The sequence below is a fragment of the Parasteatoda tepidariorum genome, chromosome 7 (assembly GCF_982258835.1).
Source record: "Parasteatoda tepidariorum strain Cologne lab strain chromosome 7, Ptep-v5.0, whole genome shotgun sequence".
Taxonomy (NCBI): domain Eukaryota; kingdom Metazoa; phylum Arthropoda; class Arachnida; order Araneae; family Theridiidae; genus Parasteatoda; species Parasteatoda tepidariorum.
This window is the reverse complement of record NC_141761.1, coordinates 24,270,886-24,392,637: the sequence shown is the minus strand read 5'-3', so window position 1 is coordinate 24,392,637 and position 121,752 is coordinate 24,270,886. Positions and strand designations below refer to the sequence as shown.

General features: G+C 29.2%; 5 protein-coding genes across 14 annotated transcripts; 3 read left to right on the top strand and 2 right to left on the bottom strand.

The window, feature by feature from the left end:
- Nucleotides 1-11,653: 11,653 nt before the first annotated feature.
- On the bottom strand, nt 11,654-21,162 carry amx (TM2 domain-containing protein 3 almondex). Its single transcript, XM_043052820.3, has 5 exons — nt 20,915-21,162; nt 19,366-19,703; nt 16,710-16,869; nt 14,672-14,747; nt 11,654-11,916 (listed from the first exon to the last, which is right to left on the bottom strand). The coding sequence occupies exons 1-5, from the start codon at nt 21,000-21,002 to the stop codon at nt 11,745-11,747; spliced, it is 834 nt and encodes a 277-aa protein (XP_042908754.2). The 5' UTR covers nt 21,003-21,162; the 3' UTR covers nt 11,654-11,744.
- Nucleotides 21,163-21,239: 77 nt separating this feature from the next.
- LOC107451525 (uncharacterized) lies at nt 21,240-31,904 on the top strand. Of its 4 annotated transcripts, none has more exons than XM_043052822.3 (4): nt 21,240-21,303; nt 23,775-24,091; nt 25,594-25,743; nt 29,573-31,904. In XM_043052822.3, the coding sequence occupies exons 2-4, from the start codon at nt 23,812-23,814 to the stop codon at nt 29,797-29,799; spliced, it is 657 nt and encodes a 218-aa protein (XP_042908756.1). In that variant the 5' UTR covers nt 21,240-21,303; nt 23,775-23,811; the 3' UTR covers nt 29,800-31,904. The 4 variants fall into 4 exon arrangements, with proteins under 4 accessions (XP_042908756.1, XP_042908755.1, XP_042908758.1 ...); XM_043052821.3 differs by having other exon boundaries at nt 21,244-21,330; XM_043052824.3 differs by having other exon boundaries at nt 21,250-21,277.
- Nucleotides 31,905-43,953: 12,049 nt separating this feature from the next.
- Nucleotides 43,954-62,567, bottom strand: LOC107447511 (uncharacterized). 4 transcript variants are annotated; one of them, XM_087167499.1, is made up of 12 exons: nt 62,104-62,567; nt 60,156-60,273; nt 58,832-58,962; nt 54,345-54,412; nt 54,152-54,254; nt 52,297-52,399; nt 52,115-52,212; nt 50,628-50,780; nt 49,740-49,806; nt 48,738-48,855; nt 46,452-46,603; nt 43,954-44,076 (listed from the first exon to the last, which is right to left on the bottom strand). In XM_087167499.1, the coding sequence occupies exons 2-12, from the start codon at nt 60,250-60,252 to the stop codon at nt 43,970-43,972; spliced, it is 1,197 nt and encodes a 398-aa protein (XP_087023625.1). In that variant the 5' UTR covers nt 60,253-60,273; nt 62,104-62,567; the 3' UTR covers nt 43,954-43,969. The 4 variants fall into 4 exon arrangements, with proteins under 4 accessions (XP_087023625.1, XP_042908760.2, XP_087023623.1 ...); XM_043052826.3 differs by having other exon boundaries at nt 62,310-62,567; XM_087167497.1 differs by having other exon boundaries at nt 62,482-62,558.
- A 218-nt stretch (nt 62,568-62,785) lies between these two features.
- Nucleotides 62,786-73,831, top strand: RpL28 (ribosomal protein L28). Its single transcript, XM_016062437.4, has 5 exons — nt 62,786-62,829; nt 62,943-63,052; nt 66,468-66,591; nt 70,600-70,718; nt 73,705-73,831. Exons 2-5 carry the CDS (start codon nt 62,954-62,956, stop codon nt 73,789-73,791), a joined length of 429 nt encoding a protein of 142 aa, XP_015917923.1. The 5' UTR covers nt 62,786-62,829; nt 62,943-62,953; the 3' UTR covers nt 73,792-73,831.
- Nucleotides 73,832-83,861: 10,030 nt separating this feature from the next.
- LOC107444532 (putative defense protein 3) lies at nt 83,862-111,776 on the top strand. 4 transcript variants are annotated; one of them, XM_016058685.5, is made up of 4 exons: nt 83,862-84,020; nt 103,038-103,244; nt 106,259-106,472; nt 111,130-111,776. In XM_016058685.5, exons 2-4 carry the CDS (start codon nt 103,052-103,054, stop codon nt 111,194-111,196), a joined length of 474 nt encoding a protein of 157 aa, XP_015914171.1. In that variant the 5' UTR covers nt 83,862-84,020; nt 103,038-103,051; the 3' UTR covers nt 111,197-111,776. The 4 variants fall into 4 exon arrangements, with proteins under 4 accessions (XP_015914171.1, XP_071039803.1, XP_015914172.1 ...); XM_071183702.2 differs by lacking the exon at nt 83,862-84,020 and adding an exon at nt 95,392-95,410 and having other exon boundaries at nt 111,130-111,772; XM_016058686.5 differs by lacking the exon at nt 83,862-84,020 and adding an exon at nt 95,514-95,792 and having other exon boundaries at nt 111,130-111,772.
- The last annotated feature ends 9,976 nt before the right edge of the window (nt 111,777-121,752 follow it).

Below are 121,752 nucleotides of genomic sequence, written 5' to 3'. Positions count from 1 at the left end.
AAAACCAAACACGAAACTTAATAATAAATAAAGAAAATAAATAATAAGAAAATAATAAATATTTACTAAAACTTATTTTTTGCGTGGAATTATCTTTGGAGAAACAAATTTTGTAATTGCATGCAAAAAATTTTAAATTCGTATATAAAGTTCTCCAGATATGGCGATTGACCAAACTATGGGGACCATATTTCTCAGATTGCGACTATCCTCGACATTTTTGGGGTCAAAAATCCGAATCCGTCGGAGGAAAAAAGGTACGTTTATTTAGAGATAGTACGTTTTTGTGCCTGATTTCGTAACTTGAAATATCTTCTGCACTTATTAATTAGCATATTTGAGATCACTCCTTCAAACTACTAACATTGAGTCCTAGAACGTTAAGATTCGATCATTAAATCAAAAGTTGTTCAGAGTGGCCCGTTTTTTTTTTTTTTCTTTGAGCACTGTATTTTTTTACTTAAATTAGTTAAACATCATTGACGTTAATGATATATTATTGACGCCAATGCCAATAACACAATATTATCACCATACAATAGCATGGCGAATTTTTTTTTTTTAAATGAATTAGTACCACCTTTTCTTGTACTTGCCTGTCAATGCATAACTAATTTTTTTAATTATTTCAATTACCGTTGATTCTAAATTATTTACTTTTATAGAAACTCGTTTAAAAAATTTATAAATGAAATAAACACGTGGTTTTAGATGGCTTTAGAAATACTAATTTTGTTAAGTAGTTTACCAAATGCTACCACGTTGACGTTGTTCCTTGAAATTATCAGACTTGGCAAAAACAATAACTAAATATTATATTAAGTGCAATAAGTTTTTTTTTATCAAATAGAGCAATAAACTAACAGATATCACTAATGTTATCTGTAAAATATGTGACAAAATGAAATCGTCTATAGTTAAATTGAAAACAATGGTTAACTCTTCACCAATCAGAGAATTACATAATGTTTTTCGCACATTACGTTCGAGCGATTCGTAATAGAATGTTCTAGTGCTTCGAACTATCAGTTTGCCTGATTTTTCATCGTCTTTGGTCGAATAGTTTAGAAGTCTATTAAGGACAGACAAACAGACATTAATTTTTATAGATAAAATTCTAATTTTCTCATACCTCCTTTTTAATAAAAAAAATATCTAACTAAATTAATATACAATAAAAATTCCAGGGTAGTAATGTAAAAAAACGAGAAACTTGTACTATGGCAATTTTCATTTAGTGCTTTTTTTTTCTTTTTTTTTTTTAAATGCAGGTTGTGGTGCCAAAATGCATTAAATATACACTTCTTGTAATAATATCTTAAATCGTATATTTAAATTCTTATTTTTCAAGAACTATGCGTTCGATTCCCTTTAAATTTTGGTCATTGAAAATCCCATAAATTAACTTGGTGTAAAATTTGTTTAGCTTACAATTCAAATTTTTTTTTGGACAAATGTAAATTATATATTTTTAAAAAAATGAATATTATAAAAAGAAATTTTTTACATGGATCTTTGAGTATCCTTTGAAAAATAAGTTTGATCATTGTGTGCAAAAAAAAAAAATTCATTCGCTTTTTTAGTTCCACAGATATGAATAAATGCACAGAAAGTGATATTATGACTGTTTTTTGAAGGCACCATCGTCATATGAAATGATGCTTTTTTTGCGAATAATATTCTATTTTCTTTACTGTTGAGAGTTTGAAATAGTTACTCATAACTGTTCAGTCAAGTTTAACCAATCTAAAGTCAGCATCCTCTGTGCTATTTCGGAAAATAACTCAAGGTATCAATAGTGAGATAAGCCACAGTTTTATGAAAATGAAAAGTGTTTGTGGTCTAATTTTTTGAAAGGATTACTTGGGCTCATAAAATTTTTTAAAAACCGAGAACAAAGCAGTAACTTTGATAATTTTCATCTAGGTGGAAAAATATCTCCGAATTGGTGATTTTTACAATTTTTAAAATATTTAATTTGTTTTTTCGTTCTAAAGCCCAGATAATTCTCGGCAAGATGATATATATATAGTTTAAAGCATCGTTTTGCTTCAAGTGTAAGGCACTTAAACTGTGGCTTTTTTATTTTTCTTGGCGACAAATCTTCGAAAAACCATTTTAGCAATAAAGAACCCAAACTTTCGGTTGTTCTCTGGCCTAAGCTACAAGGACAATATTTTCAATATTACGTCTACACTCCCCCCCCCTCCTATATCTTGGGGTCAAAAATCCAAGAATCCAAAGTGCGTTCAAACAGAGAAAATATTATGTCACTTTTATATCTGATATATCCCTTTAACTTTGAATATCTGACTTTCGAAATTTAGACCCGCGAATCTAAAAGATTGGGTCTTAGTACGTTAAAATCCGATCGCTAGATAAAAATTGCATATGTTATTTCATAGAAGGCATATGAAATGTAAATAATAGGAATTTATTAATAGTTTGTCTCCCTCTGAGGGAACTTACAACTTTTTTAAATGATCAACTTTCTCATTTCAATCAAATTTTTCCTCACAGATTTAGAATACACAAAGAGATGGAAAACAAATTTTTTATTTAATTACAGTAAACTTTTTACAATTTGCTCCTGGTCTGTCTGAAAATCAGCACAACTGCATCGCAATTTTCCACTGAAACGCAAACGCATTTTAACTCCCTTAATAACGACTGTGTGCTGTGGTAACTTATTAAAACAGGGTAAAATTTCGAGAGACTGTTATCTTGTTGGTATCTGTTTGGGTAGTTGTCCCTAAATATAATAAAATTTTACCTGTAACCGTTAAAAAAAAACATTTTAATTGTTTTTATGACGTATAAAAAGTGTTCCGAAATCACTGCTCTTAATAGAGTATAGCCTTCTGCAAGCTCTACGTAAACTTTGAGGAACTGAGGTTGCTTTGTGGTAATTGCGCCAAGTAGATCTTATACATGGAGCGTGCCGGATGTTAAGTGAAAATGCGAAATCTCTGCAACACATGTACTTTTTAGAAGCCTTGTCAAAAATGAAGATTCGAAAAAACCAAAACACCTACTTGATTACTGGTAGTTAAAAAAAAAGGTTGAAAATTGATGGGTAGAAACACCTTCATATTTCATTTGACAATCAAACTGATTTTGTTGTTCTCATTTCTCAAGTATAATTTCTCAGATACAGATTAAGTTTTTGTTTTTACCTCCCAGCAATATTCTATGAGTCCTGCTGCTCTTACATTCTTTTTAATTGATCTTTGATAAACTTTTTGGAACAATGCATTCCGGGTAGTAACTACAGAACACCCTTTAAAAGAACGAATGGTTTGTCTCGTAATATCAGAAAACATTACAGGAAAATTTTTTGAGACATGGTGAAATACACAACAAGTAAAATTAACATTTAGGGGTCCAAACTTTGGTCCTCTCTCTTAAAGAAACTCTTAATACCATATTTCCAAGAATGTGGCTACCCGCTATATTTTAGGATCATAAATCCGAATCCGTCGGAAAAAAAGATTTGTTTATTCAGAGTATGCTTTTTTGTGTCTGATTTTGAAACTTAAAATATCGTCTGCATTAACTAATTAGTTTATTTGATGTCCTTCCCTTCAATTATTAAGATTGAATCCTAAAACGTGAAGATTCGATCATTATATCAAAAGATATTCAGGGTGGTCCGTTTTTTATTTTGCACACTGCGCATTTATTAATCTAGATTCATTTAGCTTATTTTAGATATTATAATCAGATTAAGCAAAAATTCCACCCACATCATATAAAGTTTAACTTCGTGTCAAATTTTAACGTTATTTCTATCGTCTGAAAATAACAGACAAAAAATATCTTTTTATTTTATTTTATTTAAAATCATTTTTTACTTTTAAAAGCAGAAAAATATTTTCTTTTAAAAAATAAATTCACATCAATAATCTTCTTTGATTTATTTTCTCCGCACACACACACACAAAAAAAATGAATACTATTATAATAAAACTTCTCTAACATTTTCTTAAACAATAACAACTGCGTCTTTTAAATTTTCTTTTTTTTTACAAAAAAAAAATTTCGGAAAAATGGGTACTTTTCAGATACAAGAGACTCTCTTAATATTGTGACTGTTTGCAAAAAAAAAAAAAAAAAAAAAAAAAGAAGCATGTATTCATACACGATTTTTCATATTCGAAATAATAACTTCAGGCGATTTCCGTGCAAAATCATTCATAACAAGATACTACGAACACCTGTTGAATAATTGTTTCTCAGAAATTTCTAGATATTCTTAAGACACGCTCTACTTCTGAACCAGTTCGAAAGGCCCGGGTGACCCTTGCCGGACAAGTTAATTTTCCTGTCTAAGTCCATTTTTTTTAAACGCCAGTATTATCCATTGCGGTTTGAACTTAATTTCGATTAATAAATAAATCGTGTTTAATAAGACAATGAGTAAACTGTTGCTGTGAAGTAATATGCGTGGTCGATATTCAGCGTCAGTGGATAGTAATCATTCAGTTAATCGCCATTTAGGCTTTTCCTTGCAATAAAAAAAAAAAATTCTATTGAGAAAAACTAATTATTCCGCTACATTAATTTACATGGATGGACATGACGAACTAGTAAATCTGAATTACTGTCATTTTAAGATTAAGATTTAAGTGCAATAGGAATTATGCTCTCAATTACTTTCTCATTATTTTCGAACGAAAAATAAAAGATCATTTTAATTGTTATAAATTCTGTGTTATAATAAGTTCGGTATATTAACGTTAAAAGTTCACTAACATTCTATATTCTGCATTTTCCTAAATATTATAATTGGTTTATTTTTTTAGGTTTAATTTATTTTTGTTGTGTTTAGCAAAAATAGTATATATATACATATATACTATATATATATATGTATATATATATGCTATATATATATGTATATATATATATATATATGCTATATATATATATAATAGTATATATATATATATATATATATATATATATATATATATATATATATATATATATATATATATATATATATATATATATATATACTACTCTTCATCAGCTCACACGATTATATCCACTCTTTTATTTTCCGGATTTTTAAAATTTTTTGTTCAATCCCCCCCCCGGTTTTTTGTTATTTTTATTGTTACTTTTCTTTTTTCCCCTTTTTTCATTGTTCTGTAATTTTTCCCTTGTTTTCTCAACATTTTGAACTTATTTCAGGAGTTCTATTTACTTGCAGCTATAAATAAAATGCGCAATAAATAAAACTTACTGTTTTTCTTAATTTTCTTCGTGTTTTTTTGTTTTTATTTATTATGATATATATATATATATATATATATATATATATATATATATATATATATATATATATATATACACAGTACCGCTCAAAAGTATCAGTACACCTAGAAACTTATAAAAAAATGGCAAAATTCAAAGTGTCATAACTTCTTTAAAAATGATCAAAAATGCTTCTGCTTTAGCTCATTTTGAAGCTTAAAATCTCTACTTTTATGTACTTTAATTGTTTTTTTTGCAACTATGTAAAATTACACTCTAAACAATCATAGAAAATTTTATTAATTTTTTGTGAAGTTTGACGCGATGTACGGGCACAAAGGGGTTAGATATTGTTAATTTTTATTCTACCATTGAAAAATTTGGACTTTTAGCTTTCATTTAAAAACAAAAATTCCAAAAAAACATGTTTTTTGACGAAGTTATTGTCAAATAAAAAAAAGGTTTTTTTTCAGAATTTAATGATTTTTCAGCAATTATAATGAATTCCGCACTGGAACTATTCAGGTTCGTCCTCCTACCTTCGGTCTTCGATCCATTAACCAGCATAAATCATTTGTGGAAAGTCCTTCAAGAGCAGTGGCGAAAAATCGACAAGATAACATTAAAAAAGCTGATTGATCGGATGCCTCGAGTGTGTGCTGCAGTTATAAAAGCGCGGGGATGATATTTTGAAGAAAGCAAAATATGATGTAAAATATTTTTTCATTATTACATTTTTGTTTTCAAATTTTTTCTGAGAAAAATACGAAAAAATAAATTTCAAAATATTAAATTGTAAACGTTGATTCTTATTTCATTATTATATTTTCCAAAAAAAAAAGCTAAAATTGTTATAATAAATTATGAAATAATATTATCGAGAAATATTAAATTTTAATTTATTTTAATTAAAAAATTTTCATATCATATTATAATTACACTAAAATTCATTATAATTGCTGAAAAATCATTAAATTCTGAAAAAAAAACTTTTTTTTTATTTGACAATAACTTCGTCAAAAAACATGTTTTTTTGGAATTTTTTTCTTTAAATGAAAGCTAAAAGTCCAAATTAATAAAAAATTAACAATATCTAACCCATTTGTGCCCGTACATCGCGTCAAACTTCACAAAAAATTAATAAAATTTTCTATGATTGTTTAGAGTGTAATTTTACATAGTTGCAAAATATATTAATTAAAAACAATTCGAGTACATAAAAGTAGAGATTTTAAGCTTCAAAATGAGCTAAAGCAGAAGCATTTTTGATCATTTTTAAAGAAGTTATGACACTTTGAATTTTGCCATTTTTTTTATAAGTTTCTAGGTGTACTGATACTTTTGAGCGGTACTATATATATATATATATATATATATATATATATATATATATATACTATTTTATTTCTTCATTTGATAAGCTCGCGCTCAAGTAGATGTCAATTAAAATTTGTACAAAAGAGAGTTCAGGTATAAATCTTATTGTTTGTATTAAATTTTTTAGAAAAAAATTTAACTTTTAAAAATAAAAAACATCTAACAAAGAGCGATAAAAAAAAGGTTGCCCAATCGAATTGTCATAAGTTCATTCAACGACTAAAATTACTTCATATTTATTTGTTCTCATTGAGTCCCAAAATTTGTATTCCATAGATTAATTTTTTTTTCTAAGTACAGACGATTATTTTTTAAATCTAGGTCATCATCTGACGCCTGGTGGCTGTCGTGCCACAGGCCCCTGGTGCGATCATCGGACCGGGCAAGGTTGACTCAGCCTTCCATCCCTTCAGTGGGTTGATAAATGAGTACCAAGCATGCTTGGGAACTAAACACTGGGGGTTCCACGTTCGGCTGACCACCTGACCGGAACATCTGCTTCTGCACCCCAGAGTCCAAGGTCAAGAAAACTGAGATGGGCACAGTAGGCCTTGGCCCTCTATGGGCTGTCGCGCCACTGAGTTTAGTTTAGTTTTAGGTCATCATCTATGTCGCTACGATTAACATATAATCAAAATGTTCTTACACAAAGCTATAATAATTGTATATTTTGAAAACAATATGTAGTGTTTTAGTTCAAAATATCGACGTTTAAGAAAGAGAAAACCAATGATGAATGAAAAAGCATTTACGGAGGTTAATAAGTGGAGGGAGCAGGGGGTGGACCCTTCTGGTATATATATAAAAAATTATTCCACGTTTCAAGCAAAAATTGGCATTAGTGTCCTACAATACTTTAATGGCGAAAGAGTAATACTAGACTTAATTAAATAAAGCGTTGTGGATTACTTAAGCGCTGTAATTAAATTGTTTGTATGACATGAATGAAACAAAAATTCCTTAACTAAAGATATGGACAGTTCTCAAAAGGATAACATCATAAAAGAAATTTAAACTTGCTCTGATGTCAATTAAGTTTAGATTTAACTCATAGTAAAAATTTTAGAATAAAATTATAATTATGTCTAGTGACAGGAATTAACATGATTAATTGCAAAAGTTATTCTATCAAAAAATTTTTTAAAAAATTTTTCGTCCACAACTGAGCAAGATGCATTTCCAAAAAAGTAAGCTATGAAATCACACTTATTTTAACAAAGAAAAAATTTTGTTAAAAAAAAGTACTGTAAACTTATTAAGCAATCTTACAAATAATTTCTTCAAGTTATTAAATATTTTATGAAATATTTTTGTTACAAAATGTCATTTTCTTAAATGGGAAGTATAAGATTGTCCAAAAATGTTAACATACACATTTCCTCTAAATTTATTGTTTATGATAACGTGACATTTCCTGAAATTCGATGGAAAAAAGTTATTATAGTGTTATTTAAATAGATTACATTGCATAAATATTGCATTAGAAATAATTCTACATTGTATAACTATAAAATATTTAGTTCACAGAGTGTAAATAACACAAGAGTTCAGAATTATTTGCAGTAACCATTATTGTTCCCACCTTTTGATAAGATCCCATATTTCCTGTTTTTATTATTTGAACGTTTCTAGGACTTGTTTTTTAAGAATATTGTTTCATTGCAATCATTTATAGTTTGCAATCGCATATTTATACACTAAAAATTTAACAAAATCAATTAATTTGTAAATAATTATATCAAAATGATTCATATCTTAAAACTCCTAATTATGAATCTGAAGTATTTTAAATTTCTTAAAAAAAACTAGTTATATAAGAATACTTTTTTTTATTTAGTCAAAAATCAGCTGTTTTCCACATATTAACAGATAATATAAAGAATCAAAGAAAAAATTCATAATGAACGATAAAAGATTATATACATAAGAAAAGAATGATAAATGATTTAAAAACTTCAATACATATTTTGGGCCAAGTTTTATCAAACATCTTCTGCTCATCTACCTTCTTTTTCCTCTCTCTAATGTCTTGTTTCAAGGTGCAAAAAAAAATATATAAATATTATAGGCACACCAACATTTTTTTGCCAAGTACCACAAACTTGCTATGAAGTGTTATGAACAAACATTTTAAAGTAGATTTTAAGCTCTTGCTAGCCTAAAATATTTTCTTCACATCACTTCTTCCCTATATAGATTTTTTACAAGACTGAAAAATTAAGTATATTTCTTATTTTATCATTGTTCTTGTAATTGCATAAAATGGGACAGAGTAAGGGACGTAAAAAACAATCAGGTATTCAGTGTATTTTGCAAGCTTTGACAAAATAAAAGACGAATATTCACAAAAAATTATTTTTCTTAAAACTAATATAATGAACATGCATAAACTTATATAATAGTACACAATTATTAAAAATTTGAACTTTTAAATTTTGTTAGTGAGACTGAAAAAAAAACTGAGAAATTTAAAATTTTCCACCTGTTTTGCAGCTACAGTTTTATTATTCTTCACAAGGGGTTAAGAGAAACACACAGAGAATATTCAGTTTTATTTAAATTAATATTTACGCCGTTATTTCTTTATTGAATAAAAATATTTTTTGATGAGCTTGCCATTAGATTCAAAAGTGTAGCAAAGTGTTTCCTTTATTCCTCTAATTTAGATAGATGTATCACATAAAATTGAGACTCAATATGTTTTCGCCATAGAATTCATTTAATTCATTCCGTAGAAATTGCAATGCTCCAATGTGTCACATAACTGAGTTGTTGCTTCAATTTTCAGTAATCTACTAAGAACAATCTACCTATGTTCTTAAACAATGGGGCTAATAAATTGTTTTGCACAATTATATACAAAGAAAAAACAATAAGAGAATTCCAGAGTTATCAATAAAATAATAGATTACAAGTAATTGCTAATTACAACTTATGATTGCAGGCAATCGCAATAATAAATAAATTCTAACCAACTATTACGATTCTAATCAAGATTATAAGCAACCTTGACTACATTTTGAAACCTAAATACCACTAATATTTAACTGCTATCACAGATAATAATGATAAACAACTACAAGTCAATATGATGTCCTATCTAAACTTAGTTACAAGTTATCTGTAATCAATTAATTTTTGTTCAAATCCAAAAGAAGCATTCTCAGACATTCTCTCGAATATGAAAACATATCTTCAACTCCTTTAAACAGTACGGCTGATTGCAATCCAAAGCCTCCAGCGTGCATTTTTAAATGTGTCCATGTGCTTCCTCTGCTAATACTGTCTCTTTTTAGCCATTTTTCAACATTATCTAAGCACCGCATAAGTGACCTATCTTTTCTTTGCATCCTATCTAAATTTCATTATATTATTCTTTTTATCGGGTTTTATCTCCATGCATGAGACCTAGTCATTTTAGTTGTGAGACTTCAATTAGTTTTACTAAAGTAAGATTTACTTTACTAAATTAGGATACTATACATATTCTATATATTCCCTTCTTCTTTACCACTCCTAAAATTCTTCTCAAGATGTCTTGTTCAAAGATCATCAGTTTATTCTCTATTTACTATCAAACACTTACTTCCCCCTTCCATATTAAACTATTGGTCTTATGAATAAGAGTATCTTTGCTTCACTGTATAAAGGAAGGACACAAACCTAAGATGCATCAATAAGAATAACAAAAAAGTAAAATTTTTAACGGTTATATCGTTATTATTTTCAGAAATTTTACTTAAATATTCAGAATGAAAAATTTTCTCAAACGCAATTATTTATTTTCAGTGATACTAGATTTGACCATCGGGTTGTCCCTGCCATGAACTGAGTTTTTGATTCATTAACTGATAATCTAAAATTTTTTTGCTAACAATTTAAAAGCATAAAATGCCCCAACTACTACTGCTTTCATTCATCACATGACGTTGATGTCAACGCTGATAGCAAGTAACTATGTTTTTTTTTGTGGCAACATTTTTGCTGCCATTTCTAGAGTGATGCCAAAGCCAAACAATTAGAATGAACTTGTACAAATGATATGAAAACACAAGAGACAAAAATTAGAATTAATTCAATTTATAGTGACTTTAATTCATAGTGAGTGTTGTCAAAGAAAGTATTTAATTTAAATTAAAATTTAATTTTATGTATTAGATTGGATTTTCTTTCTATACAAAAGAATTTAGACAAAAGGTTAGGAAAACTAAAGGGAAAAAAAAGATTGAAATTGTTTCTCCTGGTAACAATGACGAAATAATAATACTAAAAATCAAAAATTTAAATAACTCATAAAATGAAAGTAGTATGCAACATAACAATGGCACAACAAATGAAGTTCAAAGATCTAATCTAAAGGTAGCATGTACAATCCAATTTCAGTTGCTTTTTTTCCTGTGACAAACTATTTAGATAAATTTTACAAATTTAAATCCACTTAAAATTGTAAATCTTTTACTTACATTCTAACAGAGCAAAAACTTTTAAGTTGTGCAAAATCAAATTATTGGGGAAAGTTAATTTGTTATAAAATTTTATTTTGAACTGGACATCAAAATGGCTACAAATAATTCTTCAAAACTATTTAATACTTCAAAAGTCTCTTTAAATCTATCCTTAAAAATACAAAACCATGGTGGCAATGTTAATATTTGCTCAATCTAATGTGGTCATTTTTTTTATCATACCTATTTGGTTTTAGATATATCTTTGGACGAAAAATGTAATTGGATTTTTAGTATATACATATTTTCAAAAAGCATCAACAAATCTAAGATATTTACATATGAGTCGAGTGTTGCAAAATTTTGATACCACCGAAGATAAATATAAATCAGATAAAAACTATTTTCAGTTCAAGTCAATCTTGATCCTTTTGGAAAAATTCAATGGCTACAAAGTTATTGTTACAAAGAAATATAATACAAAAATTAATACTTAAATATAACATTATCTCCAACTGCAATTTTTTTGTAGCAAAATTATGTACAGCAAAGAGGAATAAATCTCATAATTTTTTTCAGTAGCAGTAAAAATTAGCTTTAATAAATTAATAATTAATTTATATACAAAGTATCAATTTATTTACATGGGTTAAATAACAATTAGTTTCTTATGTACAAAGAACGGTCAGCAGGTCCTAAGTATCCAGTTGCAATCAAAATTACATCTACTAAAGTCCAAACTCCAAGACCGCCAAAGCTAAATAATTTTCCAATTCCTTCTTGCCACATGCCCAAATAAAAACGATCTACTCCAAATCCACCAAATACAATGCTGAAACATAATGCATTATATTAGACACATATTATCCAACAAGTTAAATTTTTTTCTTCAAAAATGAATTCAATAAATTTTTAGAAACTAAGAAATATCTTTCTTCTAGGCATATGAATTAAAGTCAATGTCAAGGACATAGGAAACAAAAAATTTTCTTGGGGGTAGTAGAATTGCTTATACATTCACAAACATAAAATCTGGCCTTAAAAATTAGTGCAGTTATTGGGAATTAAGTTTTCTTTTTGGAATGTGCTGAATATTGTTTCTTCACCAATGTGAAAGTTGAAAATCAACTATTCTATTTTATATTTATAAGTTATGCCAATTTTTAAAAAAAGAAGAAAAAAAAACAATCTCTGATTCCAGACTTGTCTACCATTTCGAAAAACTAATGATTGGTTGCGAATACAGCAGATAAGTAGAGAAATTTGTTCTAATCTAATATTAATAATTTTATATGATAAACGTTTTGCTCCTTTAAAGCTTTTAGAGAAAGAAACTATAAAGTGTTACTTTGTAGTATGTAATAGTTGGGATCAGAATTTTGCCTATTTTATTTCTTATTTTAAGTAGATATCAAACTTTGGTGGAAAATTTATTGACACCTTCATTATAGTTTTTAAATATTTCAACTTTATTGTTCTAATTATATGAATATGTATGACTATTAACACTTGCTTGTCATTAAAATTTGCAAGACTTTCAGAGTTGTTTAAACACTGCATCAAGAGGTTATGCCCCCCATTAATGTGTGAGTTTTGTGACATAGAGATTTTGCAATATGTTTCAAATTCTTTCAATTTAGTTAATAGTATCCACCTGACCTCACTATTCCTTACTTAATAATAATTCTTTTATTGAATATTTTAAATAATTCTATCAGGAAAAAAAAAAAGTTAAAATCGTAAAAAATAATAAAATACACTTCATGGCTTTTACAAACTCAGGGAACATTTTTACTGGATCTAGTTTCATCACTTAGCTTAAAATGCACCTATCAGATTTTCGATTTCCAAATGCATAATTCATATCAGTTTTTATTTTGATGAAAAGTTATAATAAAAAATACAGTCAGTACAGAGTTGATAAATATTTAGTATTGAAATGATGATTTTGTTTACAAAAGAGTGGAACATCTTCACTTTTCTCTTAAGATTTAAACTGGGGGATTAAACTTTTTTGGCTGCTTTCAAACTGAGAGTCATAAGATCTTGGAGCGAACACCGAAAACTTCATATCAGAGAGCTTCCCAATGTATTAAGTAAAAAACGATAAAGCCCCTTCCTTGATCACCTATAGATTTTACCCATCAAAAATATTTCAGTTTTCATTTCATATAAATAATTTAAAAAAAAAAGATTTTGAATTGAACTGTTTTTGGAACGAGCCAACAGTGGCTCGTTTATATTGATAGAAACAACTTCAACAAAAAATAATATTTTTTTAAGTTGTAAATAATTTTAGCACTAAATGTGACAAATTTTCTTTCAGAACTTTATAAACTATACAGACATTAAATCTACAAAATCGTAAATGCACAAAATATATAAATGAAAAACATATTCTATTGCAACAAATCTTTTTTAAATGATAGTGAACATTGAAAAACAGCTGCAGTCAAACTTAATTTAGTTTTTTAAACTTCCAAGCACTTCATAAAATACAGTAGGTTTTAACAAATTACAAAAGTTAATAGATTACTTATAATTTAATTGCAATAACTTAGTATAGAAGATAATAATTTTTTTAAAATAATGGCACACTGTACAGTAAAAATTACACTATAATAACATTTGAACCAATTATCTAACTCTAACTTTCATGTACTAAGATGCAAAACCTATGATTTAATGGTTAAAATTTGAAGTATACAATTAATTTCAAATTAATTTCTGAAAAATTGCATTTTTAAGTTATTAAATCAAATAAAAATAATGTACTCTTCTTTTTTTCTTAAGTTTGAACTCTTAGACTCAAAATATGAGAAAATGGGAGAGAGCCACAATATTGAAAATATAATAGTCCTAATTGTTTACTCCAAAGAGCAGTCGAAAGTTAGAGCTTTCTATACCTAATTTTGCTTTTTGTGTATTGCACCATTTCTAGAACTACTTAAGTGATTAAAAAAACTTTTTTACACAATTGCATTGATTATTTATATTTAGATAATACCACGTAAAAAACAACACCTTTTTATTATATTTTAGAATTCTAGGATATTAAATTTAATAAAGATCGGGAAAAAGTTGATTAGTAATCTAAACAAAGTTAGTTGAATTGTTTCTCGAAATTAAAATATAAAAATTTAACAATATTTTAACCATTAGGATTACATCTTAGTTTTTTTTTTCTTTTTGTGCATTGTATACTATCTTTGAAACTGAAGAAGTGGTACACAAGTAGAAATATTAATTGAATAAAAAGTTCATACAACTTAAATATATACTGCTGCACAATAGAAAAACCAGGATAAGTAATGAAAAATTCTAAATGGAGATTTTTATATGTTTGGTATTTTGTATGATAAGCTCAAAAATGCAACAAAAAAATATTATTTTCCAAAATTAAACCATTTTTATTAGTTTCTTGAAATTCTATTTTAGCTTTGATAGTATTTGCCAAGGAAAGAAAATTGTTGTCAAACTGTTTTGCTCAAAATCTATCATTAAGCATTTAGGTTGTTTTTTTAATTGCATGGCAGTATAGTACATGAAAAAAATTATTTTATTTTAAAAACAAAAATACTACCAACCTTAACAGCAATGCAGTTCCCCAGCTATAACCTTTAGTCCAATTACAAGGCACATGTTTATGGAAATCACGATTACCTTAAAAAAATTATAACAAGAAATTTATTAAGAGCTCAGAATACTTACATAATTGAGCAAATCATGGTAACAAGCAGGTTGTCAAAATTTTTTTTTTATCACTTTAATTTAAATTTTGATTAAAATGTTGCATGATAACAAATCGCCACTACTGAAAAATTAAGGAATCTGAGTTTTAATCCATGAGGTTGAGTTTTAAAGATGCTTACAAGTGGTAACTAAATGAATAAGTAACTAAAGTAATAAGTAAGTAATAAGTAAAGTAATAAGTAATCATAAGTGACTAAATGAAATAATAATTAAAATAAACACTAAAAATTAAAATTTGCACTCATAGTTTTTGTTAAACAATTCAGGTTTAGACTTCTAAATGAACTTTGTTTTAGCTGTAAAACAAAATGAGGTTTTTTTAAACTACACAAAACTATTTTTTCATGTATCAAAAATAAGTTTATTCATATATCACAATTGAAAACTCACAGCTTCTCCCACAAGTAAAAAAAAATAAAGATTTATCTATTTAATTTTCAATATTACTTCAAAAAAATTTTCTGATATCTCTTTATATAACATAAAATTATAATGGTCTGATACCATTTTCCATTGTTTTCAGCGCATTTTTATTGGCCGGAAAATCACGTAGTAGGATCCAGTTTTCCCCCATTCATTTCCATATTGTTTAGGTTGTCATCAACATAAAATTAACAAAAGTCGTAAAGGTATTGTTTTCCTTTAAATATTTTTCTATCCCTAATTTAAAGTTATTTTTCATTACTGCTATTATTAGCAAAAATTTTAAATGATGGTTGAGAACTCATCAAATTTGTTTGAACAATATAATGTATTAAGAATGTAAATGTTATTTAAAAAAATGATAATTAAAAAAATCACTTCTGTTCACCAAGAGATCTAAATGTTTATAATACTAATAGATAGCAATATTTGGACATGGGAAGTAGAGGCGCAAGAGCGTAAGTAAACAGAATTCCTTTTAGTACATAGATGTTAAGTGAATATTTTTAACTTTAGTAGAAAAACTGTTTTCTGCCAAGAAAAAACAATTATTGCGAAGCAATCATTGGGGTTGGTGAGCGGTAGCGAACAGATGGCTTTGCCCCCTAGTTATAATATAATTTCTGATATTACTTTAGTGATTTAATTACTTGAGATAATTTTACTACCATGATTACGAAGATTATTTTCCCCAATTTTTTGGCATATTCTGTAGTATAACTAATATTCTCAAGTAATATTAAAAATACAAAATTAAACATCAAATTCAATTTTTTAAAATTTCAAAGGTTAAATTTTTTTTAAATTTCATTTCCGGAAAACAAAATAGGTTTAATTTCATAAGATAAAATCTTTTTTCTGCAAAAAAGGCAGAGATGATAATATGTACCGATTTCCCCTAATTTGCAAAACTATTTTTCAATATTTTTTTGTAGTAACAGAGATAAGTTTTGTAGTAATACTACTAGAATAAAATAGTAATACCACTAGAATAAAATTTTGTAGTAATACTACTAGAATAGTTAACCATGGTTTATAGTGGACTTATTAAAAGATTCACAACCAGTTGACTATTACCAGGGTTGAATTGTAGTTTGCTATAATAGCCCATATCTAAAATATCACTTATTCTTTTCAATTCTTTATAATGGTATGCAATCTTCAATACAAAATACTGTACAACAGTTCAAAACACTATACTTCTAGTTCAATTGCCCAAAATATGTACTCGTCTCAGCCTTCCCACCCCCTTACTTGGTCCAATGTTCTTAGATTTATAAAAAAAAGTTTACAAATATGAATTTGTGAATTGAAATGTGATCTATAACGAAAATTAATTACTGTATTTAATAAAATAAAAGATAAAATATAACAGACAAGAACTAAAGAATATTATTCTGAAAATAATAATATTTTAAAGAAATGAGTAAGAAGATATGTTATACTAACCTAAACATAAAATATGAGGCTTCACAGAGCATTTTGTAACATATCTTTGGCGAGGAGAACTAACTACATGGCAGGAAGTATTTCTTTGGCAAACATGCTCATATGCAGGAGTTTGATAACAGAAGCGACAATTATATGTTCTTATGAAAGATCGGTTCCCCTGAAAATAAATTAAAAAATAGCATAAAAAACTATTATAAAGTAGAATTTTATCCACTTTTCAATAGAAAAAAATCAAGGCCATACCCAGGATTACTTCACAGGAAGACTACCCTAATTATATCATTAAAAGTAATAATTAAGGCCCGGATTTTGATGACATTTGCATTTTTTTGCATTTTTGGTCTTTTAGAGCATTTTTTTAGATTTATAGGGCATTTCTCTTTAAATTTTGGGGCGTATTTTGCATTTTAATGCATTTTTTAAAGTTTTCGGTTAATTTTTTCCAATTTTTATTATTTTTTATCAATTTTCATTATTACAATGGCTTCCAAACAATGAAGAAAATCTATAGGATATTAACAGGTGAAGCAAAATCTTTTCAAATTGAAGAAGAATTGTCAGTAAGTGAGACCGTCTTTTTCAAGTACACACCTATAACATCAGTAGACGTTGAAAGAAGCTTCTGCAGGAATGAAAATTTACTCTCAGACAAGAGACGCTCGTTTAAATTTCAAATTATCAACAACAAAAAATTAATAATCCAATGTAATTCTGATATTTAGTAATATTATGAGATGGGAGTTGTTATATCCCTCAAAGTTTCTCTACAAAAGAAAAATATTTTGGCGTCAATATATTTTCCTTTTTTTGTTATTTTAGGATATAAAACATATTTTTCAAACTTTAATGAACGTAGAACAAGTATTGCATTGCTTTTTTTTTAAATGACTCATAATAATTTTAAAGAGCAAAACATTTTTTTAATTCAATATTTTTACTATATTTAAGGCATTTTTTGAGCAAATTTTTGCATTTTTAAGGGCATTTTTTGCCCTTTTTAAGGTCATTTTTTGCACTTTTTAAGGGCATTAGTTGAGATTTTTTAGGTCATCAAAATCCGGGCTCTAGTAATAATACACTTCCCTAAGGTAAAACTGTCAACATAACAGAATTAGCAATTACTCACTACATAATTAGTATGATTATAAGAAAAACTAATATTTGTATCAACAAAATTATCTATTTTTAAATTAAAATAACTTAGTGAAGTAGATATTTTGTTTTTCCTAGAAGTATGTAATTTTCATAAATTCTATTTCATCTTAGAAAATATCAAAACTTTAATAGTGCAATCAATCTGGAAATAAACAAATTAACTACAATTTTTGAAAATATTTTTTGCCAAATATATGCATAGAATTATCATACTACTCTTATTCCATTGAATAATTCATATTCCTTTGACAAATTGTATTATTTAAAAACTCATTATTAATTTTTGTGAAAAATCTCATATTTATATTTTAATTCAAATCCAAAACATACATACAAATAAAGCTGTTGAAATTTTAAATGGTAACAGCAGGTATCTAACAAGCAGACAATTTCAATTTCACTAACAAAAACAGTTGTAATCAATTACAACATAAAATATAAATTTGTCATTATTTTAGTTATTGAACATCTAACCAAAAACGACCTTATTTATTTGAAATTTTTTTAAGCCTTTCTTATCTTATGAATTCCAAAGGTGTAACTTCATATTTTTTAAATAATAAAAATCTTACTTATAATACAAATTGCAAACATTTAGTGTTTTAGCTGAAAACCTTCTCACAATTTCACACAGATCAATAATTATATCAGGCTCATCTTGGCTAACTTAGTTAATCTTTCTTGTCCCATCGAATTTTGTAACTGAGTTTTTAATCTTTTCAATGGAGAAAATTTTTCCACTCCTTCTGAAATTAAAACCCTACAAATGATCAGGAACAATTACAGAAGTTTGTAAATAATTTTACTCACTGTAAACTACCTTCTATCACCAAAAAAGAATAAATAAAATAAATAAACAAACAAATGAAAATATTGGAATAAATGAAATTGTTTTGCTCTAAAGACAATCAGCCAAGAAAAATCACACAAAAAATCAAGATCAAATGCTTTATGGATAATAATAACCAGGGGTCTGTCCAAGCCAAATTTACTACCATTTAGCGGTACCTTCACAAATTCAACTTTAGGAAAAACGGTAGTTTCACAAAGTACTTTTTCTCAAAATTTTATTTTTGTGTCTCGTAAGAAACATTAAATCTATATTTTTATAATTTTTTTGTGTTGATTTTTTAATATCATTTATAATTTTCATAAAATAGGTTCCTCTCGGAAAAATCTAGACAGACCCCTGATAACAATAAAAACAACCATTTAACTTGTACCTCTAATCTTTAAAAACTGTATTAATTAGGAAAAAATTTTCATAATTTTCTGTTTATTACTATAACAAAATTAATAATCTCAGAAAACTAAAGACAAATCATTATTAAAAAAATCAAACGTCTTTTGAAAATAATCTAATTGTTTATTCAAAGTTCAAGAGTTTTAATACAGAATAATATATTATTCTGATCTTGGTATATATGAATACATACCTCATTATATAATCATATATCACATTATATTATAGTATATTTATTATAATTCTTTTTTGTACCTGGCACCTTGCATAACTTTTAGCTTCACAAGTAACATTTACATTCTCCCCATAAACACAATCATTGCTTAATGCTGGGCATTTGATGCAATTTGCTAGTAGTGAATGACACGGACCAATTATATGACAACTATCTGAACCACCATCTGTAGTGAGACTTGCAGTTGTAGTATGATTGCTATCGGCTTTCTCAAATCCACCATGTACTAAAGAATCAGCATGAAGTTTTATATAATCAAGTGAAATTGAAATATTATCAACATTATCCACATGAGCTAACATGTGTCTCTTAGCTGAATGCCGTAATGCATGGGAAGAGCTGAGAGGAAGTAGGCTATCTGTAATTAAACATATATATTTATTATAAATAAAATAACTGCAACAAATATAACTTTAAGAACAGCAGTGAAACCTAATGCCAAAGATACAGATTTTCAATTCAAATTCTATTAGCAATTAGACTATCAGGGTGCATTGCCAAATCTTTTAACAAAAAACAAGCACTTATTAAGTACTTTTCAAGCACTCAAAAATTATCTTTAAGCACAAGATACATTAACAAAATGCAAAATAATTTTCAAAAGCCTTAGATAATCATGAAAAATAACCAAAGAATGCTTTGTCTTGATTATATTGGCTATTATAAAATCATCAAGAGAATTTTCAGTTCAATATCAGAGGGAGGTAAAAGAAGCCTGAAATTGAGATTATTTTGCAAAATGCAACAGATTTGCACATGAGAGTGCAAGAATCTCACCGAATCCAGGTCAGTATATGCATATGCGGACTCGCAAGTATTTCAGCAAACATGTAAAATTATTCATGTTCTTATACGCTATGGACCAGCGGTACACCGAAATAGATTGTGGCTGAATGAATAGTGCATAACATTAAATAGAAAAATGTGAAAAGCTTGCTTTTGCACAATATGTGGAGAAGGGAAAATTAACCACTTTTTAAAAACATCCATTAAAAAAAGCACCTTTAAGGGCTTTTGAAACACGAAAATCAAAAATAAGCACCTTTAAGCACTTCTTAAAAACGCTATGCACCATGACTATATTTCACTTGCTTCACTCATGCAAATACTAAATTACAACTCACATGAGTTTTCTGAGAACAGCATTTAGAACCTCAGAATTGATTTAAATCATTAAAAATGTGTCCTTACATTATGTACCGTAAGCCAAAAAAACAAACAAAGGATCTTCCTGAATAACTTTTGATCGATCTAGCCTTACGTTCTAGGGTTAAATCTCAATAGTTCGAGAGGGTAACCTTAAATATGCTAATTAATTAGTGCTGACAATATTTTAAAATAATTTAAGACAACATTTAAAAACGCATACTTTCCTATTCATATCAACAAGATTTTGATAAGATATTGAGAGAAAGCTTATCTCTGAATTGAAAATTGACCTCTTCAAGAAAACTATTGATATAATAGAACATCCACAAAGTTGCAAGAAAAAAATTTTATTGGTAAATCAAAGAATTTTTTTGACTGAAATAGCAATAAAACAGTTAAAGAGATTAATAAAAAACTAACTTTTTCTTGAATTTCTGACGCCAATACCACCAATACATAAAACGAGAAGAATGAATAAAAACACTATTATTTTTTTCTCAACAATCATGTGTATTTATAAAATAAAGCTTTTATTAAAAAATGAAAACATTTAACAATTTTACAAATACTTGCACCCTTAATTCATAATTTCATTTCATAATCATAGCATAGTCATCAGCATAAAAAAACTACTCATGTTGACCAAAATCATTTTCGAAGCTTATTACTAAACAATAGATTGAGCTTATAACTTTCTTTGTATAGATAAGCAACAAGAACGGTTAACATTTTTCTTTACCTGTGACCGAAACGCATGGACTGTTTATTTACTTTTTGCGTGTGGTATGTTGATTTGGGTGTGTCAAAGTGTAATTATTTATCAATCAATTAATTAGGTTAAAATATTACTATTATTTAAATTAAACCTATCATCTACATAAAGAAAATGTTTCTAAACTTTTTTGTACTTAATAATCAAAAAAATTTCATTTTCCTCTTAATTTATTCATGGAACAGAAAATGTTTCTCTAAACGAAATTAAATATTTTAAATTAACTTAATTTTGCCCTCTTATAATAAAAATTTGAAAAAGAAATATTGTGCATATCATAGATCATATGATTTTAACATAAAAATGTTCGCTTACTAGTTTTGTTTTATGTTTCTTTGATACATTTAATTTCATTTAGTTGTTAACACACTAATGTAACATATCTATGATAAATAAAATACTGTTTGAGGGTTCCATAGCTCTTTTTTTATTATTGTAATGTGATAAAAGCCTAAAGTCTTACTTTTTCTTATAATTGCTCAATTAAACTCTTAAAATTTGCAATTACATCCGAGTGACACTCCTTTAGTGATTAAATTTTTGATCAATAAATCTCAAAAGGTTATTACGCAAACAAAAATATTTCTCTCTCTTATAACTTTTATCAGGTTTTAACACACAATTTTAAGAATTGTTTTAAATTGCCTGTGAATTTAAATTTTAAACCTCGATAATAGATGTTATGAAGGGAGATAACCATATTGTGATCTATGGCAGATTAATCTAAAACTCTTGGCAATGGCTCTCAAAAAACTAAAAAAAAAACATCATAGAAAGGGACCAACTCAAAATGTATTACTTATTATAAAAAAACTTCATGAAAAGGGACTAATTCGAGAGGTATAACTTGTAGCTTCCTGCGGGCAATTAAAAAAAAATCACAAGTATTAAATCTATTTGACACCTGGGCGATTGTTGCCACGACAGATCACGATACAGATATAACGACAATGGTTGATTAGGAAAAGATTAATTCTTCTTTTAAAAAATTAAGAAATGTTTTTTCTTTTTTAATTTACCCAATCAATTGTCCGTGTCACACTTCACTTTTCCAACAGTAATTCCCTATTTTTTTTTTTTTTGGTGGTGGTGATAACTAGCTTTTCTTAATAAAATCATCTTAGTGGTAATAGTTGAAGATTTGCTTCCTTCATCATATACTCAATTGAAAAAAGTTTTTTCTTAAATGATTTCAAAGTTGTGAGGAAGACAAGATGATGTTTTTTTTTATGGTTATTTAATTTCCTTTTGCTAACTTTCTTTATGCAACTTTATTCTTCAATTTTATTACATAGAAATTGCACGCATATTAATCTTAGCTCCCTTCTTCTTTAATAATTAAAAATTTTACTTAAGAAGCTGCTCAAATGTTTTTCTGTAATATTATGTTCGAAACACAATATATTTTTAGAATACGCAACTTCTGTAAATTTATCAGGGCTCGAAAAACCTCCCGTCCTCGGCGGTCAAAATTTGCCCGCGGACAACAGATTTCTCGAATCCGACGTCCACGCGGACGGCCCTAAGGATCGTTAAGCACCAGAAAACTTCAGCCCTCCTAGCCCAAGTTATTCATAAAGACCTAATGCAGCAAAATGACCCGCAATACAGCAACATACAGCGATTGGTGGAATAGATGTTTTCTCTGTCTGGGAGTACTGCAGCGGTTAAAATAGGCTTTTCAGCGATGAACTTACAAAATAGGGCCTTAGGGCCGTCCACGCGGACGGCCCTAAGGATCGTTAAGCACCAGAAAACTTCAGCCCTCCTAGCCCAAGTTATTCATAAAGACCTAATGCAGCAAAATGACCCGCAATACAGCAACATACAGCGATTGGTGGAATAGATGTTTTCTCTGTCTGGGAGTACTGCAGCGGTTAAAATAGGCTTTTCAGCGATGAACTTACAAAAAAACACATTACGTACTGGTCTTAAACAAGAAGCGTTAAAAGCAATTATGAACATCTACCTAAATGGAAAACCCCCTTCAGATTTCTGTGCAGAAACCTCCAAAAATCGTTGGCTTGATTGTGGAACTGGCAAACGTCATATTTGATTCATTTAAAAAACACAGTACCCTCGGATAAATTGACATTCCAGATAACTTGACCTTTGTCATTAAATTATTTCATAAAAGAAATACTAGATTACAATTAGTAACTTAGTATATTTCATTTATTACTGTATAATGTAATCCTAGTATTTGTAATCCTTGTAACTACTAATTCATTGTGTAATTTATATAAATGTTAGTAGTAAATAAGAGAAAATTATATTTTTATTTATTTAGAAGCTACGGGTTAATTTCCAAGGAGGACGAGTACGTTGTTGGACAAGCCGTCCTCGGGGACGGGTAAAATTTCTGAGTTTTTTCGAGCCCTGAAATTAATCTTATTTTTGTGAATTTGTGCAATCAGAATTTTAGGCTGATAAATGTAAACTGTTTTTAAAACTATTTAAAAATGTTTTTAAAACTATTTTTTCTATTAACTAATTATTCTTTTATAGGATTTCCAGGGTAAATTTACCATAACATTGCTTCATCATGGTTGAGACGCCTCCGCCGAAACCCAGATCATCATCATACCTACTCTTGGGTAGCATCTTCGCTTTTTTTGCATCATTGATTCTCTTCATTTCATTTTGCAGCCCATATTGGTTGGAATCATATTCCAGAACCTATTCTGAATTTGTGCGGATGGGCTTATGGAACTTCTGTTTCAAAAATTACAGGCATCCTTCTTATCAGTATGATGAATTGTTTGATGGTTGTCACTGGGTATTTAGCTATAAATACCAAAACATACGAGATTGGATGCAGCCAGGTTAGTTTCCTCACATTTTAATATGCATATTATATTTTCTCCCAAGGTTTTAGAATTATAGGTTGGAAATAAAAATTAAAAATAAGTGATTAGGTTACCAATGTAGTTTATTTTGAATTTGATATTTTGTGGTTGTTATCTTCCTAAATAAATTTGTTCTCTTATATCTAGTTAATTATGTGAACTTATATTATTTTTAATTTATCAAATATTTTGTCCAAAGATGAACTTTTCTAAAAAATAAAAAACAGTTTGTTACAAATTTCATATGCATATTAAAGATTGGATGCAGCCAGGTTAGTTTCCTCAAATTTTAATATGCATATTATATTTTCTTCCAAGGTTTTAGAATTATAGGTTGGAATTAAAAATAAGTGATTAGGTTACCAATGTAGTTTATTTTGAATTTGAAATTTTGTGGTTGTTATCTTCCTAAATAAATTTGTTCTCTTATATCTAGTTAATTATGGGAACTTATATTATTTTTAATTTATCAAATATTTTGTCCAATGATGAACTTTTCTAAAAAATAAAAAAGTTTGTTACAAATTTTCTTAAAGCTATGTATTTTTTATTAATTTTAGACGTTTTATTTTGAATTAATCTTATTTTTGTAAAAGTTTGATGTTATTTACAGTTAAATAACTAGAACTAATTCTTCATTTTAAGGTTATAATATTAGTAAAATCTAAGCAGAATATTGTAAAGTTATATTTTTTTCATGATCTCCAAATCAGATCTTAAAGTTATTTATCACTCAATCAGTATTTTTTTTTTCTTTTTGAACTTTTTATGATTTATCTTACTTTGAATCTTGATCAATTATTTAATTTAATCATAATTTACAGTTTTATTTACCATGGATTTGCTTTCTTTTTTCATGATATTTTTATGTGGACAAAAAGAAGAAAAAAAGCATTGTTCTGCTTTTGACAGAATAATGGAAATAGTAAATAGTCTAATCTAGCAAGGTTTTAAATTTTTGTATTGTACAATTGAGTTGTAACATGAAATGATTTTTTTAGTTGGTTTATTATAATAATTGTTCTAAAATCACTACATGGATGAAAATAGAATCTTAATTATTCCTCTAAAGAGATTATTTAGACTACAATTTTTTTTATATAAGCTTCTATTAGACTTCTAAAGCTACTATTTTCAAGGAAAGTTTTTGTGGAAATCCTAAATATACAAAATTCTTTTTTAGATAATCATCAGAATTTTGGTTATTTTTAAAAGAGATATATTAATTGTACTCTATTAAACATTTAATTCTTTATTTAACAAGCTTTAAAAAACAGTATAAATAATTAGGCAAATGTAACATCTTCGAAACAAATGTAGTTAATTAAAATGTGGTGAGTTATATTCAATGTCTTAAATAAATGTTATCGGCTTTTTATAATACAATCTAAAAAACGATATCAATTTACCAATAGATTTAAAAAATTATTTAAGTGAGAAGTAAATATTTGTTAATGACATCTTTTTTTTTTCTCCAGCCTGGCTAATATTTGTTCAAGCAGTAATGTCGTTGGCTGTCATTTTTTCTTTGATGTCTCTGTCATTCACTAGCCTTGTTCTAATGCGGTTCTTGATGAAATTTGAAGTGTTTCTGATAGCTGCTGCCTTCATATGTGAATCCATTATATGTAAGATTCTATAATCAATCATTTTTTGTAATAATATATATCTATATATTTATATGTATGTACCATCAACAAATCCACGATTCTGGACTGATCAAATTTAGTATAAATTGGTTTGAAAACACAGCGGACTTAACTCCCTTCCAGTGTTTTCATCATAGAAAAAAAATGGGTGAGAATTTCTCACCCTTTCTCAAAAACAGGGTGAGATTTCAGAAAGTTAAGTGAGATTTCTAAAAACTGAAAAAATACAAATAGACTTGAAAAAAAAATTTCTTTCATTATAATACATTTTTAACGTCTTCTATTTTTTTAAAGCATTGAATATTCTTGCTGCATTATCATAGAAGATTTTGCCTTTACTAGGTATTTGTCCATCTTACATTAGTGCATAAAAAATTTGAACGTCTTACATGAAAAAACCTTACCTGCGGTAAGCACGTGGTTGCAGAGAAATGTGTTCTGAAAGGGGTTCCGTGGCTTGGAGGGGTTGTGTTCTGTTGTTCGAAAAAGTTCTGAACAATACTGGTAAATAGGGAATCTAGATAACGGGGCAAATGTTGAAAATAATGAAAGATCCAGGAAGAAAAGTGAAATGGATTTTATTCTAATTGGCGTAATTCGAAGCTTTTTCCAAAATGTGAGAAATTCGCGAATTTTGAAATTGATTTATAGAATGCGCGAATTTCTCGCGGTAATCATTTTTTAATGCGAGAAAAGAAAAAAATATGCGAGATTCTCGCGTTCTCGCGCTGTAGTGAAAACACTGCCCTTCTGTAAAACTACCTCTGGCAATGCCACATCCAAAAGAATGAGTAAGATTTGATAAATCCATAAGATTTGATAAATATTTTGTGAAAAAGCGATTTGCTATTGCAGCTCTAATCAATCAGAAATTAGTTTTATCACAAGTTCTTATAAATTATTTATCATTATCTTCATATGTTAGGTTATCATAAGTAAAATCAAACTTAATAATTTCACAATGTATTATGATGGTGTTCCCAAATTCTTATTTTAAAAAATATATGAAATTATATTTTATATAAAATCTATTATAGTTTGGCTATATTTTACAACATTTCACACAGTTATATTTCATTCACCAAAAATTATTATAAAAATAATATTAGTGTCGTTACTAACTATTTTTGTGAACTACAATTATTTAATTCTAATAAGTACAAATTGAAATTTTAATAAAAAGTTTTGCATTGTAATTCTAAATTAATGGTTAAAAGTCACTTATTTGTCCAGAAAAAACATAAAAAAATCACTTTTTTTTCCTTCATCCGATAACATAAAGCTACCAGGAAGGGCAAAAAAGTATAAAAATAATAAAATGTTCAATTGTTCTAGCTTAATTAATTGTTTTGGCATGTGTCTTTCAGTTTTGTGTATGATTTTGTAATGTTGATTTGTAGTATTTCAATTCATTAACTTTTGTGTTCTTAATCAATATTTCTTATTAAAATATTTTTTTACATTATTTAATGGTATGTTTTAATTAAAATAATCCCAAGGCGTAAAAAAAGCATGCATCTGACGCATTTTACATTTAAATTATATTTTTAAAAGAATAAAAGTAGGTAAAGTGTCATTTTTATTTTTTGTCCTAAACACATATTTCTGAACTTTTTAAGTAACTAACTATAGTATGAAAGTGTCACAGAAGTAAATGCATGTTTTGATATAGTATAATTGTCTATTTGAGTATGTATAATCAAAATTCTTAGAATAATTTATATATTTTGTTTTACGCACCATTCTGTAAGTTAATTCTGTTGGTTGTAATTTTCATTTAATTACTGTCCCAATAGCGAAAAGTGTCTATAAAACAATATAGATGGCTCTAGTTAAGTAAAATATTACTACTAGGTTACAAAGAACTCTCTTCTCTACAGAACAGTAAAATTTAATTGCAGTACCATTTCTGTTTGGGTAAATGAGTGTAGATTCCCCTAAAAAAACCTGTGAGTGACTTTTTTTAGTTTAATTACTGTTCTTTGATTTTTCTACGAATAAATTGCAAACAAATAAAAAAGATTTGATTTGTTCAAAATGTAATAACTTACCTCTATAAACTATAGATAGTTTAAAGTAATTAAATACAGTACAGAACCCCTTATCCGGAAATCGGAAAACCAAAAAATCGGAACGAAATTCGATACATTTTCTCGCTATTTTTAAAAGAACTTTTTTTTCCTAATAAGATTTTACGATTTTTCTTCCTTTTTTTAAAGATGTTTACCTTACCATCATTTTGGAAATAATCGTTAGTGTATTACTTCATCGTTTATTCTTATTTTTAAGATTATTTCCAAATTTATTTATTTTTTAGTTGGGTTTAACGATAAAAAAACGGCTTTTTGTAGTGATTCAGAAAACCGGAAAAATTAATTATCCGGAATAGCGACGGTCCCGCCCATTCCGGATAATCGGTTCCCTACTGTAGTTGTTCATTCATTTGACAAAAACTATTGTGTGATTACAGTACCTACATGGAATGCACTTGAAGGGGACAGTAAATTACCTTAGGGTCTTTAATATTTGAAAAACTTTCAATGTGTTTAATTCATTTGGTTAAATTATTACAAGTTTAGTTCCTTTATTGTCAGATTTCAAATAATAAAAGAGCATTATTATTTGACTATAAAAACATTAGTAGTATACTTAAGTGTGCAAAATTTTAAAGCTAAGAGGACATTTTTGATTGCTATTAATATCATTAGGATAATTTTTTTTAAAGTGTATAGATTTACAATATCAAAATATTAACTTGGTAGAGTAAAATTAAAAAGCTAAAAAAAAGGGGGTAATTTTGAGTACATTTTTAATTTTTCTCTTAATTGTAAGTTGATTACTCATTTTTGTGCTCCTTTTCCACTCTTATTAAGAATTGAATAATTTAAAATATCTGTACAATAGCTTTAAGTTATATTTTTAAAAAAGTTATTATAATATAACGTAGTCAAAATTTTGTAATTTAAATTTTTTTGTCAGTTTTTATTTAAAAAAATTGTCAGAAGTAAGAATTTTGTTACTAAAAAAAAAATATTTAAGTATTATAGAAATTTCATAAATATAGGTGATTAAAAAAAAAGACCTAAAATAAAATTTTTACCTGAGTAAAAATTTAAGTGAAATTTTTCTTTGCTGTTAGGATAAAATTTTTTATTGGTCATATGCACATTGATTGTTCTTTAGTTAAGTTCAAAATATAAGTTTGCTTGAAAAGAAAATTTTAAATTGGTTAAATATTTGTATACTTTTAAGCTAATGATTTTTAATCAAAAGGGATAAATTCAGTATTTTACACAAACTTTTTTACATTATATTTAAAATACATAATGAAAATAAATACCTCTTCTTGGCTATGAGATAGTATTAAGAATAAGAACTGGAGTAAGGCAGATTTAGAGACACTGCCTAACAAACCTCGTCGAGATGCTGTAGTCCTCTTGTCTCCTAACAACCTGGGAGAACACTTATATCGCTTACATAGTATGACCATCCACTGTCGACTATGTGGCTCTAAGGAACCTTTGAACCGAAAACATCTCCATCGCTGTAGGTCACTTCATGGACCTGACTCTGAGACTGCTAAATTGACGTGAGAGAGCTTCTGGGAAAATGACTTTGGTTTTTTTTTTTTTTTTTTTTTTTTTTTTACTTGTTTGTGTGTTTTACTTGTTTTACTTTCTTGTGATTCCTTCTGATGTTTATTGTTCTCCTTTGTTGTATTTGATTGTTTTCCCTACCATTGGGAATAAAAAAAGCTTTTTTTTTTTACATTTTTAATGAAACCTATTTTTTTTCTAATATTTTCCAGCTGTCATAATGTTTCTTGGAGTCAGTGTGTTTGGAGGAATGTGCTATGACAGATCTTGGCTTCAATATCCATCCTTCAACCATTTGTCCTGGGGTTATGGCCTAGCTGTTGTTTCAATGTTCTTTCACATGTTTTCTGCTTTTTATTTGTATGCTGATACAAAGAAAGCTCAGGAGTACAGGAAACGATCCAGCAATCTTGTGTATAACATGCAACCTCGTTACTAAAGATTGCATATTATACACATTTTGTTGTATCAAGTCATTATCAGTAATTTTTTAATTCTCAATTGAAGTAAACCATTCTTATAATTTCAATGCAACCCTTGGCATGTTGATCTTTTTTTAAGTCTCCCCATATCAATCATGTTGGCCTTGTTTAAGGAAAAAAGAACTGATCATATTGAAACAAAAATTGTCATGAATCTGATGTAATATTTTGATATCAGAATCTGTATTTAGGACTTGCTTCAATTGCTATATCATTTTAGAAGATATCAATTCTCATATTTTACAAGAGCATCATGTATTCTAAGTAATTTGTGCAATTGTTTAAAAATGTTTTTTGATATACATAGCTAAACAATTTCTGTAGATGTTAAAAAATTCAAATACTATAATGTGCTATGAGTAATATATTATCTATGTTACAAAAAAAATCCTGGTGATAAATTTTTTATTTACTCTATATTTTTATTTTTTTTTATCGTCATGCAACTATGTATATAATTTTTCCTGGCTGCCTTATATATCCAGCGATTTGAATTCTTCTAAAAATGAGCTATAAATCAAAATATTTCTATAACTAAATGCAAATTTTATGAAATGATGTACATTTAACTTATCAAATTTTTATATTTTTTTGGATAATTTTTTGTTTTTTTATAATAAATATTGTAAAAAAGTTACCCAATTTTAACTCCTGCTTATTAATATAAAAATAATATTTTTGTGAATCAAATATTTTAAATTTCAAATTTTAGTTTTATTCAATTCCAGGAAATATCTAATTTGTACTCACTGTAAACATGGGTGCCACTCTTCAGTTTTGAGAGAAAATCAGTAGATTAAGTTTCATAAATTAATCTCTTTTTCATCTGTTATTGATATTAAAATTTCTGTTTTTCCATAAAAATGTAACAAATGTTTTCTGTTAAGTAAAAATAACATTTTAAAGTAAGCATTGTTAATTTTCATCATTGTTGGGAAATGATGTAACTCAGTAATGGAAGAATGAGATTGAACTTCATTGCCTGCTTGCTTAAACTAAATTTGTACTATTGTTGTATCTGAATTTTCTTGTTCTTATTTTCTTAAGTGTTTTGAAATGCTAATCAAAATTAAATTAAGATTAATATTATAATAATTATTAATATTTCTTTTTCTTTAAAAAAAATTATTGAGATAGGACAAAAAATCAATAACGGTGAAGTGAAAAATAAGTAGATAGCTTCATGAAAAAATTCGTGGTTTATTATCCAGTGATTAATGTAAAAAGATGTTCATGGTTAGCTGTTATTTTCATCTTGTTTGCTCTAAAAATATTAATTAAAATGTTAAAAAAAAAAACTAGATAATTGATTTAATATATGAGCCCTTATCATAAAAAAGTACATTTTGGAGAAGGTGAGCTATAAATTTCTGAAAATTTTAGTAAACAACTCTAGATACAATTTGTCAAAAAATAAGCTCAGTCTTGAAATATTTTTAGAGTGGCACCCGTGCTATAACTCAGGAATGATGTTTCACGATATTTTGAAACATGCTAAACATTAGAAATTTATAAATGTTGCTAAAATCAAAGTATTAAAAATTATTTGGATTCTCAATCATCTCTCTATAAAATGTAAGTAGTTTTACATTTAAAAAATCTTACATTGAAATGCATATTAACATTCCAAAAAATCAAACTTTTTATTCCACAATTTCATTCATTTATCATATGTTTATATTTCATACATATGAAATATTAGATTCATAAATATAATTTGTACATATTTTGCTTATTCTTTTGCATTCCATCGCCTTTTTTCTTATATCTCAGGAAATAAATTGGATTTAGATAGAATTGAAAGTACTCAAAAAATTCCATTGACGATTCTAGTTTTCTTTTTACAAAATTAGTTTCGCCACAAACATTTTTGAATATTTTCAATTTTCTGGATTTCAATGTTTTCCCCATCATCCGTCCACATTTTGCATTTATGAGATACTTTATATGGGAAAACTTTACAAAAAGTTATTTTTAAAAACATTTATCTAGCTTGTGATCTGATTTTTAGTATTAATGGTTTTATTTGTATTTCTTATTTTAAATAAACGGTTTGTGCCTATTATTTGTCTTTTTCCTTCTTTTATCAAGAACATAAAATACATTTAAAGCTTCTAAAACTAAGAATATTTCATTTATGCCTTTAAATTTTTAAGTGTCAGTATTGTACTGAAATTATGTGTTACACCTTTTTTAAAAAGTTGATTTTGATTAGAAGGCAAAGTAATTGACAATTTTCCTATAGAAACAAACACTAAAATTGCAACAAAGCATACATTTTTATACCACTTGCCTAAGCATCATTTCATTAATATGGATAAAACCCTCTTTTCTTATATATAATCTGTGAAGAGAAATTTACTCCTAATCTACCAAGCTAAGTGTTTGGCTGGATTAAATGATTTTTTCCCCACTAAATAGATGTTTATTACTTATAGAATGATTCTATGCAAAATAAAAAGCGGTGGTGTGGTATCCAGAGAAATGCATGACTTTTAATATCCCCCCCCCCAAAAAAATTCACTTTATTATATTGAGATAGTTACTTTTCCATAAGATTTTTTTATGAGTAATACTTATTGTTTATTTATTTAATAAAATTTAATTAGTTTTTTTTTTCAAATAATATAATAAAATATAATTTAATAAAATTCTTATTTGTTTAATAAAAATTATTATTTGTTGTTCATCTATAAAATTATATCAGTTTTGGGAAGAGGTTTATAATTTACTTCGAATAAGAAAGAAGAAACAGGACATCTGACTTTCTATTTGTTCGTTTTAAATGTAGCGATGCATAATTCTTCTTTTTCCTTATAAAAATGCATGGGAAGGAGCAACTCTTCCTTACTAAGAATAAGAGGAGAGATTCTTACTATATCTAGAATTCCAAATAGCTAAAATTTTCATCATTTTGCTTGTAATTTGCTCTCTTTTTTAAAGTTTACCTAGTTTGAAAGTTAGCATATTATCATTTAATCTATCAGTCTTTCGAGTATTCTATCAAGTAAAGCAAAGTAAATTTCCTTAATTTATTAATAACAAATAATTTCATTTATTAGTTATTTTCTATGGTCACTCATAAAATTATATTAATTTTTCTATTACAAATAAACGACTAATTGAAAAAATATTTTTGCAATAGATGCATTTTTCTTCAGTTTTAAAAGTCTTGAAAATATTCTTTTAAGAAATATATTTTTTATACAATACCTTTTTAATAGTTTTTGAAATTTATTGGTCAGCGCTGGCCATTAATGTCTGTTTCTTAATTACCTCTTTTTCAAACTTTTCTTAAGTGTTATAAATTGTAATTTTTTTAATCAAAAACTTTTCTTTTATTTCAGACTTACAAAAAAAGGAGAAACAGAATTATAAGTACCTACATCTTAATTCCGATAATTTTTAATATGTAAATTTAAACTTAAATGGGATTATAATTCAAGCAATTATATTTTAAGAAACGCTGTTTTCAGTTCCAACTTTGATTTTTTTTTTTTTTTTTTGTCCCTGTAGAATATGAGACCTATATATATTTACGTGTATAAATTTATAAAAGATGCAGCATTCGATAATCCCACTCCCTAGTGGTAGACCACGCCTTCACACAAATAGGTATAAAAACGTAAACAAAACTTAAGAACTTTGACTAGTAATGTCTGCTGATCGATGACGGTGATCAAAGGAACGTCTGATTGTCATTTTGTTTATAGCTCATACCCATAAGATCCTGATCAAAATAATGATTGAGACTCGAATATAACAGTATAATTGACTGTAAAAACTTAATCCAATTAAATTAAAAACAAAGAATATGAGTATAGTAATAAAATTTGACATGTTTGGAAAAATTCGCCAGGCATGAATGAAAAAAAGAAGAGATTTCAGACAGAAAATATGAAGTTACCAACGAAAGATAAAATTGCAGTATTCAAGAGAGGTAGGTACTTTATGTACGTTGCACTAAAGCTGCACAATGTCTGAGAGAGAAAAAATATGAAGGTAAAAACAAAACTATTAAAAAAACCAGTAGCCGGGAGAAGCAAAATGCATTTCCATTCTCTATGGAAAGATGGTAAAGAATTCATGCCCTTAACAAGGGAAGAACCATTCATACGAACAAAAATATTTCTGGGGCAGCAAGATCAGTTGATGTGACAGTAGTGCGGTGCTATGAGTTTTGGCAGTATTGAAATTGAATTTATCCCCAAGAATGGACAGCAATGCATGATTTATCGCATTCTTGATAACTGACTAATCTTTAGTCTATATTTTAAAGCGCGTCTGGTTTGTCGAGTGTAGCTAAGGCTGCACTGGTAAGGTATTCCTTTTTTTTTCACACTTAGCTATCACTGTTTTTCTAGTTTTTTTTTCACTCTTATTTTTTGTTGGCAACCAACCATTTTTTTTGTTTCAAATCTCATTTATTTTCCTCATTTACGTCTGGTGAGTCTTGAAAATGGATGCCTATTTTTGAGCGCTATATCTTTTGCTTCAAACGTTGCCATTTTCAAGGCTCGGCAGATGTGAACGACACGCGGCTTAATTAAACATTTATTTGCATCTTATTTTTTTAGGTAAATAGATACTTTATTTATGTCGTACTAGAGCTACGCAATGAGCATTGGCGACGGGATGGCTCCCTGCTTTGATAGCATGACGACCTGCACGCAAAGTCGAACACTTTACGGCAGAACAGTTTAACAAAGGCCTGATACTACGCACCCTCGGTCCCTACGCTGGCTGATCAAAGTGGTCACCCACCCGCTTACTGACAGCAGCCAGTGATGCTTCACTTCGGTGTTCTACTAGGAACAGTGTTTTTACGATCAGTCCACTGCAGGACCATAATTTTTTGAAGTTAAGAAAATTTCTATTTTCCATTTTGGATTATGCATTTAGTAAAACAGTACATTAAATTGAAATACTTAAAATAATATTAAAATAAGTTTTATGTTAAATAATGGTTTTATGGCTCTTATATTTAAAAAATAATACATAATTGGTCAAACTTTCTAAAAAATCAATGCAATACGATTTTTTTCTTACTGCTGCTTTGGAATAAATTTTCTAAATAGTGCTAAACAGTTCCATCTACAATTTAAATTTCGAAAGTCGAATGAGTCAATGGAATGACCCTTCTCCCTGGTTTACTGAATTCACGGTTAATTATTTTAAACTTCGCCGCCGTACTCGAAATTTTTTGAAAATTTATTCTAGATATAATTTAGGGTACACTTCAGGGTATATTTTGATAAAGTTTATATTTTATACCTACTCTTACCAGCACATACCGAACAGCCACCGAGAGATTGGTGTCAACGTCTCCTGTGCGTAGAAGCTTCACGAGCATGGTTTATTCGCTAGGCGACCATTTGCGTGACACTCACGTCAAGCCATAGAAGAGAACGTTTGAGTTGGGTGAAGAAACATGTCCATTGAACGACTGAGCAATGGAGGGCTGTTCTCTTCACAGATGAGTCCAGGTTTATTCTCCAAAGCAATAGTAGGCGCTGTTTGATTTGAAGAGATCCTGGAACCTGATATCACCCGTCAAACATTCGTAAAAAAGATACATACCAAGGAGGCAGTGTCTGTGTATAAGGTGGAATCTCTTTGGATGAACGCAGACTCCCATCATGGATGATTCGATCTTCAGCGAATAGAGTGGCAGCTCGATCACCGGACTTAAGTCATATCAAGAATGTTTGGAGTGGAAAGATTTCTGTATCGTGATCTGCGGGTGAATAATCTCCAATTCATGGCAATTACTGGGCAGCGGCCCAAAAGAAACTAAAAAATATCACAGAAGGGGACCAATTCTAGAGTTTAACTCGTAGCCATCGTTGGGCAAACAGCTACATGCATTTTTTTTTAGAAATTGCAAAATTAAAATTCGTTTGGCACCTTGGCAATTGCAGTTGGTGCGTCTGATCACGTTTCCCGAAAAATCTAATCACGTAGATCACGACAGATCTAATTTTAGATGCGTTAGAAAGGCGTGTAGCTGTTTTCAATCCTCTTCTTTAGAGTCATGGTGGCAGAGCATTCGTCTTCCGATGAGGTGAACAGAGCTCAAATCCCAGCAATGGTTGGTCGATACGAACTCCGCACCCGGCACGCATCGACCACATTGATGACGTAAAATACCCTCAGTGGTAGACGGATTATGGGTAAGCGTCCTGACGGAGGTATTCCTTTCCATGTAAAGCAAATGCGGGTTCGTTCCATCAAAAAATCCTCAACGAAGGCAAATTTCTGCCAATATTTGATTCAGAGGAGTTCTTTTGTCTTCTGGATTGGGTTCACAATTACAAGGCTACGGAGTTGAACAGTAGTAGCCGTAAACCCAAAAATTGGGTCAACTGTTCAACGACGGTAATCAAATAATTACTTTGCAAGAGCAATGGCTCGCACTTCCGATAGAACGGGCAGAACGCATAATTGAAAGCATCACACATCAATGTATTGCTGCTAGAGGTGATTATACTTCATACTGAAAGCACTTTTTCTATTCCAAACTGATGCATCTGATTCAATTCATACACTTGTTAATTTCTGTAAAACTATAATTGTCTGGTTGATACATTTTATGTTATATTATACTATATTATATGTGCCTGTTTCATTTTATTAAAGTCTATACGTAACTTTACAAGTTATGGACATTTTTGTGATTTTTTTCTCCTTACTTTATGATAACCAGTATACTACACAATCTCAAACAGTGAGATTACGATCGGCAAACGACTTGGAAAAAATTTGTACAATATACGGACTAAAATTTCATCCTGAACTATTTTCATTTAAACTTGAAGATTCGAAACAAGTAGGGTGAAAATATACTTGAGTTTGCCCCTTGGCGAAATCGGCGACTTAATGTTTGGCGCCATTCCTGTTTGCGCGAAACACTGTGGTAACAGGAATGACAGCCAAAACACGTCCCGCAGTGGACTGATCGTTAAGACACGGTTCCCAGCAGATCACCGAAGTCAAGCATCACTGGCTGCGGTCAGTGTGCGGGTGGGTGACCACATGGATCAGTCTGCGTAGGGACCGAGGGTGTGCGGTATTGGTCCTCGTTAAGCTGTGCTACCGTAAAGTGCTGGACTTCGCGCGCAGATCAAGGGGCACCCTCTAATATAGTCTACCCGGCAATGTTAAGCGAGATAATAAAAACAAGATCAAGAAATTTAAGCCTCGGTAGGTAACACAAGGGTTTAAATAGGTAAATGGAATATAGATATAATATAATATATTATGTATAATATAATATATTATGTATAATATATTAAATATATATAATTTTTTCGACTGTAGTAAATGTATTAATTATAAGACATTTATTTTATTAGTAAGTGTTTTCCGCTTAAAATTTGAGCAGTTACGTGTTAAAAGCGCTTACCGGTGCGTGGATTTAACAGAAACTTTGTATTTATGTCAACCTAAAGGATTTGAAATTCGCAGTTGAGAACATATGGTTTGTAAACTAAATCAAGCGATATATATGTATGATCTAAAGCAGGGGTTCTTAATCTTGAGACGATTGCCCCCCAAAATAGGGCATAATCTCTAGGGAGGAACAAAAGAAAATAAATAGAAATAATCATAAAAAGATGAGCATATATCGAAATTGAAAACGTATCCGATCATTCAGACCAAGAATCATGAATTAAAATATATATATACATGTCACGGACAATGTAAATAATTGGGCATTGTTTATAATGCCCGGGCAATTTAAAAAGTGCCCAAAAGGATATGACAAAATGATAAATTATGTTGCAATTATTACATTGCCCGGTCATTATGTATAATGCTAAAAGTCAAGTGGGCAATTTGTGTCACACACAGCCACAGGGTGTCTTGGGATATTCATCCACTTTCAGATGCACCTGGATAATTTTTTTTAAAATTTTTTTCCGCACATGCGCTGTATAAAGCAACTACTTCAATTACTCTTATCTGGCGCAGTTTTTATTATTTTTTTTAATTTTAAAGCAATAATTTCGGTATCAGTTAAAAATTGATTCAAACGCTTTGTTTAATTTTTTTTAAATATTTAAGCTATAGCAAAAGTGGCACTAGACCTAGTATATATTTCGGACATTTACCAAAGGTCTATAGTCATACTAGGTCTGGTTAAGTGCCATTACCCGGTATATCCAACACTGATGTTTTTTCAAGGTCAAGTGCTACTGCCCGGTATGCCCTACACTGATGTTTTTTTAAGGTCAAGTGCCACTCTTCGGTATGCCCTACACTGATGTTTTTTTAAGGTCAAGTGCCACTGCCCGGTATGCCCTACACTGATGTTTTTTTAAGGTCAAGTGCCACTGCCCGGTATACCCTACACTGATGTTTTTTTTAAGGTCAAGTGCCACTGCTCCGTATACATTTGCCCGGTATACCCTACACTGATATTTTCTCAAAGTCCAGTGCCATTGCCCGGTATATATTTGCCCGATACTCCAAACACTGATGTTTGTTCTAATCTATCGTCAGTAAATATTAAAATATCGAATAAATGTAATTATATCCACGAATAAATTAGTATCAAATTGGATGTAATAAATATTTCGGACATGCACCAAAGTGACTAATTTGATTGTCAACATTTACTGGAGAACATTGGCCAGCCAGAATCACACCACACGCACGTGGTTGTCCCATTGCTGTCAATTAATCAAAGTGCCCAAAGAAATAATAGCTGTATTTATAATGACCGGGCAATGTGAGAAATTATCGTAAAAGAAATTCAAATTTATCAAATTGCCCAATTTTAATGGTCGTTATTCATGATAACTAAGCATTATGAATACTGACCTAAATGCAGTCAAACCCCGCTATAATGGACACGGTTTATAGTGAACTCTCGGATATAGTGAACGAAATGTTCGGTCCCGTGCCTTGCTACGTATGTGTAATGTTATTTTTTGTGGATATAGTGAACCAAAAAAGTGATGAAGTCGGATATAATGAACTTTTTTCTGTCTTCGATTGATTTTTTTCTTCATTTTTTTGTAATAATTTTGAAATTTCTAGTTGAAAATAAATACATATACTGATTTTCAAAACAATCTATAGAGGGGAATGTAGCAATAAGTATTTCTTCTTGTTTGCTTCTTTTTATCTCACTTTCCCATCCCTAAACAAACCAAGCAGATGTTTCCAACCTAGGCAGATGATGCACCTGTAAGGTGTCAGTGGGATCAATATGCATTTTCGGTCAGAGGGAATGAGTAATTGATTATTCATTATTGGTCAAAGGGTTGGACACTAATCTGTGTTGATAAAGCCCTCATTTCAACTCCTGTTTGCTCTCAGTTCAGTTTAAAAAAAACCTGCAAACAAGTTTCTCAAATTCAACTATGGTGAGCTGTAAACGTAAAACGTTCTCCATTGATGATAAAATTGGCAGAATCAGAAAAATTGAAAATGAATGTAATCAAGCTGATATTTGCAGGGAATATAAACTATCCAAATCTACAGTTTGTAACATATGGAAAAATAATTTCTGCTCATGAAAAAAATTTAGATGACAGAAAAAAAGTTTAGAAAAGCAGTTCACAAGGATATTGCAGAAGCATTACTGAAGTGGTTCAGCATTCGAAGCCGCAATCTTCCAGTATCTGGACAAATGTCGATGAATTAGCTAAGCGATTTTGTGGGACTACTTTTATGTGCTCGAATGGTAGGTTAGACAGGTTTAAAAAGCGTAATAACAGAAATTGAGGAAAAATTATCTGAGGGTAGGGAAATGTTTCCATATCTGATGTTGAGGATTGCTCCTCAGCTAAAGATTACAAATTTTTTTTTGTACGCAAGACGAAAAGAAATAAAAAATAACACAATTTTTGCTACTACATAATATTTTTCAGTCATTTGTTTGAATTATGAGTAATAACAGGCAGGAGTTTGTGAATCATTAGTTAAATGCCCACGTTACGGATATAGTGAACACCCGGTTATAGTGAACCGAAATTTTAGTCCCTTGAAGGTTCACTATAGCGGGGTTTGACTACATTGCCCGTAACATATATATAATAAATAAGGAACGTTCTCGTCATATTCCGGGTTGAAGATTGATCTGTCCTTCAGATCCTCGCAGAAAAAAGAGATAAGTTGAACATTAGCTTGAAAAGGGAGTACGAAATTTAAGGTATAATTGAGGTAGTTTTGAGGTATATAGGAGGCATAATTGCGATTGCTGAAAAAACAACCATAAAAATTATACCTCATAAAGGTTGTAGTTGGGGTGTACGAGTTTGTTTTACGTACACTTTCAGCCCATTTTAAACTCGTGTGAATACGAATCGCTACATAGGTTTTTAAAAAGGCGTAAATACAAATCGCGGTATCGAGTTTTTCAATCTCGTAAATAAGAATCGCAACACGCAACTTTTATATCGCGTAAATACGAAAAGCTACGTTTGATATAAAAATCGTGTGAATAAGAATTGAGATATTAGCAGATTCCAGGCTTAGGACTTCTAGTCTGAAGCAGCGTCGTTTGAATTACAAAAATACCAGATCTCTGCAGGGCTGGTAAAAATACAGAAAATCTTAACTTCTGCGCTTAAAAGCGGAGTAAATAGCTAAAATAAGTAAAAATACGGAAGGGTTGATAGCTATGCAGTTTGAATTTTCTGTTTACTATTGAAAATCGGAAATAAATATAGTGATTTTATTTCAATGGGTGCATTTAATGAAAAAGCGGAATATTTATTAAAAAATAAGTGAAATTTTTTGAGAATCTGAGTTTTTGTTAAAAAGGTGAAATTCGAGAGACAAGTGAAAACATCTCATTCCTGCAATAGAAAGACTATGCGAAATTCGATAAGTGTGTTTAACATTGATTGATTTAGTTTTATCACTTTTAATCAAATATGCTTCAATTTTCAAACTAAAATTTTATTATTTTTGTTATAAAGACGCGTTCTGATCTTAAATAATTAAAGTCGGAGGCTAACTGTTGTAGGCTTAGGATTAAGAGAGAAAAATCGGAACATTTCTCATCGCTGTTAGAGTAACACTACTGGCGAATCGTTACAATAGGTTGTGAACAGTACATTTTATTGTTTGCCATTTGTTCAAATATAACTATTTTTTTTTTATTTTGCTTAAATGCATATGCTTTAACGTAGCTGAATAATCGAAAAAAATGTTCATAATTTCTCTTATAAATAATTGAAAGATTTTTACATAGCAATTTTGCTTTAAAATTCTACTACAACTGTATGCTGATCATTTGCTTGGATATCTGTACGTATATGTGAAGTTTATACTGTTGTTTAGGAGTGAAAATACATATAATAACACTGAATTTTAAACATGATTAACATCGTACACAGAGCTTATCCCTGATACAATTACCAACACAGTAGTACCCTGATAATGCTGAGATGACCTAGTCTGTAGATCGCAATTTACACCAAAAAGAAAAAGTAATCTCACATAATGAACTACTGAATTTATGTAATTATTGATAACAATAGTTTGCCTGATATTTAATAATTAAAAACTGTACTACGTCACTTTTTTATGTTTGATCACAGAACTGTTATTTTTTACTACACCTTATTTTTTCACAAAATGCCCATGTTAATTAATTAATCAGATTTTTATAACTTATTGGAATATTAAGCAGAATTAAATAAAACCCGATTTCAAATTTATATGATAATTTGTTTCAAGGTTATGAGCATTTTTATGCAGCTGCTTTTGGTTCACTGCTTAAAAAAATAGCAAATTTCGGAAATCTTAAATTTTTTAGAAATAAGTCAGTATTGTTTCTTATGTAATTTTAATGCTGAATCGAATAAAATCAATTACAAATAAAGCATTTATTGTTTGAAAGTTATATGCATTTGTTCGAATTTCACCTTGTGAGATATGTTTTGATGTTTAAATAAATGATGGTAGCAGCCACATTATCCAAAATGTAATTTAAATTGAGAAAATTTTGTCAGAGAAAAAATTATTGATCCAGGGTCTTGAAACTCGCGGAATTCCACAAATTAATGGAAGAATAAAATGCCTGGGCCTGCTTCCTCCCTTGATCTCAGTGACGCGGAATGTTTATGAAGAATAATGAAAAATAAACTTGAAAAAGCAAGAAAGAAGACAGTTAAAGAAAGGAAATATGGAACAAAACAACATTCGATGCTCTCAAGTCTCTTGTTGAATTTGTGCCAAGGTTGAAATGGTTATTAATGCTAAAAGAGAAAGTAATCACAACTGAATTATCTGTATAATGTTATGAATTATTTGTATAATTGAAATGCATTTTAATTTCCGATTTTTATTTAGTTAAAAAAGGCATTTTGTGAAAATTTCAAGCTCTTTGGCTCCATACTGTATTTGTCACCCTTTTAAGAGTTGGCACTTGGGAATATGTTATAATAAAATTTAATTCACCATAATTCAAAACCTGGTAGTATAATTTAAGTAATAAGTTATTTACAACAAATCCATACTGTCCCCCCCCCCTCCTCAGAGCTGGTGCCCGGGACGGACCACCTTTCTATTGCACTGCCAATAAATAATACCTATCATATCACAAGACAACTAGTAGTAAGTTAGTAATCTGTAATTTTAAATGCGTACATGTGTTTCACATTTTATCATTTAAATTTATGTGGTAGAAATGATGTCAACACAGGTTTTTCTTTCTTCTTAATGACACTCATCAAAATCATGTTTAGTCATTCTACGAAAATCAACAGTTAAAAGTTCAAATTAATAAACTTTAAGAAGTTTTTAAAAAAATGTTTCTGTTGAATGACAATGGTACACAAAACCTTGCCGTTCAGAATGTTCAGAGAGTGACTCAGAATGTGAAGCTGTTTTTTTTTTTTTTTTTTTTTTTTAAAGGATCAGAACTGTTTTTTTTTAGGATCAACTTTAAGTCTTGAAACTTTATTTTGACCAGTTAATCAACTACACTTAGATTAAGTTACTAACTGTTCTTAGTTTCCTCATTATTTTATGAAATTAAAATAATTTTTTGTTAAAAACAAACAAACAAATAGTTGGAGTTGCTTAGAGTATCTGTCCTGCACAGGATAGACAAAATGGATCTCAATAACAATTAAATGATTATGTTTTCAAATTTCATATTTTAATATTGATTTATACCTATTAAAAAAATTCATTGAAATTATACAAATTTTCTCAAAAACACAAACAAAATATTTTTTTTATTAACTATGCCCAGCCAGGGCCAATCAGCCATGCACTGTCTAGCTGTTCAATAAGCATGCAAAAAACTAGAAGGGGAAGTATACATTCGAAAATAGGCGATGCTTATATATTCAATTTGTTGTACACAAAGAAATGTTGTCCATTCATAGAACTACCCCAAAACAATGGGCAGAGGCTGCAATGCCGATACTATTGAGATGTTGAGGAAAACATAATCTGTCAACATTCAAAAGCAGACATCTTCCTCAGTAAATTAGAAGGTTCTTATTTTGCATGCGACGTTTCAACTTTTTCCAGCAGCTATACTACTGTAAAGTTTTCTTGAGGTTTTAAATTTCGTTTTGATTAGTGCTTTATAATTTATTAAGGGGAGACGAGATGTGACAAATAAGATCTGATTTAGCTAGTGAATCTGACACCTTATACGACATAAAACACCTTATTCGATTTAAATTGATGATACAAAATGACATTCAGTTGGAAAAAGATTATATAAAATTAACATATTCTTATGTGAAAAATTCCTACTTGTTTTTTTCTAGTTTAAAAATAAATTAAAATAGCAAGTGCATAATGTGGCAGTATTAAATGCTCCAGAAATAAAACAATGTATTATATTGTTGGAAGACAAGGAAATTCATGGAAAATTCAATGCTAAAGAATACTGGATTATTAACCAATAATGAATCGGATAATTGCCCAGGAATCTTCGTGTTCAAGTTTTTAGAAAATTCCAGAATCGATTCAAATATCAATAAAGCAAATGATACATCTGGAATTTATAAATGAAATGTTTCTTACGGTTGTACCACATATAAAACACAGCAGATGGAAAAAACATTTTTTGCCCTCATAGATTCAATAGCCATGATAAATTCAGATTTAAAGAAAAAATACAAGTCCAATTGAGTTTTTGTATCTTTATTTAATAAATTGTCGATCATCAACACAGGTAAAATTTTTTAGTGATTTACCCAGTTCAAAGGTAGCAGGGTGGTATTTAAAAACTTTCTTAATATATTTCTTCCCTGGAATAAAAAAAAAATTTATTTTAGTAAAGTTTAAAAAATTATATTATACTAAATAGTATTTGCAGCATAACTTCAATAAATAATATATTTATTATTCAGTATAAGACAATGCAAATTGGAAACTATTGCAAAAGTTTATTCATACATTTTCACAAGACTTAAAAGCGATGAAATAAATCTTGTGAAATTGCACAAACTTATAAATGTATTATTATAATTTGTATCTATCACTTTTTTAAATAAAAAAATGTGCACATTAAAGTTACTGTTATAAAAGTAGATCTCGAAATAAATGACTGATAAGTACGTTTGAGAATATATCAATTTTACCTTAGCATATACTTTAATCATCATCAAATGATCTATTGTGACTCAGTTCACATTACATTTGATAAATAGTAATAAATAATACTAATTAAAATAATTTAAAGATGATTATGTTATTTAAAATTGTCTTCTCAAAAAAAGGTTATTTTCTAGAAAATTTATCAGCGTTCATTCATCTAATAAATTCTTTGATGATGGAAATGTACTTAAACTTTCCAGAAACCAAAATTTATGAGATAAATAAATTAACCTGAAAAATTTTCCATGTTAAAAATTGAATCATACAAAAAAAAAAAAAAAAAAGTATACATGTGTATTTTTCCAATTTTGAATGTAATAAATCTACAAATCAAACTTAATTTTATTTTTAAATTATAGCATTATAGTTTAACATTTTGATTGTGGGTACTACAACAGATGCATCTTATAAATAACCAAAGAAAAAAAATTTAATTGTCAGGTTCTAGTTCAAAGTTTTATTTTATTCAGTGTATTTTTTAAAATGTTTTGAATAATGGATCATTTAAAATTTTCTTCATTCAAACCTAATATTAACACTGTCTATTCTATAATAGTTCGCCAAATATAACAACTATAAAATATTAAATTAACTAAAACATGACATACTTCGTTTTCCATATATTTTTCTTCGATACTTTTTAATTGTTGCTAAGCAATTTGAAAGCCTTGTTTTGTTTAAATCATCATCATCATTTAACAAAGCAATATAAATTATTAATGAATTAATATTAGAAATTCCAAAATGCGTTTCATTTTTTTATTATTTTCTTATATATTATAAATTATTGGAAGCAAAATAAATTGGCTGAATATTCAATAAATCAAAGAAAGGCCCTTGATCATTCATTCATTTATATATATATTAATCTCTCTCAGCCATTGCAAGGGCTTTTAAAAAACGAAAATAAGCACCTTTAAGCACTTTTTAAAAACACTATGCATCCTGCAAATCTTGAAAATGAGTGCTTGAAATATGTTGGTTGTTATTCCTATTTTGTATATATTTAAAACAAATGAAGGTTTTTATTCAATAAATATCTTACCGCTTCAGTTTATTGGGATTAATTAATTAAGAAACAGAACACATAATTAATAGCACAGCATAATTAATTATTCAATTTATTTAAAAAATTATTGCATTAATCACAGATCCATTTCCCAATACTATTGACGTGAAATTCAAATTTAATACTTTACCATTTTGACTTTGATCAACAAATTTTTTATATTCTTTAATTTTTAGACACTGAAAACTCAATGAATGCTTTTCCCCAAAGACATTATTTAGCAATAGTAAAAAAATTAGTTACTAGCATTTCTTTGCAATTGTGTAATAATATTTTACTTGACAAGACACAAATTTGCATATAATATATTGTTAAATAGTAAAAATAACTTATTGAAGAACAAATACTACTTTTTAACACATTTGTTGACATATTATATGATACAATTACACTTTCATAGAACCATTTATAGTTTTAAGCTTTTAATTATGAATAATAAAAAATAAATAAAAGCCAGAAATTAAAAAGGAATGACTTAAAGGTAAATACTGTTATTAATTTCATGCTAATGACAACTAAAGATGCCTAGATCATCTTTGTTTTTTATTATGCGATTTTTCCGGCCAATGAGATTGCACCGACAGCAACCAAAAACAGTTTCAGACTATCATCTTTTCATGATTTCTAGAGATATTGAATTTTTACACTGCTTTCTTTGATATTTAATCTTTATGATTTTATTGACGTAATTTCTAATTTTCATTGAAGCACAGATTTTTCAATTGGCATATCTTTTTACTAAGCAGACACATCTCTTGAGTGGGTAAATTTGTCAGTCTAAGGTGTTTACTGACGTTTGACAGTATTAATATAAGATAACATTTAAATTAATGTCAATATAAATGTAAGTAAAATTTTTTCAAAAATCTTTTGTAAAACTTTCTTACCAAACTGATACACTTAACTTTAAAAATACAAAACTAAACAATTACAGTTTATAATATATATTATAATTACCATCTGAAAACATTAACAAAAATGCTACTTTATAAGCAATAAGTTTATCTTTTGATTGTGTAACTGGTAGCTTTTGAGGATTAAAATACATCCACATCCATGATCTCCTTCTTGATTTCCAAAGTGAATAAATTTCAAAATCATCTATAGAACTGAAAATGCATAATATACCATTATTACAAATTTATTAAGTTTTTTCAAATACAGTCAGTTTCAATAGGATGAGCAGCCAAATTTTGCAACATAAAATGAGCATTTGTTTTTTAAACATTCAAAAATATTTTAAGCACTTTTTTTCATTAAAAAAATTATAATTTATATGTGCACTATTAAGACTTTTTTTTATTCCTATTGTTGAAAGTTTTTTTTTCTTTTTCAGTTAATGGTGAGCACTTGGGTCCATTTCCCATTGGCCTCAGAAATGCCAGAATTGCTACTCTCTTACTGGTTAAGCTATGGCCCACGTCATACAACCAAAAACCTGTTTATAGGGCACATTACATTCACACAGAAGGGCATAGAACACACAGAGAGAAAGAAACATTCATGCCCTGAATGGGATTCGAACCCGCAACCATCTGTTGTGCAGTCAGGCACGCTAACCACTCGGCCACCTGGTGAGCCTATTGTTGAAAGTATATTTATATGCAGTATAGAACCCGTTATCCGGAAATCAGAAAACCAAAAATCCGGATCGAAATTCGATAAATTTTCCCACCATTTTTAAATTTTTTTTTTCTTCTTCCTCATAAGATTTTAGGATTTTTCTTTCTTTTTTGAAAGATGTTTACCTTACCATCATTTTGGAAATAATCATTAGTGTATTACTTCATCATTTTTTTTTTCTTTTTAAGATTACTTCCAAATTTTTTATTTTTTTTTAGTCGGGTTTAACAATAAAAAAAAACGGCTTTCTGTAGCAATTCAGAAAACTGGACAAATCCGTTATCCGGAATAGCGATGGTCCCGATCGTTCCGGATAATCGGTTCCCTACTATATTAACAAAATAATTACCAAATAACTAGCTCCTAAAAAAATTCTTCACTTGATTATATTAGCGAACATAAGAACAATTTATGCACTATTTTAAATATATTCAACATTGGATGACTCAAGTGACTTTATAAAGATACTTGCTGAATACCCTTTCTTTGCAAGGGGTAACAAAAAAAAAAGGGTAATGAATCAATAAATCAGCACTACGAAATCAGGCTCTAAACCGAAAGGCTTATACTGGCATAATTAAAGAGCTTGATGGAAGAACCATGTAAGTGATATTTTTATGGGAATCAATGGATATAATAATGAATAATGAGAGAAAATAATGTGGTTCATTAATATGGGTATGTTTAATGTAACAGAATTGTTTTTGCCTTCATTTCAGTTTTAACATGATTTAGTACACTTGCATGATTTTTATTTCAAATTAGCCAGTGGTAAAAAATATAAAACAAAGAATTATTAGTCCCATTGTCTAATAAAATAGTTTGGATAATTTTTTTTTTTTTTTAAATCTGAAAATGCACTCCTGGTTCTTTCACTTAAGTTTTTCAAATAATATAGCTTAAATAGTTTCAATTATTTTATTTACTTGTTGCATGATTTGTTGCCTTTTTCTGTGGCTTTATATTATTGAAGAAAGCAAAATTCTTTCTTTGTAGTTCATCCTATTAGAATAAAGATAAAATGTATTTAGCATCACTTGTCATGATGCTATTGCTCACAACCAACTCATGATGGTAAAAAATTACCATTATCAAGTAATTTTCTCTGGTACATATCCCTTAAAACTACTTAGTATTAGAGCAGATTTAATAATCACCAAATATATCAATATAGTATTTTATACCCATATAAATACACTTGGTACTTACTATATAACCCTTCAATATTTAAGCATCCTGTGAAATACATTTGTTAGTGACAGTCAACTAAAGTCGATTTTTTAAAGAAAAAAAAATATGATAGAATTCTTATTAGAACTTGATAAGAATTACAGAGCATGACCATTTCACAATCCGATCTTTACTTTGCTGTTAAAATATTTTTATGTAGAGGTGTAAAAAAGTTCTTTTAATTTTAATTCATCAAAATATTAATACACTATTTTTGGTGTCATTGGAAAAAAATCTTTTCTGAAACCACAGTTTTAGCTATATAATCAAATAGAAGCAATCGAAATATTCTATCTTGAACATTTAAAAATATTTCAGCTTGCGAAAATTCATCACTTATACATTCTATGATTTCTGAAGAGGGAAAAAATAAAAGGGAATATTTCTTACTCTTGTTGAGTTTCAGTCAAATTTTTCCACAATGCCTTCCAAGCTTTAATATTTTCTCCATTAGTTGGATAATCAAGAAACATAAAACAGTAGTTCAGAATTTTTAATGAACTCACACCTGCAAACAATAAATGGGATCATATGGTTGATTCATTTTTGAAATTGTCAAAATGTTACTAAATTTATATTTTGTTGGAAAAAATAATTTACAAATAAGATGTGAAGTTGAAAACTTATAAACAATAAAATAAATCTATTATAAATAGGTAAAACAATACAATTCAATAAAAAAAAGCAATTTTTTAATAATCATACTTTATACATATTTTGGGGAAAACATAAGGCGCAAAGATGGAACCCTTTGAAAAAATAAAAAACTTTTTCATTCTTAATAAACTTAGAAAATAGCATTTCCATTTCTTAATTGGCAAAACAATATATTTGAACTGAAAATAGTTTTCAATTACATCCCACTTACATCCATCTGTATTTAAAAGATAAAGTTGAGCCATAACATTCATTATTAGGTAAGTTCATTATTAGATGGCACTACTGAGCACACTATAAAGCAGCGTTTTCTGCTGCTTATTAGACCTTCTAAACGAAATATTAGCACAAGCATCCATTAATTTTTTTTCTTTAAAATTATCATCTTGTTGATGTAAATTGGTGGTTATTTTGAAAGCATTGTTTTATACTATTTCACAGTTAGCAAAGCTAGCTAATGGTAATTTAGAAACGGGATAACGAAACATTTCTCTGGTTTTCTAAGTAGCATGCAGCAAAACACACATTTAAATTTTTTTTGTTACTTTTTATATTGATTTGTTAAACTGTTGGTCACTTTTGGTACAAATGGTAGTTGAAACAAGTCTTAACAGAGTTTATAGAAAGTTCCAAAAAATTTATTCACCTAGTTCACAAAACATTTTTGCTAAATAATTAAAGTAAAACGGAATCTCAAATTGATATTTAAATTTAATAAATATCAACAATTTATACCTTTTTCTTGCCAAATTTCAATGAGCCACAAAGTTCTAACATCTGATATACATTTCTCAGCTAAAATCTGAATACAAAATTACATCATTAGAAAAAAATTGATTAAAAAAAAAGAAAGATATTTTTAAAAGTATTGGTAAAGCAATATTACAATAATAATTTTTCAATAGACTTGTTTTGTTTCCTTCCAATTAAAATAGATGTTTGAATAATATATATTTTTTAAAAAAGTCATTATTTTGAAACTAAGCGTTTTAAAATTTTAATTTCCAAAGTAAAGAAAAAGCACAACAAAGTTTCAAATTAATTTTAAATTTAGCAAAAAATTATGAGAGATATTTGTAAAATTTCTCAAAGGAAAAATAACTTTTTTTCATTAAAAGTCAAAATTGAAATAATAATTTTTCTAATGATAGACCCTTTCTTGTTCAAATTCATTATTGAAAGTCATTCATCATATATTGACTCAAAAATATATATTACCCATTAATAAAAACGTTGATGCTCAGTTTATACATTGACTCAAAATGAAAACGAAATAATAATGGATTTTTATACTTTGAAGTTATTATTTTCTAAAAAGTTTCGCAAACAACAACAAATAAACAAAAACTGACAACAACAAAAAATAAAGAAAAAGGATTTTTTTTTAACACATAAACCAACATTTTAAATTTTGATGCTGCTTTAAGATTAAACTTTTTATGCCTGCAGGCTCTACAATTAAACTTTTTATGCCTGCAGGCTCTACAAAATAATAGAGTTTTAACTTTATGGTAAAAGTAATTTAAATGACTGAGAAAATAAAAACAGTATAACAAACCATTATATTATTTTTAATGTAAAATTTTAATATGAATATTATAATTTAAAAGGAACAAGACTTACCTCTAAATAGTTAATCAATTTTTCAGAATTTGGATGTCTATGGTAGAGATATGTACAAATATATATAAGAGCATTAATATTATCAGGATTATTTTCAACATAGTTTTGAAGCTCATTTTCTATTTCATATTGTCTATCACATAATTCCATTAGCTAAAAGAAAATGCAAGGAAAAATTAAAAAAAAGCAATAAATAAATTTACTTTCATAAATCTAAAATTATTTAAAACAAAGAAACCTGAATGGAACTATTAAAATACTTTAAATTCACATTGTAATATTAAAAAAATGCAAGACAAAGCAAAACTATTGAATAGCATAAAAAACTATAATCGATTACAACTGTAATTGATTACAGATAATTACTGTCAATTACTTGTAATCACGATTCCAACTAATCATAATTTTTGATTACATTAGAGTATGTCAAAAATGTAATAGATTACATTTCTCAATAACAATAATCACTTACTTGAAATCATGACTACAAATTTTGATTACAACTGTAACCGTGATTTCAATACTAAATTACAGCAATCAACTACTTGAAATCATGATTACAAACATTCATAATTTTGATTACAACTGTAATTGTGATTACAGTTAACCAATTATTTGTAATTGTGATTACAAGTAATCAAGATATATGATTACATATAATTATGATTACAATTAATCGAAATATATGATTGCAAGACTATTGTATATCAATATATTATTCTATTTCACAGTAATGTATCATAGAATGATACATTTTGATGATTTAATGATATATTTATATGCAATGTACGTACGAATGAATAGAAATAAATGTATGTACATATGTATTTATCTACAATTGTTCATACACTGGGTGAACATATATTTTACATATTCACATATATATAATATATAGATAATACATAGATAATATATAATACATAAATACATTCAACATTTAACTAGTATTTATTGTACAGATGTACATTCATATATTGTACATACGTGCATACATATATTGGGCCTAAATCTTTAATACAAATCTTACATATGTACATACATGTTATCCCAATGTATGCAATATTTACAATGGATGTATGTCCAATGAATGTATCCACAGATTTACAATACTCGTATGGCCCATGTTTATGCATATCTATATGTACTATACATGCATGTACAATGTATGTGCATACATTACATGTATACATATGTATATACATTAGATATATGTATACATGGGAAATACAATGAATTTTTTATTTTTGTTATGCATCATGAAATTTAGCTTGGAAATAAATTAGAGATCATTGAGATTCATATTCAGAACTTCAAAATCTATAGAAAAAATATCTTGATTGAATTATTATTATTTTTTATTCATTTGGTGCCATTCTCTGAAAAGATAGATTTATTAACAAAATTAGGTTGTGCATTGAAAAATACATTTCATGTTTATAGGCTAAGTCATAGAGAGTTTGTATTGTTAGAATACCAGCAATACCTACCTTAATTAATTGTAAAATAAACATATCTGAATCTTCAGTATATTTTTTGAGTTTGGTAACTTCTTTATTTGTTTGACTTTGAGATCTGTTCATATCACCTGAATAAAATTCATATAATCTTAAGTTCAAACATAGAAGAAAATAAAAAATTTAAAGATGCATATTTTGAAAATCGAAATTACCAGAAAAACTATTACACCATTCCAGAAGAACCATGTAATCATCAAGTATTGAGTCTTTGTCATGTTTTTTATATGTACTCAATATTTTCCTATTTTTAAATTCCTGAAAAATTAAAATAAACTAATTGAAATAAAAATGAAAAATTCTAAAGAAACAATAAAAAAAGTTAAAAGTTAGAGTGGCATACATTTTTTTAAGATTTAAAGTTTTATCAGTACCATATATTTTTTTCTTCTTCTGGGAAACATCCCTGAGAATGATCCGAAGACATGCGATCACAATTTTGATCCTCTGCAGAGGGGATTGCTCCCCCGCTTTGGTAGCCCGATGACCTGCATGCAAAGTTGAGCACTGTATGGTAGAACAGTTTAACGAGGACCAATATCGCACACCCTCGGTCCCATCTCAGACTAATCCAAGTGGTCACCCACCTGTGCACTGACTGCAGCCAGCGATGCTTGACTTTGGTGGTCTGCTGGGAACCATGTCTTTATAATTTTAAAGATATGTGATCAACAAATATACTAAAATGAGGTTGTAAGAATATGTGTAAGGCTTATAAAAATTTAACTTTGTATATTTATTAAAAAATTTATTTATTATTAAGTTCTCTTTCAGAAATTTTATTTTAAGACTAATTTTATAAACAAGTTTCTATGTCTGGAATACCAATGTTGATATGTCTACATAACTTACCTTCACATAATTTACTAATTGCTTAATTGGTCACTGTATTGTGTTCTCCCAACTTAAAATAATTGTCATTTATTATGCTCATCTTTCTTTCTTTCTTTTTTTTTTAAAAATAAATTTATTTAAAAGTTCTAACAAAAATCTTAGCAAAATCAATCAAAACTATAAAAATTTTTTATGCACAATAGAAAAATGATTTTTTTATTCATTTTTACTTAGATAGAATTTTAAAAAAAAAAAAATTGATTTTATTCAATGTATTTTAGTAACATTTTCAATTCATCTTACGTTTGAAATCATAGGTAGAGAAATTAAGTATTAAAAAACAAACATACATGTTATTATACATCAGTTTTACTTATAACGCACTTTTTTATTTCGATTTTTCATTTTCTTATTAAAACCCTTAACTTATTCAAAAACCTATTATTTCTTAACATTTTCTTTCGAAAATAAGTCAGAAAAAATATTGTTTTATTTGTAATAGAATATAGGTCAATGCTCTTTGCTCAATGTTTAAAATATAATGTTCTGCATACAAACTTTTCTTATGAACACACAACAACATATAACAGAACCAAATACTATTTCATAAAAATATTTCTTTCATGATTAACTATGCAATCATTCTAACATATATTTATATATTAATTTTCACACTTCATCAATTAAATGTACACAAAACATCCAAAGACTTTTTCAAATAGTGACAACTTGAGTGGGTAAATTTATCAACCAGGCAAAATTTTAGTGCAAATACATCCAACTAGCTTGGTCTTGCTCCAGTCTCGTTAAACTACATTTGAGCATTGAAGCCTAGTTTTTTGTTTAGACCGGGTTTACTTAAACCGGGGAACTGAGGTTTAGACAGCGTTCTGACAATTCAGCCAAATAGCCTTTAAAATTTTCATTGCGACATAGACATAAGTCAGATGTGAACATTAATAGTTCGGCAATAAACATCAATTGTTCTCTTGTATTTATTCCAGTTTTGAGCATTTTCTGTTTAAAGGGTATAATAGACAAATTGTTTATTATAGATCAACAAATTAAATTTTTCTTAAGTTTTGTTTTCAATGGCAAGGTGTTAAACAAGAAATGACTGACTCATGAAAACTAAGAAAAACATAAATTTCTATACATGCAATGAGATTTAATTACCTTCACTTGTGTTTGTATTTCTGGAATTTCACATTTAAATGCACACATTATAAATTCAAGCAAAACTTCATTCATGTTTAGGTGAAGGGCATTTAGCATAGAACTGAAATTATAAAGATTTTACATTATTTTACATATGAAGTGACTATTGACAGTATAAGTTTGAAATAATTAAATGTTGCACATTTCTCACCGAAAAAAACTCAACAAGCAATCATTTTTATCCTGAATCTCCATATTCATTAAAAGTATAATTCCAACCTAAAAATAATCTTTACAATTAATCTTTATAAAGAAGTACAATTTTGTTTGCTTCTAAAATAAATTAACAAGAAAAAACAAAATGTAAAAATATTTATTTACCTTGATAAATTAAAATTTAAAAGAAAAACATTTGTATGTGCAAAAAAAAAAGTCAATCCTAAAAAATTCTTATTCAATACTCAACACTTTAAAATTTAGAAATCAAAAAATGTCATCTATTTTCAAAAGAAAAAAAAATTCAGTTTTAATTTTTAAATATTTTTTTTTCAGTAAATATTTAATAAAATAAAATTTAAAAAAATCATTATCTTTTATCTCCAAATTCATTAATTAAAACGGTTATTTGAAATATAGACGGGGGAAAAATGAAAAGAATGAAAGAACAAAAACGAATCTAAATATTGGCATACTTTCATGTATGCATTTTTTTTATATAATTACACATAAAAAAATTTCCATTATCATGACTTCTTTCATTCAGTAATTTTTACAAGCTACAACGTTTTTATTGAATCATTTTTTGTTAGCAATTTCATTTATTTCTATACACTATTTAGTTTACGTATAACTTCTGAAAGAATTTTTAAAAGGTGAAAAACATATTCGAGCAGTTATTTAGTAGTTTAAACAAAATTGCATTAATCAAATCAGCCATTAGATTTACAAATATATATATATATAAATTATATATATAAATTAATCTTATGAACTTAAGTGAGTGATATTTTTTTATAGTTTGTAGAATTTAAAAATTCCTAAATTTGAGAGGGGGGGGGTGGAAAGCACTTTATATTTTGCAACTTATTTTGAATTCAGAATTGTCCCCACTTCATGATCAGATTCATGAAAAGTGGAATTCTTATTATATTTATCAACACATTTTTGCAAAATAAAATTTTGCGGAATACTTTCTTAATATTTTAAATAAGAATCTTCCTTCACCTGTATTGCTAAGAAGATATAAAGATTTAAAACTTTTAAAGAATGTAACAAATGTGAAACAAAATAATAAAAATGATAACTAATAACAGTTATAACACTGAAATGTTTGCTTTTTACAAAACCATTTTGAAAACTAAAAATATTTTAAAAAATAAGGTAATAATTAGATTGAGATCTAAGATAAACAATATTTTTTTCAAATTATAAAAAGTAATTATTGCAGATTACATAATTTTATATATTAAATAAGTATCTTCCCCTACACCAGCATAACTGAGGAGATACTAAGTTTTAAAGCTTATAAAAATTTTTAACAATTATAAAACAAAATAATAATAAACTAAAATATTACATTGAAATTTTTGTCATTAATATAATTAGTTTCAAACATTATAATATTTAAAAAAAAAAAAAGTACAGGTAAACAGATTGGGTTCTAAGATAAAAACAACTTTAATAAATAGAACAAAATATTATTACAGAAGAGTACTTTTTTTTTTGTTGCCTTAAACACACCTAATTTTAACAATGATGTTTCATTGATAACTACATTAAAATAAAATATTGGATAAAATAAGTTTGAGAAATAAATCAAGCCCTTAAATACGGAAAAATGAGTTTAAAAAAATCAAACAGCAATCATAAGGGTTTGGATAAAGTATTTAAAAAAATTAATGGAATTTTTAATTGACAGAAATGAAATAATGTTAAATTTAAGAGAGGGAGGAGAAAGGAGAAGAAAGGAAATTTAAGGAGAAATCTTATGGAAAAGTATTAATTTGTTACCCCTTCATATTTATAGTTTATAAAAAATAATGCATGGTATAAGAAAGTTTAATACTTGAAAGATAAATTGCCCCAGACTAAATTAATTATATTAAAGTTAGACCGCAAGTGGTAAAGTATACAGAGTGGAGAAAGAAAAAAAAAGTCTTTTGGCAGCTTATTATTTTGTAATAAGTTAGAGCATTTTAAAATTTTCTAAAAATTTAAAATAATAATTTGGTAAAAATTTGCTAAATGCTTCTTTAAAAACTTTTCAGAAGTAGAAACCTCAATGTTATAATCAAAATTCATTTAACTTTTCGAATCAATAATAAAATTGAGTACAAACTCATCAATTATACTTTTAATTAAATAATTACATAACTTTTATGTCACATTTTAGAGTTGTTACACACATATTCCAAAATTAAAGTTTCTGAGTTTTCCCTATCGCTGTTAAGCAAAATAATAGACGAAACTCAATCACACTACAAGTTTAAGAAGTTAGCATTATTAAATTAACACCCTTGCCTGGGAAAAACTTTCATAACTTTTATTGAAACATTTTAAAAGTGATTTATATTTATATTGATTGACTAAGTGATTTATATTTATATAGTGATTTATATTATTCAGAATAAACAAAACATTAAGATCTCAACACATTTCAAATGTGTTGAGATCTTAATGTTAAAACCCAGTGGCAGAATTTTGTTGGGCTTTCTGCGGCAAACCTCTCTAGCACTAATATTTTTCTGCAAGATACTTTTAATAATAACTAATATACATGTTATTAATTAAATTTAAAGTGAAACATTGTATTTACAAAGAAAAGCCTATTTGGATTAATAAAATTGTATGCATTTTTTTAAAAACAAATATCTAATATATTGTTTATTCTAATATCATGGGTGGTATTCTCACATTTTGTAAGACAGAGTTGCCACTCAAATCTGGAAAAAAAATTCCCTGCATATATTATACACAATATATTAAGAGGAAACAAAAATTACTGTGTGTGCTCTTGTGTAAGCTATATTGGGCTAACAATATTTATTAGCTTTGATTGTTGGAAAAACAGTAGAAAATACTTAAATAATGCTATAATAAATGAAATAGTTTAGTATAGCTGAAATATCATAGTTAAATATCCCATAGATTACGCTTTGAAAGGTCACCATTTTTTAAAAGACAAAAATAAGAAACAAAATTCTCTGTTTGTAAAGAAAAATCAAATTTCCCTGCATTTACCCTGTTATTTTAGGTGATTTTCAAATTCCCTGTATTTTCCAGGTTTTCCCTGTAGAGTGGCAACCCTGTAAGAGGAAAACACACTAATTATTTCTTTTATCGCATTTCGTAAATCATCTTAACATAAAAAAATAATAATTAAAAATCATAAAATCAGTGAAAGAGAAGAAAACCAAAATACTTTTTATTTTTCCCAAAAGAGAATAATAATAATAAAAAAAATCACGAGCATTTCTTCCCCTCTGATGCGTGAAAAAGACACAATACGGACACTAATAAGTATACAGACATTATTGACAATACAGACACTATTGAGTATAATTGAGGAGGGGAAAAAATCTTTCAAAATTTTCTGCAGAAAAGAAATTTTTTGCTTCAATATGCTTTATTTTTCATTCTTCTCAAATAAGAATCGAAAAATTAAGAGTACCTTCCCCTCCCAAGCATGAAAAAGGCATCTTTTAAACATAATTTTATAGAAAAAAAAATTTTCTTGCAGAAAAGAAAACCAAAATTTTTTACTTTCTACAGGAAAAATCGTTCCGCAAGAACTTTTGTAACATTCTGCAACAATGTCGCCGTGATTCTGCCACGGGGGTAATTAAAATACCCAAAAATCTAATTTTGACTACCCTTTCTAAGAAATATAACAATTTCATTTCTTACTCAAAGAAATGTGACAATTTTATAATTACAAGATATATTTTCTTCAGTCAAAAAAGTTCAGTAGATAATCCGATGTCATTGTTAGGAATTATATGAATTGGAAATTTACAACTGATCTTTTCTCCTTTCTAGCATTTAAATATTTCTTATTTTGTTAAACTGTTTTGCAACTTAATTTACAAAATATCATAAAAATATGAAGAAAAGAAAATATTCCTAATTAACATTAAACAACTTTTAATATTGCTTCAGAGAAGTTAGAAATAAAAATTGCTAAGCGCAAGTAACTTAAATTAAAAGTTTGTAATAAACAGTATTAATAATATGATTAGTATATTTATTTTTATATAATTATGAATACAAAGATTAAAAATATTCAAAGTTAAATACTGATGATTATTTCTTTATTTTCTTGTCAGCCAATTTATTTTTGAATCAATTTTCGATTTTCTAATGATTTTTCATTCATTCATTTCATGTTCTTTCTCTCAAAGTCCAGTAGTTTTGAACTTATTTTTCTTCTTCTCATTTCGCTTTATTGTCTACATTTTACTACCCTGATGCAATTTAAATCAAGATTTAGCAGATTTTTTTTCTTTTTTTACCTTTTTTAAATTTTTTTTAAAATTTTCCTTCTTCCACAAAAATTTATGAGTTTTCTCTGTTTTTTTTTCCTATAGTGACCTTACATTTTTTTCAAAGTTATAGAAATTACTTAGAATTACTCATAACTTATAAGAAATGAAATAAGCAGACTTAATCAATGTAGTTAATATTTCAAGATAATCTTACTTTGAATCGTGCATGATCTATAATGGTTTTATCGTGACAAAGTATCCAATACAATTTAATTGCTTCTTCATAGCGGTGACTTGCAATGCATTTGATCACTAAATCATAACAATATTTTCCCATTCTTACACCTAAAAAAGATGAATGCTAAATAGACAGGCATAAAAAATAATGTTAACACAGTAAAAATTAATATTGACTAGTATTGAAACAAGGCAATAAAGCTAAAGGAAACTTCTAATAAACTACATTATAGATGCTGTAGCATAAAGAAAAACCTTTTATGTAAAAAAAAAAAAAAATAATGTAGTTACATTTTTATTATTATTGATATAATAAAATATACTAGCCCAGTAGCCTATTTCCCACCTGAGATTTTTTAAAAACAACAACATCCATGGAGAGAATGGATAAAAAATTACAAGCAATAAAAATCTGAAAACAATAAAAAATAAAGAAAAAGAAAAATTTCTATCATACTTTATGAAAAATAAGGAATATTTATTATTTTATTCAAATTTTAAACCAAAAAAAGATATTTACATAAGGTTCGTTTTTCTTGTTCCTCTTTTATTTGTCAGCAAAGTGTCTGTGAAATCAGTCTGAGTTTATTTGAAGAAACTTTAAAAGTGCTCAATTTAGAACACCATAAATTAATATTTCATTCATTTCTTCCTTTAAAATGAATTTTTTTTTTTTAAATATTTTGATTCTGCAAGTTAAATCTTTCTTTCTGATTTCTTTATTTAGTTTAGTATAAGCATCCTCTTTTTGGGCAAAGCTAATGGATGATTGTATCCAATTCAAATGAAATAAAATTTATTTGCTTATTATCTTTAATATTGGCAAATTGTATTAAATATACATTAGATTAAGTTTAATTTTTACATTAATTATCTCTGCTTGACTGAATTAAGGTTGCAAACAAACTTTAAATTTTGAACATATAGCACCACAGATTGACTCTGTAAATTCTAAAACTTAAATCATAGGCAATTTTAGACGCACAAAATTTTTTTTTAGAAGTCGATGTCAATAAATTAAATTGAATTATTCAAAACTATAGTAATTAAAATCATGATTTTAAGCAATTCAAATTATTTTTCCTAAACCAGCTTTTATTTAGGAATTTCACTTATACTAAACACTAACAAAAAACTAAAAAAAAAAACTAAAAAGAAGAAAAAAGACAAAACAACGAATAAAATTACAAAAATAAGAAACTAAAATACATAGAAGGCAGGTAATATATTTGATTTAAAATCAAATTAAAAGTGAGAAAGAGAATATTAAAAAAAAAAAAAAAAAATCTCGATATATTTACCAGATGTAAACTGATGGACGTTTACTGTGCTGTAAAAATCTTTTAAATGCCTCGTCTTACAACGGTTTTTTCCACCACGCACTTTCAAATTTCTCATAATAAGTTCTAAAGTATTAAGCTAAAAAATATAAAATAGGTTCAATATTAAGTTTTATCAGATTTTCAATTCAACAACAATAAGAAACTTAATTCAGAAATTTTTAAAACAGATTCACAATACGTGGTTAAGCATTTCCAGAATAATAAAATTGCAATTAATTTATAATGCTAGGTATAACAAAAAAAAAAAAAACAGTTTCATTTATTTATTTAGTTAAATTATTCTTTCTTCTAAATATAAGAGATACCAAAAGTTGAAAGAATATCAAATTTATAAAATCTTATAATTAATTTAGGAGTAAATTTCAATCTATAAATTATCCTAAGAAACATAGGTTTATATAATAAAGAATAAAATTATATTGCATACAAGATAGATTAAAATAATTCCCCCTACTTTGTTTTGGTAAAACAGTGTTTTCATTACAGAAAAAAAATGGGAGAGAATTTCTCACCCTTTCTCAAAAACAGGGTGAGATTTAAAAAAGTTAAGTGTGATTTCTAAAAATTAAAAAAACACGAATAGACTTGGAAAAAAATTATTTCTTTAATTATAATACATTTTTAACATCTTCTAATTGAATATTTTTGTTGCAACATCATATGGAAAATGTTCTATATCTACTTTTTCAAGAGCTATTATATTTATTTGGCTGAAAAATATCTGTATCTGTTTCGTTTTGTCCTTTTCTACCGACATTTGTTTAATTTTCATTACCCGTTACAGAGTAGAAGATGTCGCCTTAACAAGGTATTTGTCCATCTTACATTCATGCACAAAAAATGTAAACGTCTTACATGATGAAACCTTACCTACGGTGAACAGAACACGTGGTTGCAGAGAAATGTGTTCTGAAAGGGATTCTGTGGTTTGGGAGGGTGGCGTTCTGCTTTTCGCACCGGTTCTGAACAATACTGGTAAACAAGGGAGCTAGATAACAAGGACCGATGTTCAAAATAATGAATGATCAAGGAAGAAAAGTGAATCGGATTTTATTCAAAATGGCAGAAGACGAAATTTTTTCCAAAATTCGAGCGTTAATCATTTTTTATTGCGAGAAAAGAAAAAAATATGCAAGATTCTCGCGTTAAAGTGAAAACACTGTCAAAACTAAATCAAAATTTGAATAAACCGAACACTGAGATTAATTGCAAACTGAGGATTAACTTTAAGGGCGAGAAAAAAAAATCTGAGAGTATGGACAAAGTGAATAAAAGAGACTTAAATATTGTTGCAATATTTCGTAAAGTTCATTGTTAAAAAATTAACAAACAAACACCATTCATACAATATATTTATCAAAAAAAAAGTATCAGTGTTCATTCCAGATGGTGTTTTTAGAATGGAGCGACCGATTTACCCGATTTATCGAATTCCGATATTTTTAATAAGATGTAATTACAATGTGTTATCACTTTTCAAACTCTCGATCTATGACTACTCCAATTTCTCCTCATTTTATTACAGGTTTTTTGGGCAGTTATTTTTTTATTTCATCGGCTCTTTCAATTTCTAATACTTTTTCATACAATATTATCACGACATTCAATTTTTCACGATTCCATTGTATAATATCACGTCGTCAAATTATATTGAGTACTTCGCACAGTTCGTGTGTATTCTGTAATACTAGAAAATGTGTATCTCAGCACGGACGTTTTAGAACAACTCAAAAGCTTTTTCAGCAGTTGTTTATCCTTTCTTCGGCTCTAGTAGTGTATGCGGCAAATCTTAAGCTATTCATTTAATTACAATGTACATACGATAGTAACGATCTTGACTTTTTCAAAAATTTTGTACACCTAATAAATGCATAAAGTAATGAAACTCGCTTATTCAAATACGAACCTACAGACAAATATTTTTTTCATAACTAATTGCCTAATTTAATAACTCTTTCAACTGTATGTTGCTGTCCGATTACTTCGAAAGGTTTCTCTCGCAATGTTTAAATTTACATCTTAGTAAATTTCCCTTATTTCAGAATTATGAAACAACTGTACATAAGTAACAATAGTAAAATAGCAATCATAAAAGGAAAAGACGATTTATACCACTTTAGAGATAATATCGGCATCTACATCATATATACTGATCATTGCTTAAAGATTGTGCTATCGATATAATCGAGTTTTGAAATGTAATTTTTAACAATTTATTATAAATTTCAGCTTTGTTAAATAAATTTCTATCTAAATTCTTTTTATATTAAAAAAAAAAAAATACTTGAATAAATTAATTCATTTTGATTGAAAACTTTCAGAGAAGAGGAGAGATTCCAACGTGCAAGCGAGATTCAGATGTAAATAAACAAAATATTTATTTCAGTTCAGTTCTAGAAAAAAAGTTTTGGTTATCATTTTTTACAATATCAAACATTAAATAATTAATATATTTCACAAAAAGAAGAGTTTTAAAAAAGAGAAAAAAAATTAAATTATGTAATATGCGCAAAAATTAAAATAATAATAAAACTATCCGCTTTTTATAGTTTGGCATCAACCTCAGACTTCAAATCGCCATTTCCGATTATTAGTATTGTGTTGCAGTTTCGTGATTCGTAGTACACACGTGGTAAGTTTTATAAATTGAACTTTCTAATTTTATATATATTTGTTAGTTAGAATTTCATTGCATCCAAGTAATATTTGTTTGCTTACAATTTTAACTTCCTATTTTCTTTATAGGATCCTTAAAAATGGTGGGACATAATCACAATCATTTGAACTGGATGATAGTTAGAAACTGTTCCAGTTTTTTAGTAAAGAAAAGGAATATTAAGAAGCATTTCAGCTTGGTAAATAAAATTATTTAGTTCCCAATAATATTTTTGTTAAGGGTATTTATATATTAGTTGAAGTTTGTTCGCTTCGTTTTTTCTGAAGATGTCATGGTTGTCGCAAAATTTTTTTAAAAATTAACATTAAATTTTATCTATCTTAAAATATTATTTTAATACTGTACACCATAATATTACAGAAATTCACCGTAACAATACAAATTTTATCAATAAAGTAGTATTGCTTAAAACATGTGTAAAAGTAAATATTAATACTTATGTCTTAAATATATTAGTTGTTTCACAATCGCTGTTTTAAATATATCAGGGGGACATTTCTGTATCTTGATCTATCGTATCATCGTCAAGGCTTCAAATTGATTTTAAACTTTAGTTTGCCTGATGTTAGTCAGAAGTTGTGTTGATTCTCATATCTTGATTTTTATTTAGTTTCTGCATGTGCCATAACCCTGAAGTTGCTGGGGCGTACTAGGTAGCATAGAAACGATTTTCATGAAATTTAGTTAGTTTAGTTTAGTTTTTTAATTTATTTCTCATTCGGCGTCCCCCCCCCCATAATGTCCAGAAGCTATTATGTTAACACAATGGCTGATGTGTTTCATATGGATGGTTAACAGTATTATGATAAGCACGTATGCCGCTTGGTATTAAAATTCCTCATGAGATTTCCTAGTTATATCGTTCGATTCAATTCTTTTTGTCTAAGCTTTAAAAAGCATGTCATCTAATATTATATTTCAAGCGCTCTTAATGTAATGTGTTCTTTCGTTTTTACTTTCAACGAATCAAACAGCAAACTAATTCTAAAAACTCCTCAAGCCTGCTTTGCTTCTGTAAAAACTACGAGCAGCATCAATTTACACAAAATTTGTTCGATAGGGATCTCGCCTAAAATGTTACATTTAATTTTTATTTTGGCATGAATTTTGTGTAAATTATAGAAAACTTATGAATGGTAAAATTACATGTAAAGTTAAGTTCTAATCATAATAATAAAACATCCTGGAACATTAAGCCTGTCTACCCATCACCTTGCAGTGTTTTCACTACATCGCGAGAATCTCGCATACTTTTTTCATACTTTTGCCATTTTGAATAAAATCCGTTTCACTTTTCTTACTTGATCTTTCATTATTTTGAAAATCAGTCCTTGTTATCTAGCTTCCCCACTTACCAGTATTGTTCAGAACCAATGTAAACAGCAGACCCCCCCCCCCAAACCCCTTTCAGAACACATTTCTCTACAGCTACATGTTCACCTTAGGTAAGGTTTCTTCATGTCAGATGTTAAAAATTTTTTGTGCATGAATGTAAGATGGACAAATACCTTGTTAAGGCGGCATCTTCAACTCCGTAGCGAACGAATGAAAATTGAACGGTAGAAACGGTCAAAACGAATCAAATACGGTTATTTTTCAGTCAAATAAATATAATAACTGATGAAAAAGTAGATACAGAACATTTTCCATATGATGATGCAGCAAAAATACTTAGTTGGAAGATGTAAAAAATGTATTATAATTAAAGAAATAATTTTTTTCCAAGTCAACTCTTGTTTTTTTAATTTATAGAAATCTCGCTTAACTTTTTGAAATCTCACCCTGTTTTTGAGAAATTCTCTTCCATTTTTTTCTGTAATGAAAACACTGCCTTGTAAGCATAACAAAAACAAAGATACACCGGAAGTTTTCAAAATTCCTTCTAGTTTTTAGAAGCCTGTTCTTGTTCATATTCAGTTAGCCTTCCATACTTTTTCTCTCTATTAAATTTTTCTTTTCTCATTTAAATAAGAATAGTGCCAGTTGATTAAAAAAAGTGGCCATTTAAAATATTACTGTCGTCCCTCTATTGTAACCTTTTCTTTTTATTTCAAAAAAAGTGTAAATCATGTATTAACACCACCTGGCTTGCAATAAATATGCTACTTTTTCCCCTAAACTTATGGCCAGCTAACATTCCTTTCAGCTTGTAACATTGACCACAGCATGCTATGACACGGCATGCTAGTCTTAAGGTATTCAATTTTGTTGTGGTTGAAATAAGTTTTTGTATTAAATTTCTAATCATACAGATTTTGGGATTCAGTATTATTATGTTTAGTATTTTTCAATGTAAATCTGGTATTGATTTGCTTAATAGAAAGGCATGTTTCATTATTATTTTGTCATTCATTATGGGTCGGCGACAGGTTTCTTTGCAGCATAATTTTTATTAAAATCTGATAAAAAATATTCTTATATGAGAGAAAAATAATATTCCCCACTAATAATGAAAGTGAAAAGGAAATACAAAATTTCCGTTCCGTTGAGCCTTTTTGATGATCTCCACTCGTTATACAAATTAGTAGAGATTGAATAGATTTATATAGCTTCCAACTGTGCTCATCCATGAAAAACATTTTCTAATGAATACTTAGTGTCGACCCTGCTATGAAAATTTATGTCTAAGGACTATTGAAAGGCGTGAAACTTAATGAATTGGAGGTCCAGATTCCATGAAATTAGTCAAAAAAGTGTTTTTTATAAAGTCATCCCTGATTTTACTTATGATCTACTTATTTTATTAATTTCCACTTATTATCTTTTTTATCCTGATCAGCAAGCTGGATAAAATTAAATGTTTATGAAAAATGTATAATCAAATGTTTATTTTTATAAGCAGTAAGTGTAGTTTTTAAATTTTTTAATTCATAGGTTTGAGTTACTTTATGCGGTTGTTGGACACTAAATTTTATGTGTTCCATTACATTTGAAACCTTAATCACAACTGTAAGTCTTCTGATAATTAAAATTCATGTCTTTTGATGCAAAAAATAAAGGTAGAATAGTTATTGTTGAACCAGCATTTTAATAATTTTTTGGTTAAATACTCTTGTTCCCCGTGGCAGAATTACGGCGACATTGTCGGAGAATGTTAGAGTTTTTGCAGATAGATTTTAGTCCCATTCATGTGATTTTGTCGTCTATCTTTATTTTGGAATTACTACATGAATTTTACGATTCTTAATTTATGTACAAGTTCTAATTTACTATTGTTTAATTTATTTATGAATTTAAGTTTTGTAATGATTTGCAAAATTAGAAAGGGGAAATGTCATTTTTCCACCTGCAAAATGTGAGAAAGTGCCAATAATATTAGAATTTAAAAAAATATTACTTTTACAATTAAAATTTTCTATATGTTTTTATTCTATACTATCTTGTGTAAACACAACGTTTCTGTTACTTTAATTTAGTAATAGTTATAATTAAAATTAATTTAAAGAAAAATATATTATTAATGCTAGGGAAGTTTGTCGCAGAAAGCCCGAAAAAATTCTGCCATAGGGCTCTTGTTTAAAAAAAAGTTACGTAAATTTTTTTTTCATAGGAAAATTTTTTTACATTTTAAATTATCAGAAACTTTTTTTTAGGATCCACTGAACATGAAAAAGATACATTCTCCTAGATTTTGTGGCACAATTCAGAAAAATGCTTTGATGGTAGATCCTCATCCAAGCAACAAGGGGGTGAACTTCGTATTCAAGAAGAAACATTGTGAGTAATTTAAAAGTTATTGATTTTTTTTGTATCTTTCCAGTGATTTCAATAGTTTTTTAGTATTGAAGAATGAATTTAACTCTGCAATATGTATATTGTTTTGTGATCTATTATATTTTTAATTAGATCGTGAAATTCTTGGGAAAATGAATATTTTAACGCTTTGTTGACCGATGATGACGTGGTTCTTCATTGCATTTGTGTTGACAATTTCAATTTATGAAATCCAAGGGAATATAGAATATTGCTCATAGTGCCCAAAATATAATTTCACTCTGTATTTATGAAGTTTATCAGTTTTTGTTTTACTTTCCAGATTCATTTACAAAATAATACACAGTGACTTGACATAGTATCTGTGTAAAGTTTTGTGAAAGGTCTGGTTTTTGTGAAAAAATAACCTTCTTTCAACCAGGGTCCTGCTTTTATGAACTTGTGCAAATAGGGTCCGGTTATTGCAAAAAACTTCAAGGAGTTTATACAAGATTATGCTCTGCACTGTAAAATGATATTAAAAAAATAAAATTTTCAAAAATAAACAGCAATTGCTGCTTCTAAATTACAGATGCAACATACAAATATTTGGTATTTAGCCTATACTGCTGAACGCAGAATATTAATTTCGAACGAATAATGGAAGAATTGTCTGCAGAGGACAAAACTTAATTCATATACATCCATCCTGTTTTCTGCCCTGGGAAGGGTTTATTCAATTAACAAAACAATAATGAAGATAAAAAAATTTGTGAAGGATCCTTTTTATAAAAAGATATTTTGTGAACGGTTAGTTAACGGAGGGAAATTTCTTCTAAGCAGACCCCTGTCAACAATTAATACATAAAGAGATCTGCCAACTCTTAAACTTTTGTGTTAAAACTGAAACCACCATAATATTTTTTTTTTTTTTTTTTTTTTTTTTTTTGCAACATGGTGGATTAAATGAAAAAGATACTGCTTTTAATAAAGCATGCATTTGTGATTTTTTTAGAGTGAATTATGCTAAAATAGCTGTACTGATTTGTTGTGCATCTTCACTAATTTTTTTGGGATTTTTTCGATTTCCTTGAATTAGCAATGCTGGTGTTTTTAAGGTTAAGGGGAAATTGCTATAAGTAGATTTTCATATCCACTTTTAAACACTGCACATGTATTTCACAGGCACAATAGTGATGTGTTGAAAGGCTATCAACAATGTCAACTGTCATCTATCAGAAGGTAACCCCTAGATAGAGTTAACATGTTAACTCAAGTTAACATGTCTGATATACTAGTGACTAGAAATTGTATTATTTTAGTGGAAATTACACTACATTCCTCCCCACCAAACTTTTGTCTGTGATAGAATTCGATGAACGATTACCGCTAGTAGATTCTTTGCTGTTTTTTTTGCAAATGACCAGGAAAGCTGTGTTAAGTTCACTGTGTTTTGAGAGCTGTATTGAGTTCATCAGGTTTTGAGCATTAGCTACGAGAGCCGTATTAATTTCACGCTTGTGCATTGCTATTAGCGGTCGGATGTGTGCAGAATATCACTGTGTGCGATGATAGACTGAGCAGTAACAGTGTAAGGACAATGATGCAGTTGCATATAGAAAGTCAATAGTTCAATGTGTACTATCCATCAAAGTGGGCACTGCTTTTGATATGGGAGGGTTCATATCACTTCCAAAGGTCCCCAATGTGGGAAAAAGCTATATATTAGTGAATTAGAATTGTATTGTAGTGTTAAACTACAGTGTGTTTTAAGTTTGTGCAATTGTCTGGTATAGATTTATACCAAAAATAAATATTTTTTAAAATACAGAATTGTTTTGGTGTTTCTTGTCAATCTATCTGCCAAACGCTGGTAATTTTTTAGGAGGCTACTTTATTTAGCTAGTGGCAACTGCTAAAATTACCAATTTTTAGTCTGGGAATAATATTGATTTTGCTTTATCATGGGTAAAGAGTTTAGTATGTGGAAGGATTTAATGACTGTAGAGTCAGTTTTTTATTCATTAAAGATTGAACTAAGAATGATTGTAGATTGGTATAATTTTGACGGAAAGAAATGGGCAACACATTTTATAAGTTAGTATCTTCAATGTGTTCATTTTGTTTTTTATTTTTATCATGTACGTGTCTAGTGTTACTTTATAGTACTTGTTCTAGTGTTACTTTATGATGTATGTTTATATTGCTGTATTTTTATGAGTTGGGGGAAGAAAAGCATTTAATATCGGTTTCCATTTTTTTTATTTATGATATGCGTGTAAAAAATAAAATAACTGTAATACAGGTCAACTTTGAATTTAATTGGGGTGTAGTATTTGTTTCGACTAATTTGTACGACTTAATTTGTAGAAGTAAGCATGCTCCCGAAAAGGTTAGGTGAGAAAGAAGTCATTAAACATTGGATTTAATAGAGATGTCATATTATTCCGTTTTTGACATATTGCAGAAATGGAACCAATAAGAATGTTCCATAAGTGGTTAGCGAGAAAAAATCTACAAAAATTGGGTGTAAGAACATAATAAATCTGCTCTGTTTTGAGTATATTTTCAGTTTCTTAAGCACATAATTTTTCTGTGTTTAGAGAAATTTTTGGAAAAGATTCCATATTTGCGAACTTTTACAGATAAATCCGAAATTTGTGTGGGGTTCAAAGCTTTTCTTTCATTTGCTATTTTGTGCAAATCAGAATTTTATTCAGATGTAGAGAGGAAGAATGGGCTTACACAAACGCCTATATAACTATTCTTCAGTACCAAAAATTGACAATTTACAATATATATTTTTTAATGCTATGACTCATACCGAAAATTATAAGGAAATTTGTAGCCATACATGATTTTTGGGAAGTTTCTGTTGATTTAATATTAGGTGTGCAAAGGTGCAACATTTTTCTCCCTAGTTTTTTAAAACTCAAAGAGCATGCTATACTATTCTTTTTCGCTTAAACAAACACTGAATTATTTGTCCGTGTTTGTAAATTCACTTCATTCAAAAGTGAAGGGGTTGGCACAATATATGGTCTTTTCAAAGCATTTTAAGCTCCATATATTTATATTTATTAATTTCATAATGCTTGATTGCGTTTATGTAGAATTCAGCTTTTTTTTGCTAACTGGTACTTTCATCCCTGGATTCTGTTAGAGCTAGGCTTTGGAGACTGGGTCCCTATTCTTTTTTATTTTTCTTTCTTTCTAGAAGTTGGTTTCTTGAATATAATAAATTTTAATGATTAAATATGATCATTTAATCAATTAAAAGATCATCAGTTGATCATTTCAAAAAATTATATGTATTAATTCAGGATTCCCACTACCTGGAAATAATAAGTGAGTGGTAGAAAAGAACTACTAAAGGCTACTAAATGCTTACATTTTCCTTCATTTGTAAATTACGAAATTATTCCAGACATATTTTTTGTATCCATATATATTTCCTTCAAATTATATATTTATTGATAGCTTAAAACTTCTAGATATCTCATTTATGCTACCACTTTTAAAAAAATTTCCTGACAAGGGGAACCCTGTAATTATAAAATTTTTTTGTTCAATTTGTTAATTCATTATGTTAATCAATCTGTTAATTCAATCTGTTAATCAATCTGTTAATTCATTATGTTGAGAGCATTTTGAATGACATTTTACTAAAGGTAGGACAAAATGTATAAGATATAAAAACGATAAGAATGTTTGTTACTTAAATGTAAAAATGTGTAAATGAAGTTTTTGAAATGTTTTAAACCTTAAAAAATTCTGTGTTAAAAATTTTGTCTTATTCTATAGAATAATTTAGATGGGATTGGTTAGAAAAAGATAATAAACAAGCGTATAAAGATGTTTCTGCACATGTTATGACAGTGCAATAACTAAAGCTAGGCTGCTCTTTTGAAGCATTCTTGTTAGGCAGTTCATAAAATTAAAGTAATGCAAGTGTGCTATTATTGGTAAGACAATTTTATCAGTAATTTTTGACAACTTTTTTTTAAGCCTGCCTTTGTGTACTTTTTTTAGATCATCATAAACCTTCAAGAACTTTACAAGTTACTCCACTTACCAAAGATGCTCGTAGAACCATGAATAGCATAAAGAAGTTTGTAAATAAGAACCGTTACAGGAAGGACATTAAAATGGTGAGATTTCCCCTTATTGTTTATTTTCCTTTATTTCAATAAAATAGTTTTCAATGAAAAAGAACGAAACCTTTTCTTCGTGGGATTTGAATTGTAATAAATCAAATTTGTAGTTCAATGAGTGAAACATTTCAGTCTTTTGCTTTATAAGTTTTGCTTTGATAGCTTTTTCAGTTGTTGCTATGGAATCCTGCATGGTTTTAAGAAACCCAATATTTTTAATGCAATGTTGCAGAATGCAAATTCAATCACTTTTACTGCTTAACTTCGAAAATTTCGTCATCAATACAGGTGACGTTAAGATTATATTTTTATTGATAATGTTTTTTAAAATCCTGATATATTTAATAAGATATTATGACTCATGGGTTTTAAATTGTGCATTTTATTTGTCCCTTATAGTTTATTTATTGCTAGCTTTGTGCCAATTTTAGCATAATTATAAATGATTTGACCTTTTTTTAAAATTTATTTTAAGGCAGTTATTGCTACTCTTTTCCGTGTGTAGTTTTACAACGATTTTTTACTAAAAGTGGGAAGTGGTTTCTTTTTCACACGGTTTATTTCTGTCCATTTCTTCGAGTTATTTTTTGGCGGTTAATGCTGTGCATTCCCTAAGCTTTTTAAAAATTCTGATTTCCGTTAGGACGTAAATTTTAATCTGCAGATTTAAATAATTACTTATTGCCATATTGATTTTTAATATAAAATTTAAAGTTTTCTCTTCCATTATTGCTAGCTGTGCTTTTCAATGTAGTTTTGACGATCCCATTATTTTTACTGTGCTGTTATTACAACTCTGCAGTTTCTAAATGTACATTTGAATAATCCCTTTTTGAAGTTTTTTATTTGGGTCCATTACATCGTAAGTCCAAGTTATTTTCCCATCTTTTATTTATTTTTTTTTGGGGGGGGGGGTAATCTGCATACATTTGTGTGTGGTATTTATAGTCCTGATATTGTAATACAATACAATGTTGCCACTCCACAGAAAAAACCTGTAAAAGACAGGGAATTTAAAGATTGCCAACATTACCAGGAAAAATGCAAGGAATTTTGTTTTTTATTTTCACCTTTTAGAAAATAGTGACCACTCGAAAGTGCAATGTATGGGATATTTAAGGAAGCTATTTCAGCTATACTAAATTATTTCATTTACTACAGCATTATTTTAGTATGTGCAGCTAGCTGTTCCTACTTTTACTCTTAAGTTTTTCCAGCAACTAAAGTTAGTATAGTTAGCCCAATATGGCTCATACAAGAGCACGGTAATTCTTTCATCTTAACTCATTGTGTATAATACGTACAGGGAATTTTTTTCAAGATTTGAGTGGCAACCTTGCATCTATCAGCCTAAATTTCAACCATTTGTATTATTAGCTGGTAAATTGAATAAAAAAAAATTGTCAAACAAGCATTGTGATGTAAACTGCTTCTACGTAATTGTAAAATCTGGTTGACGTATACACAATAATACCGTGGCAATTTCATCACATTTTGATTAGTTTTTCGGCAGTTATTTGGCCTCTAAAATTTTTTTAAAATTCCCATATGAAGAACATTAGGCTATTACGATATTCAATTCATGGCGATTTCATTGCAATTTATCTTCGTGGGATGATATTTTTTCGTTCGGAAAGTTCACATCGATATAGCATGCAGATATATACCTTATCTATACTACTAGATAATATATATACTGCACAAGCTTTCCAAATGACTTAATAAGTTTTTCGGCAGTTATAATTCAGTTTATAATTTTTCGCCTGTTGTGCATGGTTTTTATAAGATTTAATACGACGTTCGAATTTGAGTTATCACTTTAAGGCTTTCGATTTGCGGCAATTCTGTCATAACCGACGTCGTTTGATGATAGTTTTTCTGGCTGTTATTTATCATATTTTAGGAATGGTTTTCCACACTCCGCTGTATTTAATACATTACTACAACACTTAAATATCGAATTGGAGTTATTACGTGACAAACAAGATTCACAGCGAATCCATCGTACATCCTTGTCATTTCCAGCTAATGCAACCTCTTTTTTTCTTATTTTGATAATCTGTACGATGTTATTGTGGCAAGTAAGTTTTTTGACTAATGGGTTTTTTTTTTTTTTTTTTTAATATTTACATGCACAATTTAGATCTATTCAATTGTAAATCCACCCGGCAACTGTTTGTTTCTTGACTTTCCTCATGGTTTTTTAGATTCCAATGTAATTATTACAATGTTACAACTTGTGAATTTCAATCACTTGTTTTTTTTTCATTCATTTTGACACAGTTTTTAAAATTCCAATATAAGTTATGGCATGCAACATTTTCAAAATTCGAAAATTACTCATTTTAAAACCAAATTATAGAATGTGTGAATTTAACTGAAGAAATACTTTTAATTTAAACTAATTATCTTTTCAAAAAAAGTTTTTTTTAAATTATGAAATTAAGAACTTTGCATATTTTACGTGCCTTAAAAGTTATGCCCTTTTTTGTGATATTTGTCCTTATCAAATTCTATTGCCCTTTTTCAGGTTAAGAGTGAGCACTGTGTGTGTATGTATATATGTGTGTGTATATTCATATAGTATATATAAATAATAGATTAATTTTTATAAAGGAACGTTTTTTAAAAATGTATTAGTTACTTCATTTTTTCAATGAATTCTAATAATAAGATATTTAATTTTCTGCCAATATATTTACTTTTGTTTTAAATATATTCACTAATAAAACAAATCATATCATCGATACTTAGTGTATTGAAGTGTACAAAAGTATTTACTAAATGAAGTTTTTTCTTATCAATTAGGATGTTTTGGGCTTTTGTGTCTGATCTCAGTCAAGACCTCTGATTTTTTTCTTAGTCAGTGTATGAATCTGAGAACCTGTGCTCAGTTTGCGTACTATTTTTATTGTGCAGTGCATTCTTAAATCTGCATCTAATCTTTTTTTAACATAACTAATTTATGTTATTTTTGTTTCAGTTGGCTCTTAGACGTGCAAGTGCTATCATAAAAAGCCAGAAACCAATTGTCCCAAAAAAGAAAGTTTTCAAGAAGAAACCTGAATAACTTGAAAAATTGTATTTAATAAAATAATTGAAAAAACTCACCTTTGATTTTGTGTTGAATGATAGTTCTACAGTTAATTTTTGTATTAATAATGATGCTTGCTTGTGTCTTAAAATTTTTTGAACTACCTACAGGGTTGGCATAATTTAAATCACCTGTTTTTGTTTTAAATTAAGTAAAATAATTTTTATCCAGTATTATCACAATCAATACATTCTTTAGTCTGATTTCAGTAATAACTTTTTTTCTCCCTAAGGTATATTAAAAATATGAGTGCTAATAATTACACAAAATAACTGTATTTAATTTGATTTAAGAAAATTAATATCTATAAGAAAAATTAATATTTAAAAATACATTGTTTAAGTGGCGATTTTCTTTTAGAAATCATAGTTCGTTAAGTTCCCTGGATTTCGAGAGCTAGAACTGTTTTTTTCTAACCATTTGCAATTTTTGAAGATCATTGATGAAAATTATAGAAAGATGTTTGTCTCAGTTGAGAAAAAAAGTAAGAGGAACGCTAAAGACTTAAGATATTTTTAGAAAAAATACTATGTTTGAGGAACAAAAAAAAAATTTACATATTGTACAATTTAAATACATATATACGGGAATAAAACTCATTAATAATAATATATATTGAGCAGGGATATTCATTGGCGAAGTAATTTCAACTTTTTTGTTGTACAGATTACACAATCCCAAGCCCATGTACTTATGTTGTGGACCAGAGAATCAGGAAAACGTTTTATTTTGCTCAAAATTTGGTTTAACAATTTTAAATGTGGTTTATAGGGTTGCCACTGGCGTTTAAGCCTGAAGCAAAAATATTTACAAGTGGTGATTTTCTAGATTTAAATACCTGTTTCCTTATCTATTGTTCATATGTTACTGTTAAAACCTGAAGTCTGATAAATCCTAGGATTTGAATGTTTCAATTTTGGTTGACCAAACTTTTGCAGTAAAACCTAAGAGTTGCTAATGCCTTTTGGTAAAAGGCTAATCAAAGGATTATTTAGATAGGATTTTCCGTTTCTCAGATATATTGAATATTGTTCCGTTCCTGGGGGCTATTAAAAATTGTCCAATCATGGTGAGTAAATTCGTGACCACGAGACAACTTTTCCCATCAACAGTCAGTATCGGCAAGAAATGGGTGATGCGTGAATTACCAACATTAATTCATATCGCAAATTAGATTCTTAAAGATAAATTATTACTGATTGAAAAATTTAAACCACTGCCAGCTGCTTACTTAATTGGAGGAGTGCCATATATTGTGTTCTTCGCCTATCTAAACAGGGCGATTTTATCTTGATTCGAGACACTTATTATCGTACACTAATTATTTTCAAAATTTAGATAAGGATTATTTTTATTTGTAAATTGAATTAAAAGAATATTTTATTAAACAAAGGAATGTTGACATTCATATATAGGGTGCCCGATTTATACGAAATTTAAAGTAAACATGAATGTCAGACAGTTGTTTTTATCAGACAACTTATATTTGCTTGAAATTAAATTCTTTTAAATAATTCTTTTCTTTTATTATAATTTTTATTAATCAACTTAGTAATTTATTTTGAATAATACTAAGCTGATGCTTTTCAAAATTTACATTGCATTAGATTTGGCTCGTCAAGGACTTTAATTTGCAATTAAAAATTTTTTTTCATTTTCTAGAAAAAAGTATGGGGCCGATTTTCTGGTTTTGGATATGAATTAGCTATTGTTTTAAATTTTACAATAGGCGATGCAATTTTCACATATTTTAAGGATATCATCAGTGATAATTCTTAACTAATAGCTCTTTTTAAGTAGAAAAATAAGTAGTTGCACGCAGGGCTAAAAATCCGGATTTTTCGCTAACAGTGATCCGGAGATCGAAGGTTCAGACGTTTCAAAAAATCATTGATCACAGAAGTTTCCGGAAATCAAATTTTCAAAGGTGGAACTTGAAAACACATTTTATTTGTTTGTGAGGGAGAGCCAGATATATACTTTATAAGCTTATATTCATTTTTTATCAGTAAATAATTGTTATAAGCATAAACTCAAGAAGGAAAGACATATTTGTAGATTTTAATTACTTCTCCAGGTCATCGTAGGTATGTGTAAAATTTTAAAAATACTTAAAGTAAACTAAGAAATATTGAGAAAAAGGAAGAAAAACATGCTTGAATTTTTTCTCAAGAAATTTTCCGGAATTTTGACTTCGGCTCACAATTACTTCTGTGCACGTATTTAATTATTTTATATTCGCTATATATGCTTGACAGGTCAGCTCTGATAGTATAGGTGCCTTAGGTTTTAGCAAACGTCACCAAATTCATACTTTTAAAGTTCTCTGATACCACACGCTTTTTTTTAGCCATGATATTTTTTTTTTAAACGTATTTAAAAGCAAAACTTACGGGAAGTGGAACTAATTCGTTTAGGCTAAACGTAAAAATTCGCCATACTACCATTGCCGACAATGATGCTTACTTAATCTTGGTGTCCCGCAGTGGACTGATCGTTAAGACACGGTTCCCAGCAAATCACCGAAGTCAAGCATCACTGGCTGCGGGTCGGTGACCACTTGGATCAGTCTGCGTAGAGACGGAGGGTGTGCGGTATTGGTCCTCGTTAAACTGTACTGCCGTAAAGTGCTCGACTTCGCGCGCAGGTCGTCGGGCTACCGAAGCGGAGGTGCCATCCCCTCCGCAGAGGATCAAAATTGTGATGGCATGTCTTCGGATCATCCTCCGGGATGTTTCCCAGACCGTCGCCAATAGCCCATTGTGCAGCTCTAGTGCAACGTAAATTAACAACAACAACTACTTAATCTTGGTGATATGTATTTGATAGAATTAAAAATAATTTAAGATGCTAAATATCTAAAGTAAAGGAGAAAAGATGCGTATTCGTTTTTGGGAACCGTAAAAACTCCATATTATTTTTGACACTAATGCTTAATTAAACATTCGTTGAACAGCAGACCTAATTTTGGGTTTACGAACAAACCAGTGTCTGAGGTTCACTCCCTGAAGTTAGCTAGGGTAAATTCAGCGTGGAAGCATCCACCAGATCATGATTGGTATGTCGCCAAATGCCCCGGATTATCCCTGCAGTGCACTTGTTCTAGATTTGCTCAAACAGCTTTTTCAAGACTTAGGACCGGCCATATAAAGTGTTTGACCTTCAGAGCGAAGGAAAAGACTTATGCCTATTGTCATTGCTCGGCCATCGCTTCTCCATCCCATCCTTTGGATTGCATTGGTGCTTCTGTGAGGCAACTGATGAGTGGTGGACAGGGATGAGATTTTTCCGCTTTTTAGCAGATTTCCGCTTTTTTCACTTTTATCTCTTAAATTTCAGCTTTTTTTTTTATCAAAAATTCAGATTTTCTAAAAATTTCATTTTTTTTATAAGTATTCCGCTTTTTCAGAAAATTCACCGATTTTTAAAGAGAAGCAGAAAATTCAAACTACATAGCTACTAATCCTTTCTCATTTTTACTTATTTTACCTATTTTCTCCCCTTTTACACCCAGCAGATGATTTTCCGAATTTTTTACCCGCCCTCCAGATAGATCCGATTTTCATAGTTCAAACGACGCTGCTTCTGACAAGCCTTTTAGAGGTCCCAAAGCCTGGAATCTGCTAATATCTCGATTCTTATTCACACGATTTTAATATCAAACATAGCTTTTCATATTTGCGTGTTGCGATTCTTATTCACGCGATTTGAATATTGTACGTTGCGATTCTTATTTACGAGATTTAAAAATCCGATATTGTGATTCGTATTTACGTCTTTTTAAAAACCTATGTAGCGATTCGTATTCACGCAAGTTTAAAATTCAATGTGTTGATTTGCTCATGCGGTTTATAATATCAAAACGTTGATTTTCGTATTTATACGCGATTTTAAAATAAGGATTGGGATTCGCATTCACGCATTCTAAAAGTTATGCATCATAATTCTTATTTATGCAATCTAGAAATTACTCATCATGATTCGTATTTACGCTATCTAAAAATTATGACTCGTGATTTGTATTTACGCGTTTTAAAAATTCTATATCCCAGTTTGTATTTTCTCATTTTCAAAATCGTATATCTAGTTTCATATTCATGTGATTTCAAAATCCATAATTGTTATTCATATTCACGCAATATTAAGATCAACTATCGCGATTCTTGTAAGAAGTAAATTTTTCTTTTAATTAGTTACTATAAAGGTGACTGTTTTTCTAACGACGATTATTAGTATTTGTAAGTGTTACAACATCAGAGAAACTGGAAGGGAATAAATTCAAAACTTACATTCTGTGCTTGCAAAGAAGAAAAAATAGGATTTGTCACAAGATGTTTGAAGATGGACTAATGACTAAATATAGCAAACATAAAAGATATAGCAAACAAAAACAATCACTTAAAAGGGATTTAATTAAAAAAAATTGGGGGGAAAAGAGTTAATTAACTAATCATCAAAATTTTTTTTTATAATTGCTGTTATTTATGCTATAAAATGCAAAATTCTTATCAAGTAAAAAACAATTATCTAAACAGTTGCTGATTGTCATGTAATTTTTCAAACTAAAATAGCAATTTTTGTATGTTAAGGAGTTACTATATATTTCTACTTCACTGTTATTGATATGTTTCAGAGGGCTGTAGTTAGATTAGATTATAATATGAACATAATGATTCGGTCCATTGTTAAAGTTTTTTTTTCCAATATAATTTAAAAAGTAATATTACTGATATATTTGCTATAAATCACATAACAGTATTTATTAAAAGAAATGAAATATTAATTTATATTCTCAGTAGTTTTAATTTGCTAAACCAGGTAGTTTTTCAAGTAGTAATTGTTTCTTATGTGAGCTGAGGAAAAATATAATTTCCAGTTTTATTTTTTCAATTGGTAATTTTTTTTCCCACTAAATGTTGAGTATCAATGTAATCGTTTTTATAATAATAGATTAGTACACAATTGTATGTCAACACATTATTTATTACCTTAAACTGTCTGGAATTTATTATTAAAGGGTTGTGCTTGCGTAAAATTTACCATCGTAGAAATTCAGCTTTTTTGCGTTTTGGCTAATCTCATCCCTGGGTGGAGAGACTGTCTATGACTTGCTGATGCGATATGATCTTCTGGACTTGGTCTAGGGCTCTAGACCAAGGGGATAAGTAACAACAACGAACAAACTAATTATTTTGACCACAATCTAGATAACAAGGGAACTCCTGGATCAACATGTAGAGGAAAAACTTTATCTGACGGCCAGGGAATTCTAACCCATGATCCGTCTCCCACTGAGGATATTTTACTTCAGCAATGAGGTGGGTGCAAGCCGGGTGCGGAATTCGTACCGACTGCCATCGCTGGGATTCGAACTCAATGGAAGGCGAACGCCTTATCCCGTCAGCCACCATGGCCCAATATGTATTAATTTATTACCATCGTTGAACAGCCGACCCAGTTTTGGGTTTATGACTACTGATGTTCCACTCCGTAGCCTTGTAACTTTGAACCCAATCCAGAAGACAAGGTAACTCCAGAACCAAGTATTGGGAGAAATTTGTCTTCGAGGATGACTCTTTTATGAAACTAACCTGCATTTAAGTTATATGGTGAAAAAAAACTTCCACGGTTAGCCTGAGGGAAATGGGGGTCTAACCCATGATCTGTATACCACTGAGGACATCTTAGGTTAGGGGAAAACAGATTTTTCCGTGTACTAACTCTGCTGGGAAAGATCCCGTACTTTCATGCGTTATAGTTGTAAACGTTCAAATCGTAGATATTTCTTTCAGTTAGAAACTGACTCCAAACAAAGTACCCGTAAGATCTGCTTGATAGTTTTACGAAATCTTTCAACGGGATTAGACTTCGGGTGATGAAATAGAACTATGCCGAACCTTTGTACCAAATCGATCAAAAAACTCAATTGTTAGCATGCTCATAAGAGAAGTTCCTTGATCACTCTGGACATCTCGTGGGAAAAAAGTTCTACAAAAAATATTTATTAGTGCATCAGTCACCGACACAGATCAATACCTCCTAGAAAAGAGAAGGCCTTGGCACGGGTTACCATAAACTAGAAATTTGATCCTTTAGTAGTCCAAACGTAATGACTTGTTTCGTATTTTCCACCACTGCGCAACTTAGTAACCCGAATGTAGTGACATCTTTCTTCTTTTTCATCGACTGCGCAGTTTATGTTCGTTACGTCGGACTACTAAATCAATTAGTGCTGGGGCCTTCGTTCTTTTAGGAGGTGTTGAACAGATCCAGATATCATTCACTGGGATTGCATCAGGATATTTTGACGTCATACAAATGGCTGTAATTAAGTATTTCTTTCCACCTGGCGTGGTGAGCAAAGGACCAACTGCATTAACGTTTAGTTTTGAGAATATTTTCTGTATGACCGGTACAATTTTTAAAGGAGCCTTAATTGGGTATAATATGAAAAAAGCACAACTACTTCCACTTACTAGGAATAACATTTACATTTTAGTTTAATTAATAAACTGAATTTTAAATATGCTTACTAAATTCATAAACTTCGGTAAAACAACAATATAAATTATTTCCAAAGGAACTAGACTAATACAATTTCAACCTGGCGAGTAGCGACTTATAACAAGACACTTCGTTTGATGCTTTTACTTATTGCTAGAAATCAGGTTCGCAGAAAATGCTGTTTACTAGTTAAATTTAGTAGGAATAACACGATCTGTGACGTAGGGTATATTATACCCAATTATCATTTGGTTTTCCCGCTGTTTGACAACTATCGCATGTTCGTACGAATTCTTTCTCCTCTTTATATCATTTTGGCCAAAAATAATATCGTGCCAGTCTGTCTTTGGATTTGGTTACGCAATGGTGTCCGGAACTATTTTCATGACATAACTTTAAAATTCGGCTTCTAAATTCCTCAGGTATAACTAGAAGTTTTAATTATTTCTCCTTACCGTCTTTCTTGGCACTTAAAAGGAAGTTTTTTTCCAGCAAGGTAGAGATGTTTACTGTTTTGATTCTGAATACCTCCTTCCTCAGTTTTAAAAAGTGATTCTAACTCGGAACTTTCCTGTTGTGCTTTAACAAATTTATCGTGAGCTAACCGTATCAAGAAAAGTTCATCAGAATTGGTATCTAAAGTTGGTAATATTTCACTCATTTTTGAAAAAAATGCATCCGTTTCCAACACAGATTCATTATCTTTTTCATCTACGATAAATTCCTGAGTTACATTATTTTGTTTAGATAAGTCTCCGATAGCTTGCGTATTTCGCTGCTCATATTCTTTATTTCCAGCTTTTGAACGAGTTTTCGATCTGGTATTAACTGCGTCTAACTCTGAAATTTGTATAGGCGCAATTTGTAGATTTGGCAGATTAGCAGCCCTTCTGTTCCTAATACGTTTTTTCGACCTTTATCCAACTCACTTCTAACTACAGCCGCTTTGGTTACAATGTCGCCACACTGTCCAGATATCGAAACTCTTGCTAATGGCAAACAAGTTGGGCCTTCATTTAATTGTCGTTGTACCCACACAGTTTCGCCAGTAAACATATCTGGTTAACAGTAAACATGCCATAGATTTGCCATAAAAAAGTGCCACAGGATATTTCTATGGGGTTTTGCCTATGGTGAAATTTTGCCATGTACGTATAGCAAAACTTTATAGGAATATCCTATGGCATTTTTTTAAATGGCAAATTTTTGCCATGCACGTATAGCAAAATTTTGCCAAACGTATATGGCAAAATTTTACCATAGGCAAAACTCCATAGGAATATCCTCAATTTTTAATATGGCAAATTTTTGCTTTAAAACTAAGATGCGCTACAACTTATGAAGAAATATTTTTCCATAACCTTTGGAAATATTTTTCCATAACCATACAATAAAAGAGGATTGCAGAATTGTATTGGTACAATTTTGTCAGAAAAAATTTATATAAAATCTAAAATATGGCACGCTATATTTCGCGAGTTCTGAATGAGTAAAAGGTTTGTAAATTACAGGCTTCGAAAGATACTGCATCTGAATACTTGTAAAAACTAAATAAAGAGCATTATAAAAGCAAATATATAACTTTCCCTCTTCGTCTAATCTTGGGGGACCACCTATTGGCATGAAGGCAGTTAGATGTTTATATGCATTTTGGTCTTTTCTAGTGAAAAACCCCAAACTTATAAAGTCTCAGAAAACAATACTAAGATTAGTTTCATGTAAAAATGTCAACCTTTGAAAGTTGCATGGCCTCAGCACTTCAATTATTAGGTCTACAACTTCCGTTCTCATTGATATAAAAAGTTCTTTGTTTTCATTTGAAGCAGAATATTAGTTTTTAGCTCTTTATATTACTATTTTGTTCTAGAAATGTTAAATTATTTTTTGGAATTGAAATTGATTTATAAAAAGAAATTCATTTAGTTCATTACCTAAAATTTATTTGATTTTAAAGACCTTTTTTTCATGGGAAGGTAAATAGGATTTTCGAAATCTTATTTTCTGTAACGAATTTTCCATTAAATTTAACTTTTATGCTTAACAATAACTGAATTAATAAGTACTAGGAGGCTCCGCCCCCTGCTCTTTAACGCTCGCCAACCCCCAAGAATTGCTACGCAATCCTATGTGGTTCACGCCGTGAACCATGGCTCGCTGCTCTCGCTCGCCAATGAACACAATGTTCTAGCACAAAGACATAATATATTATCATCAAAGACATAGTATTTTATCATCAAAGACATAGTATTGTACTTATGTAGAAGAATTCTATCAATGTTCTTAATGGCTTTTAAAAAAAGTATATTAGCTATTTAGATTGTACATGGTGAAAAAATCAAAACATTAGCTAAATAAGAAACATATTAGCAAAATAAATTATCAAATATTGCTTCACTAATATTCTGCATTTTAAAGCGTGAAAATTCAATGCGTAAATAAACGCGAAATATAAAAAAAATTCAATGCATTCAATACAAACACTTAAACGTTTTTTAGACGTTTAGGTAGCTCCCAGTAGAAAAATATCAATTTAACAGCAGCCTTTTAAAGCATTCTCACTTTAATTAATTAATTAATTTCTAATTGAGTTTAAACTAAATATTGTCATGTTTTTAGTGCATGAATCTGAATTGAACAACCTGATAATGCTTACTCTGGTTATTGTTATCTGGTTGCTCACTACGTGCTCTTGCGCGCCGAATCCAATCAATTAAAAATGAAAACTGTTGCCAGCGCGAGAAAAGAAATATCATCGGTTTTATTGATACATACATACATACATACGTACGTATTAGCGTTTTATATAATATAGATGTTTATGTAAATAAACTGAATCAAAAATGATTAAATGAAAGAAAGCATAAACCATGAGAGAAAATATAGCTCCTGGTCTCTCCCCTTGACCCCCATAAAGCAAAGCGTTGGTGTAAACAAAGCGCGTCATTGCTTTGTTTTATTTATATTTTGAAGTTATCACTAGATGGCATCAGAAGATGAAAAAAAAAAAACTTCCCATCGACATTTAGAAATTAATGAAATTGGTGGGAAATATACTTACCAAACTTTGTAAAGGAGCAAAACAACGAAATAAAACTTGACATTTATGATGATTTTGATGTCTAACCCTTTCTTAATGACCTTATTTGTATATCAATATAGAAATTGTTATGGAATTCAGCAGTAGTTATAATTTTATAATTCTTGCTCAAAAAGTGGCGATCCTCTTAGAATTTCCTGGCATTCTAAATGTATAGTCCGGATTAAAGAATAAAAATGTCCAAGTTTTTATTTGGATATAAGTGGGGCATATATTTTTGTCACATAATCACACAAAGGGCTTAACAAGAATTAATGCTGCTTCTGACAAAATTAAACTGAAAGAAAAAAATGCATTTTATATACATATAAATAATGCTTTCACTTTTTAATTCCTGGAAGGATAGCTTAATTCTTTAATTGACCAGCGGCTGTTTAATTCTCCTTCGGGGCAAGGTAAAAAGTTTGCAACACTTTCATGATGCTGACCAATCGACAGGGAGTTCTTTCTTTTCTTTGAATTGGGTCATTTCGATAGGAGAGACACCTACTAGTAAATTGATTTGGTCGAGCACAACGACCCTAAACAAAGTAGTCCATCTCACTCTCTCGTCTGGTCTGACACATTCTCTTCAAGTTGTCTTGTACCCAACTGAAAGAAGAAAGTAAGTTTGTTTCTCCTTTGTTAAGTTTATAAAATGCGCTTTTTGCTAAACAAAGAGCAGTAACTTGTGTTTGGCATATTTATTTCCGCTAAAAAATATGCTAAGTTTGAATTGGATTTTAGAAAATTTGATGATTTAACGTAAAGGCTGCTCTTATTTTTTCCCCAGTAATAATCTATTTGCGAGTTTAAAGTTTTTGAACTTGAATTTTAATGATTAATTTAAAAACAGATTTTTAAGCACCAGACAAGTAGTAAAATTTATTTATTATTATAATGATTCTGAATTTTCAATATTTTAAACAGGAATTCTCAATAATCTTAATAAGTTCCATATTTTCAGATTTATATTCGTCATTTAATAAAGAATTTGAAAGCTAATGAATTTTAAATTGCATGATTTAAATCAAAAATGTTACAAATTTAATTGAAAAAAAATTTGTTTTTGAACACATTAAAAAATCTTGAGACTTTTTATAAAGTAATTTTGTTTAAAATCCATATTTTTTCCCCACGCTTTCTTTTAAACTCTTTATTTCACTAAAGTTTATATTGAAGTTAATTTATGTTCCATATTTTTGAATAAGACTGAGACTCTTTTAGAAGCGATTGAATTGTTTAAAATGAACGACTTTAAAAAAAAAATACTTTTTTACTAACAGTTAAAGATTGTTATTTCTTTGAAACAATATAAGATTCCTTTAGCACAAAAGCACATATTGCAACTTTAGTAAATTTAAACATCGTGTAGTCAGGCATTTGCGAGGGTTTTGTCTCCTAATTATGAAAAGGAAAAGTGTTTAGTCAAAAATAAATTTACGAAATCGTCTGCAACTCATCAGCTATGATAAACAGAAAAATAATAGCGTGACACAGAAAAATAATAACATGGTAAGACTAGGAAAACATTGAAATTTCACACTCTTACAAATACATTTCAATTGATATGTTTTTATAATTTATGTTTTTATACTGTTTTCATAATTTAAAATAGAAAAAAAATAAGCCTGTCCAATATTGGAATAAAACTTGAATAATTCTGAAAAGTTTCTCTTCGAATACTTCTTATAAATTTGTTTGAGACCATATTCCAATTAACTTATTTTTTGTGTTATTTTATAATATATATTTGTTCCTATTTTTTGATTTTTTCATCTAAGATGCTGATATAATTTTAAACATTAATAATAGTTATTTTTTTTATTTTTTAACTTTTGCAATAATAACGCACACACCCTTGCACTCATGCATACATATATATATATTTCAAAGATAACGTTGCAAATAAATACGTTTAAAACAAATTAAAATATCAGATGTTTAAATAAAAATTTTGTAATATTTTTCTTCAAATAAAATTTTCAAGAAATTCTGATATTTTTTTTTATTGATCATGCTGTTTAATTTTAACATGGTATGAATTGTAAAACTACAGTAAGTGATATAGAAAATTTCTATTAAATAGAACCATTCGAATAAAACCTAAAACAAATTCAAGAAGACTTTCAATAATAAAATCACAATTTGGGTTGGAGTAAAAATGTATGAATTTACAGTTATGAAAACATTTCTTAGTATACCTGGGTGCTTAATAAAAAAACTGTTCTAAATTTAAAATATTAAAAAGTAGAATAATTGAAGATTTGCAATTATTTCCAAAAGTCAAAATAATTTCAGCTGTTTGAAAATAAGAAGTTATTCACTTCCTAATCTTGTTTTTAATGGCAACCAACACTTGATTCGTATAATTGGGGGAAAAAATGGAAGATTATGATATCGATTTCAAAAGAAAGTGTTAAAAAAATTTGGCAATGAATTTTAAGAAACAGAGCGGAAATACAGTTTAGTCAGGTTGAACTTAGAATAATTTTCTAAACATGTGTTGATTCATGTATTATTGTTTCTCACACTCTATTGATTTCTCTGAAATATAACAGTTATTTGAATAATTCTGAAGAATATCTAAATTAAATTATAATATTTTTAAGAATTATGCAAAATATAAGTGTATTTATTTTCTTGAATAAATTTTTTAAGAAAATAATTTTATATAAATTTTTAATTGATTTGAGACGATTATTTTCTCATTTAAACTGAATTTCTTCACTTCCTTTGTTTGCTCACTTACTAAAAATAGCAATAACCTAAAAATAGTAATTATTTTTTTCTTCTCTTTTTTGTGACAAAAAATAAAAAACAGGCGAATTTTTTTCCATAAAATGTCTATTGAAAATATAATTGAACTAAACATAATTAATATAATTTGAATTAATTAGCCCATCATCAAACCATGATTTGACTATGACTTAATAATAAAAGCATCGTTAACATGAAATACGCATATATTTTTGTGGAAATTATTTTACTTTCCTCAATAGTCCATCTCTCAGTCAACTGAGGTATCGGCGGCTAATTTTTTTAAATTATTTATTTTATTACCATCGTTAAACGGCTGACCCAATTTTTCAGTTTACGACTAATAATATTTAAAAATTATTTTACTTCATAATCGTCTTTTAACAACATACCCAATTTAGGGCTTACGACAACCAATAACAAGCTTTAAATAACAAGCTTAAGCCCGTCCCGCCCCCGTAAGGGGGCATCCGGGGGCACTCCGAAAGTTCGAAGTGAGCGTAACAGTTCAATTACATGAGCAAACATATTCAAAATTTTCAAATTAGAGTTTTAACAAATAGGTGGAATATTAAATATGAAATCCAGAAAACGGTGCTACTTAGAAATAAACTAAGGAAACAAACATTACAAAGAAAATAAACAGTAACAATCAGAAGAGATATTGATGTCGCATCTTCAGTAGGGGTGCAAAGTTAATAAAAGGAAACAATTTCACATGGAAAATAAAGGATGTTTGTAACTCAGAATATAATTATGGTTGGCACAACAGTACTAAAGTTATCAAATTCCAGTAATTATTATTATTTTTTTTTTTTAAACAGAAAGGACATATATATACCATATATAAAAACTCTAGGAACACAAGTGATTAAAATTTTCAAAATGAGGAATCACATAGGGGCAGAGATTGACAAAGCATGAGACTAAAGCTCCAAAAAAACATTTTAAGAGAAAATTCAAGTAATAATCAAACCATAACAGGTAAGTTAATAAGCCGTGATTTAGGTGTATCTTACGACAACCAATGTTCTACTCCGTAGCTCTGTAATTTTGAACTTAATCCAGAGGACAAGGGAACATCTGAATTAAGTATTGGGAGAAATTTGACTTCGTGGTGGGCTTTTTGATGGAAATAACCTGCATTTGCATTACATGGGGAGGAAAACAACGAAAATTTCCCACGGTTGACCGGACAACAAGGGGACCCTGATTCATGATTTGTCTATCACTGAGGGCATTTTAGGTCTTCATTGTGGTCAGTGCGAGCCGGGGGCATCGTCTACCTTCCAGTGGGATTTGAATCCCGGTTCACCTCACTGGGAGGCAGGCGCTCTATCACCTGAGCCATTATGACTCTCTGGCAAAAATAAGGGCATTTATCCTCTGGGATAAGGAGTTAAATAGATGATATAAGGCATTTTCAAATACCTCGGACAATACAGCTTCAAGATTGAGCCAAAGTAGTGTCAGACTTTCCACAACCATTAATTACACGTCTTCAACTGTTGAAAAATCAAAGGAACTGTAAAGATCAAAAGAGGGACATTTTTCAAAGAACGGGACATCACTGCTGACCACGACAATTATCGGAAATGTTTGTATCAAGAAAGGTCAAGAGAGTACGAGCAATATGCAGTTGTTCTTTATCTTGCTGGAAAAAAAAACTACGTGTCTTAACTTATCTTAAATGGTAGGCGCTCAAAATGACCAGAATGTCAAAAAGAATTTATCAACTCATGTATCCAATTGCACTCAATGTCATTACTGTAGGTGATGGACCAGTAGGAGGATGTCGAATGCAGGTTTTTTTCAACTGTGTTTCTGTATAGATGGAATTTGTCTGCAAAGATAATGCATCTTCTTTCATGGTTCAAGATTGGTCATTGATCTTACTTCTGAAGATGCTCCTCTCTTTGATGCAGCGTCAAGGATTGCCACCCTGGTGGTCCATATTGCTGTAAACATTGTAGAACGGTTTGAGCACAAATTAATTATCTAGTAAACTTCTTCCCTTCCATACGAGTGGTTCGTAATATTGTCATGAGACCTCTTGTTGGTAAGCGTATAAGATGTTTGTCTTCTTGGTTGTTAGTAGTGGAGGAGCTCTAAAATTCAGCACATCTTTCTTTATGTGATTGTCTTAAAACCATCGATTCCATATTCTGTGGACAGTTAAAGATCTCTGACATCGTGAACAACAATAATGTTGCACTATAAATCTCATTGACAGTTGGTTATTTTTTTTTCTTCTTATTCGAAGTCAGATACGTGCTGGTAGGTATTTCTTCATATACGAAGCTTTACAAAAACTTTTTGAACGTTATTTTTGGCTTAAAAAGACGAAAATAGCACCCAAATGGTAATTTAGTATGAAACAAATGGTACCGAACCTCTATTTTAAGCGCCTTATAGGTGTTGCCACTGCCGCTTTCTTCACATGAATGTGCTCAAAATCAAATCATTTGCATATCACACTATGTTTCATATATAGTAATTTTAATGGCCATTAGAATATGTACCAAGAAATGTATAATGTGATTGAGAAATGCACATTAATCACGTTGCCCGATATTCTTTACCATTCTCGCTTAAAGGCTAAGAGCTATTGCTTGATATTTCCGACACTGATATTCTTTTTCAGAAAACGATCCTCTCCCAGAAGGAGAGAGCTTTGAATTGTAAGATGCACCACTCAATCTAGTCACTTGTGAAATTGTCTCGTAAAAAAAAGAGAGGCGAAAACACCCCTAATTACTATAAGACAACATAGGACATAACAATGGACATAAGAGTAAAAAAAGCAAATAATGATTCATAAGTAATTCGCAATATTCCTTTGAATTTTTATGGAATAATCTTGCATTTTCTTATAACCAAGTGCACGCCCGTAAAACGTGAAAGAATAAGAGTATAAAAAAGTTTTTCTGGCGATGAAAACTATTGAACTTGCAGAAATTAACATTCATTTCCAAAATAAAATGTTTCTTTTAGAATTTTTGAAATATTGTTTTAATTTTATAGTTTTATTTTATGTTGTGTAAGTGGCTATGATTTTTTTTAAAAGAGAAAATAGAAAAGCAAGAGAGAAAGAAAAATGAATTAAAACTGTATATTTCCCCTAATTGTTACTGTTGTGCTAGTTTTGTTCCTTTTAAACTGTTTGGGCTTAGCTTTCGCAGTGTAATTGATTTTTATCTTTGATGTTTCTAAATATGGAGTTTTTTTTTTTTAAAGTGTGACGCTATTTTGTCTATTTAATTTGAACATGCAAGAATTCCAATATTTAACCTTTAAAACAAGTTTGTTTGATATCAATTATTTTACGAGAAAACAGAAAAAAAAATATTTTAAACTAGAAATTTGGAATCTCCTGCTAAGATAAATTTTGAAATTGTGTCCTGCGTTTACACCATTTACATTTTTCTTTTGCACTATTATTACAATTTTGAAATAATAGAAATAATAACAACGATCAAGTTACAAGATTCTCTTTATCAAATAAAATTATATATCGGATTCAAATCAATTGAAAACTTTTATCATTTTTATCAAATAGTCATAGGAGTGTTAAAGGAGGCGAGAAATGTTAAATATGCTTATATGCGAGAAATGTTAAATATGCTTATATGCGAGAAATGTTAAATACCTATTAGAAGATACATAGCGTAGAACATTCTGGAATACTTATGGTTTCTTTCTGATAAAATAATATAATTTTGAAAACAGCACATTAATATTAATTGTTGGCTAATATTCAGGGATTTGTAAACAATCTCTATTTTCGCCTGATTTACGCTAAGAGATTATTCTGCATCGGATTTTGTCATTGAATGATAATAACAACGACGCGAAGTAAATTTAAGAAGAAAAAAAATTTCTAAAGCAGAAATAATTTTAGAATTTAAAACTAAAATATTAATAATCGTTAATTTTATTTATTATTTGAGGAAACATTTGTAAAGTTCACAATGTATTAAAGTTTTTATTCTTTATTTATTTATTTTTTTTAAAGTGGGTCTATCATTCCCCCAGTTTTTAAAATTTTTTGCTGTCGAAAGTTTGCTATATTCGGTAGGTCAGCCTTCAATGAATTTGCGGTCGGAACTTAAAATAAGAATTAAAAATTTACTCCAAATAAATTGGCTATCTCGCTATAACGAAGTTCTTAGGCTTTTAACTATTCTATTTTATACATTTTGAAGAAAAAAAAAAAAAAAAGACTAAAATTCGTCCTTCGAAAACGTTCATATTTTTTTCGATTTTCATTTTATGAAACAAATTGAAACTGCAAGTTGGAATTTATGCTTAATCCTAAATATGCTCTCAAATATACCTGTTTCTGGAATCAATCGCAGATTTTGTTCCCCCAATAACCCATAAAAAAGAAAGAATTTTATGTGGAGGGAAATAACTCGTTTCAAAGACTATTTTAACGAGTATTACTGCATTTTTAATTATAAGTTATATATTTTTGATCTTATTACTTTAAATTCAAAAATCTCTAACTTTCAAGCGAATAACGATATGTTCTTTAACCCCTTCTTTCTCGCTCCCGTGATATTTCCGGGCTGGAATGTTCAGTAGTAGAGCGCCAACGAGAATAAAACTAAATCATTTCTTTTGCCTGGAAAACATTTTATTTCTCATTTTACACACCAGATGGCAATACCAAGATATTTTAAAGATAATTGTAGATAGTTAGTTTATTTTAAACTAGATGACAGCACTAATCAAGTACGTGTCGGCAATCAGGGATAAAAAAATTGGCACTTTTATGAACGTTTTCTTGAAAATTAACCGATCGCTAAGGGGTTAACGAATTTATGTACCGGGGGAAGCTTGGTAAGCCCTTGTTGCTAATATTCGAAGGCCTGTAGAATCTAAACTGTTCAACCTAGTAACTGCCTGATTTAACCAAGACATTTATTGTTTAATTTTATTTAAGAAATGGCGCAGAACAGCTGACCCATTTCTGAGCTTACGATTATCAATGTTCAACTCCACACCCTTGTAATTTTGAACCCAGCCCAGAAGACAAGGAAATTCCAAGATGAAGCATTGAGCAATATAGCCTTTACGGAGGGTACTTCGAGGAAATTTGCATTTGCGTTACACGGGGAAGAGAACAACGAAAACCGCACGCGATTAGACGTACGACAAGGGGATTTCAACCCACGATTGTCTACCACTGAGGATATTTTAGGCAAGCACTGTGGTTTGTTCGAGCTGGGAGCAAAATTCGTATTTACCAGCCACCACTAGTATTCGATTGGGTTTCCTTTCAGTCAAATATATTTACTTTTACTTTGATTTTTAGGTTGTCAGTATATTATCTTCATCTCACTTACCTCATTGGAAAACTAAAGCACTTTTTATAAAATAATTTTTTTTTTCTTGAAAAAGTCAAATCTACTTGCCTTACCCCACTTGTGTACAAATGTTAACTACATGGTCTGAGACTCTCGTGGTCTTAAGACCAGAGTTGATTACCGGAGTATTTACCAGAGTTAATTACTCTGGAAGAACTAGCGCGTATAATTTAACTTCAGACTTCTTTGATTTATTTATTACATTTAACTTGTCTGAAACTCAAATTGATGCTTTTGATAAAGAAATAACTTTCTATTCCCTGTCAAAAAAATTATTTGCTGGAATTCTAACATTTCTATATGTACCTACAGAAGTGTAATTTTATTTCAAATTAATCGTATAAAATATAATTGTTACAATGAACAGCTTATTTTAAATAATTGTAAATTTCTACGTGAACATCTCACGAATGAATAAATCACAATTGGATTTGTAAACAGATACTTGATTTAGTTGAAGATTGCCTTCTGAAAGGAAACCATGCTGTGATAAGACCACCATTGAAGGGTTGGTTGGTTCACTTTGAAATATAATTGAGTGCCCGTCTATAGTTCAAATTGATTAGTTTGGTTTAATTAATTAATTTATTTTTTTCAGTTCTCGAACTTATTAACTTTGGATATTTAATTCAATATTTCCATTTTGGCATATAAACTAATTTAATTCTCGAACCTGCGACATTTGATTTTCATCCGAACGATTGAGTTTCCTTTCAGTCGAATATATTTACTTCTACTTTGATTTTTAGGTTGTCAGTATATTATCTTCATCTGATGTCTATTCAAAATAGACATCTTTTGTTCTTTATTTGTCAAATGCCAGTTACATTAGCCGTTAGGCCATTAGACTTCTTGCTTGCCAATAGCGTTGAAATATACAGGAAAAATCTGTCAGTGCTTCACACTCGTCCAAATGTTCTGTCGTCATTGGCCGTCCACTATCACATATAACACACAAAGGTGAATCGGCTAGTGCAATGCGAAATAAATGATTCTGCAGACAGTCATGCCCCGTTAATAGTCTAAAAGATGCAACTGATCCCTGGTGGTCAGGAATGAAAGCTGAGTTTGTTAAAAGAACACTCCAAGGCTTGCCATCGCAATCCCGAGTGGTAAAATTTCTAAAAGTCTTTTGATATATGAGTGATGTCAGCAGTTTAATGGGCTTTTGTTTCTTGCTTTAACACTCTTTCTCGGGGCAGTGGAGGGTATAGCGAAAAAAATTACAGAGAAGGTATTTAATGTTTTAAAGTTATTAGACATGACCTACATGTCCATAGTTTCTTCTTTGCTTTTGAAGGAATTTTTTTTATTTTTTTTTATCAAATTCTTTTTCTCGTTTGTGGTCTCGAAAAATAGAGACGCTGGGCAAAAGTCTAGCGTCGTAATTTTTTTGTGTTTAAAATATCGTTCCAACTCTATTTTAGATTTTTTATTGTAAAGATTAAGTATCGATCAGGTGATGAGATTTGAAAATTTCGAAATTTTGTGACTGTAAATGTAACCGCGAAAGCTAAGCAATCGTTTTAAACTTCATTTTTGAGCTCATCAGATCATAATACAACTGTTATTTCTTTCATCCAAACGCTATGCTCATGAGGGTCGTATGTCGGCGAAGTTATTTTATTGTCACCCTGCATAACAACATAAAAATAAATGTTCCATAACATTTTCTAAAAAATTTCTTGAAAAAAATTACCGTAATCTATTTTTATTTCTATATTTTTTTCCAGTCTGATGCGTCTCGGAGTACCAGCATTTTTAGCAGTTTGTACCCTGCTTTTATTTCCTCGGTTACAGTGCCATATGTAAAGCAAAATGTGTAAACTTATTGGTCAAATAGTGTTATTTTTTTCTAGAGAATCCTAATCTGTAATAAAAAAATAAGGGGTCATATTTAAGATTTCACGGAGGAAAATAGACTTTATTATTGTTTAGCTTTTAAAAAAATATCGATTACGCCTATTTGTACTTATATCCGATATATATATATATATATATATATATATATATATATATATATATATATATATATATATATATATATATATATATATATATATATATATATATATATATATATATATATATATATATATATATATATATATATATATATATATATAAAATTCTAATGATGGTGTCGCAGTTTTCCATTGTTGTCAGTGCATTTTTATTGGCCAGAAAATCATGTGGTGTGATCCAGTTTTTCCTCATTCGTCTCCTTATTGTTTTGGTTGTAGTCAGCATAAAATTAATAAAAGTCATACTTTTCTTTAAATATTTTTGAATCCCTAACTTAAAGTTATTTTCCTGTACTGCTATTATTACGCTTTTAATTCAAGAGTTTAAAACTAAGAGAATTGCTGTTTTCTTATTAGTATTACAATGTAAATCTGCCTTACATTTTAAGATAAAGTTATTTAGAAAGGTGGTCTAACAATTATTATTTTTGAGCAAATAACATTAATATACTGTTATAAATTACAGTTAAAGAGATCTGTTAAATGATTTAGAACTTAACGATCAGCTACATGCACAATGAGATGCAGACAACAACAAAAAAGTTGTTAATCTATCCTTCCGTTTGGTAAGCGAAAATATTAAATTAAGTATGTGAACTCATCAAATTTGTTTCAACAATATAACGTTATAACAATATAAATGTTATTTTAAAAAAAATGATTACTTAGAAAAATCACTTCTTTTTACCAATAGATCTAAATATCTAATATATATAATTTTCTTACGTGGCTCCCAAATTTTGGCTGTATTTCTTTTCCGCCGGTGGCAACGTTTGCTTTGTTTTGTTTACGTTACTATTTCTGTTACACGGCGAATAGACCCATGATTGCCGCTAAAAATGTCACATGCCAAATCTATCTGAGGTGACTCAACATATAGCGCTTTTAAAAACGGAAACTGAAATAACCAGAGATCATCAGCTGCGGCAATCTCATACTATTAAGCTAGGCAGAAGTGAGTAGTCTTTGTCGATAGATCTCTATTTTAGTATTTTGTCCAAAGCGCTTTTTTTCGCGAATTTATATATGACGAATTTTGATTTATATCACGAATTATACTATAGCACATTTCTAATAGGTTTAACGAATTACATGTCATTTATTTGAATTCAAATTTATTTTAATGACTTAGTATTTACTAAAAAGATGTAATTTTTTTACATGGATTTGAATGATTGTTTCGAATTCTTAGAATTTTGTGCATTTGCAATGTACCTAAGTTAGTAGCGAGCGAAGCGATTTTGGTGCGCGAAGCAAACCATATAAGATTGCGTAGCAATTTTCGGGGGTTGGCGAGCGTTAGCGAGCAGGGGGCGCAGCCCACTAGTATATATATATATATATATATATATATATATATATATATATATATATATATATATATATATATATATATATATATATATAAAATATGACCTTAAATCAAAGATGGAAAGAGGACACTTAAAATATAATTTACGTTCTTCTCCCAATGTTCTTTTTGTCCAGAAATATTAATTAAGCTTCTTTTCTGTGTCTCCGTATCAGTTAATCCTCCTACCTTCTTTTTGTTATTGTTTATTTGAAATGAGGGTGAGGTCGACTTTCCTGAGAATGCACGCAGAGGAATATGTAATTGCTTCGAAGAGAAACGAAAGTTAAACAAAAGCATGACAAATGATTTGTCTTCTTTTAGAAAGTTGTTTTAAACCTTTTATATTACATTTATTTTTTTTCAGTCAAGCAAATCGACTTTCAGGTTGCCAAACAGTCTTGTAGGTCCCTTTAATTAACTGTGTTAGCCTCTATTCTTATTAGCTTTCAATACAAATGACCTAAGTCAGTTTTTCCAAAGGACAGAAAACATCCAGTTTTAGATTGTAAGACCAGTTTAGTATTTATTCTTTTTGTTTAGCGTGATATATGTGTTATAATTGTTTGTCATGAACCTATCGAATGGAAAAAAAAAAAACCTTGAGGTCTTTTAAGATTTCTTCAGCAAGGGAGGAGTGTAGCATTGCGGACAGTATGATTTGAGGGAAAATCTTCCATCTTTCTCGATCAATTAGCACTTTGACTACAACGTAATTTAGACTTAGCCAACAAACGTTCTAAAAGACGCATCGTTAAACATCGAAGGTTATACGCGTAAAACAATTATATTTGTCATCAACCATAAGATAGCCTGCTGATGTTTTCCATTTAATTTGTAAGTTACTGTGTTTTCTAAAAGGTCTAGTGAAACTCAAATTTCCTAATCAGGTATGTTCATTTACTATTTTTTTAAAAACTTGTATAATTTTAAGAGTTTGATGCTCATGTCAAGCATTCCGGATTTCTATCGCATAAATTGTATTGTATTAGTTGCTATTGTGAATATTTCCCCTTCATGGAATTCTTTTTAAACAAATATTATTATTCATATCTTATTCTAAGGAAATATAAATTTTAAGGATTTGAAATTGTTTTGAGCTGCCATTTTAAACAATAGTATAATGGTAAAAAATTGTTTTGTCAGTCGAAAGGAGTTTAAAAGCTTTGGATAATAAAGGTATAATCGGCATATTTTTGAAAGTTGATATTTTTGCATTAAATCATTCAGTAGAATTGTTTCCAGTTAGATACTTTACAAACTTCTGAGACTTGTAAAGTATCTATCAATGGAGAACGGTATAATGCACAGAATATTGTGTAGCTCAGCATTATATTGCTTCAAGCTCTTTAATCAAAAGTATTTAGGTACGAAAAACATTTCCCGTAAAACTTGAAAATGTAGAAAAATCGCATTGAAATTTTTTGTAAGAAATGTTGGAAAATTAGTTTTTAAATTCAACTTACTTTACCTAACTACTTAATTACTCAACTTAAATTACTTTCAACGAAACATTACTCTAAAATAAGTTGATACAAAAAAAAAACTTATTTCATACACTGCCTTATTTTATTACAAAGTAATAATAATATGCTAAAGTAAAAAAGGGGAAGGAAACATTCTTAAGTAAGCCGTTCAATAACTGGAATTGTTTCCGATTTTTAAAATGTTAAAAACGAAAGTAAGATCTAACTTTATTCATCTAGAAAAACTGAATAAATCTGAGCAAAATTTAAAAATTAATTATAACATTTTTAGGAAATATGAATAACTTTGTGTATGAATAGCCACTGATTGAAGTCAATAAAACTTTTTATTATGCTTAATAAGAGAATCTTTATGAAGGTGATAAGGATTTTAGGTTCGACACAGGATGTCCTGACCAAGAATTCCATAGTGCTGCCACAAAGTCAGCCTCAGCTGTGGAAATGCAGGGTGTTCCAAAATTATCTTTACATCACCTGGCTTGAAATTGATTACAGACTGGAAGTGCTTAGGGCCACCAATGGTGCGCATGTTGAAGTGTACTAAACAAAACTTTATTAGTTGCAGTAATACATGTAAAAGACAGAATATAAATATCTTGTTTATTTTCGAAGTTATGAATTTTTGAAGTTGTAAAGAGAATTTTGGAACACCCTGTATTATGAGAGGGAGTACCATTTTCGTCGGGTTAACCGCTAGAGCGTTTCTCCTAAGAAAATGCAGATTTATTTCCTTCTGATCTCGTACACATGATAGGTTTGGAACTGGAATGAGACAGAATTAGAATAAAATTCATTATCATGATGGTTCGAAATGAATCATTCTTTGAGGATCGAATTACATGTTAAATGACGAATTTATATCCGCCATTGACCGAAAGTGCTCCTAAGCGAATAAGAAGGGAATTTTCTTTGAAATAATTCGAATGTTTGAAAATTTCTATCACTGATTTTTATTCAAGAATTGCAAACTCGAAATATGACTTTGCATCCACACATAAGTTCTTAGTGCTAAAAAACGATCGTGGCGAATACTAAAAAGCTAAATATTTATTTCTCTAAATTTTACAATAATTGAATTAGTTTTATTTAAGTATGCAAAAGCTACAATATCGTTGAGAAATGAAGGATCGAGTTCTATCTTGAGTAGCAGGGTTGAACTGGTCATAGACATGAAATTACGATCCCCCCCCCCTCTTGGACTTCAACTATTATGGTGGGTTCTCTTATAAAGCGTCAGCCTAGAACTCCCTATGCATTTAAATTTCAAAAAAAAGCATATTTAAAATAAAACCTAACACAGTTTTTGAAACATGTTTTATTGTAATTTGATTCATTCTTATAATTATGAATTAACTGTTGTTATAGCAGGTTATAGAATGAATCAGATTGAAGTCACTATTTAAGGAAAAATATTCCAGTCTTCATTTTAACTTTGTATTTAAGAATTATAGAACAGAACTCTCTACACACTAGTTACTTGTTAGGTATTTTAGAGATTCTGCAATGGACTAACATAAGTGATTTCATAATTCGTTCCAAAAAATCCAATTTTCTAGAATACGACATTCACTGAGTGAAGAAAAAATTTGAAAATGAAATAAAAAATTTAACTTGTTAAGGAAACCAAACCAGATTTTGTCCAAAAAAATTCTTGAATATGCAAATCAAAAACAGCTTTTCCGTGAAATCACAAATACTTCATTTTTTTAAAAAGGCTTCATATGTAAGAGTGCTTCTCTGGGCTCCTAGTTCGACCTTAGTAAATAATTATTTAGACAAACGAAGGTGATTTTTTCCGCAGGGGTAGTTTGTCCCGATACTTCAACATTTCAGGTTTTTTTTGGTTTCTCGAGAAGTGTTCAAAAGACGATTTGACTGACAACACGATATTCAAAAGTACGATTTTACGAGTTGCTTGAATACAAATTTTTGGAGATGAAGATAAGTATCTAAACATTTTACAAGACCTTTTGATAACCCTACTTATATGACTGTTCCTCGTTTCAATGTGCATGGAAATCAATAGTTATTATTTTTCTACCCATTTTATGAGTTTGAGTCTTCTCAATTATACCCTCAACTTCATTAAATTGTGTCTAAATACAGGAGATAAATAGGCCGAACTAAATAAGAAAGTTCAGTATTTTATCAAGCGAGATTGTAAAGGTAATTTTAAAAGACGATCAGTAAGATAAAACTGTCATTTAAGAGATTTGTCAGGGTATTCATCACAGTGAATATACTAAGCTAAAGGCTTAACTTAAATCTTCTAAAAACAGCACTTAATCACGATCACCATAAAGAATTCAATGAAGCTTAAAACCGCCCTTGGAAACATTTAATTTCACCGTCATACTTCAAATCAAACAACTAATAAAGAAATCTTTTGCAACAGGTTTTGCTTAACTTAACCTATTTAACCTCGATAATTGTTTTGGCGACAACTATCATTAACGGCAGTTTGTATTCTTCTTCAAAGCCAAGTGCTGGTAGAAAATCACGAAATCATATCTAATGACTCATGAAAATACTCCACTAAATAACACTATGGAACTGGTTTGACAAAGATAAAATCTTTTTCACGACCATACATTTCTTGGAAAAACGATAAACATCTGAAAATTTATGAAGCTATTTTTCTTTATAATGGTTGAATTGCATAGCATGATCGAAATACACTAATACTATTTGAAGAATTCGTAAATTTAAGACAAAAACGTCTTTCTGGAAAAGCTTTGTTTGAATTTTTGAATGAACATGTTCAGGCTTGCCTCCAGGTTCATGGCCACTTACTACTTCAAGTTATTCCAATTTACTGCCCTGTTTTTTCTCGTCTGATTGACTACATGATAATATTTAAATCCTGAGTAATCCCGTAAGGAGTTTCGTTAAAAGTATATTTTTGATAGCTGTAGTGACTACAGGTGGTTAACTGAGTGTAAACAATAATATTTTAAAACAGGAAAACTGTGCTTACATTATGTTTACGAGACGATATACGAAAAGGCTTCATGTTCAAGGAGGTTTGTATTAAGATTGCATTTAGATTTGCACGTAATTTTACAATTGATAATATTTTCAAGATTTTTCTTTATTTTGTAATTCATAAGAGGGCTTAAATAGGTTATAGGATAAGGAGGCTAGAGGCTTTAATAGGATCATGACATAAAATTTGTTGTTGCTGTAAGGATTGCCATGTTGTGAGTCTTAATTTCGGTTCTGTTTTCAGCCAAAGCTAAATACATTTACAAGTTGAATGGTAAATAGCACATGTTATGTTGCAAACAGTACAAAAATAATATGGGAGGACTTGTTTTTTAAGCTTAGGCGTAAATATAAATCGGAACTAGTAATCCAGAAGTTTTGTGACTAAAACTGGAGCCACCTACGGTTAGCTTTAAACGGTTTACTATCCACTAAATGCGTGTTTAAAAAAAATGAACATACTTAAAAGGCATGCTTTAGAAAATGAACCTAACAAAAAATGCTAATTTTTACTGTTCAACCCAAATTGAACAACTAATCGGGGAATTTCATACTTACTTTTCCTAGTAAGGCGTTACTGAGTATTTGAAATGAAAACTTTTTTAAACACTATGAACTTTTGAACTATGACATGAACTTTTTTTAAACACTAAGCATAATCATTATACGGTAAAGTACTATAGCACAAAGATGTAACTATCTAGGCAATCTCTTCATAGTCATACTACTAAAACATGAAATGGTTTTTGCAAACCTAAACTCGCGCAATGTCAATTTAATATCGCTATGATTAAATTATAAGATCCGTGACAATCTTGTAAAAACAACTATTGGTTTTTAAAGTCTTTTGAAAAAGACTGGTGCAAAAAAATGAACTAAGTGATTTAGACTTAGTGATTATGACTTCAAAATAAGAATTTATTTGCACCCGTTAGTGTTTACACTTATGAAATAAAAAGTTCACTTACGTAGATATATGCCGTAATTTTAATAAACACTCAGTAGCTTTGGTTTCATCTCAATTTTTAAGACGCACTTGTAGACTAATGGAACGGGAAAATAGCGCTAATGACAATAGAATCAAGGTAGTTCGCTTAACCTTTTAACCCCCTCCATATTACACTGTTACACATCAAAGGCTTGAAACAATATATTGAAAAGCCATTACTCAAAGCATCAAACTCCTTAGCATTGTTTTCAGATAAAGACTTTATACGTTTCTGGAATTATAATAATGTAACAGGTCAAAACAAAGAAACAACATATTGCGTACACTCTGGGGCGTTTTTCACCGAAAATGCCCTTTTGAACGATTCGAAGAAGTGGCTTATCATTATATTGCCTCAAAGTCTTCCTATTTTAATTTTTGGATGAAGAATGATAGTCAAACATATACCAAAAAGGAAAAATAATTTTCAAGCTTTACTCCTTTCCTAAAATGTGGAAAAGGCATAGTCCTTCGACAGAAAATCAATATATTTGCTTTTTTTCTTTTCTTTGATGAAGAATTGTGTCAAATATTTTTTAAAGATAGTTCGATTTGTTTCTTCAAGATAGTTAATAGTTTCCATTAGTTGGTTGTTTTAACGGATGACTTAAATTATTTGTAACTTTTTTTTTTTCGTGACGAACAAGATAACTCGTCTTCCAGAAATATTTGCTGTGCTCTATTGTTGTATTATTGAATATAGTTATTGATTGCAATTGGTTATTTTTAAAAGTAAAATAAACAAGCTTTAAAGGAAATAGCGTTTTGTTTCAAATTTAGTGCTACTGGGGAACTCTAAGCGCAAAGGGTGAGGCTTAAGCGTTTCATTGAAACTGTTAAAGAATTTTTATATTTGGGTGCTGTGCTTTGCTGCTGTACTATGCCTTATCTGTAAATTATTTTTAGAACTTTAAATATAGTCATAAAAATGTTTTTAATCTTCTAAATTTATAACTCTAATCTTAGTTACGGTGAATGGCCTGGTCATCCAATATGAAATAAAACACGTTATAATGTTTCTGTATGATGAAAATTGGATGGGTATTGAAAAAAAGTTTTTATAGCATCATATTTAAAATGTTTAAAATCGAATCCTATTCTTTCATGTTAAGTTAGTAAGTCAGGAAAATTATCTACTTTCTTTGTATGGATGTTAGAAGTTTTAAATCTTATACCCGTCTCAGAAATGATTAATCAGAAGTCAGTCGTATCATAGATTAAAATAAGGGTTTTTGATGATTTTATAGTGAAGAATAGTAAAATATTTTTAAATGTGCAAGCACATTTTAATTTGTATGCTTTTGTAAGTAGTAATAATGAAAAAAAGTGCAAGAAATCTTATTCAGTTTTTTTATAGAATTAAAAACGATTTATTTTGTTCAAACAATTTGTCTAAGAGAAGTTAATGCGTGAGGTCTTGACATGCTTTGTCAGTTTTAAGCCTTTCCCCGTTCCTCAATAGTTAAAATTATCGTCTGGCCTCTTTTTCTTTTCCTTTTTTTTTCAACTAACGAATTTTAAGAATGGCAGGTGTAATCATAAATGTTTTTTCTTTTCGTTGTCTGTAAGCAAGTTTGGATATATTTCCTCTTTCTAAAATAATGTTTCAAGTGGCTAGATATATTTAATTCATTAATAATCAATGACGTCATTAGCTTTTTTTTCTTTATAATAGAACAAGTGTCGTATTTATTTGTCTGAAATTGAATAGTTTTTTAGACAATTCAGCATCCGTACAATAGTATTCAAATATTGTAAAAAAAATTAGATTTATTAAATCTATGCTTTTATTTTTGTATTTCATGTACAAAATAATTATTAAGTCACAGTGTGTTTACAAACTTTTATTCTAAAACCATTTAGTCAAATAATACACGTAATTTAAACCTCTGATTAAAAATATTAGAATAATTAAAAAACTAGGCATTAATAAGTTTATTTTATTTGTTTCTTACTTACTTAAATTAAGTTACAAATTTAACGATTTGTAACTACACATTTCAGTTTTTTTAGACATTTAAAAAATCTAACCAAAGCATAAATGAATTTATTTTTGAAAAAATCTAAATATTAGAATATTTCATTATAAATACTAAAATTCAACTATGCTACAAAATACTAAAATTCAATTCAAGCTGAAGGCGATTCTTCCAAATATTTAGTAATTTTTTTCTAAACTTATTATAGAATTAAAATGTACAAAAAGAAATATTCTGATATTTTATGTCAAATGAAATAATATTTCGATACGATTTTTTATATTTTTATTCTTATAATATATATAAATAAATTGTTGAATTTATACTTGAGTTTCATCACTCTAACGCTTAAAAATGCTGCGAAATTTGCATATTTGACTCATTAAATTTGAAGTCTGTAAAAAACAAATAAAATAAGTGACGAACTTTTTAATTGTTCTAATATTTTGAATTTGGTAGGGAAGAGAGTATCGGCTCAGGCGACAAATTTAAGAATAAATCTTAACAAGCTCATGGAGCTTTGCTATCGGAGAGATGTATTATGTTTTGTAAACCATGATTAATATTTTTATACTAATATAGTTTTAACATTTACGTAAATGCAAAAAAGGATGTTTTTTATTAAAGGATGCGTTTTTAACTCTATTTTCTTTTCATTCTTAGATATGTGTAACTACACAAAATTTTCTATTACAGTTTTCAGAGCCAATATGTTCAAAGCTTCTCTGTCTGTGTTTCTCTTGTGCCTGCCCTTTATAGCCGGTTGGCCGACAGGAGCACCGAGCAAAGCATGTGAAGCTATGCTTCCCAAACACGGGCAGAACAGACCACAACCAGCCCATCTCTCGCCTTACACTTTAATACAATCAACAGACTCATACAGGCCAGGAGATCAAGTGATTGGTTTGTTACTTTTTTCGTATCTTTTAATATGATTTATTCCCCTTTTTTCAATTATAACTCAATCACTACAGATACAAATAGTGCTTCAATATCAAAAGTGCATATTTTATAAATTACACCTTGATCCTTGATTACACCTTGATCCTTACCTCATGATAAGACTACTGTTGTGAAGATATAAAATTTTGCTTCGACGTAAAAATCACTTCACGAAAAAAGTGATGGAAAATATTTATGTTTAAGACTAATCTATGTTTGATACCACTTTTGTTTTAAGATATCTTAATTACCTAATACCATGCAGATTTTGCAGAACACGAATTTCTCCAAGATAAAGTGCAAGAGTGAAATAATAGCATTATCAGTCCTTATATTTCTGGAAAAAAAAGCTCATAGGAACGTTGGTCGTTAATCTTTTACAGTGAAACAAATTTTGATTGAAAATTATAGATGAGTAGCCCCCTCTTAGAATCTGTGATGGTTGACTGTGAACTCTAAGTGCAAATAACTGTTAGTGAAATAATTATAGTGTAAAATAGTTATGTAAGTGTGAATAGTTATGTTAGTGCAAATAGTTATGCACCTATCGGCTTACAATATCAATTATTTGTCTTTAATTGTATTTCCCTTCAACTTCTGTGATTGATTTTTATAGCTTGCTTCTAAGCATATTTGTTTTATTCTTATATTTGTCATTATTTTCAATCCTCTAAATTCAAACCTTAGCACTCTCGTTTTTTAAAAAAAATATTTAAACATATCAAAACAAATGTAGCGGTATAACATTCACGATTCTCTTTTTATTGTAACCCTTACGAAATATAGTTCCAAACTTTTCTCCCACTCAATTTTTGTGATTCTATAAGATTACCATCCTTTAAACAGACTTTCAAGTTAATATAGCTATAATTAAGTAGAAAATTGAGCTTCTGATTAATTATTCTGAAACTTAAAAGCTAATAGAAAATAAGATAAATAATAGAGCAAAAAACTAAGTAAAAAGGACAGGGGGGAAACAATTTGGAGTAAGTTTGATGAAACCATAACTTGTTAAAGAAAAGAAATTATTCGCTTTACATCAATATGTAAAAAAAACGAGATTTAGATTACCTAATATTAACCAGACATTTGCTTCAAAGCAAACGAGCAAAAATTCAACATATGTTCTCCAATGCCTATGCCTAACGTTAATAATAAGTTATTTAAGCAAAATTTTGCATGGTGGTGGCCTGATGTTTACTATTTAATTAGTCACAAGAATGTCAGGTGGTATATGAAGTTAAGCAGCAAGAAAACTCTCAGAAAAATCGTTTCTACGTTGAACCTTAAAATTATTTCTTCGAATCATACTGTCAGGTTTTCGCTCAAAGTGAGGCATATTCTAACTAAGGAAGAATTTTTCACAATAATATGGTTCATTTTTGCATTATAACAAAGTTGCAGTAAATTTGCGAACGGTACTATTGTTCGTAAATTTGTTTCCGTGAATTGATAAACTATAAACTACGGGGAAGACTGCAAGCACCATATCCATTCTCGGAATACAACTGATATTCAATACTTTAGGAAAAAAAAAGTACTGAATGCAAAGAAAGGAAAAACAAAACAGCATTTATGCTTGAAATAAGATTTGAACACACTGACTGTGACTCGGTAATGCTGACAGCACCAACTGCATCTGAATCGAATGGATGGGGAAAAAAAAATTGTGAAACATAAGATAAGTTTAATGACAAAGAATGTTAGTTCTTTCATGATATTCGTAGGAGTTTTCACAATACAAGTTTATTCTTCAGTACAGCACTAAGCACAATCTGACCTATTTTTCGAGCAAGAAATTAATTATGAAAAGTTCTAAAAATTCATTAAGTTTCTACAATTTTAAAATTATGCCAGATATTGTTATGAACCATATTCTTATATATATATATATATATATATATATATATATATATATAACGTCGTTGCCGAGTGGAAGGAGTAAAACAGGTCTTAGGTCGGGAAGGAGGGTACAAAATTTATTTATTACTTATTAGACAACAGCAGTCATGAGAGTGAGTAAGAGTGCACCTGAAAAGTTGCGCTCCTTGGTTATATGTTAGGGAAAATCTTGCAAAGTAAAATCCGTAAAATGTCTTAATTTAGGGGAAGAGAATCTTAATAGTTGCTATTGGTTTATGAAATAGATCGAATGTTTCCCACACAGAGCAAAGGGAAATATGTCCTGCTTTTAATTAAATGCATACTTGAGCCAAAAATAGATTTAAGAACAGGATGTGGCTTTTAAAAGTGTGAGAAAGTATTTCGATTAGAATAATTAATTAGGATGAAGTTTTATAAAAGAAACTAACATAAAAAGATTAATTGAAGCTTTTTATGTTACATATATATATATATACACACACACACACACAGGATGATTCTAAAAAGATGGGAAAAATTTTAGGAAGCGATAGTACACACCCAGACAAACAATTTTTATCAAAGAATGCATGGTCGAAAACAAAACACAAAGGTGCTGGCGCATTTGGAAAGTTTTTTCTTGCAAACGAGAAAGATCCATTCCTATTACGAGTTTCTGCGCTACGTTATTTGTCGCCAAGCTTTCGGCCGTTGCAGGAAAAGTTCGCCTATCTTTTCTTCGCCGTTGTACCAGCATAGCCGCTGCCGGCCACTGTTTTGAACACTTATTGCAATCACATGCCATTAAATTTGCTTTTATAACTTAACTTCATCGTTCTTTGTGTGTTTTTACCTCATATAAGAACATAAACTTTGACGGCCTCTAGCGGTTTTGGGTTTTGCTTTCGACCATGCATTCTTTGATAAAAATTGTTTGTCTGGGTGTGTACTATCACTTCCTAAAATTTCCCCCATCTTTTTAGAATCACCCTGTGTGTGTATATATATATATATATATATATATATATATATATATATATATATATATATATATATATATATATATATATATATATATATATATATATATATATATATAATGTTTGTTTCAGTCTACGTTCAGGCTCCACCTGGAACACCCTTCAAAGGCATGATGGTGCAAGCCTACGATCCTCGATCTAACAGCACTATCGGAGACTTTCTTGAAGGTACAGGACTGAAAAAAATAACTGAATGTTCCAGTATGTCTCATGCTGACAACAGAGATAAAAAATCTGCCACGCTTGTTTGGGTTGCACCCCAGGACTCTGGAAATGTTCGATTCAGGTAAATCTGCTTATTACTAGTTTCTTTTTGTGGAAAGTATTTTATAACGTTTGTTACGCATTATTTTTAGTTTAAATATATCAAAATATTGTTTTGTTACCGAATGATTCTGAGTGTAAAAGTACTAAAAACTTGATTACATCTTTATACATTAAAAGTTTGTAAAAAATTTAAAGCAACGTTTGAGAGATATACATAGCATTATTATTATTGAGATTTATCATTATTTTAAAGATATGTAGATTTTCCGTTAAAAACACGTCGCCCAAAATTCATTTTTCGCTTAACATTGGGGAAAGATTCACCTCGCTTATAATACGAATGACCCCTCTCTCACTTAGTTCAACATTTTGCCGTGGCTTGTCTCAACCGAATATTATTCATTTAAAACTAAGGAAGTAGTTAGAATAAAAAAAATTTTTTTTAAGCATTTTGATTCTTCAACAATGATTCTTGTTCTTTTTTTAAAAACTAATTTATCTTTTCAATACTTTTTAAAATTAACTTTTACATAGTATATAATGCATGGTGGTGTTTAAAATCAACGTTTATGATGTTTTGTACACATTTAGAGAAATTAATTTACAATAAAAATTAATCTATTTGTCAAAACTCCGTAACTTTTTTTTAAAACTTATTTATTCATTCAAAAAACGCCACGTAGATATTTTTTTAATCTTCAAAAGGAAGCATAGGCATATTTAGGGATAATCATCGTAATACTTTTAGAAATCTTGTCAAAAAACACTGCATCTGAGGGGTCGCTTGATAATACTTAAATGAGAAAATAAATTTGTTCAGTCTCTGCCGAATTAATACGAAGATTGATAAATGCAGCGAAGGGATTAAAATCATCTAAAAGTTGCTAATTTGAGAATGAAGTAGAAAAGTTCTTAATGAAAAGCAAACCGATTCCATTCCCATGAAACCAATAAACTGTTATCAATTTTTTTCCTTCTGTTACTTTATCGATCTGGGCAATATTTGGTCAGAGTTAGAAAAAAGATTCACGTGAAATCACTTGAATATTCAATTGTGACCCTCAATCTGCATAGGTTTTGATTAAATGTTTCGAAAGGGTTCTATAAAAGGTATAATAAGAGCTTTCCTGACGGAACATCTTGTACAATACTTTCTTTCAATATCCGTACTACACTGAAGAGCCAAAAAAAACTGGTATACCTGCCTAATATCGTGCAGGGCCACCGCGAGCACGCAGAAGTGCCGCAACACGACGTGGCATGGATTCGATCAATGTGTGAAGTAGTGCTGGAGATAATTGACACCATGAATCCTGCAGGGCTGTCCATAAACCAGTGGGAGTAAGAAGGGGTGGGGATATCTTCTGAACATCACGTTGCAAGGCATCCCAAATATGTCCAATGTTCATGTCTGGGGATTTTGGTGGCCAGCGGAAGTGTCTAAATTCAAGAGTGCCGTTATTAAGTGCCATGTATTAAGTTCTTATTTTCTTTTAATTAACATGGTTTTTCGAAGATCTTTCTCTAAGGAAAATAAAAAAAAAGCCAAAGTTTAATTGCCTCAGACTTAGGCTATAATTTAATACCGTATTTGTCATCTTGCTATAAAGAGTTATTTGGGGTTTAGAACTGACAAATAAATAGAAAATTTAAAAGTTACTGAACATTTGAAAAAAATCAAAAATTTTGCAGAATTTTTCCACCGATATGAATATATTAAAATCGATGCCTTATTCTTATCTTTTGCGAATTTTTATTTGTCCAGATACCGCAGCATTAGAGTAAGTTTTTAAATATTAAAAAAATAGACCACAAACTCTTTTCATTTCCTCAAAACTGCGATTTTTTAATATTGACAGTTTATGCCCTTTTCAGTATAAACATAGAGGGCGCTGGCTAAAAGATAGGTTAAACTAAACCAAACAGTTATGAGTAAATGTTGCAAATTCATATAAGTTATGAAAAGGGGATATTATTCGCAAAAAGCATAATAGAATACCTACGAGTGACGTAATGTAAATATCTCGATCCTAAATTTTTGTTGAAAAGTGGAATTTGCTTACGTTAGCAACTGTTTTTTCCATTCTATTTCGAGTAAGTCAAGCTCGTCAAGCATCAATTCCCTTAAATGACACACGCTATATTCTTTCACGAATATTTCAATTCTCTCTTTATATATTTTTTCACTTAACACAAAGAGATAGACTCGAAGACACGTGGAATATAAACCAATTATGCATCGAAGTTGCCATTTACACAAAACAAAAATATATCACGGTTACAATAAAATACATAAACAAATAATAAATCTAAGTTAAGTAAAAGACGCAGACGAGAAAGAATTCTATTTCAACAAATTTGATGCGTGATACGCCGCTGTATTTAAATGCTAAGCTCGTAAGCCAAGCTCGTCAAGCATCAATTCCCTTAAATGACACACGCTATATTCTTTCACGAATATTTCAATTCTCTCTTTATATATTTTTTCACTTAACACAAAGAGATAGACTCGAAGACACGTGGAATATAAACCAATTATGCATCGAAGTTGCCATTTACACAAAACAAAAATATATCACGGTTACAATAAAATACATAAACAAATAATAAATCTAAGTTAAGTACAGGGCGTAGACAAGAAAGAATTCTATTTCAACAAATTTGATGCGTGATACGCCGCTGTATTTAAATGCTAAGCTCGTAAGCCAAGCTCGTCAAGCATCAATTCCCTTAAATGACACACGCTATATTCTTTCACGAATATTTCAATTCTCTCTTTATATATTTTTTCACTTAACACAAAGAGATAGACTCGAAGACACGTGGAATATAAACCAATTATGCATCGAAGTTGCCATTTACACAAAACAAAAATATATCACGGTTACAATAAAATACATAAACAAATAATAAATCTAAGTTAAGTAAAAGACGCAGACGAGAAAGAATTCTATTTCAACAAATTTGATGCGTGATACGCCGCTGTATTTAAATGCTAAGCTCGTAAGCCAAGCTCGTCAAGCATCAATTCCATTAAATGACACACGCTATATTCTTTCACGAATATTTCAATTCTCTCTTTATATATTTTTTCACTTAACACAAAGAGATAGACTCGAAGACACGTGGAATATAAACCAATTATGCATCGAAGTTGCCATTTACACAAAACAAAAATATATCACGGTTACAATAAAATACATAAACAAATAATAAATCTAAGTTAAGTAAAAGACGCAGACGAGAAAGAATTCTATTTCAACAAATTTGATGCGTGATACGCCGCTGTATTTAAATGCTAAGCTCGTAAGCCAAGCTCGTCAAGCATCAATTCCCTTAAATGACACACGCTATATTCTTTCACGAATATTTCAATTCTCTCTCTCTATATTTTTTCACTTAACACAAAGAGATAGACTCGAAGACACGTGGAATATAAACCAATTATGCATCGAAGTTGCCATTTACACAAAACAAAAATATATCACGGTTACAATAAAATACATAAACAAATAATAAATCTAAGTTAAGTACAGGGCGTAGACAAGAAAGAATTCTATTTTAACAAATTTGATGCGTGATGCGCAGCTGTATTTAATTAACTTCACGTTAATTACCATTCTAACTTGTGTGGAGAAACGCAGCTCAACTTAAACGAGCCACGATGACTCAGGAGATAGAGCGTTCGCCTTCCAATGAGGTGAACCGGGGTTCGATCCCGGCGATGGCTGGTTGATACGAATTCCGCATTCGGCTTGCACCGACCACAGTGCTGAAGAGAAATATCCTCAGGGGTAGACGGATCATGGGTGAGAGTTCCCTTGCCGCCAGGCTAACCGTGGGAGGTTCTCGTGGACTTCCTCTCCATGTATCGCAAATGCGGGTTAGTTCCATCAAAAAAGTTCGCCACGATGGCAAATTTCTCCCAATGCTAGATCCAGGAGTTCCCTTGTCTTCTGAATTGGGCTCAAAATTACAAAGCTGTGGAGTTTAACATTAGTAGTCGTAGACCCAAATTGGATCGGCTGTTCAACGACGGTTATATATATAAAAAAAATGAAAAAACTAACAGCTGGCGTCATTGGTCACATGTGTGGGTATCAGTGATCTTCTTAAGGGGCAAATACCCAATTTCAATTACAGAGCCTTCGAAAAACTGCCTTGAAAAAGCTTTTTGTTTTAAATAATTAATTGAGAAAAAAAAATGAAAAAAATAACAGCTGGCGTCATTGGTCACATGTGTGGGTATCAGTGATCTTCTTAAGGGGCAAATACCCAATTTCAATTATAGAGCCTTCGAAAAACTGCCTCGAAAAAACTTTTTGTTTTAAATAATTAATTGAGACTATTTAAAAGTAAACGAACGAAATAATTCTATATACACCTTTTTTTTGCATATTAAATAACTAAATTTTTTCCAATTAGTGCCAAGTTATTGACGAAAAAATTTTTTTTTTCTTTATATAGATACCCGTTTTTGAAAGTAGGCTACATTCTAAGTTAGTTAATAGCTTTTTCAAACAAGTAATAAAAAATTTATATTTTTGGTAAATAGTAATAATACGAAACTGTGCAATTACTTCAACTCTTGCGAAATTCTGAAATGTATTTTTTTCTACTGTTATGTAATTTTAAAATTTTTCGCATTCTTACCTAATTTCACTTTGTTTTTTTAGAGCTACTATTGTTCAGCAGTTCAATACATTTTACCACGGCCTGTCTGCCGCTGTACAAAGAGTTTGAATGACTCGGAGAAAGCGTAAAGGCTTTAAATATGAAAGTAATTTGGTTACAAAGAAAAGAATACCATGAATATAATTAAGAAATGATTGAATGGACTCTAAACGTAAAATCAGAAATGAGTACAATATTATTCACATTTTGAAAGTAAACACCCATTCTTGCTCTTTGTGATTGTTCAAAGTGTCTATTAGTTGTAAAGAAAAGTTTCATCATAACAAATTGTTCCTGAGAAGAATATTAAATGTAATTGTGAACTATTTTTCATGACCTATTTTTTTAAAATTCACGCGGAAGAATTCGGATAACTTTTAAAAACAATAACATTAAAGGTTTTATGCGAGAGAAATTTTCTATTTTCATGTTTGTATACAAGTTATATTTCTAAAACTTTATGAAACTTCACACATTTAATGTATAGTTGCTTCAATATCATCTGAGGTCCGTCACTTTTCAATCGAGTAATCGACTTAGAAAATGACTCTTTATAAAAATATTTCACAATATTCATCGACATTATACTGTATTTTTTTAAAGTTGTTGATTAATGCTTATTTTTGAACAATAAAATCATTTTGAAAAAATGTCTGTATTTATCATTGCTATTTCTTTGAATAACGCTAGAGTTCCTGCTATCTAATTTCGTTAAAACTTATTTAACTGAAGATAAATATCAGGAATTCTAACATGCAGCAAAACAGGATGTTCAGAAAACCACTATTTAATATCAGAAACGATAGTTTTATAAGCAAAAGTTGTGTGAAAAACTATTTTATTACAGAAATACATATATGGTTACAATTATTAAGCTATATTAAAACCGTTGGCGAGATTCAGCTAAAATTTGGTAGGAAGATTGGTTTAATTATTTTTGTTGAGCATGTGCACTTTTACTTGTTGAATTTTTTTTAGTGAAAATGTCTTAAATACGGGATTTAAATGGTTAACAAGGGAGTTAAATTATCTATCAAGGTGTAATACTCGAGTAACCTGAACCTTATTGTGGTTCAAAGGAAATTTGTGAGTTTTATAGGGTTTTTTTTGTTGCAATTTTCATTTGATGACCAAGTTTAAGAAAATAACCTGCCAAACCACCGCTGAAATCAAGTAACCCTTGAGATCAACGAAAGGTCGACGATTTCAGAAATTTGCTATTCCTCTGCACCATATCACAGACATTGATGACAAGCAGATCGAGCATATTATAAACCAAATCCGGATGTCTCTTACTTAGTTATTTTTAAAATTTGCCTAAAATTTCTTATGGTGGTTTAAGAAAACTATTTTGTTGTTCATATGGTACAATAAACACTCCCTAATGAAATATTAAAAACACTATATATATATATATATATATATATATATATATATATATATATATATATATATATATATATATATATATATATATATATATATATGTATATATATATATGTATATATATATATGTATATATATATATGTATATATATATATGTATATATATATATATGTATATATATATATGTATATATATATATGTATATATATATATGTATATATATATATGTATATATATATATGTATATATATATATATGTATATATATATATATGTATATATATATATATGTATATATATATATATATGTATATATATATATATATGTATATATATATATATGTATATATATATATATGTATATATATATATATATGTATATATATATATATGTATATATATATATATGTATATATATATGTATATATATATGTATATATATATATGTATATATATATATGTATATATATATATATATATATATATATATATATATATATGTATATATATATATGTATATATATATATATATGTATATATATATATATATGTATATATATATATATATGTATATATATATATATATATATATATATATATATATATATGTATATATGTATGTATATATGTATGTATATATGTATGTATATATGTATGTATATATGTATGTATATATGTATGTATATATGTATATGTATGTATATATGTATATGTATGTATATATGTATGTATGTATATATGTATGTATATATGTATATATATATATATATATATATATATATATATATATATATATATATATATATATATATATATATATATATATATATATATATATATATTTCACAAAAACGATTGTTTCCATTATTAAATTCAGTGTCAACAATTCAAATTTTTCTGAGGCAATTCTTAACCTCTAAATATTACTTTTTTTATGTACACATTTCTAAATGTCAGTATTCAACCACAAAACAACTTAAAGTCCTCAAATTTAGCATGAAGTTGTAAAATGTAATGAAGGAGGGTCATAGCAATAATGTAAGTAGAAGTAAAGTTAGTACTGTAAAATTAAAACAATATTTTAATTAATGAGCCAAGTTCTTCAAGAAGCAGTTGTAGAAGTAAATGGATAGTAGCTTCTTTTATTTAAAACTTTTTATAGAATTTCTTTAAAAACACAATTGTTAATTTGGGCATTTGGCGATACAACACTTATAGAATTGAAGGATTTGTTACGTCAAGCGCTCAAGGTATCATAATTTTGATCTAGTTGCGCTTCTATGTCATTTTGATTTATGTTGCAAAGCTAATTTTCAAAAAATTCTATGGCTGGCAACAGCATTTTTATTTTTTAAGTTGTTTATTTTTATTTCTTTTAGAATTCGTTCTTTTTTTAGCGAAATGTTTTTTAACCAAACAGAATTCTTTGCCGACTGTTCTCTGTATATATGAAGAAAATAAAGTAAATATTTAAGTGTTGTGAAAAGAATCTTATTTAGCTGTACAAAGTACTTCTTTAAAAATGATGCCACCAGCGGAAAAGAAATACAGCCAAAATTTGGGAGCCACATAAGAGAATCTAGATTATATAAAACGCTAATACGTACGTACGTATGTATGTATGTATCAATAAAACAGATGATATTTCCTTTCTCGCGCTGGCAACAGTTTTCATTTTTAATTGATTGGATTCGGCGCGCAAGAGCATGTAGTGAGCAACCAGACAACAATAACCAGAGTGAGCATTATCAGGTTGTTCAATTCAGATTCATACACTAAAAACATGACAATATTTAATTTAAACTCAATTAGGAATTAATTAATTAATTGAAGTGAGAATGCTTTAAAAGGCCGCTGCTGAATTGATATTTTTCTACTGGGAGCTACCTAAACGTCTAAAAAACGTTTAAGTCTTTGTATTGAATGCATTGAATTTTTTTTATATTTCGCGTTTATTTATGCATTGAATTTTCACGCTTTAAAATGCAGAATATTAGTGAAGCAATATTTGATAATTTATTTTGCTAATAGGTTTCTTATTTAGCTAATGTATTGATTTTTTCACCATGTACAATCTAAATAGCTAATATACTTTTTTAAAAGCCAATAAGAACATTGGTAGAATTCATCTACATAAGTACAATACTATGTCTTTGATGATAAAATACTATGTCTTTGATGATAATATATTATGTCTTTGTGCTAGAACATTGTGTTCATTGGCGAGCGAGCGCAGCGAGCCATGGTTCAAGGCGTGAACCACATAGGATTGCGTAACAATTCTCGGGGGTTGGCGAGCGTTAGCGAGCAGGGGGCGGAGCCTCCTAGTTATATATATTAGATTAGCAAGCGCTATATTTTGCGGATATAATCATGTGAACTGACGACGAGATGGTATCTTTTCTTTTTTTGTCGGACCTTTTTAAATTTTTTTTTAAAAAAGAAATTTTATTTTTTAATAATTTTTTTTCTGATTAAAAATGTCCTTTTTTCTCGTTTTCTTTGTATTAAGAACAATTTTTTAAATGATTTTTTAAATTTTTTATACAAGCAAATAAATTTTACGTTTAGAAAAACTTCATCATGCTTTAGAAAAACGTCCACTTTTATATTTTAGTGAAACGTGTAAGATAAATTCAGATTTCTTACCTTCATGAATTATCTAACTATTCTGCAACCGACAAATATTCAAAATAGTAAGCATTTTAAGTAACCTTAGTTTGTAAATTTTTAAAGAATTTTTTTGAATGTAAATGATAAAAATTGTCAATATAAAATTATTGATTAGTAGCGAAAAGAAGTTAAACATGTTCCTTTACATTTTTACATTGCTCAACAGCATCCATTGAAGAAATGTGTATTGTTTTTCACATAGACAATAAAAGAAATTTTTCTAGCATGTAATTTTGTTACAATATTTTATTTTCACAGATTTCTACAAACATTACTTTTTATGTACAAATCTATATCGTTTAAAATTAGTTTTTAAGTTCAAAATCTACAAGATGGCCTAATCCTTTGACAAAATGGTTCACTTTACATAACCATGTATTTGTTAGGCTGTAAATATTTATACTGTTATTTATGAGAAAAAGAAGAAAAAGAGAAGAAGAAAAAACGGTTCGTTATCCCCTACAGAAGACCACTGTGGTTTTTGGGTCTTTTATTAAAAGTGATATAAAGTTTCCAAAATTAAACTGAGTTAATGAAAATGAATGTAAAGCAAAATATATGCATGTAATTTTTAAGAGATATATTTAAATATAAATATTTTGTCAACTTTATCAAAATTTCCCCCCTCAAATATTTGTTACAAGATTATAAGATCATTAGTTAGAAAGAATTTGTTTACATAACTATAAAGTTGTTGATTCATCTGAATATCTTCAAAGACTCGAATTTTCATCGACTCAATCAAGTTTTCAAGCGAAGCTTGGGGCCGGGATATCCTGATAGGTAGGGCGCTGGGCCCATGTCTGAGAGTTCGTGGGTTCGAACCCCGTCGACCGAAGACTCCCCGTGTAGTAAAGTGACTGATGCACGTTAAATCTGTCGACTCGCCAAAGTCCTTCGTGTTCCCATACTAAATCAATACCTCTGGCGGTACTGGATTGGAGATCGATCGTTCTTTAATTCAGGTCGAAATTACGATCCGTGGATGAATGAATGGATGTATGAATGAGTCCGTCCTATAAACGGGTGCGACGTATGGTGTGGCAGAAGTCGAATTCTTGGGGCCATAGATGGCGCCACTGAAAAACAAGAAACGTACATTCTGCCTTAAATTTGCTCGGTTTCACAAAGCAGGCTTGCGAGCATGGCAAGTGGCATTAGAAATAACAACAACAAGCGAAGCGTTTGAAATTTCGTCCCTTTATCCATGATTCCAAATCGTTAACAGAATCATATTGGTTGTCTTTTGTATACACTTTGTCTAATAAAGTAGCCCCACAAGTTTTCTGTAAGATTAGGATCAAGACTACAGCTTGGCTAGTTTAGAAACTCGTTTTTTTTCCTTCTGAAGCCAACTTTTAGTTGATTGGGACATGTCGCATGGCACATTGCTTGAATAAATTTCTGGTTTGATCCTCCTAGATATGGACTAAAAGGTATAAAAGTGTTGGTAAAGTAGTTTCTGATAACAACTAGAGTAAATTTTTCCAGAAATTCGCCGCAGATCGCAATCACCATCACACTCAAAAACTCCCCTCACCATCCAGGGGTAAAGAGAATAGAAGGGCTGGTTCACTCCTTTGAAGTAACTCTAGCCTCGCCAATCCTCCGATTTTCTCCAGTGACGTCACTTCAAGGCTCGCACTTTTACTTCAAGAACGGAGCGCTCGGCCTTACTAGCTCTAACTAATATTAGATCATTTCTTTTTGCGAGATATTCTAAGACATTTGTTCTTTTCTGTAATGATTTTCCTCAGTTTTTGCAGTGAATTTACAAGAATTTAAAACTATCATCGAAATGCCAGTTTGCGCGATTGCAACTGCAAAAATTCTGATATAAAAAGAAGAGGAAAAAATATAATTTTCCGCGTCTTCCCTAGAGTAAATGAACAATTATGTAAAGAATGGATTTCGAAATGACACAGTTAATATTACACAGCAATACGTTTATTCGGTCGTTAAGAACTTTTATAAAAATTCATTATCTAAATAGAAACCGCCTCGTTACTTCAAAAAGAAAGGCAAGTGAAAAGAATTAAAAAATGGATAAAGTCAAAGAAAATTAAAATGTAAATAAAAAGTATAAATAAAATATATAGTATACAGTTGAAATTCTCCTAATTTCATAACATACTTTTTAATATAGTTATTATAAATATTTATGATTTTTTTAAAAATTATATTCTCTTCAATTTAAATATCTATAAATTATATCATCGTAAATTTAACTATCTATAAGCAATTGTAAAATTTTTAATGTCATTATGAACCTAAATTATTATTTTGTTTCAGTAATTAGCGTTTAAGGTTGATGTTTCCTAATGATTAAGTATGAACAAATTGCTATTAACGACATATTTTAAAATCAGGGATTCTAAATTTAACTCAACTTATAGTTATAAAAGAATGTGTAGATAAAAAAAAGCGTCGATATATGCTTTCATTTTTCTTAATAATTAAAGTTAAAACTGAACTTTTTAAAATAAAGTATTTATCGTGTCATTTTCACCAACTAGCAAAACATTAAGTTTAAAATGGTATTTTTTTAAATATAATAACCAAGAAAGTTTTTTTTAAACTATGTTTATGAACGGAAATAATGTGTTAATTACGTAAAGTTTGAAAGCTAATAACCAGAAAAAGTCTAACTTATTTTTACAATGAGAAAGATGCAAAGTTATCATATCTTTGCTTGCGATCTCCGAGATCTGTGGACACAGTGACGTCATGAGGAGGGAAATCGTAGCTTCAGCTCTAAGAGCGGAGTGAACTAGCCCTTCTATTCTCTTTAGCCCTGCTCACCATCACCAAGCCACCGCCTATCTGCTGCAGAAGAAGCCGCGAGGTTCTGCTCGAAAACCATGTCAGTAATAATTATTAAAATCGAGCTATCAAAATTGAACTTTTTTCTTGGAAAAAATCTAATTTTCTAATCAGCATCCCAGGCCATGACCTCCTTTGCTCACTTCAGCATCTCTTTTTTACGATGCTTTAAAAGTCTTGGTAATATTTATAATTTTCGAAGAACAACATTCGAATTTGATCTTAAATTGCAGCAAGCTGTTGTATGGGAGATCGTTAATTTTGCCTGTTGAGATATTTTGCAGGTAGACAAGTTCTGTATCATTGCAAGTTTGAAAATGTATCTATTATCCGAAGCTGCTTCTTACGTTTCTTACTAGATCTTTTATATTTCCCATAATAATTTTTACTTAAAACATTGCTAACAGCAGTTTTAGAATGTTGATTTTACTCGTTATTTCATGTTCCGAAAAAACCAAATTTTTCGAACTCAGTTAATTTTTTTTCGAGTGGCATTGTGAATTTTCTTAGAAAAGCAAATAAGATAAATTCTCATTTTCTTTATAATATTATCGTTTGAATTTTCTGCGATGGAAAGTTACTGTTTTCATACGATTTCCAAAGAAAAAAAAATTGAAAACTAAAATGGTTTTTAAAAAAAAAATAGGTAGTCTTATACTTAAGTAGTACTATACTTATACTTATGGTAGTCCTATACTACAACCAGATTTTAAAACTGGTCTTTTACTCTGAGACACTATCTCAATTTCCCCCCCCACTTATTGGTTCATTTGAGAATGTATTGCTTATTTTAATTGTTTCACTATTTTAAAATTATTCATTTTATGCAGTGTACCATAAAAATGAATGATATTTTGGGTGGTCTTATAATTTTGTAACATACTTTAATCTTGGAATAACAAGTAAGATAAATCAATTTTTTAAATTAAGTTATATTTCCCTAAAACACTAGATGTTACAAAAAAGTTAAAAAAATTGTTTTTCTTGGAATTTTTTTAATAAATCATATTTATTAATTAATTTCAGAAATTCGAATATTCTAAACAGTTTATTTTCAAACAAAAAATATAAAATAATAGGTATGAAGGTAAGTTTTAAAAATTTTTCTCAGGTGGTTTTTAATCATTGCAATACAATTAAAATAATTCAATGCTTTTAATGAATGCATAGATTGCACTTGTTAGTTTCAATATGTAATGTATTACATTTGCAGTAATGTAAAAAATCTTTTAGGTTCATCAGTTATAACAAACAAAATTTGCTTTATTCTTTGGTAAGCATTTGAGTTGTTGATTTTTTCTGATACCATTCGCAAAGATTTCATGGAATATTCCCGTTGATCTTTTCTCAGAATTCCATAAATTAGAGGATTCAGTATTGTAGTTGAAAATAGCATTAATACAGGCAAGAGGCACAATTTCGTTGGTATGAAGTTAGTTTTGGTTAAAGCCAAAGCTGTCTTGAACACAAAGTAAGGAGAGTCAAATATGAAGTAGACTCCTACTAAGATGAACAACGATTTCAACATCTTTGTATTACTCTTTAGGTTTACATTTGTCCCTGGTTGTATAGGGTATACTTTTCGAGACTTTTTAACAAAACTAATTACAGTTAGAACGCTGATTAGCAGGGATAATGAAGACACTCCGAAACATGCGGTTGTTGATATTAACGTAAAAGTTATGTTTTTGATGCAGGCATTTTCCGCACATAGTAATTCGGAATATTCAAACGATGTTGGCCTAACTGTTGCTGCGAGTGTCCCGAAGAAGAAACCGTGGATCCAGATGCAAGTAATGGCTGCTTTTATTCTGCTAGACGTTATCAGGTTTGGATAAGTAAAAGGGTTTTTAATAGCTATGGCGCGATCAACGTTTATGGCTGCCAAGCTCATGTAAGACGAATTTAGGACAGCGTAATTTAAAACTGTATTGACGCGACAAAAAAACCCACTTGTTCTCCAGGCGTTGTTTATTAACGAGACAGCACAGGGCAGCATTATGTAAGCAGAGCATATGAAGTCTGATATTGCTAAGTTGCAAATCAGATAGCTTCCTTTCTGCCTTCGAAGCTCGCTGTTTGTGAAGAATGATAAAATTACCAATCCATTGCCAGCAAAAGATGTGAATGATAGTAATATAATTACAAGCCCCAGGAAAGGACTTTGAACGTGGTATCTTTGTTTGGCATCGCATGAATCATATACATCGATAGCAGGGAAAACCATAGAAATATTTTCTTCACTTCTCATCAATGTATCTGAAATGAGATTTAAACTGATGAGCCCTGTGGAAGAACATGCTTAATTTCGAGAGTTATTCTAGCTCAACAAATTTATTCTATAAATTACAGTGACAATATTCAGACTATCAAAATTGAGGGAACAGTTAAAGACTTCGGAATCAAACTGAAAAAAATTGCTGCTAATCTATAATTATGCTTATGATTTAAGATCAGTTTCAGAAACTTAAATATCTATCACAGAAAAAAAAGAAACAAATAATTCGACAAATTTAAAAGCATTGTAAAATGGGGTAAGTTTGAGTTACATAAGTTTTCCGGAGTTAAATTGCATCTATCAATAACTGGAATAAAGGTAATATATAATTTTAAAATTTTTTTAGCCACAGAGTAGTATAAAGTTGCGAAACAGATGCCATTTCTGCGATTGCAAATTTTTCATTTAAAAATTTGTCTCATGATAGTTTTTTTCTGCCTGTGTATGTGATTCCCTGCCGAGACTTCATCATAGAATTTATTTCAGAAAGACTTTAGTATTTGGAATACATATATTATTTATTATACTATTAATAAAGTAAGTTAATATTCAGATACATAATATAAAGATATACACTGGTTATCATAAATTAAGGAAATATTACAGAAATAGCGATATCTCTACCAAAAATAGGCCAATCCGAATAAAATTTGAAAATGTTGTCAAATAAGAGTTGCTGAGTAAAACTACAATATGCAAATTAGTGGTGTTGTAATAGAATGACGTCATCTGAAATGAGCATAAAATTGTATGTTTGATTGTAAGCCTACGAATTTTGCTGTTTCTGAAATTAGAATTTTGAGATAGACAATTTGTAATAATGATCTCCAGGCATCATTTGTACGAAGAACTGCGATTGAGATCCATCGGAAGACTAGAGGCTGAACAAAGTCAGAAAGAAGTTCTTCTGTGTTTCATAGACCTTGGAAACGATTTCTAACCACAAGTTCGGTATCCAGAGGTTCAGCCAAGACCGATAAAAATGCTACGACGAGAATTGATGACTGATACTTATCGTTATATGCACGAAGGAATAGAACCTCATATCCGAGTCAGCACAGATTCTCTCTTAGTGCAGTCGCCGAAAGATTGGTGTCGGCGTCTACTGTGCTTAGAAGGATTCAAGAACGTGGTTTTTTCGCTAGGCGATCAGCCATTTGTGTGCCATGGAAGGGAACATTTGAGGTTGGAGCTGCAACATGTTCACTGGACGGCTGATCAATGGATGGATGTTCTATTTACAGATGAGTCCAGGTTTAGCCTCCAAAATGATAGTAGGTGTTGTTTGATGTAGAGAGAGCCTGGAACACAATATCATCCATCAAACATCTGTAAACGAGATGCTGCAGTGTGGGTGTTATTCTTTTAAGTGGAAGCATAGACCTCAATGTCTCTCCATGTGGAATCGTGAATACTCCGGTGTATAAAGATGATATCCTTGATGTCATCGATGATGATGTTTAT

Bases quoted from the DNA above. Each gene is read 5' to 3' on its own strand.
- amx (XM_043052820.3), bottom strand. From the start codon at position 21,002: ATGATTGTTGAGAAAAAAATAATAGTGTTTTTATTCATTCTTCTCGTT. The intron at 19,704-20,914 runs GTTAGTTTTTTA...GTTTAATTACAG, and splicing joins CGTCAGAAATTCAAGAAAAA to ATAGCCTACTTCCTCTCAGC. The intron at 14,748-16,709 runs GTTAGTATAACA...AATTTTTTTAAG, and splicing joins GCCTCATATTTTATGTTTAG to GTAATCGTGATTTCCATAAA.
- LOC107451525 (XM_043052822.3), top strand. From the start codon at position 23,812: ATGGTTGAGACGCCTCCGCCGAAACCCAGATCATCATCATACCTACTC. The intron at 24,092-25,593 runs GTTAGTTTCCTC...TTTTTTCTCCAG, and splicing joins ACGAGATTGGATGCAGCCAG to CCTGGCTAATATTTGTTCAA. The intron at 25,744-29,572 runs GTAAGATTCTAT...AATATTTTCCAG, and splicing joins CATATGTGAATCCATTATAT to CTGTCATAATGTTTCTTGGA.
- LOC107447511 (XM_043052826.3), bottom strand. From the start codon at position 62,354: ATGATCAGTATATATGATGTAGATGCCGATATTATCTCTAAAGTG. The intron at 58,963-60,155 runs GTAAATATATCG...CATCTTTTTTAG, and splicing joins CGTCCATCAGTTTACATCTG to GTGTAAGAATGGGAAAATAT. The intron at 46,604-48,737 runs GTAAGAAATATT...ATGCATTTTCAG, and splicing joins TTGACTGAAACTCAACAAGA to TTCTATAGATGATTTTGAAA.
- RpL28 (XM_016062437.4), top strand. From the start codon at position 62,954: ATGGTGGGACATAATCACAATCATTTGAACTGGATGATAGTTAGAAAC. The intron at 63,053-66,467 runs GTAAATAAAATT...ACTTTTTTTTAG, and splicing joins TTAAGAAGCATTTCAGCTTG to GATCCACTGAACATGAAAAA. The intron at 66,592-70,599 runs GTGAGTAATTTA...TACTTTTTTTAG, and splicing joins CGTATTCAAGAAGAAACATT to ATCATCATAAACCTTCAAGA.
- LOC107444532 (XM_087167496.1), top strand. From the start codon at position 99,370: ATGTTTACGAGACGATATACGAAAAGGCTTCATGTTCAAGGAG. The intron at 99,413-103,037 runs GTTTGTATTAAG...TTTCTATTACAG, and splicing joins AAGGCTTCATGTTCAAGGAG to TTTTCAGAGCCAATATGTTC. The intron at 103,245-106,258 runs GTTTGTTACTTT...TGTTTGTTTCAG, and splicing joins GCCAGGAGATCAAGTGATTG to TCTACGTTCAGGCTCCACCT.